A 144,179-nucleotide genomic window follows, 5' to 3' on the forward strand; every position below is an offset into this window, starting at 1 on the left:
CTCAACACATGCCCTGTTATTACGAGTTTAGTTTAAAAACTCTGATTGAAACTTTGCTCTTCAGGTCTCAATTTCCCAAATTTGTCTAGTCAATTCTTGAAACGTGCTTATGGCATCTTGGTCGTGTTTTCAATGTTTGCTGAGATTCATCAGTCAATAAAATATATTACTTATGATTGAATGTTTACTTTATTTTCAGAAAAAATCTAATATATTGGTGAGCAAATCGTCATCATGGAAATCCGAAAAATTGTGGATAGAGGCGGGGAAGAGATAGTTAGCAAATATTACGATGGAATTAATTTTCCGCCAGTGGTTAGTGGGAATGTCAAAGACCATTTAGAGGCAATTAGGAATTTAAAACACAAGAACGGCGACATACTTCTCGACACTTTCCCTAAAACTGGTATGTAAAGATACTTGATGTCTCATCGTCAATGAAAGATTAAGTCATATATTTTCATGAGGCTTGATATCGTGGATTTAAATACCTTAAACTAATTATGACATTTTAACTGGGGCCCACATCCGATTCCGTGAATACTAAAATTTGTCATGTATTTCATTGTCTCATTATCTCTTAGAAAACAGCAAATGGCTATTAGCGATGAACGGTGCTTTTCATGTACATCAGTTCGTCCATATCATGGTGCATTAGTTTTGAGGTGGTCAGGTTGCCAGTGATAACGCACTCGCCTTTCACCTTGCCGTCTGGGATCTGATTCCCGAAACGGATGTGAAAAGGAAAGGAGTAAACTGACCATGCACGTGGGTTTCCCCTGGGTACTCCGGTTTCCTCCAACAATAAAACCCCTTGCGTGCGTTCACCAAAGCTACGAAGAGTGATGTATATCAGTTGAAAATAACTTGTTTCGCTATTGTTGTAAACGAAGGAAAGTTTTTTGTAGATTTGCCATCTGTGCAGCATATATAAGCATAACAGTAGTATATGTAGAATATATATGAATTACTAACATTACTTATTTATTCAAGGAACGCACTGGGGATTTGACATTTTGTATATGCTGCAAAATGGAAAAGCTGAATACAGCACAGACAACACCGCACCTTTAGATTTTGCACCTGCAGAGAAAATTGAAGCCTTAGATAGCCCAAGGGTTCTGGTATCACATTTATATCCGCAACATATTCCGAAATTCTGCACAGAGGAGAAATGTAAAATCATCTATATTTATCGTAATCCTAAGGATACGGCTGTGTCCATGCATTCCTTCATGAAGAGACTCGACATGGAGTTTATACGAGGTTATAATGGTAAATGGGAAGACTTCTTTGAACTATATGCCACACAGCCTGGTAAGTGTAATCTGAATATTTTACTACTCTATCTACTATCTACTCGGGTATATCTCTGTAATAAAACGGTCTCTTTTCTTCACATACATTTATGATTGATGAATCTTTGAACTAGCTAAAAATTGAAAATACCGTAAAATTTACAGTCAACACTGTTGATTATTCCTGGATGTGTAATGTCAGTAAATGGTGCATTACTACAGTTCCGTCTAAGATGAGAGGAGTATCATCCAAGATGTTTTATATATTTATGTTTTTTAAAGTTTTTCTCCTTTTGTTTTTTTGTTTTGTTTTTATCTTGAAAAGAACGACAAAGGATTTTGTGTGAACTGTCGTTATTACTCCGCTGTGATATAGCTATATATTTTATCATTTTAGGCCATTACAACACCTGGTTTGAGCACGTTAAGTCATGGTTAGATTTCAAAAAGAAGAATCCAGATTTACCTATCCTGTTTGTATCATTTGAGGACATGAAAAAGGTGTGTATTATTGTTTTATGGTACAGAATATCTTCATATACCTATTTTGAAATCGCCAGGTAATTATTTGATAAAGATAATAAATGATTAAATATATGGTAAGTGCATCTCCCCATTTGTACTTGATTTCCTCTTAGATTTTTTCTGGATTCCAATATTCTAGTTTCCTAGTATCACTTCCGAATCTTATAAGAACAAAACATACGTTGACCAGTGAACTTTACTAACAGGATATATTGTAACTATTTATGTTTGTATCAAAAGGCGATGTGTACTTGTGAGTCTTTTCTACAAGCATCTTCGCTGGTGCGTTCATACTATCTATCAATGAAAAAAACTGATTAGAATGCTATGTTAGAATGTCTTCTTTAAAGCATCTATAACCTTTGTTTATGCAATTAACCTTTTTGTTATGTTCAGTTCTTTTATAAATAAATAACTTTCAAACAGAATGGCATTTTGTAGAGATCGTCGTTGTCTTCAAGAATAGTACGTCTTCAAGTTTCTGAGTATTGTTTCAATTTCAAGTTAGTGTTTATATAAATAGATATTACAAAGGTATCGACTGGACATTATCATTAAGGGATATAGATAAAGTTCTTCCATTAGTATTTCAACAACCAATAACATGATACTGTCATATTGAAGGACTTACGAAGCTGTGTTCAAAAGATGGCAGAATATTTGGGAACGAAACAAGATCCAGAATTCCTTGACGAAGTGGCAAGAAAATGTCAGTTCAACGTCATGTCAGCGGCAAAGTCCTCAAATGCAAAAGAAACAGCAATGTCCAAAGATGGCACCAACCCGTTCTATAGAAAAGGTACACCTGTTGTAAATCACTTTGAACATGCACACTGATTTTAATGTCATGGCTGTATTAACAATATGTATAGCTGTATGTGGGACCGGAAATTCCCCCCAAGGCTGTTTATATCCTCCAGGCTAGGTTCATGAGATATGCGTTCATTTTCTTTCACGTCTTTACATATATTAGAAATAAATGTAGATATGTTTGTTTATCCAAGCTTCTGATTACTTAATAGTCAGAATATTTATGATCAGTGTCGTTCACGTGTTAATGTCATGTTGATATCACTTGAGCACAAAAATAATCGATTAAATTATAACGGTAAAGATTATGATACTTATGTGTTGTCGTAACTTGAGGAAAGTCTTCTTCTTTACTGTTTAAGGTGAAGTTGGAGATTGGAAGAACTGGCTAACAGTGGCACAAAACGAGATGTATGATGCAGTGATTAAAGAAAAAATGGTTGACATTGATCTAGACATTACATATACATTGTAAAATCATTTTGTGAGCTTTTCTGAAATGTCACTCTCCTACTAAAACCGTTGTTTTGTTTTGTTTTAAAAATATCACAAACTGAGAATGAGTAATATATTATATGTATATATGCGAAACTTCAAAGTGAAAATTGCATTATTTTATGTACTATGTTTGACACATAGTAAACAAGGACAATTTTACGTGACAGCGAAATAACATTGCTTATTCGTCAACAATGTTTCAAACACAACCATTTGAATGCAGATGTCGAGTTGGCATCGGAATTTTGTCAACTTGCACAGGAGGAGATGAATGAGAGTATGTCTTAACACTCACCGCAGTATACATCGGACAATCTATAAAAATGGACATATTTTCAATTTGTTATAGCCTGATCATATACTAAGCTTGTCGTTCGAGGCACATTACAGACTTGATCTGTGTATCACATGTACTCTGTGAATATTCACATCACAACAACACAAAAAGGGACATGCATACTTGTACAAACAGCAATTATTATCAACGTTATTCATATTTTGGGTTCTCTATTCATAAATACATCAATCAAATGTTTTCAATCTACTGTCATCCTCACAGGACCGTACTGTTCAACAAAAAGCGAACATGACCTTTCTACATATTATCTAAAAAAAAGCGAAAAGAGCAGGTGAAAATGCACCTAAGAGTAAATACAATTACCGAAAGAAAGCATGAAATAACAAAATCCGTTTTTTTACATGAGATGTGTAATAAAGATAAGACCTATATTAGGATATACATTTAAACAGTTAGTAACGATATCTATATTTAGTTATTAATGAATGATTAGTATAAATGTATATAGCTATGGGGTGAGTGTCTGCCAGGTCAACACTGTTTTTAGCGATGTATTTTGAACTACTTCTTTGACTAGAATTTTAGATATATTTGTAAATTGTGTGAGTAAAAACATAGGTTTGTAAGAAATTATTTTTATATATATGATAAAGAACATGTTAACAACCGGTTAGATGCGACAAGTAAATTGACGCATTCTTTTGTTAGATTTTTTAATTATGCTGATAAAAATCATTGTCTATAAGCTTTTGATAGGGAGGTTACAGCTGTTCTATAAGTTTATTTAAGTTTTCTTGGAAAGACACATACATTGTATATAGTGGATATAACGAGAGGTGGATCCGCAAGACATGCTATGATACATTTTATTATTTCATAACACCATCGTCTAAAATGGTAAGTTCTTTATCAATAATCGCTAACGATGTTACCACTTTCCGCACTACTTTAATGGATTATACATTTCATTTTCTATTACATTTCATAATAAATTTGCATTGAAATGCTAAATTTCCGTATTCTGTATATAAATATAAATGTAATCAAATCAGAATGATGTATCGAGATATCAGTTTGATATATTTGCGTTTTTGAACTTACATTTAAAATGGTTGTCCATAAAACAGTGCATAGATAAATTTAATGACCGTAGTGACCACAACTGTGTAAATCTTGACTATATTAGATTGTATGAACACATGGGAACATTCTAATAATTTACTGGTCAATATATACACTAAAAGATCTCAATATAAGCTGACTGCTCGTACATTAGTCGCCGTTTCATTGACGCTAAGGTTTGTGTTGGAACTAGTCGGTATTGCAAACCTTGAGGACAACTCAGAAGTAACACTAGAAACTAGCTTCATAAGGTAATTTATAGGTAACGCTTCATGGTGCCTTAGTCGATAAAATCCTGATGTCGTAGCTGTAAACAAGGACATATACCACAGCTTGTGATTTTTTGATCAATGTAAACGGTTTGTTGTATAATGAAAGTTATCGAATATAAAATCAAAAGCAAAACTAGGGTGGTAGGGTTGCGCAGTGGTACCGCACTCGCCTTTCGCCAAGCCGTCCGGGGTTCGATTCCCGGAATGGATATGAAAAGGCTTGGGGTCACCTATCTTAAACGGATAAAGCGGTATTGAAAACAAATTCTTGAATATCGATTCTACTGCGACCTTTGAAACCATAGATTGGGGAAGTGAATATATTACTACTCAAACGCACAACATGGAAATAAGAAACGTCACTTTTACCATAAAACTTGATCGAAAACTATCTCTGCTGCTTTCGTTGTAGTAGTTAGGGCTTTTCACCCAAAATAGGGTACCAGTGTTCAGCAATCTTCTTGTCAAGTTCCACAAAGTCTAGATAACTAATAGTAGGATATATTGATCAACAAATGTTGCATTATAAGGCTTGCAAATATGAATAACCTTGATCGACATTCAAGGTCACAGGGGTTAAATATGTTTGAACCTTTAAAAAGTGTATTTCTTCGTTATTATGTAGTTATATCTCCTTAACGTTTCAAGATACAAAGTTCATCTTTGGATATGTTGTAGAGATTAACAAACAAGAAAAATATATTGTTATCAGGATAAAGGTCAACGTTCGGTTTCCGTAGGAGGTCAAAGTTGAAATCATTGTTGAAATGTACAATATAAGGTACCAGTGTTAAACAATCTTCTTCTCAAGTTCCACAAGGTGTAGATCACTAGTATTTAGTATATTCTGATCTACATGTGTTGTTTTATAAGGCTTGCAAATATGAATAACCTTGACTAACATTCAAGGTCACAAAGCAAGGGGGTACTGATATTAGGCTTGTAGCATGCTGGGATGAAGGACTACCATTTTTGTCCTGACTAAGAGTTGTTATTTTCTAAGTTGGTCCGAAATCCAAGATGACTACAATGACCGCTATACTGAAAATGGATGTTTTTGAACTGCTCACGTCAGCTTGTGAAATTTTGTTTAAGTTTGCCGTAAATGAAGCTGAGGGGAGTCTGTCCGATATCCAGGATTGTCGCCAAAGAAGTGAAAAGCCCGTAAAATTATTAGCAACTGTTTCTAGTTTATATTTGTTTTATTATTTTTTGTTGACCAGGGTAAATGATAAATAAACGAAATCAACGGAAAAGGTCAAAATAACAAAGGTCAAAATATGTAACAAGAATTTCTGTCATATCAAACTGCACTATGTGCCTTCTTTACTTAAATACTGTCGGCATTATCAACGGGAATGACATCAGAGTCGGTCATTCATAGTGACGGAAGTATTCTGTAAGGAGCGCTGGTATGTTGACAGGCTATGCGTAATTCTGTGTGAATTTATTTATAGAACGTTCACCAGCGTCGGCCATTTACAGTGAAGCAATCATCATGTCAGGAGCGCTGATATGTGAATTGTTTGACAAAGTAACAGAGTATTTACAAGGCAGGGTCAAATTCGGTGACGCAAAGCTGTTCCGGTTAGGATCTAGAACATCTGATAACACCCTCAGCTGGTGATCAATATATCTGCCGGAAACACCATCACAGGACAAAACAGCAGAACTGTACACGAGGTAGGTACATTGAATCTTTTTGTACATCAATATATGAGATTCTGAAAAGAAAAAAATGTAAATTGTTTATGGTGAAGCATTAATGATATGTTTAACTGGTACCAACATAATAAGGTAAATCTGCTTATGTACACCATGTTCTGTTAATATTTTATTATCATCATGATATCACCAATCATTGTAATTTTAACATAAAATATGCATATTTGATATACATTTTGTTTCATACCATTATTTACTATTGTGCAAAATACTTAAGCACTCAACATTAATAATAACAAATGAGGAATTAAATATTTAATGTACAAGTAATATGATAATGTCTGAAAAACAAAGGTTATATCAATATCGACTTACAGAACAATCTAAAGAAAATGAAAGTATTGCAAATATGTCAGTATAATGTAGGCGTTTTAGCAATTATAGTTGCACCAGGTTGTCTGTAAAGTTTATATCTTAGTTTGCGCTTAATGTCATACATTGTGACCCCGTAATTTAAAAGAAGTAAGATTACACTGCTGTAAATAACGTTTACTGTGTACACATGAAGAACAACTTAGAACAAGATATCTCAATAGATAGCAGAATATTAGGGATCCGACTTGTTTACGTCGGTGGTAGATCTATCGTACACCAACGGAAGCAGCATTTTATAACAAAACGGCTGATATAAAGCTAACTACGGATAAAAAACACATGCTAGCTACAATAATGCTATTTGTTCAATCAGCAAACCTGTTAACATATCGATTTATATAGATTAAAAGAGAACGAGTTATTACGACCATATGACATCAGTAAGCTGTAGCGAGGACATCTGATCACTGAATAAAGCCAAATTTTTGTATAGGTACTCTGTTTTATAAATATGACATTTCATCACTCATTGACTATAATTCTAAAGCATGAAATAAGAACTTCATCGTTAGCAAAACTTAAACAGGAAAAACAAGTTGGAAGATGAAAGCATTGTGTTGACATTGAGACCAACGGATATAATCTAGCTTACCTGGTTGATTCCTCAGGTTTATCAAATTTTACGATATTCAAATTCGTCGTTAGTTAATATTCGGTACATGATTTGGACATTGCTCTTCATTGGACTAAAAATATAAGACATGGTAATAAGATAATATATGCAAAGAATACAGTGTATTGTTTGGCGTATTCAATCTTGGTAATCTTCACGAAGGTGTGTTTTCATGAACGGTAGTTAGACTGTATCTATGAATTATAACCCCTAGATGAGCTCATTATATTAATATTGTACGGAGATCTTGTTTACGTATATGTCTATTCAATTCAACATTTCAAATGAAAATCTGTCTTATGTTATTGAACATTTTACTTTTATTTTTCATCCATTTCTCTGCAAATATGATAGTTTTATAAAAGACAATTCGAACATGGCAACATACTCATAATCAAAACGCAAATTCCATAAAAGTAGGGCAAACTTATGAAGAAAAGAAATATTTACACGGAAACTCCGGAAAAAAGTCAAATGAGAATAAGTCCAGGAATTCCCGAAGACTAAGCGTCTTCTGTTTCATCGCCGACACCCTCCATGTAAACCAAAGTCAATCCAAGTGAGTAATGTCACGTTATCAAATGAGAACAAGGAAAAAACATGTTTTCCCCGATAGGTTTGTAATTGTACAATTGCGGGTAAGTTATTGTTTATTTCGTGTACAACACCTTCTCCTCGGTATTTTAACGATCTTCAAAAGCATATGATTTAAAAAATATTTCACGATTCCGAAGTGTTTAATCTGATACAATTCCTATTAAACTAAGAACGCTTTAGTTCCGTCTCAACACATGCCCTGTTATTACGAGTTTAGTTTAAAAACTCTGATTGAAGCTTCGCTCTGTAATTATGAACAAGTCTCAATTTTCCAAATTTGTCTAGTCAATTCTTGAAACGTGCTTATGGCAGTTATCACACATTTTGGTCGTGTTTTCAATGTTTGCTGAGATTCATCAGTCAATAAAATATATTACTTATGATTGAATGTTGACTTTATTTTCAGAAAAAATCTAATATATTGGTGAGCAAATCGTTATCATGGAAATCCGAAAAATTGTGGATAGAGGCGGGGAAGAGATAGTTAGCAAATATTACGATGGAATTAATTTTCCGCCAGTGGTTAGTGGGAATGTCAAAGATCATTTAGAGGCAATTAGGAATTTAAAACACAAGAACGGCGACATACTTCTCGACACTTTCCCTAAAACTGGTAAGTAAAAATCATCGTCAGTGTAAGATTAAATCATATATTTGCATGAGGCTCAATATCGTGGATTTAAAATGTATTTCATTTTATATCTCTTCGAACAGGACAGGAATGTGTTTTTCATCTATATCATGGTGCATTAGTTTTAAAGTGGTCAGGTTGTCAGTGCTAACGCACTCGCCTTTCACCTAGCCGTCTGGGATCTGATTCCCGGAACGGACGTGAAAAGGAAAGGAGTAAACTGCCTGTTCACGTGGATTTTTCCCTGGGTACTCCGGTTTCCTCCAACAGTAAAACCCCTTGAGTGCGTTCACCCAAGAAAAGAAGAGTGATGTGTATGAGTTGAAAATAACTATAAATCGCTATTGTTGGAAAATAAGTAAAGTTTTTTGTAGATTTGCCACCTGTATAGCATAGTAAAGCATAACAGTAGTATATATAGATTATATATAAATTACTAACATTACTTTTATTTATTCTAGGAACGCACTGGGGATTTGACATTTTGTATATGCTGCAAAATGGAAAAGCTGAATACAGCACAGACAACATCGCACCTTTAGATTTTGCACCTGCAGAGAAAATTGAAGCCTTAGATAGCCCAAGGGTTCTGGTATCACATTTATATCCGCAACATATTCCGAAATTCTGCACAGAGGAGAAATGTAAAATCATCTATATTTATCGTAATCCTAAGGATACGGCTGTGTCCATGCATTCTTTCATGAAGAGACTCGACATGGAGTCGATGCGAGGTTATAATGGTAAATGGGAAGACTTCTTTGAACTATATGCCACACAGCCTGGTAAGTGTAATCTGAATATTTTACTACTCTATCTACTATCTACTCGGGTATATCTCTGTAATAAAACGGTCTCTTTTCTTCACATACATTTATGATTGATGAATCTTTGAACTCGCTAAAAATTGAAAATACCGTAAAATTTACAGTCAACACTGTTGATTATTCCTGGATGTGTAATGTCAGTAAATGGTGTATTACTACAGCTCCTGATAGGCTGAAAGGAGTAATATCCAAGATTTATTTTTTATTTATTTGTTATGTTTTTTAAAGTTTTTCTCTATTTGTTTTTTGTTTGTTTGTTTTTTTATGTTGAAAAGAACGACAAAGGATTTTGTGTGAACTGTCGTTATTACTCCGCTGTGATATAGCTATATATTTTATCATTTTAGTGCATTACAACACCTGGTTTGAGCACGTTAAGTCATGGTTAGATTTCAAAAAGAAGAATCCAGATTTACCTATCCTGTTTGTATCATTTGAGGACATGAAAAAGGTGTGTATTATTGTTTTATGGTACAGAATATCTTCATATACCTATTTTGAAATCGCCAGGTAATTATTTGATAAAGATAATAAATGATTAAATATATGGTAAGTGCATCTCCCCATTTGTACTTGATTTCTACTAAGTAAGTAGATTTTTTCTAGATTTCAATATTCTAGTGTCCAAGTATCAATTCCGAGTCTAAGAAGAACCAAACATAGGTAGATCAGTGAACTTTACTAACAGGATATATTGTACCTATTTCTGTTTGTGTGTACTTATGTGTCTTTTCTACAACCCTCTCCGCTGGTGCGTCCAAACTATCTATCAATGGATAAACTGATAAGAATGCTGTGTTGGGGTCTTTTCTTTAATGCATCAATAACCTTTGTTTATGCAATCAACCTTTTGTTATGTTCAGTTCTTTTATAAATAAATAACTTTCAAGCAGAATGGCATTTTGTAGAGATCGTCGTTGTCTTCAAGAATAGTACGTCTTCAAGTTTCTGAGTATTGTTTCAATTTTAAGTTAGTGTTTATATAAATAGATATTACAAAGGTATCGACTGGACATTATCATTAAGGGATATAGATAAAGTTATCCATTAGTATTTCAACAACCAATAACATGATACTGTCATATTGAAGGACTTACGAAGCTGTGTTCAAAAGATGGCAGAATATTTGGGAACGAAACAAGATCCAGAATTCCTTGACGAAGTGGCAAGAAAATGTCAGTTCAACGTCATGTCAGCGGCAAAGTCCTCACATGCAAAAGAAACAGCAATGTCGAAAGATGGCACCAACCCGTTCTATAGAAAAGGTACACCTGTTGTAAATCACTTTGAACATGCACACTGATTTTAATGTCATGGCTGTATTAACAATATGTATAGCTGTATGTGGGACCGGAAATTCCCCCCAAGGCTGTTTATATCCTCCAGGCTAGGTTCATGAGATATGCGTTCATTTTCTTTCACGTCTTTACATATATTAGAAATAAATGTAGATATGTTTATTTTGATGTTTGTTTATCCTAGCTTCTGATTACTTAATAGTCAGAATATTTATGATCAGTGTCGTTCACGTGTTAATGTCATGTTGATATCACTTGAGCACAAAAATAATCGATTAAATTATAACGGTAAAGATTATGATACTTATGTGTTGTCGTAACTTGAGGAAAGTCTTCTTCTTTACTGTTTAAGGTGAAGTTGGAGATTGGAAGAACTGGCTAACAGTGGCAAAAAACGAGATGTATGATGCAGTGATTAAAGAAAAAATGGTTGACATTGATCTAGACATTACATATACATTGTAAAATCATCATTTTGTGAGCTTTTCTGAAATGTCACTCTCCTACTAAAACCGTTGTTTTGTTTTGTTTTAAAAATATCACAAACTGAGAATGAGTAATATGTTATATGTATATATGCGAAACTTCAAAGTGAAAATTGCATTATTTTATGTACTATGTTCGACACATAGTAAACAAGGACAATTTTACGTGACAGCGAAATAACATTGCTTATTCGTCAACAATGTTTCAAACACAACCATTTGAATGCAGATGTCGAGTTGGCATCGGAATTTGTCAACTTGCACAGGAGGAGATGAATGAGAGTATGTCTTAACACTCACCGCAGTATACAACGGACAATCTATAAAAATGGACGTATTTTCAATTTGTTATAGCCTGATCATATACTAAGCTTGTCGTTCGAGGCACATTACAGACTTGATCTGTGTATCACATGTACTCTGTGAATATTCACATCACAACAACACAAAAAGGGACATGCATATTTGTACAAACAGCAATTATTATCAACGTTATTCATATTTTGGGTTCTCTATTCATAAATACATCAATCAAATGTTTTCAATCTACTGTCATCCTCACAGGACCGTACTGTTCAACAAAAAGCGAACATGACCTTTCTACATATTATCTAAAAAAAGCGAAAAGAGCAGGTGAAAATGCACCTAAGAGTAAATACAATTACCGAAAGAAAGCATGAAATAACAAAATCCGTTTTTTTACATGAGATGTGTAATAAAGATAAGACCTATATTAGGACATACATTTAAACAGTTAGTAACGATATCTATATTTAGTTATTAATGAATGATTAGTATAAATGTATATAGCTATGGGGTGAGTGTCTGACAGGTCAACACTGTTTTTAGCGATGTATTTTGAACTACTTCTTTGACTAGAATTTTAGATATATTTGTAAATTGTGTGAGTAAAAACATAGGTTTGTAAGGAATTATTTTTATATATATGATAAAGAACATGTTAACAACCGGTTAGATGCGACAAGTAAATTGACGCATTCTTTTGTTAGATTTTTTAATTATGCTGATAAAAATCATTGTCTATAAGCTTTTGATAGGGAGGTTACAGCTGTTATATAAGTTTATTTAAGTTTTCTTGGAAAGACACATACATTGTATATAGTGGATATAACGAGAGGTGGATCCGCAAGACATGCTATGATACATTTTATTATTTCATAACACCATCGTCTAAAATGGTAAGTTCTTTATCAATAATCGCTAACGATGTTACCACTTTCCGCACTACTTTAATGGATTATACATTTCATTTTCTATTACATTTCATAATAAATTTGCATTGAAATGCTAAATTTCCGTATTCTGTATATAAATATAAATGTAATCAAATCAGAATGATGTATCGAGATATCAGTTTGATATATTTGCGTTTTTGAACTTACATTTAAAATGGTTGTCTATAAAACAGTGCATAGATAAATTTAATGACCGTAGTGACCACAACTGTGTAAATCTTGACTATATTAGATTGTATGAACACATGGGAACATTATAATAATTTACTGGTCAATATATACACTAAAAGATCTCAATATAAGCTGACTGCTCGTACATTAGTCGCCGTTTCATTGACGCTAAGGTTTGTGTTGGAACTAGTCGGTATTGCAAACCTTGAGGACAACTCAGAAGTAACACTAGAAACTAGCTTCATAAGGTAATTTATAGGTAACGCTTCATGGTGCCTTAGTCGATAAAATCCTGATGTCGTAGCTGTAAACAAGGACATATACCACAGCTTGTGATTTTTTGATCAATGTAAACGGTTTGTTGTATAATGAAAGTTATCGAATATAAAATCAAAAGCAAAACTAGGGTGGTAGGGTTGCGCAGTGGTACCGCACTCGCCTTTCGCCAAGCCGTCCGGGGTTCGATTCCCGGAATGGATATGAAAAGGCTTGGGGTCACCTATCTTAAACGGATAAAGCGGTATTGAAAACAAATTCTTGAATATCGATTCTACTGCGACCTTTGAAACCATAGATTGGGGAAGTGAATATATTACTACTCAAACGCACAACATGGAAATAAGAAACGTCACTTTTACCATAAAACTTGATCGAAAACTATCTCTGCTGCTTTCGTTGTAGTAGTTAGGGCTTTTCACCCAAAATAGGGTACCAGTGTTCAGCAATCTTCTTGTCAAGTTCCACAAAGTCTAGAGAACTAATAGTAGGATATATTGATCAACAAATGTTGCATTATAAGGCTTGCAAATATGAATAACCTTGACCGACATTCAAGGTCACAGGGGTTAAATATGTTTGAACCTTTAAAAAGTGTATTTCTTCGTTATTATGTAGTTATATCTCCTTAACGTTTCAAGATACAAAGTTCATCTTTGGATATGTTGTAGAGATTAACAAACAAGAAAAATATATTGTTATCAGGATAAAGGTCAACGTTCGGTTTCCGTAGGAGGTCAAAGTTGAAATCATTGTTGAAATGTACAATATAAGGTACCAGTGTTAAACAATCTTCTTCTCAAGTTCCACAAGGTGTAGATCACTAGTATTTAGTATATTCTGATCTACATGTGTTGTTTTATAAGGCTTGCAAATATGAATAACCTTGACTAACATTCAAGGTCGCAAAGCAAGGGGGTACTGATATTAGGCTTGTAGCATGCTGGGATGAAGGACTACCATTTTTGTCCTGACTAAGAGTTGTTATTTTCTAAGTTGGTCCGAAATCCAAGATGACTACAATGACCGCTATACTGAAAATGGATGTTTTTGAACTGCTCACGTCAGCTTGTGAAATTTTGTTTAAGTTTGCCGTAAATGAAGCTGAGGGGAGTCTGTCCGATATCCAGGATTGTCGCCAAAGAAGTGAAAAGCCCGTAAAATTATTAGCAACTGTTTCTAGTTTATATTTGTTTTATTATTTTTTGTTGACCAGGGTAAATGATAAATAAACGAAATCAACGGAAAAGGTCAAAATAACAAAGGTCAAAATATGTAACAAGAATTTCTGTCATATCAAACTGCACTATGTGCCTTCTTTACTTAAATACTGTCGGCATTATCAACGGGAATGACATCAGAGTCGGTCATTCATAGTGACGGAAGTATTCTGTAAGGAGCGCTGGTATGTTGACAGGCTATGCGTAATTCTCTGTGAATTTATTTATAGAACGTTCACCAGCGTCGGCCATTTACAGTGAAGCAATCATCATGTCAGGAGCGCTGATATGTGAATTGTTTGACAAAGTAACAGAGTATTTACAAGGCAGGGTCAAATTCGGTGACGCAAAGCTGTTCCGGTTAGGATCTAGAACATCTGATAACACCCTCAGCTGGTGATCAATATATCTGCCGGAAACACCATCACAGGACAAAACAGCAGAACTGTACACGAGGTAGGTACATTGAATCTTTTTATACATCAATATATGAGATTCTGAAAAGAAAAAAATGTAAATTGTTTATGGTGAACCATTAATGATATGTTTAACTGGTACCAACATAATAAGGTAAATCTGCTTATGTACACCATGTTCTGTTAATATTTTATTATCATCATGATATCACCAATCATTGTAATTTTAACATAAAATATGCATATTTGATATACATTTTGTTTCATACCATTATTTACTATTGTGCAAAATACTTAAGCACTCAACATTAATAATAAGAAATGAGGAATTAAATATTTAATGTACAAGTAATATGATAATGTCTGAAAAACAAAGGTTATATCAATATCGACTTACAGAACAATCTAAAGAAAATGGAAGTATTGCAAATATGTCAGTATAATGTAGGCGTTTTAGCAATTATAGTTGCACCAGGTTGTCTGTAAAGTTTATATCTTAGTTTGCGCTTAATGTCATACATTGTGACCCCGTAATTTAAAAAAAAGTAAGATTACACTGCTGTAAATAACGGTCACTGTGTACACATGAAGAACAACGTAGAACAAGATATCTCAATAGATAGGAGAATATTAGGGATCCGACTTGTTTACGTCGGTGGTAGATCTATCGTACACCAACGGAAGCAGCATTTTATAACAAAACGGCTGATATAAAGCTAACTGTGGATAAAAAACACATGGTAGCTACAATAATGCTATTTGTTCAATTAGCAAACCTGTTAACATATCGATTTATATAGATTAAAAGAGAACGAGTTATTACGACCATATGATATCAGTAAGCTGTAGCGAGGACATCTGATCACTGAATAAAGCCAAATTTTTGTATAGGTACTCTGTTTTATAAATATGACATTTCATCACTCATTGACTATAATTCTAAAGCATTAAATAAGAACTTCATCGTTAGCAAAACTTAAACAGGAAAAACAAGTTGGAAGATGAAAGCATTGTGTTGACATTGAGACCAACGGATATAATCTAGCTTACCTGGTTGATTCCTCAGGTTTATCAAATTTTACGATATTCAAATTCGTCGTTAGTTAATATTCGGTACATGATTTGGACATTGCTCTTCATTGGACTAAAAATATAAGACATGGTAATAAGATAATATATGCAAAGAATACAGTGTATTGTTTGGCGTATTCAATCTTGGTAATCTTCACGAAGGTGTGTTTTCATGAACGGTAGTTAGACTGTATCTATGAATTATAACCCCTAGATGAGCTCATTATATTAATATTGTACGGAGATCTTGTTTACGTATATGTCTATTCAATTCAACATTTCAAATGAAAATCTGTCTTATGTTATTGAACATTTTACTTTTATTTTTCATCCATTTCTCTGCAAATATGATAGTTTTATAAAAGACAATTCGAACATGGCAACATACTCATAATCAAAACGCAAATTCCATAAAAGTAGGGCAAACTTATGAAGAAAAGAAATATTTACACGGAAACTCCGGAAAAAAGTCAAATGAGAATAAGACCAGGAATTCCCGAAGACTAAGCGTCTTCTGTTTCATCGCCGACACCCTCCATGTAAACCAAAGTCAATCCAAGTGAGTAATGTCACGTTATCAAATAAGAACAAGGAAAAAACATGTTTTCCCCGATAGGTTTGTAATTGTACAATTGCGGGTAAGTTATTGTTTATTTCGTGTACAACACCTTCTCCTCGGTATTTTAACGATCTTCAAAAGCATATGATTTAAAAAATATTTCATGATTCTGAAGTGTTTAATCTGATACAATTCCTATTAAACTAAGAACGCTTTAGTTCCGTCTCAACACATGCCCTGTTATTACAAGTTTAGTTTAAAAACTCTGATTGAAGCTTCGCTCTGTAATTATGAACAAGTCTCAATTTTCCAAATTTGTCTAGTCAATTCTTGAAACGTGCTTATGGCAGTTATCACACATTTTGGTCGTGTTTTCAATTTTTGCTGAGATTCATCAGTCAATAAAATATATTACTTATGATTGAATGTTGACTTTATTTTCAGAAAAAATCTAATATATTGGTGAGCAAATCGTTATCATGGAAATCCGAAAAATTGTGGATAGAGGCGGGGAAGAGATAGTTAGCAAATATTACGATGGAATTAATTTTCCGCCAGTGGTTAGTGGGAATGTCAAAGATCATTTAGAGGCAATTAGGAATTTAAAACACAAGAACGGCGACATACTTCTCGACACTTTCCCTAAAACTGGTAAGTAAAAATCATCGTCAGTGTAAGATTAAATCATATATTTGCATGAGGCTCAATATCGTGGATTTAAAATGTATTTCATTTTATATCTCTTCGAACAGGACAGGAATGTGTTTTTCATCTATATCATGGTGCATTAGTTTTAAAGTGGTCAGGTTGTCAGTGCTAACGCACTCGCCTTTCACCTAGCCGTCTGGGATCTGATTCCCGGAACGGACGTGAAAAGGAAAGGAGTAAACTGCCTGTTCACGTGGATTTTTCCCTGGGTACTCCGGTTTCCTCCAACAGTAAAACCCCTTGAGTGCGTTCACCCAAGAAAAGAAGAGTGATGTGTATGAGTTGAAAATAACTATAAATCGCTATTGTTGGAAAATAAGTAAATTTTTTTGTAGATTTGCCACCTGTATAGCATAGTAAAGCATAACAGTAGTATATATAGATTATATATAAATTACTAACATTACTTTTATTTATTCTAGGAACGCACTGGGGATTTGACATTTTGTATATGCTGCAAAATGGAAAAGCTGAATACAGCACAGACAACATCGCACCTTTAGATTTTGCACCTGCAGAGAAAATTGAAGCCTTAGATAGCCCAAGGGTTCTGGTATCACATTTATATCCGCAACATATTCCGAAATTCTGCACAGAGGAGAAATGTAAAATCATCTATATTTACCGTAATCCTAAGGATACGGCTGTGTCCATGCATTCTTTCATGAAGAGACTCGACATGGAGTCGATGCGAGGTTATAATGGTAAATGGGAAGACTTCTTTGAACTATATGCCACACAGCCTGGTAAGTGTAATCTGAATATTTTACTACTCTATCTACTATCTACTCGGGTATATCTCTGTAATAAAACGGTCTCTTTTCTTCACATACATTTATGATTGATGAATCTTTGAACTAGCTAAAAATTGAAAATACCGTAAAATTTACAGTCAACACTGTTGATTATTCCTGGATGTGTAATGTCAGTAAATGGTGTATTACTATAGCTCCTTATAGGCTGAAAGGAGTAATATCCAAGATTTATTTTTTTATATATTTGTTATGTTTTTTAAAGTTTTTCTCTATTTGTTTTTTGTTTGTTTGTTTTTTTATGTTGAAAAGAACGACAAAGGATTTTGTGTGAACTTTCGTTATTACTCCGCTGTGATATAGCTATGTATTTTATCATTTTAGTGCATTACAACACCTGGTTTGAGCACGTTAAGTCATGGTTAGATTTCAAAAAGAAGAATCCAGATTTACCTATCCTGTTTGTATCATTTGAGGACATGAAAAAGGTGTGTATTATTGTTTTATGGTACAGAATATCTTCATATACCTATTTTGAAATCGCCAGGTAATTATTTGATAAAGATGATAAATGATTAAATATATGGTAAGTGCATCTCCCCATTTGTACTTGATTTCTACTAAGTAAGTAGATTTTTTCTAGATTGCAATATTCTAGTTTCCAAGTATCAATTCCGAGTCTAAGAAGAACCAAACATAGGTAGATCAGTGAACTTTACTAACAGGATATATTGTACCTATTTCTGTTTGTGTGTACTAATGTGTCTTTTCTACAACCCTCTCCGCTGGTGCGTCCAAACTATCTATCAATGGATAAACTGATAGAATGCTGTGTTGGGGTCTTTTCTTTAATGCATCAATAACCTTTGTTTATGCAATCAACCTTTTGTTATGTTCAGTTCTTTTATATATAAATAACTTTCAAACAGAATGGCATTTTGTAGAGATCGTCGTTGTCTTCAAGAATATTACGTCTTCAAGTTTCTGAGTATTGTTTCAATTTCAAGTTAGTGTTTATATAAATAGATATTACAAAGGTATCGACTGGACATTATCATTAAGGGATATAGATAAAGTTCTTCCATTAGTATTTCAACAACCAATAACATGATACTGTCATATTGAAGGACTTACGAAGCTGTGTTCAAAAGATGGCAGAATATTTGGGAACGAAACAAGATCCAGAATTCCTTGACGAAGTGGCAAGAAAATGTCAGTTCAACGTCATGTCAGCGGCAAAGTCCTCACATGCAAAAGAAACAGCAATGTCGAAAGATGGCACCAACCCGTTCTATAGAAAAGGTACACCTGTTGTAAATCACTTTGAACATGCACACTGATTTTAATGTCATGGCTGTATTAACAATATGTATAGCTGTATGTGGGACCGGAAATTCCCCCCAAGGCTGTTTATATCCTCCAGGCTAGGTTCATGAGATATGCGTTCATTTTCTTTCACGTCTTTACATATATTAGAAATAAATGTAGATATGTTTATTTTGATGTTTGTTTATCCTAGCTTCTGATTACTTAATAGTCAGAATATTTATGATCAGTGTCGTTTACGTGTTAATGTCATGTTGATATCACTTGAGCACAAAAATAATTGATTAAATTATAACGGTAAAGATTATGATACTTATGTGTTGTCGTAACTTGAGGAAAGTCTTCTTCTTTACTGTTTAAGGTGAAGTTGGAGATTGGAAGAACTGGCTAACAGTGGCACAAAACGAGATGTATGATGCAGTGATTAAAGAAAAAATGGTTGACATTGATCTGGAGATTACATATAAATTGTAAAATCATTTTGTGAGCTTTTCTGAAATGTCAATCTCCTACTAAAACCGTTTTTTGTTTTGTTTTAAAAATCTCACAAACTGAGAATGAGTAATATGTTATTTGTATATATGCGAAACTTCAAAGTGAAAATTGCATTATTTTATGTACTATGTTCGACACATGACAATTTTACGTGACAGCGAAATAACATCGAAATGACATGGTCAACAATATTTTAAACACTGCAGATGTCGAGTTGGTATCTCTTGGTAAATTGGAATTTGTCAACTTGCCCAGGAGGAGATGAGTGAGAGTATGTCACAACACTCACCGCAGTATAAATTGGACAATCTATAAAAACGGACGTATTTTCAATATGGTATAGTGTGATCATATACTAAACACAGAAAGGGACATGCATACATGTACACACAACAATTACTATCAACGTCTTTTATATTTTGGGTTCTCTATCCATAAATACATCAATCAAATGTTTTCAATCTACTGTCATCCTCACATGATCGTACTGTTCAACAAAAAGCGAACATGACCTTTCTACATATTATCTAAAAAGCGAAAAGAGCAGGTGAAAATGCACCTAAGAGTAAATACAATTACCGAAAGAAAGCATGAAATAACAAAATCCGTTTTTTTTTTACATGAGATGTGTAATAAAGATAAGACCTATATTAGGATATACATTTAAACAGTTAGTAACGATATCTATATTTAGTTATTAATGAATGATTAGTATAAATGTATATAGCTATGGGGTGAGTGTCTGACAGGTGAAGAATGTTTTTAGCGATGTATTTTTAACTACTTCTTTAACTAGAATTTTAGATATATTTGTAAATTGTGTGAGTAAAAACATAGGTTGGTAAGACATGATATTTATATATTTTCATAAAGAACACAGTAACAACCGGTTAGATTCGATAAATAAATTGACGCAATCATTTGTTAGATTTTTTAATTATGCTGTTTGATAGGGTAGAATATATCTGTTATATCATAACAGTTGTCAACAGAGTAATTGCCATTTTATTATGCCATATATGCACGCATGTGAGTGTTTGTGTGTAAGACTAATGTCTTGTACTTTTTTACGGTTTCTTTTTTTTGTTTTGAAATAAAGATATAAGCACGAAAAGCATCTAATTAACGTGTCAGTTTTGTAACAAGCTGAACCCCGGTAACAAGTGCATGCTGTTTTCTCAAATTACAGGATGCATTTCTATTTGCTTTGTCTTTAACGACTGCTTCTCCTGTCGAATCTTGCCCCATTGAAATTTTCTTGGAAAGACACACCCATTGTATATAGTGGATATAACGAGAGGTGGATCCGCATGACATGCTATGCTACATTTTATTATTTCTCTTTCATAACATCATCGTCTAAAATGGTAAATTCTTTATCAATAAGCGCTAACGATGTTACCACTTTCCCCACTACTTTAATAGATTATACATTTCATTTTCGACTACATTTCACAATAAATTTGCATTGAAATGCTAAATTTCAGTATTCCACACACACACACACACACACACACACACACACACACACACACACATATATATATATAATCAAATCGGAATGATGTATCGAGATATCAGTTTGGTATTTCTGCGTTTTTTATTCAAAATTGTTGTCCATGAAACAGTGCATAGATAAATCAAGTAAGAAACACAATCTTAGATAGTACCTATCGTCTTGTCGAATAGTACTGTTTCTCGTATCTTACCCTGGTACGCGGTTGTTACCAGCCTGTATACTGCATAACACAGTCACCGTTCCTACCGATAGGTGAACCCTTATCACTACTCTGAAGTCTCAATCTTTACCAGTATATTAAACAAACTGATTTCCTTAAGCCTTATTAGATTATCGACAATAATACACAGCCATATGTGCGAGCAGTTGAAACTCGTGGTAGATAAGTTTTTGTTCACGTCATAGCACATGTCTGTGAGTAAGTCTCACAATAATTTTTTCTCTTTGTCATCGATTAAAAATGACACGACATAACAACCCTGGAATTGCACATATCACTGATCATTAATTCTGCTGGTCACTTTATGAGCCCAGTTTAATGACAGATACTCGCGAAATGATAACGCCAACACAATTTTTCGAGTATCATTAATTCTCCAATCTTAGATTGAATTCCATAGCGACAGTAACAAATAAACATGTCAAAAACAGGCATCATCCTATAATATCACTTCGACATTACAGAGCTTTTTTTGGCAATAATACTCACATCGCTGAAAATACATTCATCTCACAGAATTTGAAAGACCACGAACAATAAAAGTTGAAGTGTAGTGGCAAATTTACTGTGAATTCCATTGTTAACGGTAGAATTGAATCATAATTTGATATCAAACATAAACACTAATATCATAAAGACAAAAGTATCATAATATGCTTAAATGCATCGAAAACATCCGACTAAACTGCTGCCACTGATTCTGTAGACAATGTGACGTCGGTGAAATATTGATATTGTATCTGTGTACATTTCTTAATCAATACACTAATGAGCCGTGCACTTGTGAGCAACATAAACTTCAATTAAACTTTTGCTTTAAACATTTTGTAGTTGGTGTTCCTTCATTATGCTCTTGGGTGTGCATTTTCGGATATCAGTTACGATTTACATTCGTTTATCATGATTTAAGTTGTTCTCAAAGACTCCCTGCTCCTTCCATTTTCATCCATAGTTTCACAAGATAAACTTGTCAATATATGAGTTCGAGGTGGAAAGTACACAAAACGTTAGGTTTTTTTCTGATAATTGACGATTGCTTCTAACCCTCGGTGGAGTCGCTCAGATGATGTGTATTTTTCCCGACAAGAGGTTGTTTTATGTAACACAGATACCTGGTCTGTAATATAACACGAGTACGCATCGTCAGGTTTTATTCAGTTAACTAGGACACATTTAACATATAGACAACGCTCTATCAGGGTGGAAGGTATCATAATGATAACACGTGACTGTAGATAATATGTGACTGATTCAGCATTGTTATGTTCTAAATGTTAACCTTTAACATAAAATTAATTCTTTTTAGGAATTCCCTGCATGAATTAGGTGAAACTCTGCTCGCATGTTTCCCTGTATATCTACGTAGTTAAAGGTGAGTTTCATGACTCACTGCTCGTACATACTTCTGGAGTAAGACATTTAAAGCATTGTGGATAGAGAGGATGCAAAACTTGAGCTGAAGTATTTGTTTGCATCATGTAAACTTCTGCCAGAGAAAGAAAAAAAAAGATAATATGTTAATAATTTTGATTTATAAGGAAGAGGAATTCGAGTTTAAGGAACTGAATATTTCGAAAATATTGGCAAAACGTGTGTTATCAACATACAAATATAGTGGATTGGAACATCTTAATAAAACATGATCTGGAATGTTTCTCACTGTATAACATTGTTGATGAAATATTGAAATGTATTGGTTGTATTTGATTTTCAGAATTCTATCAACATCTAAACAAGAAAACCAAATTACAATGGAGATCCTACAGACCGAAGATAGAGGTGGCGAAGTGATAATAGATAAATATTATGACGGAATTCGGTTTCCTGCAAACATCCCTGGGAATGTGAAAGACCAGTTGGTGTCAGTAAAGAACCTGAAACACACGAAAGGTGATGTCTTTCTCGACACCTTCCCTAAAACAGGTATGATATAGAAAATAAATGCTTTGGCACGTTTAGAATGTAATATTGGTATCTTATGTAGCGGTCCGTTCACGTTATTTCAACGCTATTATTATATATTATATCATTACTAACAATAATTGGAATATCTAAAGCTTTTATTTTTTAAATTTGTTTTTTGTTCGTTATTATACACGTGTGTATAAGATGCATTCCCTAAGTATTGTGGCATTTTCTCGTCAAAGTTATGTTCTTGTTATCATGATTGGTCGAAATATTGTGATAATGAAATAAATTTATAATGATAATATACTACTTAGTGCAGATATCTGCTGTAGAGAAGGATAATACACATCTTATTCGTACTGCACTAACACGATCATTTCACGAACGCAGTGTTTGTACATCATTTCAGAAATCTGACTTTTTTCGTAAAGGATGCAGTCACGGAAAAGCGGATTAAAGATGTGATATAGCCAGCAACAAATGAACGATATGATGGTTCAGAAATGTTGCGGTAGTTCTAAAACAAACTATGTGATCGTTCAGAAATGATGCTATGGTTTCGAGATAACGTAATGGTTCAGAAATGATGTGATCGTTAAGAGGAAATGTGATGATTACGTGAGGAATTATCATGTGTACAGTGTTTTTAAACATGAATATAACTGACTGAATTATACAGATGTTATATATCGTATACATATATTTACATTTTGTTTTTTATTTTAAAGTAAATGCATCGTCGCCATTTTGTTTCATATTCCACATTTAGTACTATAACATATATTATATCATTACTTAGAAGTGAAAAGTTCCCAATATTGTAAACGATCCAAAAAGCGACATATACGAGATTTAAAATAAAAGCAACTAATATATATATATATATGGTGTATTTTTCAGGAACACATTGGGCATATGAAATTTTGTATATGTTACAAACTGGGAAAGCAGAATATAGTTCTGACCCCTTTATGTGCTTAGAATTCCAAGCAACTGACAGACTGGATGCCTTCGAAGGTCCTAGGGTTTTAAAGAGCCATTTATATCCGCAACACATTCCGAAGTTCGTGGAAGACGGGAAATGTAAAGTTGTTTACATCTATCGTAACCCAAAGGATACAGCGGTATCATTGTACTCTTTTATCAAGCGTGTTAACGTAAATGGCCTCAAAGGGTACAACGGCACATGGGAACATTTCTTCGAAATATTCGCCACAAAACCAAGTAAGTAAAGAATTATTACTCATAAATATAATGCGTCTGATATCAGTAAACAAGATCAAGTATTTTCATCGTTCGCATGCCTGTATCAATATTCTTGTTTGTTCAATACCTATTCATGTCCGTAGGTCTGTTTTTTAATTATCATATATCTTAAATCCAACAGAATAGAGGAAAGTTGATTGAGGGTTTTCTACTTACGTTTATAAACAATGATGACTGTACTTTTACAACTTTTCTTGAATCTAAAGTGCACTACAACAGCTGGTTTGAACACGTGAAAGCGTGGCTGGATTTTAAAAAGGAAAATGCAGAAATACCAATCCTGATGGTGTCATACGAGGACATGAAAAAGGTATTTTATTCCATAGTGTATTATAATATCATAGTTTCATGGAATGCATCTCTTATCACAGTAACGATCTCAACAAGTAATGTCTTCCCGTATGGGGAGTTCCGTTTAGTTATAACACTTAACATTGCTAACGTGTCGCAGATGTCACGGATTGAGATAGTCCATAGGGATTAAATCTAACACAAATCTAAACATTGCTACCAGATATGGGCATAAGTAAAACACAACAAGTATATATGTATATGATTTATAAGAAAAATAGTAACATATTTATGTTTAACGTTTTTACAGGACTTAAGGAGCTGTGTTAAAAAGATGGCAGAACATTTGGATGTGAAACGAAATCCAGAATTCCTTGATGAGGTAGCGAATAAATGTCAGTTTAATGTCATGTCAAAGGCACAGAGGTCAAATGTCAAAGAAACGACGCTCAGCAAAGATGGTAGCAACCCATTCTATAGGAAAGGTAACGAATTAAGGAAATATTAGGGTATTTAACTATATCGATGTTCAGTGTTTTTATCGTTACATTTTGTTAATGGCAACTTTGACTGTAGATCAGACATATGTGGATTTCTATAGATACAAAGTAACTATACAAATAGTACAATCTAGTACAAATTGACGATAAGAAACAGTACTGTGATGTAATACGGAATGGTCTTTATAATAATAATAATAATATTTTACAAATAAGACATGACAAGTAAGAATTACTGAGTTATATTTCATCCCAGGACAATTCTATGTGTTATGTTTATACCATCTAATGAAGTAAACTAGATCATACAGGCCTTCATTTCGAGAACTTGTCAGTAAAGCTGTGGACATAAGTGTAAAAATTTATAATATGAGTAGTGAAAAGTGATTAAATTTTATCAAAAAATATCCTAGTGCTTCCCCTGCTGGATTTCTATGAAAATCCTTTAAAACCATTTGATCAACTCCATATCTTTTATCTTGTTAGAGACGAATGAAGGTCATATATTATAGGCTGTTATGGAAGTGTGACGATTGGATAATGTAGACTCTGATGCCGACACTTGTACTGGACAAAGTCAAAATTTCCATTTCTACTTAACATGTATTTCTGATTCAAATATCCTATCATGAAACACAATACATTTTACCTGGCGTCCTTGTATTGGTTTAGATGATGAATTTATTTCGTAAGGTATATTTATAATAATTATGTATCCAATGAACGATGTGATGATTTAGAAATGATGCAAATATATCCAACAACGGGTTGGCTAGAATATCATTTCGGTGAAAAGTGTCGTAAGAAATTCACACGTTTATCATTTCCATTATTAAAGGTGGCGTTGGTGATTGGAAGAACTGGCTAACTGTGGCACAGAACGAGATGTATGATGCAATGCTACAGGAAAAAATGGCTGACATTGATCTAGAAATCAAGTACACATTATGACTGATCATTAGTGCCATGTTTACTGAAATATCCACACACTAGTGTGATCGGTGTTTATATTTCATCGTCAAGTCATTAACTAGTAATACTTCAAAATTTGTAAAACGAATGTAAAAAGCACAATTCAGATTTAGATAAGATACATAGTAGTCAAACGACTCGGGTGCATAAAAGATCAATCCTTATGAAAAAAAAAGAAAAAGATTGTTCTTTCTCGCGATCGGGGAAACTCTATAAGAAAACGTTAAGAAACGAAATGATGAAATCTTAGAAAGACACATTCAACACTTCTTTACAAATATCATACCCACTAAACATTCCATGCTATTTTAGGACTGCTTGGAAGGATCTACGGTCCTTAGAGCTGAAATGAAGTAATTCCCTTTCTTCATAGTAGAATGATACTGATATGACTTGTGTGGTTTTACATGAATGAAAAATTCGACTCTATCACTAAGAAAACAATGTGACGGTCTTATTTGAGGACGTACTTTGCCGACTAGACAATCATTTCAGGATATATAAATCACAAACTGATTCAAGTTTTCGATAGGGAAATTTAACTAAATCTGACGATCGTTCAAAATTTCAAACTGAAAATCAAGGAAAAAAGTACAAATATTACAACAAAGATTATTTACACTAAAAACCTAAAGTAACTCACAGTTCTGGAAGAATAAGGTCTGATTCAATAACGACAACCAGTGTACTTAATTCTTGGACAATGGATCAATGTCTGCTAACGAGAATCGAACACATCTTACTTTATATCGCGCATAGTATTTCCCTACCAGATTAGGTAAGAGACAACGATAATAAGTCTTTGCCATCTAACATCTCAACAACAGTTTTCTGTCCGAACTCGTGCCCGAGTTCTCAAAGTCAAGGGGCAGGTTATTATTTTGGGATATATCGCGATACTTGTCGCTTTCAGAGGATTTAGTACTGGTTAAGAATAACGATTTCAATACGTCATAACAGATAGTTATGTCCCCCAAACGAAGTAAGGACAATATTGTTTGTCTTCTTATCATAATAATTATTATCACAGGTAATTTATCGAGGGGAAATGTGTTGGAAATAATCATGATATCTTTTCTACCAAAAACGTCCCAAAGACAGAACTTAGGGATACAGTAAATGTGCATACTTACACTCACTGCTCAACTATCAAGGATCGTGTTGAAACATACATAAACATATGTCGATATTCAGTTCAAATTATTGTCGGTATACTCTGTTGCAATTGATTTTTATCAAATTCAACTCATCATCAGTAATTTAAAAGTATTTGATATAGATTCAACTTAATTCTACATAAGGTTTGTACAGTAGTGGTGACGCACAATGCACCTAACACTTCGTGCGCATACCCTGCAGGTATCGTGCGCACGCACGCACGATTTAAATAATGATCACATGAACATTAAAATTGATCCGTGATTATAAAAGTATTTTTTTATAAATATCACTGAATCTGCATTATTTAGTCTTATCGTATACAGTTTCACAACTGGATGAACGTGGCTAGTAGTTACTTTGGTATTTTAGGAATAAAAAGGGAACACTAAATATTCCTAAAAAAAAAGTGCCTCCGACAACGAACGTTTACCTTATACAGGTATACACGTGACAAGTTCAAGTCCGTACGGCCGGGTCGCCCGTGAAACAAACACAACACGTTTACCTGAGCATATACTTTTTTGTTTACAAAATGTATGGGAGTAATACAGAATAATGAAAATAAATTTTCCTTTCTGAAGGTATGAGATTTTAAATGAGTCATTGCTGTGACACATGTACATTTAATGTTTACATTTATAATGTGTGTCTAGAATCGAACATCGTGCGCATAAATGTGCGATAGCTTATTTCGTCCAATTTTCCTGTGGAACTTCTCATGCAGACACCGTGAGCACACCACACACCTGTAACAAGGGAAATAACTCCAGACAGCTTGGTGTGAGTTTAAATAGTATATAGCAAGTTAGCCTTCCTCAACATCCCCGCGTTATTTTGTAGTGACTACGATCAATAAAAAAGCCAAAACAAAAAACAAAACATAAGTATCATTATTTAAATACCTATTTATTGATCATTATTATGAACTAACAGGTATTAAGTATCTATATAAGGCGTACGTATTTAAAAAGCAGCTGTGTCTATCATTAGAGTTCACTGAAAATTTACAACAGAATTTACATGTAGGCTGCTTTTAGCCTATTTACTAATTATCAAAACATTAGTACATTTTTATTTGTGGTTAACATAGTGAAAGCCTCCTTACAATCATGCGATGATTTTTTTCTCCTACAACGGTCTATTAAATCAGACTCGACATCGATATTGGTTTAGTTTTATTTGTAACCATTTTTAGAACTGAGTGTTTCAGTGAATTTGCACAATATAGTTACCTATCCAAATCTATTTTACAACACATATAATGATGAGGTTAATATCTATTCACAGTGATTAATAGCGCATTCTTAATGAAACTCGTCGTCAGTAAATTAATATTATTCAATATACATGGAACGTTTAATAGATGTTTATAAAAGGAGGATAGCGCCAAACCAGCTTGAATTGGAATTTAAACCATGTAAACTTTGTACAATCTCCCCCGAGTGGTCAGATCGTTGAATTTAGTCAACATATACTCGGATCAGTTGTTTTTATTTTCACTAGTGTAACTAACATGCAAATCAGATCAGGGGAATAATGATGTATATATTGTCACGAACTTATGATGATGTGGTGTGGATGGTGTACGAGCATGCATGCGTGAGTGAATGCCGATATTTATTGTAGTATTTGTTCTCATGCCGTTGTCTAGGTAGGTGATCTATTTTTTGCCACGTCACCTGTACAACCGGTCCGTGTATCTGTGTGTGACGAGTCGTCCTTTGTGGGTCGAAAGTGTGTGACGAGTGGACTTATATTGTGTTTTGTAATGGGTTTCAGAGTGTGTAAGTCAAGTGGCCACTGGTATGAAAGTTGACTTCGGGAGTAGTGTTCCTTTGTGTTAGTAGACAGAGCTTGGACTCCCAAGAGTGCAGACGTGTTTACGACACTCTGATTTTATTGGCTTTGTCTCTTTCCCATGAGTTTATTTATCTGTTTGTACTCTATCGTCATGTACTTATGATAATTTTAAACATGCAGAATACAAATTTTTAATTATATCTGTATCCACGTGCCCTAGTCGTATTTGAAGTTGAAGTGAACCAAGTTCCACTACGCGTGCCCTAAATCTAAAAGTGACAATGCTATTTGTCACAATATAAATACTTACAAACATATATTCCGCTGGTGTTCGTTGATAACTATATTCCGATTTAGAACGGTTACATGTCTCTTTGTTTAAAACTATACAGCTACGGCACCGGTATTTGATCGACTGGTCGCTCCGTAATACATATATAGTTCACCTATAAATACTCTTGCATGTAAATTTCTACGCAAAGAAAAGTAGCCGATAAGTTTCTGGTGTTTCTAAGTAATGAACCGAAGTTCCTTGTTTAAAATCATACACACACGGCCCTTTATTTCATCGACTGGTCGCTTCGCAGTTCACAAATAGTTATCATTTAAATAATGCTGTGTGTAGCTTGATATGCAAAGAAAAAGTAGCCGATAAGGTGGTGGTGTTTTCAAGTAATGAACCACAATTCCTTGTTAAAAACTATTCAGTTAGGACTACCTGAATTTATCGACTGTTTACAGGCCAGTGCTTAAGCAACTAGGCATACATAACCAAGTGCCTAGCATGCTACTGAAAGTCAAGAACAAGTCACCATGAGGTCGAATGATCTAATTTGTCGATATAATCTTTGATTAGTTGTCTTAAAGAGACTACGGTCATTCTAAATAGATAAAAAATCAGATTATCTAACTACCTTGCGCCGTCGAGGAAATTTAACATGTTCGTATATAAGAGGCGTTGTGCAAGAGCTTTTTTGACCGGTCAACCCCGACTTTTGATTGGTAAAATCTGGACATGTCTTTGACGTCGTAGGTGTGGTGTTACCTGTACCTCGAAAACTCGATTTCTATGAACATAGGTATGCCGTTGTGGTTTTACACAATTTGTTTGCCATTTTCACAATAAGGCCGCTACATAGCGGCTTCTTATTTGTTGAAATTTAGATATCGTTCGATTTCCAAGAAAATTGGTGTATACATTATGTATGGCATTATCAACCACTTGAGTAAGTCCTTTTCTGATTAAACAAAATGGCCGGCGAGGAGAGTTTCGGATTGAATTTATTTTGAGGACGTATAAAACGGCCCTCGTTACAATGAATAACTCTAACCCTACTCTTACCCTAACTCGATTCAATGCAGTCGTGCACCTGTCCGTCAGATGATTTCTGTGTGGTACAAAGAAGTGTTTACGCGCAATTCTAATATCCAGAAAAGTTATATCGACACGGGTTGCCCACACAACTGATATAAAACCAAGACATATATATGAAACTAGAAACGGCGTCTGACTGACCAGTTCAAAATGAACACGACTGGAGACAAGCGTGTGGTTTGTTTTATTAGACGATAATAATGGGTCGTTAGTGCAATGTCGAGACACGGTTCAATGGCCTTCCTTTGTCATTCGTGTTACTAGATTATTGATAATTCTGTCTACTAAACTCGGACTCAATTTGAAAAAAAGCAGATAAATATATATATATATAATAGTAATGATAATAAAAACACATGGAATAGCCAGCTGGTGATATGAATATTTATGTAGATAAGAGTGTATAGTTTAGGTCAATACAAACGAGTATGGATTAGCGAAAAACGTTCGCAATGTAAACATTTTTATCATAAGATCGATTCATTGACATTTTATCTGCTTTTTTTAAAAACGTTTTAAATCGAAACACTAGTTGATAGAATCTTATATTAGTGAGTGAAATTGCTTTTGATACACATCGATATGTTCAAATATTATAAAACCGTTGAACACGTGATTCCTATTTGTAGTCGTTACTGATAAAACCTACCATGGTATCACTTCAGTTTTATATCGGACAAAAAGAGAAAAAAATCAATATGGGTTGTGTTGGTAATTTCGTTGGCTATTCCATATACCCATAATACGTTCATATTCATTGCTCCCATTTCATGCTTTCTATTTCTGTCGGTCTGGATAGAATTCATTTGGGTCTGACCTGGATAAAGTTTCCTGTGCATTTGATTACAGAAAATCGTTCCTATGTACTGATGTGGCGATTACTTGTGATACTTCTGTCTTTGACAGCAATGCCTAATGCTTCGAATAACAACGACGCCGAAACGTCTTTATCTACAACAACAGATATTGTCAATAACAGATTGCCAACTCGGCCAGACGACATTGGCAAGTCGCTGACAAACCCAAAAATCACCGTCAAAGACATGTCGATTATTACCGATCAAAATCTAGTTACTTCGCCAGAGGATTGCGATAATATTGTGACGATAAATCAAGGATTACTTGACCGCACATCAACAATTTCAACATCGGAAGGTGTAGACAGTGTAACAACAACAAACGTGGAGAATATTGATTTCACAACTAATTCAGACGGTGTTGATGATAAATTTACAACTGGCTCAGAAGGTATTGATAATGAAGTGACAACTAACTCAGACGGTGTTGATGATAAATTTACAACTGGCTCAGAAGGTATTGATAATGAAGTGACAACTAACACAGACGTTGATGATAAATTTACAACTGGCTCAGAAGGTATTGATAATGAAGTGACCACTAACTCAGACGGTATTGATGATAAATTTACAACTGGCTCAGAAGGTATTGATAATGAAGTGACAACTAACTCAGACGGTATTGATGATAAATTTACAACTGGCTCAGAAGGTATTGATAATGAAGTGACAACTAACTCAGACGGTGTTGATGATAAATTTACAACTGGCTCAGACGGTATTGATAATGAAGTGGCAACTAACACAGACGTTGATGATAAATTTACAACTGGCTCAGAAGGTGATAATGAATAACTCGGTGTTGATGAGAATTTACAACTGGCTCAGAAGGTATTGATGATGAAGTGACAACTAACTCAGACGGTATTGATGATAAATTTACAACTGGCTCAGGAGCTATTGGTAATGAAGAGACAACTAACGCAGACGATATCGATAATATACTGAAAACTAACACAGAAAGTATTGATGAATCATTCACAACTATTGCATACGGTATTGATAATGAATCGACAACTAATCTAAATAATCAAGACAATCACGTGATCACTATGCATAATAGTGTTGATGAAATAAGAACAACTACAGGAAATGTGTTAGAAAACGCCGTGGAGAGTGGATGTGGAGAGAATGTTGAAGACCATCCAAGTAAGTGATATCAATTACCAATGTAATAAAAACATTAAAATATTTAATTGTATCGGTTTTTATATCGAGTTTTCATTTTAGAACAGTTTGGCGACAGATATAAATTGTATAAATCCATAAACATTAACAGGTCTAACATTGTTTTCATTCGAACTCTTAAATCACAATAGCATTACAAACAAAAGCACGAAATATCCAATGTTTTGCAAATATCTCTTTTACAAATCGTAAAAAAATGTGTCACACAACAAGTGTAGAAATAAGGCGGTTTTACCAAACGTTTTTGTGAAATTCTAACAACTTAAAGTCAGCTTCTGTTATCAAAAAGCGATCGCTGTTCGACATATAAATATCATGACATAATGCACTTTTTTAATCACTATATATCCTTGGTAAGCTGTTCACGTGAACGTTTAGTTCTCCACGTTTACCACAACAAAACATACTTTGATTTATTTGATAAGCAGATTCGTTCAAATATTGAAAAAACAAGGTTTTCGTTTTGTGGTTTTGAGTAGCCATGCTTTACATTATAGATTCTAGCAATTCTTCGGGACAATATTGTTTTTCCTCACGTTGAGCAACTAGCATGAGTAAACGCCTGTATGATGCTGTTTGATCATTTAACTACACTGAATTCTAGAAATACTGAACATGGAAGGAATTACGATTACATATCAATCTTTTATCTTCCTAATTCTAGTTCTGGTATCAACGATGGATATTAAAACATCTCCAATGGAGATATCTCCTGGTCATGATGAAATCTGTATCCTCTGTCAAACCTTTATAGAACAACATAACGTAATCGATGTGTACAGCATTTCTTTATATCGGACAACAGAACATTCTGTAGCATTATTGACCAAAATTGTTTCCGCTGTCAAAATAAAAAATACAACTGCTGTACGTTGGTGGAACAAGAAATTGCGAAGCAGGAGAGGTGTAGAAGTGACTGCTGCTATTAGTTCGAATTATTGCTTTCTTCGTTTGGCCATTCAGCGAATCGACACCTTATGTGATGATGCGAAGGAATATAGATGTGTCATGACAGCCCAAACCAACAACGGGCAAATAACTGCTTTCTCTGACAGTAGGCACATACAACTTAACCCTGCAGGTGGGTAAATCTCGGATAATATTGAATGTTATGTTTCTGACGTTGAATTGAAATTCGTAGCAAGGAACTGGTTGCACGATTTAGGGCCTGATCATCATTGCTTCATTTCGGTTAACATTGTTCTTTGACTTTAAGATGTATCTTGAAGAAGCAAGATGTCGCCAACTTACGGACAAAATCTTAACACAAGATTTAAAAAAATGAAAAGTATGAGGAAGTTATACGGTCGTCAAAGAGATCTCATTAGATTCTATTTGATGTACGACATGAAGCCGGAAGTACATGATACTCGTTCGTTTTCCTGTTGGTTCCGTTGTTGCTTACTGCCGTCGATAAAACAGAAAATGCGCACTCCTTCGGAACTCCTGGCCTTAGTCTTCTTGTATATTTTCACGAGTCTTCATGTAAATATTTAGATATTTTGTCCTAGTGTATTAAATATGCGTACGGATAAATGTTGATATATTCTAGTTGTGTTTCTTACGTGTTTATACTTGTTGATTTTCACGGCTGAGCGGTAAAACTCGTTAGTCTGTAATCGTTAAAATATGACAGGTAGAGGGTGATCCAGGTACCGTTTCCAGGTTGTAACATTTAGTGCAGTAAAGTAATCAATCACCCGGCGTCTTTCGTATATAAAACATCTGGTCGGTCATAATTTATTCTTTATTGAAAAATGTTTATCCACCTGAAACCTAAAATAAATACCATGTACAAGTGTTTATATAAGATGATACCGAATACATGTATATGTGTGTTTTACTGTTCATTCTTAACCAATTTATAACCTGTGTGCTACAGTTCATCCGTTACCAATGTGACTATACATTTCTTGCAGTTGACACTCTCTACACAAATGATATTGAACTAAGGGACCCTGGTTATGTGAACAGTGAACTACAGCATGAATATACTGTAGGCACTAAAGTGGAACTGACCTGTAAAGGATTATCCGGCAGTGACGGTCTGGCACACAAATGGCTGGTAGCATCGGATGGGGATCCTTGTAATGTAAGTAATTCAACTATTTCAAAATCAAAATTTTGTTTTCCGCACGAAAAAAAAAAAAAAAAAAAGAAAAAAAGAGAATTTCATCACGCTATATCATCAAAGTAAATATATTCTCCAACAATTTGTAAGCAAACGACAAATACACACTTTTTGTTATAGTATTAATAACTACAGGTCAAGTTTTGTGTCTTTTGTACAACCCACCCCCCTCCCCCCACCACTCTCGTTCTGCTCATTATTTTAACAAACATTAAACATGATCATCGTGTAGTGTTAGGAACACGAAATGACCATATAAGGCATTTCAAGCCGTAATTTCGTTCTTCTGTATCTATTTCTAAATTGATTTTTAAACGGCGTTGTGTACTTGTTTATGTTTTGTACAACATCTACCACTGATGTTCTCCTGATAGTCTGTAAACACGGACCAGGATGATATCTACAATAAATCCGGATACTTTCTCAATGACAATTATCACGATTTACCACTAAAGTGAAAGCGGTAATGGTAATTTTTATCTACTTTAAGAACCTAACATGGTCACCCGGTGTCGGTTTCTAAATGATAATATTTTGTTTGGTACAAGATTGAAAGACGTCCACTTAACGATTTACTAGGATGCTGATTTTTTGTTTGTTTGGAGAGAGTTGTAATTAATGTTTGACGTTAAGATGATTGCAATTAATTCCACTTACAGACTATCAGCGTTTCTTTGGTGATTTAAGTTGCTTACCCTTACAGACAACCGGCGTGTCTTTGGTGATTTAAGTTACTTCCACTTCCAGACAATCAACTTACCTTTGGTAATTTAAGTTACTTCCCCTTACAGACTATCAGCGTAACTTTGGTGATTTAAGTTACTGACTCTTACAGACAATCAACGTTCCTTCGGTGATTTAAGTTACATTCCCTTACAGACAACCGGCGTGTCTTTGGTGATTTAAGTTACTTTCCCTTACATACTATCAACGTACCTTTGGTGATTTAAGTTACTTTCCCTTACAGACTACTAACGGACCTTTGGTGATTTAAGTCACTTCCCCTTACAGACAATCAACTTACCTTTTGTAATTTAAGTTACTTCCCCTTACAGACAATCAACGTACCTTTGGTGATTTAAGTTACTTCCCCTTACAGACTTTCAACGTACCTTTGGTGATTTAAGTTATTTCCCCTTACAGACTACCAACTTACCTGTGGTGATTTAAGTTACATTCCCTTACAGACTATCAACGTATCTTTGGTGATTTAAGTTACTTCCCCTTACAGACTATCAACGTACCTTTGGTGATTTAAGTTACTTCCCCTTACAGACTATCAACGTACCTTTGGTGATTTTTTCACCGATCATTGAACTAGATGGCTGTACTTATATAGTCAAAACTAATGCTATCCTAACCATTCCTAATGATACACGGACAATAGTTGTGTGGTGCTTGGTATCAGATGCAAGAACAGCAGAAGAGGAATGCGCCAATATCACAGAAAACAGCCTGACGAAAAGTGTTGTTATCATACCCGGTATGTATGTTTTACCTACCATAGACAGCAGTTTAAATTTATCATGCCAACATATTTCCTTTGAATTGTGAAATTATTTTTTGTTATTTCAAATATGGGTTTTTCAATTGGAATATTATAATATAACAATGGACCTGAAATAATCCGGAAGCCGACAATCCGGGAAAATCACCATCCGGACGGAAATGTTGCGGGACGGATCTACGTAACGTTAATTGTACCCACTGGTCCGGAAATTCGAATTCCAGTTCAGAGTAATATTCCTGCAATAATCCGGACATGTTTTGTTAATACATGAAGACAATTTGCTATGTTTGGTCAGCCTACCCAGAGTTATACAGTACACCGTTAGTCACTGTGGGTAGTCACAGACAGCTGACAGATCACCGTCCTAGCCATACACCTGAGGATCTCGTTTCACCATTAACAGTACTGTTGTACTGGATAAAATGAACTAAATGAAAAATATATATATAAATCAGAAGCGGGTGTACGTTTTTCCACTTGTATACCCCTTTCGAAATCATAATTTCTACAATTTAACGATAAAATAACGGTAAAATGAACAAAGGCACGATGGCTTTACCCTACGTCTGGTTACACTGAACTTTCATGGTGTCTGAACGTTTAGTGTAAACAATGTGAATACTTCCTGAGTGGGTTCCAGTCCAATCGGTCCATCTTTGATAAAATAATTTGCATTTTGAAATCAAATACCAAAAGAAAGGACAGGTCAGTACTCCTCAATCTTGATGTTAAATCCACATTTCAAGTTTTATACGACATGTATGTTATCGTATCTGCAGATAAGACGGCGTCCAATAACTTGACCCTTGTCTGCAAACATTTTTACATTTCCTATGTAAAAAACCGGGCTTACTTGATAACGTATAATAACTCCATGAAGCCGGTTTAAGTTTGTTACCATGGTAATCAGTCTGACAGTAAGGAAACATCTTCATGAAGCTGGTTTAAGTTTGTTACCATGGTAATCAGTCTGACAGTAAGGAAACATCTTCATGAAGCTGGTTTAAGTTTGTTACCATGGTAATCAGTCTGACAGTAAGGAAACATCTTCATGAAGCTGGTTTAAGTTTGTTACCATGGTAATCAGTCTGACAGTAAGGAAACATCTTCATGAAGCTGGTTTAAGTTTGTTACCATGGTAATCAGTCTGACAGTAAGGAAACATCTTCATGAAGCTGGTTTAAGTTTGTTACCATGGTAATCAGTCTGACAGTAAGGAAACATCTTCATGAAGCTGGTTTAAGTTTGTTACCATGGTAATCAGTCTGACAGTAAGGAAACATCTTCATGAAGCTGGTTTAAGTTTGTTACCATGGTAATCAGTCTGACAGTAAGGAAACATCTTCATGAAGCTTGTTTAAAGTCGGGTAATCTAGTTTGATATGCGAGTTCCCATTAACTGCCTGCGATGTTAGGGACTGATGAGACTGGGTCCAAGCTCTTAGCACTTCGACTATTTAGGAATAAAAACATTTTACTGAGAGTACAGGTTCTGTCTCGACTTCATAGATCGGCGTTTTACAGCATGGAAACAGCTTTTATTACATTTATGCAATGTTAAGTTTAAATGGTTTCATTACTGGACTCTACTGTATCTCACTGTTATTTATTGAAAGAGTATATTCACTTGTGTGTTTTTATGCAATCTTCTCAGACATAATACTTATGTTTATATACAGTTGCATCGGAGGAAAACGAAGATCCCTGTGTTGACCCATCAAATCGTAAGTAAAACAATGCATTCCTGACGACTAGTACTAACTCCAATCATCCCGACATACTGACTAGGTCGGTTCAAATGTCTTTGATACAAATCAGTTTTCAATCCTTTGGAACCCCCACATGTATACTGTAAATCACTTAAATTTCGTGAATACATTATTTCGTGAACTTATTTCTGCAAACATATTCGAGGATTGATGATTTCGCGAACGCTAATCTAGAAATGATTTTAAATTTCCGAATGCTGAGTTATTTGAGAAATGGATTCTGCAACGATCCTTTATCGGCAACTTATAGCTTCATTTTGGTCACCAGGAGATCAATAGGCCTGACATTCATATCTAAACTTATCATACAGAAGTTGAACAACGGTTTTATATCTTATTATTTACTTAATATTTGTAAATAATGAAATTTAATGATATAATAATGATACTTCGTAAGTCATCAACTCTGTTAACATTTTAACACAAAAGTAGCAGCGGTGATGGATTAACGCATGCCCGAAACATGTCCTACAGTTGTACATTTTAATGACGCAATTTTCTGCTACAGTCAACAGTATGGGGATGCCGTTTAAACGAGTTGTGAATATGTTGAATTTGAAAGTAACATTTGTCAAGTAGATCTGTTTTTTGTTAATATGATAAGTTATTTATAAAACCAATGCATGTGTAAAGGGAAATAAAAACAAGTTAACACATGGATAACAAAAATGATCATCAAGAGATTCGTACAAATTATAGCGAGAAATTTGTGATTGGCTCTCCTCGCGAATTAACGCGAACAGAAATACCACACGAAGTGATTTACGGTACAAAACTTTAAGGAAAGCGAATGAACGCGAACATCAATACCACACGAAGTGATTTACGGTACAAAACTTTAAGGAAAGCGAATGAACGCGAACATCAATACCACACGAAGTGATTTACGGTACAAAACTTTAAGGAAAGCGAATGAACGCGAACATCAATACCACACGAAGTGATTTACGGTACAAAACTTTAAGGAAAGCGAATGAACGCGAACATCAATACCACACGAAGTGATTGACGGTACAAAACTTTAAGGAAAGCGAATGAACGCGAACATCAATACCACACGAAGTGATTTACGGTAAAATACTTTAGGGAAAGCGAATGAACGCGAACATCAATACCACACGAAGTTATTTACGGTACAAAACTTTAAGGAAAGCGAATGAACGCGAACATCAATACCACACGAAGTGATTTACGGTACAAAACTTTAAGGAAAGCGAATGAACGCGAACATCAATACCACACGAAGTGATTTACGGTAAAATACTTTAGGGAAAGCGAATGAACGCGAACATCAATACCACACGAAGTTATTTACGGTACAAAACTTTAAGGAAAGCGAATGAACGCGAACATCAATACCACACGAAGTTATTTACGGTACAAAACTTTAAGGAAAGCGAATGAACGCGAACATCAATACCACACGAAGTGATTTACGGTACAATACTTTAAGGAAAGCGAATGAACGCGAACATCAATACCACACGAAGTGATTTACGGTACAAAACTTTAAGGAAAGCGAATGAACGCGAACATCAATACCACACGAAGTGATTTACGGTAAAATACTTTAGGGAAAGTTAATTAATCCGAACATAAATACCATACGATATGCAAGTGATTTACGGTACAATACTTTAAGGAAATTCTTAACAGGTCATTTTGCCCTAGAAGTTCTATTTATAACTCATCTGAAACGCTTAGTTTTATTCTCCATTTTTTAAAAAACTTTACTATGGAGTCTGTGTAATTCTTTCTTTTGTTCATGTTTTGTCTCAGCTTTCTTAAAGAACCTGTTTCACGGTAAAAGTAATTTTGACCACATTCCAATTCCATCGTTATTGCATGTTATTTGTAGTAACCCATTAAATTCCTACGAATTTATGTTTAAAAGTCCCGAAGTCCCCTATGGCCTGTACTATGGCCTTTTCTATGATCCCTGTCATGGGTGTGAGCCAGGGTCCACATCTTTGACTATGGTATTTGATTTGGTTCACATATTGGTATTTTCATGTCTTTGTCACTTCGACGATCAAAGCTTCACATAGATAGACGTAGTGTATAATAGGCTCATACTTACTCCCGTCCGATTTTTATACTGCAGTTAAAATTGCAAAACAAGGGACATAATTTGTCTCATGGATTTGCCTAGATTGGCATGAATTCTGTCCAGGTTGCATCAAAGAAATTTCGTATTGTTCAAGACAAAGTCAATCACTAATCCATGCTATTATTCACATGTCTTTCCTGGCTGCTACCAGACGTTTCTATTGACATAAATGTCGAATGTGACTGATGAATTTATTCGGATGACATAAATCTCAACCTACTAGACAATATGAAAAAGTTCGTTTAACTTACTAACGTGGAGTAAAACAAAAAAATAAGTGATTTGGCTAGGCTAATAAAACCGTGCTAAGCGCTATAACATGTGTTTATCTACTCAAATTGTGAAATTACAATGCATTTCATGTCCTAAATTGTCAATAATATAAAATCGAAAATTACTTTTGCATAACGTAGGGGGTGGTAATGGTTGGATAACGTACATACGTATTTACTGTTGATAGTACTTGTTGCATTGATTTAATGATTTGCAACTTTTTTTAAAGGTCCATTCATTTACAGACCGGAAAACACAAGCTATCATCAAGGTGAACCATTAAACCTGACGTGTACTTTCAATGGCAGTCAACAATACGGGTGGTATTTCCGACGCTTACCCTCCGAGATATGGGTCCTTACTCAGCTTGAATATAATCAGGGTTGGAAATCCCTTACACTCATTATACCGAGCTTGTCCCTGGTCCACAGGGGATGGTACAAATGCATGACAACCCATTGTTACTTAGATATGAGTAACAGGGATAACGATCAAACAATATTCATCGATGTTTTATATGGTAAGTAAAATTAACCCATAATTGCATATCATGTTTAACAGCGTTAGATCCATAGGTAGAGAATCGGTCTGTTTCACAGGAAGATCCCTCGTGTGTGCTACGATCTTTATCAGTACGATAGGGTTTCCTTGGGAGTCTGCACTCAAAGACCTTTTTTTCATGTCGTTCTATAGCTATCAGGCAAAGCGCTTTATCAAAAATCGCTGTATTTAATGTCTCCACCATAACGTGTTGTGTGAAAACCAACAGCTACTACAAAGAAATTCAAAATGCAAGAGACACTTCCTCTTCCGAAACACATGGTCTTATTCTACTTTTTTTCTGGAATCTCCGTGTAAATCTTACTTTTGTCCATAGTTTTCTCTTATCCTATTGTATTGAAGTTTGGAGTATAATTCTGTTCACGTGGTGGTATTGTTTTGTTTATTTGTTTTTTATAAACAACGTAAACAAAACATGGTGCTGTTCAATTTAGCTCTTATTACTAAGATTGTCTTAATTCTTGATCAGTTTTAATTGATTATATTCATGTCGTAATTTCATAAAAGGTGATGTCGATTATAACATTTCTTTGGGATATAAATATTAAATTTTATAATTCTTTTACAAAAACAATATTATCAATTTAATTTAATTATAGTAAATATTTCTTTCTATTATCGTCGGAAGCTGTTGCTGATAACAACATAAAATATGGATGGAAAACATACGAAATTAGCGTTAAGATTAGTTACTAATTATCAGCGATGACATAATGTCTGATTTTATTTCCGACAGAGTCGTGCAGACAAAATGGTATTCTGATAGCGGGGTGAGTAACAACATATATCTATATGGGGAACCATTCTGTTGTTATGATTTTCTCAAATATCAAGCTGATCGATGTTATATAACTAAACCATTATAAATCATTTGTTATGACTGGATTTCTAGAAACTTCACAACAGCTTAGGATCCATCGTCCATGTATGTATTATTTATATTACAATTGCAGAATGAAATCTGGTTTCAATGGTTGCTTTGTCCTCTCATTCGTTTAGCATATATTCCCCCAAAAATATGTAATATTTGTTTTTACATGATTTTTATCTAAATATTTAACGACCAATCTCATTGAAAAAATCTGTTAACTACAGCCGTTTTCTGTCGTAGATCTTAATCAGATAAGTAATAATGTTTTATGACGACCACATACAGCTGCCCCAGTGATAACGCATTCGAATTGCCTTTCACCTATACGTCCGGGGTTCGATTCCTCGAATAGACGTACAACAGAAAGGAGTTACTTATCAAACCATGTGGTTATTCCCCGGGAAATCTGCCACAATAAGACCTTTCGCGCGCTTCCATCCATGCCAACACAGGTTATTGGTATCTAATGGATACACTTTTTCGCATTTTTTGCAGCACAAACAAAATTTAGATTTATATATATGTTGCGAGAAATATATTCCTGAGCAACAATATGAATAACATAATTTGCGCCATTTCACGACTGTAAGTCGTTAGATTTAACATGAATTTATAAAACCAAACACATATATAGGCATGTCTATGAATTTGCTTTTTTGGATTCGTGTATAGAGGTAATTAGTGCGTCTTCATGTGCTGCCAACAATGGAACAATAGCATCCATCCATAATGCACACAAATCTACCATGGTATACGGATTCTCTTTTCATGTACTTCGTTTAGAAACACTAGTAAACATAGGTGAGTTTGAAGCTGAAAAGATCAAAATGATATATACATATATGGTAGCCTGTTTCTGCAAGTTTTTTATAAACAGCATGAGAAGAAATTATATTAAGTGAATCGTTTCCTTGTGCAATGAAATTAAACGACCAATGTATATGTATATATATTTTTTTTCCTTCTTTTTTTTCAAATACATGGGATACTTGCAAATAATATTACGTGGCCCTTGTACACTGTTCTGAAATAATCATGCATTGTTACATATATCTAAGCATATACCGCAAGCAGCTTTTTTATTGGTTTACAGTCACTTTGTTATGTTATTCAGCCAAATAAAAAAAGTTTAGAAAACAATTTTTTTGTTCATTAGAGAAGTTATATAACTTTTTTCACTTTGTCTTTTTACACAGGCTTGAGTTTGACTGCAAATACATTATCATGGCAGAATTTCGTATGGGCAGATGGCTCACCACTAACATTCAGAGAAGTGTAAAACATTTTATTTCTCCATTTGTCATGCAGAAAAAAATTTTCATTTCACAAGTCATTCCTTTAATTACATTTATGCATTGGTTAGTCTCAAAATCAGTTCCATGAGAATGATACAGGTTAAAAACATTAAAAATAATGATAGCGCTGTTCGTATGTGTTGAAATAGGATCATGGTCAAGTCACCTCTTGTAAGCTAGCTTCACAGAAAACTACTTACACCAATGCATGTACAAGTGTTGAGGTGAATTTTAAAATGTATGAAGGTCATTAGATTCTAGAGTTACGGTACATATCCATCTAAATATTATTTCAGCTGACTTTGGGTTTCTTACTCGCCTTTGTGGAGTTCTCGGCTTCTACCCGCGACGTTAACCTGTCACATACATGTTTTAAAAACGGTCCATTGAAAGTCAAGATCTGATCACAGATGCTGGCTGTATCATCATCCACATATTTACGTTCTGTATCCTTAAATCATATGCCTTGTGAAAGATAGCTTTCTTTTTCCAGCATAGACGATTTGTCTTGCTTCGTTTGCCTTGAAGACTATCCCGTTGTGGTAGCGATGGTATATAGAGAATCCTTGAGAAGCATTACGTGGGTTCCAGCATTAGACGACACACATGTAGCGTGTGAATGGCGAATGGAACATCTACGTACGGATAGATATGGTTAGATCAGGCATTAACACATAGAGGGTTTTATGATGCTCTTAGACGTTTTCATTTTGCTGAGCATGAAAACTTCGTGACGAGTTTAATCTATCTCGTTTCAAATAATTTAAATCTGAATTGGCGAACTGTACGTCCGTCCTAGGAGGTGATTCCAGAAATGGTAAAACAATCCATGGTATTGTTATGGCTGACAGGCGAGTTATGTAGAAATATATAGCCAGTACATGGGGGTAGGGGGTGGGGAGGTTTCACAGGAAAGCTTATATTCCATATTTACGGAAAATCTTGTAATGAGAAAGTTCTCAGCCCGTTATATACCGAGACATCTTACAGTTGACCGTTCTAAATGATTGAAGCACTCTGATGCATCCCCCGCCAAAGAAGGAAAAGCTATCCGATAAGTTGAAAATGTTATGGTCTCGGTTTTCTGGGATGCTGGTGGTATTCTGAGGGCAGATTGCTTATAAAAGATACAAACAATAAATGACACATATCATGTAACACTTCTTAGGCAGTTAAGAGATAATATTAAACTCTGGAGACGCGGTTAACTCAGCAAAGAGGGGTTGTTCTGAAAGGACAATGCCACTGTTTACAAGTCTTATCGTGATGGCGGCTTCCATCAACGACTGTGCCTTTGAACTGATTGAGCACTCACCTTATCCGCCTGATATCGCTAGATCATACTTCTATCTATTTCCAAAATTGAAAAAAATGTCGTTTTCGGTGTCCACTTTAGGTTGGGTAGTGACGTCATACATGCAGTGGAGGACATAGCTAGCAAAAGTATAATATATACTGAGGGGGATTTTGTTAAAAATAATGCAATATGTCCACCAATAATCAAACGTTTAAATATGTGACTCACAATCATCAATCAGCCCTCGTACTTATCACCGTAATTAATTAATATATAGGAAAATAGGTTCTGTATGAAAAGACAAATCGAAAAGAAAGGTAGGCATGGCATACTTTTATAAATAATAATATATATAGTCATATTAACATTTGCATAAAATATCATTCTTCCTTAATACTTAATCAGATTTTGAAATGTCAATTCCTGTAATAAACGATGTTGTATACACAGCTTCCAACCTGGCAAACACTTACAATCCTGATATATTATCATTATAAAATGTGTTGTATAATTATTATAAGATCTCTATAGATTATCTGTGTTTAATCTAAGCTGCATTCTTAGAGATATGAAATATTCCTTTATATATATATATTTACGACTTTGACATGTCGGTATTATCTTAGTGTTTTTTTGTATTGAAGGTCTCAGTCTGCCAACAGGTAACTATGACTACACCGGAAACAAGGCGATGTTCCATTGTCATTCGGGCGAGTATATATCTGCTGTTTATTTATGTGATGGAACATCTGACTGTAATGACGTTACAGATGAAATGACCTGTGGTAAGTAAAGGACATAACATGAAACGTATCATTGATGGCCGGTTCTCTAATGATTTAATGATACCTCGATCGTGTAAGGATTATAAAAAATGAATATTTCATCAAAAGTTTGAAGTTATATTTTAGCCAAAATTACACACTTTTATTCAAACTACTAGTCTCTATTTTAAATGCTGTAAAAATTGTGTTACAGCCTTATAGTGATACTGTTTGCACAAGAAGTGGAATCGATAGCATCCGAATTGGGAAGAACACCAAAGAGCTTTTGACCAATTTTTAATACCCTCTTAAAACAAAAATACCTTTTATTAGAAAATTTGATTTTTCTATCCTGAATACATCCATACCACATCCAAAAGTGTGAGACTTCTTCGTTCTTACTGTGATGCTGTTTGCTCTAGAACTGGAATTGATAGCATGCGAATATAGAAGACCTCCAAAGAGCTTTTGACCAATCTTCAACACCCTCTTCCAGAAAAAATGCCTTCTATTGGAAAATGATTTGATTTTCCACCCTGAACACCTCAATACCTCATTCAAAACTGACTGCTTCGTTGTTTTCTTATTATGAGAACTTTCATCTCCAAGAAAGATGCAAGGCGGCATACGTACATGGTTGAGAACTGTACTAAAGCGTATTTCGTTAGTAGATATATACGGAGGGCGAAATTGTAAAAATGATCGAGAGTCTGGTTACTGCGCCCCTCTGTTGGCTGACTTGTTTTTGTTCTAATACGAGGCTGACTTTATTGAACAGCTTATCAAAACAGGTTACAAAGACCTTGAAAAGCCATTTAAATTTCACTTTCATATGTATTGATAACGTGTTGTCTGTCAAAAACAAGAAGTGTATTGACTAAGTTCATCATATATACCCACCAAAATTGGATTTCAAAGACACGATATACTCTTCTACATCAGCTGAATATCTCTTTTGTTTCCGACAACGAAATCAACATGGACAACTTTCTACTATGCTGTCTGATAAAAGTGATGATTTCAATTTACTTATTGTGAACTTTCTATTTCTTGAAAGCAATATTCAACATCTCTAACCCATGGTATTTACCTTTCACAGTGGATTAAATATTTAAAGGCCCGCTTCCATCATTGCGATTTTCGTGTAAGAAATCACAGGGTTTCAGATGATGCAGGGTAATGAAATGGTCGCAATAGTGATCTGGTTGAGAAATAATATATTTCTTTGTATGATATGAAGCTTGATATGTTTTTAATGCTCGTTAGTTTGCCTGTTGGTTCCGTTGTTGTCTACCTTGTTCTTGTTTTTAAGAACTTGACGCTTCTTACTTAAATTGATCGAGGTTTACATGGCCGGTGCTGTCGAAGAAGAAAAAAGACACTGCTCTTCCGGAACACATTGTCTAATTCTACTTTTCCAGGAGTTTCCGTGTTAATCTTTCTTTTGTTCCTGTTTTTCACTAGTTTTGAGGACTTTGTGTTTTGATTATGATAATGTTTACATGTTGGTATTTTCTAAAAAATTTTCACAGACAGAGGATGCCTTGGCGCTACTTTTCAATGTGATTACGGCGCCTGTATTCCAGCATCCAAAAGTTGCGACTTTATAAAAGACTGCGCCGACGGCTCAGATGAGTTATTATGTAGTATGTGAAAACTTTCATATTAATGCTACGTTTTATTTTTCATATCTTTTTTTTCCCCCGAACGTTTTATTTACAAAGGAATTATGTTAAAAACAACATAGGAGTGCTCTCATTTAACAGACATCATCCACACTGTCATTAACGTAATCATTCGTATATAATATATTGATGTAACAACCTATATGCATATATGACATTAAATATTGCAATTTATAAATCTTTTTTCTAATATTTTCTTTCTGTAATTTTTTAATGTAGTTTTAAAATGTATCCTCTTACTCATCATCATTACACCTGCTTATCAGGCTCTCCTTATAAGGAATAGAAGGACAAATTCAGTTGTCTCTGGCCTAAATCATATCTGCTGCCTTTACATGCCAAAAAGGCTTCTATCGTAGATTCTTCCTATATAGCAGTACAGGAAGAACCGATATCAGAATATATAAAACCGCATCATTTGTTTTCTGACCGTGAATGTTTTGGTAAAAAAAACAATAATAAGAATTAAGATAAAGTATTTTTTCTTTGGTGTTTATTTTAAAGTAGCCTAATGATGACACGTAATATAACAGCGACCCTGGGATTTATGGGAGTGCTGGGTTCCAATGCACACTATCCATACATTATAATTATTATAGTAAATAAAATGGTGCCGTCATCTGTAGTTTACTCATAGAGCAAAGTATGAATACGTACACACATGATTATGAAAGGATGTAAAACTTTATTCCATAAATAAAGCATTTTATTTCTCAAAGAACATCGGAATAACAGAATAATAATCCGAATTCCAGTTCATTAAATGACAGCCGAAGTTATTCATTGAACGTTGAATGGCAAAGGATCTCTTTCAAGAGCAATGGAATTTAACCCAAGCACCAAATTAAATGAAAATGGATGGTATTTGTAGCACCTTGAGTGACAACCCGAAAAAAACAAATCAAAAGGTCCGTAGAGCCTGTGCTACCACCCATTTAGTGTCGTAACCATAGGAGTATGACAGGGTTCAGTATTTTCTTTTGAAAAAAGTATTAAAACCACAGTATTCATTACCAAGTGATATCATGTTGGATAGACAAGGACCAGTATGGCAATATGGTGGTAAATATGTATAAAAATATTGCAAAATAAAAAAGTGGAAATGTATTATTTTTATTGACATTTTTGCAAAGAACTGAATCATGTATTTCAAATTTTGATGCAATCTTTATTTGGCGCTTGAGGATGAGAACATTTGTTGATAATTTCAGGAAATTCGAAAAACCGTTAAAGGTGTCATTTAAAAGCAAAAAAAAATATATATTAGTATTTCAAATTGTTGGGGTTCTACAGGGGCCAATATCGCTAAAAATATGTAAAAACAAAGTGTACAAGGCCATAAAATGTCAGTTATCTCTATTAGTTCAGGAGTTTTATGGTGACCTGAATATAATCTGATTTACTTTGAGAGTGTTATGAAAATAAAATAAACGACTTAAGAAACTTTACTATCTTTTTGCGATGTAGGAAAATTATTTCATATTGTAGATCACCCTTCTTGCGATGACGGATATTGGCAATGTGCTAATAAGGAATGTATACCAGTTTATGATATATGTGATGGTGACCTGGAATGCGTAGATGGAAGTGACGAATCTCACGAACTCTGTACAGGTATTAATATATTATGTAGACCAAACTTTTGACAAGAGGAGGGTTACTGTTACTTTCCATCAATCTGAATTCATATAATTTTTTTACATTAAGATTTACACGAGATGATTATCATGTGTCTTGCACAGAAATCAACAAGGTGATTCCTCTATGAAATACAAAGTCTTAGACAGAAAGAAGAATAAGAGCAAAATATAAAGAAAAGAAAACTATTGTATTTATGCTTTAATTGTACAACGATCTATTATATTTTTTACTTTTGAATTTTGTACTTTGTAATCACGGATACAATAATGAAATATCGTCGTCATAGATTTATTTTTAAGAATTGACAAAATATTGTTGGGATTTTAGAAAATAGAAACGTGTTAACAAAGAAGAGAACTTGTAATTATCCCAACTATAGTCGCTTTAATTTGTCATGATTTACGCGTTCTTTGTTTCAGATAGAAACGTTCTACCATCAGAATATACTTTCCGGTGCCTTGAACCGAACCGTATTTTACCGTTGGCGAGGAAATGTGACGGTGTGCATGACTGTAAATCGGACGAATCATCATGTTCGTCATTTACGACCTACTTCTCCTGTTCTTCATGGGTCGAAAGGACAAACGATGTCGCCTCGTCTGAGGTATCGGTTGACTACGGAATGCCACAATACGGTACTTTTACGTTCAGTTACATTATGTTTAAGGATTTTATTTCATTGGCTAGGACTCTGAAAAGAACACTGAATTTTGAAGCAAGAAAACAAAATATAACTATTTCATTCAGAATGGAAAATGAGGCAAAAAGTACAATATTGTTATCTCATGACACTTTAAGTCGTTATAAATAAGAGATTTGTTTACAAATGATTACAAAAATCATAAGAAGACAGTTGAATGGTTATGTTAAGATAATTTACGTATAAAGGCGATAGCTCGATTTAAACTGAAATTGATATTCAGTACCGATGTTGTATTCCATGAAATAGAACTGTCATTTGACGGCGTAGTAAAGGTCAAGTGTTGGATGTGTTTAATAACATTTAAGAATATATATTCTTTGTTCGTATATATTTATTTCTTGCAGGAAAAGTAAGCGTACACTGCCTCATCTCCAACATGACAGTTGACACAACCTGGACATTCTTACCAGAACAAGATGTAGTGATACCATACGAGGTAGTATCAATTGTGTCTAATGCATTTTGGTTTGAGACAAAGTGGTCCAATAGGCAATTTCAAGAGATCGCTTACCAGTCTCGATTTCAACAGAAGGCAATGCTAGCTGCAGCATCATCTTGTGTGCAGTATATTCGGCCATGTAGCTACTTCGTTTACATCCCTGGAGTTGTGATTGAGTGGACGAACGGAGATGGTGATTTACACAGTATGGAAATTGCTGATTACGAAGGATGTTTTGGATTATGTACTAGAGCTGAGTGAGTAGATGTAACTTTAAGTTATATATCGTATCAAATTGATTTGTTTATGTAAAAGCTTTCATTACAAGGCACATATATCATATCCATTTTACATATGATTAACTGACCTGACTACAAAAACAACAAAAGAAAACCCTATCCCTAGTATATAGTACAAAATACAAAGAAAAATTACTTAAACACTATCAAAGAACAATAAGACCAGATGTTCCGGAAAGGTAAACGTCTTCTGCTTTATCAATACCACTCGGCACGTGACTCTCGGTCAATCTAAGTAAAGTGAAATGTGATATAACACTTTTCTTGATATGTAATTTAACAAAGTTTTCATATCTAAAGCAGGACCATTTCTGAGAATAGATATCCTGATAAAAATTGAATAGCAAAAACAAAAACCTCTTTTGACTTTACCAACCATTCCATGAACATTTCCAATCAGTCATTTAATCTTCAGGTTAAACTTATCTGGAAAAAAACACTGCAAACGTTTTTTTAATGTTGCAGACACTGTATACTATGTTTGTGTTTTTTATGCTCATATAGCAGTCATTATGAATGCATACATTTATCATTGTGCTTAAATCCAAAACATGACTATGCGCTAAAACTTTGCTTTGATTATACACGGTATAATCTTATCTACAGAATTTACCTGTTTATCTGCCACCGATTACAAAAGTTTTCTCAATGATATCTTCTGTAACAATAGAAGTCAACAGAAATTCTGTTCTTTTATCTAATCTCATTTAGAATTTATTTCATCATGTGACGAACACACCTTTTTGTTTACATTTCATATCGTAGAATGTGGAAAAAAAGTCTTACTAAATGGAAATTTAATAGAGGAAAGTTAATTTGTTCGTTTCACAAGCAATGAACCACATCCGTGAATGGTTACACCCTGTCATATCAAAAATCCGTTCAGAATATGGTACTGTAGAGGAAAATTTCAGCGGCGATACAAAGTTGAATGGTTTGTACTCTGGTGACCTTTCAACAAGTTCTTAGTGTAAGCATTATTGAATGGTTTGTACTCTGGTGACTGTCAACAAGTTCTAAGTGTAAGCATTATTGAATGGTTTGTACTCTGGTGACTGTCAACAAGTTCTTAGTGTAAGCATTATTGAATGGTTTGTACTCTGGTGACCTTTCAACAAGTTCTAAGTGTAAGCATTATTGAATGGTTTGTACTCTGGTGACTGTCAACAAGTTCTAAGTGTAAGCATTATTGAATGGTTTGTACTCTCTGGTGACCTTTCAACAAGTTCTAAGTGTAAGCATTATTGAATGGTTTGTACTCTGGTGACTGTCAACAAGTTCTTAGTGTAAGCATTATTGAATGGTTTGTACTCTGGTGACCTTTCAACAAGTTCTTAGTGTAAGCATTATTGAATGGTTTGTACTCTGGTGACTGTCAACAAGTTCTTAGTGTAAGCATTATTGAATGGTTTGTACTCTGGTGACTCAACAAGTTCTAAGTGTAAGCATTATTGAATGGTTTGTTCTCAACAAAGTGTAAGCATTATTGAATGGTTTGTACTCTGGTGACCTTTCAACAAGTTCTTAGTGTAAGCATTATTGAATGGTTTGTACTCTGGTGACCTTTCAACAAGTTCTAAGTGTAAGCATTATTGAATGGTTTGTACTCTGGTGACTGTCAACAAGTTCTAAGTGTAAGCATTATTGAATGGTTTGTACTCTGGTGACTGTCAACAAGTTCTAAGTGTAAGCATTATTGAATGGTTTGTACTCTGGTGACTGTCAACAAGTTCTTAGTGTAAGCATTATTGAATGGTTTGTACTCTGGTGACCTTTCAACAAGTTCTAAGTGTAAGCATTATTGAATGGTTTGTACTCTGGTGACTGTCAACAAGTTCTTAGTGTAAGCATTATTGAATGGTTTGTACTCTGGTGACTGTCAACAAGTTCTAAGTGTAAGCATTATTGAATGGTTTGTACTCTGGTGACCTTTCAACAAGTTCTTAGTGTAAGCATTATTGAATGGTTTGTACTCTGGTGACCTTTCAACAAGTTCTTAGTGTAAGCATTATTGAATGGTTTGTACTCTCTGGTGACTGTCAACAAGTTCTAAGTGTAAGCATTATTGAATGGTTTGTACTCTCTGGTGACCTTTCAACAAGTTCTAAGTGTAAGCATTATTGAATGGTTTGTACTCTGGTGACCTTTCAACAAGTTCTTAGTGTAAGCATTATTGAATGGTTTGTACTCTGGTGACTGTCAACAAGTTCTTAGTGTAAGCATTATTGAATGGTTTGTACTTTCAACTCTGTAAGCATTATTGAACCTACTCAACAAGTTCTTAGTGTAAGCATTATTGAATGGTTTGTACTCTGGTGAATGGTTTGTCAACTGTCAACAAGTTCTTAGTGTAAGCATTATTGTTCTTAGTGTAAGCATTATTGAATGGTTTGTACTCTCTGGTGACTGTCAACAAGTTCTTAGTGTAAGCATTATTGAATGGTTTGTACTCTGGTGACTGTCAACAAGTTCTTAGTGTAAGCATTATTGAATGGTTTGTACTCTCTGGTGACTGTCAACAAGTTCTAAGTGTAAGCATTATTGAATGGTTTGTACTCTGGTGACCTTTCAACAAGTTCTAAGTGTAAGCATTATTGAATGGTTTGTACTCTCTGGCGACCTTTCAACAAGTTCTAAGTGTAACAAGTTCTCAACAAGTTCTTAGTGTAAGCATTATTGAATGGTTTGTACCCTCTGGTGACCTTTCAACAAGTTCTTAGTGTAAGCATTATTGAATGGTTTGTACTCTGGTGACCTTTCAACAAGTTCTTAGTGTAAGCATTATTGAATGGTTTGTACTCTGGTGACCTTTCAACAAGTTCTTAGTGTAAGCATTATTGAATGGTTTGTACTCTGGTGACTGTCAACAAGTTCTAAGTGTAAGCATTATTGAATGGTTTGTACTCTGGTGACCTTTCAACAAGTTCTAAGTGTAAGCATTATTGAATGGTTTGTACTCTGGTGACTGTCAACAAGTTCTTAGTGTAAGCATTATTGAATGGTTTGTACTCTGGTGACCTTTCAACAAGTTCTTAGTGTAAGCATTATTGAATGGTTTGTACTCTCTGGTGACTGTCAACAAGTTCTAAGTGTAAGCATTATTGAATGGGTTGTACTCTGGTGACCTTTCAACAAGTTCTTAGTGTAAGCGTTATTGAATGGTTTGTACTCTCTGGTGACTGTCAACAAGTTCTAAGTGTAAGCATTATTGAATGGTTTGTACTCTGGTGACCTTTCAACAAGTTCTAAGTGTAAGCATTATTGAATGGTTTGTACTCTGGTGACCTTTCAACAAGTTCTTAGTGTAAGCATTATTGAATGGTTTGTACTCTGGTGACCTTTCAACAAGTTCTAAGTGTAAGCATTATTGAATGGTTTGTACTCTCTGGTGACCTTTCAACAAGTTCTAAGTGTAAGCATTATTGAATGGTTTGTACCCTCTGGTGACCTTTCAACAAGTTCTTAGTGTAAGCATTATTGAATGGTTTGTACTCTGGTGTCAACAAGTTCTAGTGTAAGCAATTGAAGTTCTCAACAAGTGTAAGCATTATTGAATGGTTTGTACTCTGGTGACTGTCAACAAGTTCTAAGTGTAAGCATTATTGAATGGTTTGTACTCTGGTGACCTTTCAACAAGTTCTTAGTGTAAGCATTATTGAATGGTTTGTACCCTCTGGTGACCTTTCAACAAGTTCTTAGTGTAAGCATTATTGAATGGTTTGTACTCTGGTGACTGTCAACAAGTTCTAAGTGTAAGCATTATTGAATGGTTTGTACTCTGGTGACTGTCAACAAGTTCTTAGTGTAAGCATTATTGAATGGTTTGTACTCTGGTGACCTTTCAACAAGTTCTTAGTGTAAGCATTATTGAATGGTTTGTACTCTGGTGACCTTTCAACAAGTTCTAAGTGTAAGCATTATTGAATGGTTTGTACTCTGGTGACCTTTCAACAAGTTCTTAGTGTAAGCATTATTGAATGGTTTGTAGTTCTCTGGTGACCTGTCAACAAGTTCTAAGTGTAAGCATTATTGAATGGTTTGTACTCTGGTGACCTTTCAACAAGTTCTTAGTGTAAGCATTATTGAATGGTTTGTACTCTGGTGACTGTCAACAAGTTCTAAGTGTAAGCATTATTGAATGGTTTGTACTCTGGTGACCTTTCAACAAGTTCTTAGTGTAAGCATTATTGAATGGTTTGTACTCTGGTGACTGTCAACAAGTTCTAAGTGTAAGCATTATTGAATGGTTTGTACTCTGGTGACTGTCAACAAGTTCTAAGTGTAAGCATTATTGAATGGTTTGTACTCTGGTGACCTTTCAACAAGTTCTTAGTGTAAGCATTATTGAATGGTTTGTACTCTCTGGTGACTGTCAACAAGTTCTTAGTGTAAGCATTATTGAATGGTTTGTACTCTGGTGACCTTTCAACAAGTTCTTAGTGTAAGCATTATTGAATGGTTTTGTGACTTTCAACAAGTTCTAGTGTAAGACTCTGTCTTTCAACAAGTTCTAAGTGTAAGCATTATTGAATGGTTTGTACTCTGGTGACCTTTCAACAACAAGTTCTGAATGGTTTGTAGTGTAAGCATTATTGAATGGTTTATACTCTCTGGTGACTGTCAACAAATTCTAAGTGTAAGCATTATTGAATGGTTTGTACTCTCTGGTAGTGTAAGCATTATTGAATGGTTTGTACTCTGGTGACTTTCAACAAGTTCTTAGTGTAAGCATTATTGAATGGTTTGTACTCTGGTGACCTTTCAACAAGCATTATTGAATGTGTAATCTCAACATTATTGAATGGTTTGTACTCTGGTGACCTTTCAACAAGTTCTTAGTGTAAGCATTATTTGGAATCAACAAGTTCTTAGTGTAACTGAATGGTTTGTACTCTGGTGACTTTCAACAAGTTCTAGTGTAAGCATTATTGAATGGTTTGTACTATCTGGTTCTAAGTGTAAGCATTATTGAATACATTTTGACTTGAAATTAAAAACATTATTTACAATTAAAACGACTTGTATTTTACCAATGTCACAGCCTATATAGGACTCAACACGTGTTTAATATATTTGCAGTGGATTATAACTCTGAAGTATTGAGATCAACAAGTTCTGAAAGTATTGAACAATTAGTGTAAGCATTATTGAATGGGAGTGTATACACATATATTTTAAATTTATGAGGCTTAATGTCTGTTACCTAATTTTCATTTAAACTATTGCAGATATTTTACTTAATGTGCACTATTTCGTTATTTATCAGATGTTGGCTGTATTTAATGGAGGTTTGTCAATCATTTGCTGGTAGGGATGTTTATTGGTTTAAAAGTATAAATGGTATCATAATTCACAATATTGATTTCAAATTTTAGATCTACACTATCACAACAGACAGCCTAGTTACGTTCCATGTAAAAATGGTCTTTATTATGACCCATCCCTTCAGTGCTTGATGAATTTTGACCCTACTGGAGAGCCGATGGCCTGTCGTGACCTCACGCACCTCGAAAACTGTGGTAACTGATGACATTATGTACACTTAAATCATCTTGTTATTTGGCAGGAAGGAAAGCGATATAATTTCAGTCCTTTGTTATGTTTATATTGAAAGATTGTAAAAATGCACAAATGAAGCTAAACAGTAATATCAATTCATCCGCTATAACATTAATATACGGACAATCATCAAAGTTACAAAGTTTGGAATTAATTTGATAACATATCATATCCTACGTGACTATATACTATAATACTGTAAGAATACTTATTACGTGAAGAAAGATTGAAATGTAGCAACCATCCCTCTTTATTTTTTTTCAGATCGTTTCACGTGTCCCGAATACTATGTTAAATGTCCAGATTCTTTCTGTATCCATATGAAATATATATGTGACGGTACTGGGCACTGTCCAAACCGTGAGGACGAATTAGACTGTGGTGAGCGTGATGTTATCTCTCTTCTTGAAATGGTTTTACAGAATTTGGCTAAAGAGCAACAAGAAAATACCAATATGTTAACAATCATAATCAAAACTCAAATCCAATATATAAACAAAATTAAAATATAAACAAAAGGAAAATTTTACTAGGAAACTCCTGCAAAGGTACATACCCGCAGTGAGAATAATGATACAACAACGGAACCAACAGGCAAACTAACGAGCATTAAAGCGTCAAATACACAAAGAAATATGATATTTTCAATCAGATTACTAAGACGACTGTAAGACATCCCCATAATTATCAATTACCTGAATTTTCTGAAATCCAGTATTAAAAGTCTATCTGCTCTAGCTCAACAATTATGATAATGGGAACAGGCTCTTGGACATCGAATCACCTCCGACATGTTAACACGTGGGGAAGCAGGGCAGTTGCTATCCAGAAGGGGAAAATTCACTCTAAGAAAATTGAAATAATCAGGCTTATCATACGAGCTTGATGAAAAGTGGCAGTGTTGATTTCGTTGTAAAAGAATGTCGAGATAAGTGTCAAATGTAGATGAGGTTGCCGAATCCTTGCTTTCAAATTCTGGTGGATATATAAGATGTACATTGTCAATAAATCTCTTATTATTAAAAGTCAATAATCAATATGTTTGGAAGTGAAAATAAATTACTTTCTTTGTGACCTGTTTGTGATAAGCTCTTCGATGAATTCAGATTCGTACGAACGCAAAAACAAATCGACCAACACACATTAAATTCCCATAGATAGGCCATCTTACCATCAATCTCGATGAAGATATTGTCGACCAGAGAAAACCTATCAATAGAACATAATAACATACACGCCTTTATTCTAACAACAATAACATCTGTGCCATCAATCTGTCGTACATTTCATGCACATTTGCCGCAATGACTGGAATCAATGCAAATAATACAGTCTTGTGGGATGGAGAAAGATCAACTCTCAAAATAATAATTTTTAATGAAGTTTAACAAATCGTAGGTTTACAGATCAGTGTTTTCGTATATTGCTGTAAAATACTATATCAATCTTACATTTATTAATCGATAAACTTCATGATTTTAGTTATATAACTAATGTGTTTGTAAACGATGTCAGATTTTATTGCATTTGAGATTTAAGAAATAGACCTCTTTATGCTGAGTTTAAATGATATTTCTTTTTAATTCGCTTAACTGTGATATGCTATATACCGAATTTATATTATTTTTTTCTGGAAAACATCAATTTCTCATAGGACAAACAATATGGCCATTATTCTCTATTGAAATCTGTAAAAATAATGTATCACTTATCCACCAACATTTTCAGATTCACCTAACTGTACAAATCACTACCGATGTCGAGGTGGTCGCCCATGCATTCCATTTTCATATATTTGTGACGGGGTAAGGCATTGTCCCCTTGGAGACGATGAAAGTCACTGTGAAGAAACGTGTCCAACCGGATGTTCCTGTCAAACACTAGCCTTTACCTGCGAAAGCGAAAGTAATGATCTTCACTTGAGCAACATAACAACTGAGGCGCGATGGATTAGCATAAGGACTAGCTTAAGAAATATAACAAACCATTTTCCATTATCTTTTCCATTACTTACCACTCTAATACTAAAGTCGTGTGATTTACAAGGCCTGACAGTTGATGGCACATCCATTTTTCAGAACATGGCTGCTCTCAGACATCTCGATATGTCGTCAAACAGAATACAAAGTCTACCTGATGGTATATTTGCTCATGTAAAAGAACTTAGGAACCTTATACTTAGCGGAAACCCAATATCATCACTTTCAAATGGAGCTTTAAGTGGTTTGAAAACTTTAAAAGTCCTAGTATTATCGCATTCGAATATAAAGCAACTAGCCACTGAAGTGTTTTCAGGAGTTCAACAACTTCAACACCTAGACTTGTCAGCAAACTTGATCAGTAGACTTCCTAATGGCATGTTTAGTAAATTAAATGCTTTACAAACATTAAAGCTGAATGACAATCCACTAGTATATATAGATGTTAACGCGTTCTCAAAATTGTACTCCTTGTCTTACTTACAACTTTCAAAGATCAATACAGAGATAATCTTATCTGGAGTATTCAAAAATCTTCATTCTTTGACAGATTTAAATCTTAGTTCAAGTGGCATATACAATCTAGGATTGAGAAGTTTTCAAAGTCTTAAGAAATTGGAAAGTTTGGACATTCAGAACAACTACTTCGAGGTCCAAGAATTCATGTTTGATGGTCTTCATACTCTTGAATATCTTTATGCAGATTCGTACAAGATGTGCTGTATTAAACCGAAGTCGGTCCTGGATGAAAACTGTTTCGCTCCTCAAGGTCTCATTTCTTCATGTTCGGATCTAATAGGTTCTGACTTCTTGCGAGGATGTCTCTGGATTATAGGTATACTGGCCTTGGTTGGAAATCTCTTTGTCATAATATATCGACTGGCAGTTGATAAAATAGATTTAAAGAAGAGTCATTCCATATTTATAATCAATCTGAGCATGTCTGATTTTATCATGGGCATCTACATGCTTATCGTCGCTTCCGTCGACACCCGTCTCAGGGGAAGGTATGTTGTGAATGACCAGAATTGGAGACAAGGAGCACTCTGTGTAACCGCTGGATGTCTATCCGTGATATCAAGTGAAATGTCTACCTTTGCTATTCTTATGATCACTGTTGACAGATTCATCGCCATTGTATTCCCATTATCACTACGGAAGATTACATGGAAAACTGCAGTGTTCGTTTCTATGCTGCTCTGGGTTGTTTCGCTGATGCTGGCAATTGTCCCCCATGCTATGTTCCAGAGTTATTTCAAGGGACAATTTTACTCTCGATCGAGTGTCTGTCTCGCCTTGCCTCTTACAGGAGGAGATGTGCCAGGCCGGGAGTATTCTATCGCCATATTCATAGCACTGAATGGCTTTATATTCCTGATGATTCTTATCTTACAATTAATCATCCACAGACACTGTAGAGACAGTGGAACCATCGCCACGACACAAAACCGGAAACGAGAAATAGCTCTAGCAAGATCTCTTTTCCTTGTTGTTGCCAGTGACTTTCTGTGCTGGTTTCCGATTGGTGTTATAGGTTGGTATTGCTATGGAATATGATGCGGAAAAGAATATAATATCACCTAGTAAATGACAAATATGTTATCATAATGAAGCGAATTGTTGATAGTTACTACCACGGCTCGGAGACATCTTGTTTTACCCAAACTTCATTTCTCAGCGAATATAACACGTAAATAACACATCTTTAATAACTTATTTCCTCTATTCGTCTTACAGATCATTGTTAAGTCGATTTCTTTGTTTTAGGAATATATGTATTTTAACACCAAGCATTGTCTACATTTTGCCATGCATCAAACTCATACTTTTTTTTATATAACTACCAAAGCCGCATTTAATCATGATGACCATCAGACGATTATGATATTGTAAGAACTCTTGCTTTCTTGGATTAATAAGTTGTGAGTCTAGTATTTCCAGTTGAGGGCCTTACAACAACTTAACTAATAACCTAGGTTAATAAGTTGGAGTCCTTTTACAGAAAATATATGTAACTGTATCGGTAACCATGACAGTACTGTTTAAACGTCTTGTTATAGAACAACTCGAATTACGTCTAAATTGAACATCTTTGTTTTTAACGATGATAATGTAGTATTTCTAAGGCATTGATAAAGAGAATACAAAGAAAGGTCACCTTACATTGCCTTATCTGACTATATTCCCTTTAAAACCTTAAACATGCCATCACTTGTACGAAAACATATCATAAACAAAACTTAAATAACAAATACATAAAATGTACTAATGCGTCTACCACAGGTGTGTGGACACGGTCGGGAGGAACAGTGTCGGCTGACGTGTACGCGTGGGTGATGGTGTTTGTACTTCCGATCAACTCTGCGATCAACCCTTTCCTCTATACGTACATCTACATCAAGCGTAAAGTGGAAATCAACGTATGTATTGATGTATATACTAACTTATAGGTTTATTTACCCGGAAAAGGCTCTCTATGTAATGAAATTTCCGATGTACATTAATTTATACATACCGACAGGATATAGAAACGCAAATTCTCTAATTGTAAAATATTTTATATTGAATACACAGAGCTTTGTATAATATAAGAGGAATACTACGGCACCTTACATTACCTCCCCCCACCCCCCACATCCGGTGCGCCTAATACTGATACACAAAATGTAAAGTGACTGCACAAATAACTTCCTTTCTATTGAAGCCAGGGTTGATTTCTGTCTCACCAGTATTTTATTTTTCACAAATATGCCAAGACTACCCAATCTTAATAGTGGACGGGTTCTTGCAATGCTCATGGGATGTAGCACTCGATATCAGGTCGCTTCTCACTTCGGAGTTAAGACTATAAGTCAGTTAGGTTTACGTCTCACCGCCACGGAAACGGTTGATGACAGACCAAGGTCTTGACATTTACGAGTACGACCGATTTGAGGATGGATAGGTTATAGTTTGGGCCATTTTGTCCCATGGTTAAAATGGTTTAAATACATCTTTAGCAATCATAAATGGGAAATTAACGGCTGTACGCTATCGAGTTGCGCTCATGAGGCCTCCTGTTGTGCTTTTCATTACAAGGCAACTTTGACCTCTAACATGACAATGCTAAGCCACAATTTGCAAAAGTTTATAGAGACTTCCTTGCCACCCAGAACATCGTCCCTATTGATTGGCTTCCATATAGTTCCGAGTTTTCCCTAATCGGAAAATTGTCGGGTAGTCGAGTGAACATTCTCAGCGGACATCCAATGTCCTTTTGAATTCCATGCCACGCAGCATTAGAAACGCTTTAGCTGTTCGCTGAGGGCTCACACGATATTAGGTTCGGTCTGACAACTGCCGTTAGTTCAACTCTGTGTATATCAGTGTACCAAAATTCATGGCAGAAAAAAGAAGTCACTATTTGCTTAAAAGCTCTGAAAATTTCAAGTGGAATAGTCCAATATTCGAATTTAACTATTACATTTCATATTTAGGCATATTGCTCATAAACATTGTTTTATGAAACCGTAAACCTGAAGTTGCGATCCTTTTGCCTCTAAGTGTTTTCCAGTTAATCCGCCCATGTAATATGTTTGAGTATCTGCCACAGGTTTAATATATCATGTAACATTTTTCATTATCTTATATGTGAAATCACAACATGGTTACCAGTCGCGATGATAATGCTGGACAGTTCGCCAATGGTTTTGACTTTGCAAGTGGGGGAAAATGAAAAGAGTAAAATGAATCAGGTTTATGAATTTTGTTTTTTTCTTTTTTGTTTTTGCTTTTTTTTGTATTTTTTTGTATTTTTTTTGTTTCTAACATTTTTCCATAATTGTGTAAACATATTTACTTCCAAAAACCTAACAAAGACATAAAATAGAAATGCAATGCATATACACACATGATTTTGATTTGATTTAGATATATTTTGATTAACATCAAGCAACCGGGATTCGGCACATATTATAACAACTTAGTGACGCCTTCTATCGAAAACAGTACATTAATCTATATATTTACAATAAAATAAACTTAAAGTTTGGTAATCAAAATAAATATATATCAAAATAGAGGAGAGGTGAAAAATGGAAAAGAATACAAAAGAGAAAGATTAACAGAGCCAGGGAAATGCAAAGATGAGAATGTGATTATAAATAACGTATAAGCATATATTTTTATCTGCCATTGACCTTAAAACCGATTAGTGTTTTTAATAAAAGTTTCAACTGACCGAAGGATGTTTCCGTTTTGTTCATCAGACAGGTTTGAAGAACCGTTAAGGAGAATATTAATTGTGACATAACAATAACGAGATACACATGCGCAAACTGAATTATTTATTATATTAACTCTAAACAAATCATATTTTAAACTACTGCACGTGTCATGCAGTCTTGTGTGTGAAACCTTCAGTTTTCTATTTCCAACATAATGATACATGCTTATTAGTTTTATATTGTGTGATGATAGTTCGCCACCAAGGGAGCAAACCGTTTACCAGACACATCTAAAGGGAGACAACTAATGACTGAAGGTATATATGTTTTGGTAGTTGAAAGCTTGACATTCACACTAAGTTTTGTTTACGAAGTATAATCGAAAAGTTTTAATAGCATCTCATCTTTATCGATTCACTTTCCATATGAGCAGATTTATTATTTACAAGACAATTAATTAGTCTTAATGTAAGCACTGCAGACTTTTATTTGATGTATTAATTTCCTTTGATATAATTCTGTTCAAGTTAGGAAGCAACTCAAACTATTTTCCAAAGCAATTCTCTAATAGCGTTGGTCATTGACTGAACAGATTGTGAGAAAATAGAAGTTGTAAAGTGCCTTGATTTGGCTAAATTATTTGATTAATTTTATTTTATTTATTTGAATGTCGATTATTAACGTATTTTATAGGGTTCAATGCAAGTAATAACCTGAAAGAGATTTACTTCAGTCAACTCTTCAGACCACATAAAAGCTATGTATGTATGGAGCAGTACGCAAAAGGTTACAAAGTATCGCCAACACAGGCGTATCAGATCTCCAGGATGGTCATTATGGCCGTATCATTCCTGCACCGTAGAAACGTGATACACGGAAATGTTTCAGACAGGAATGTTTACATTACTAACAACACAAAGGTAATCATTCATCACAGCCTTTGGTGTTTATACTTACTTAAGCAGTCAGATTTTTTATGGAATTTACAAAGCGTTGTACGCCTACAAATCTATAAAAAAGGTAACACCTGCTGTTTTATCTACAATTTACTTCAGGTTACGATAAAATATGATATATATTAACAGACGTTCTGAAAATGTTGAAAGATAATATGAATATAAAGTTTATAATTAAGAATGACGTTCACAATGTACAACATTCTTAGACCCTATAGAATACAGTGACGAACAGACATAAACGGTGTAACACTATTTACCGATTGTATTGAATACAGGCGGTGAAACGAGCTAGACTGATGCTGGACCAGCGTCCGATAGGCGGGGATCACGACAGCCGTTCAGACATTCTGCAGTACGGACATTTAGTCAAGAAACTACTGAGAATACTTAATAGACGTTAAAGTATGTATTCCTTGAATTTCTAAAGCTGCCAGCAGAATTATCACCCCAGTACATAGACATATCTAATAACTTGCGGTGATTTGACAAAACAGTTTTACAGTTTGTGGTATTTCACTGCGTCTAATTTTTCATCTACATTCATACAATTGCATATGCAAAGCATCATAATTTCACTTGATGCTATTTACACTATTCTTGAAAAAATAAGAAAATACCAACATGTTAACACAATATGAATTCGAACTCAAATGCAATAAAACCGAGACAAAATCTGAACAAACGAAAATCATCCATGGAGGCTCCTGATAAAGTACAAGGAGAATAAGATCAGAAAAAGAAAGCTTCTACGGTTTCATCAACAACATTTGCAATGTAATTCTTGATCAATCCAAGTAAAAAATGCCACGTTCTGATTCGTTCTCATGTCTGAATGTGTCATTACTTCCTTGGATTGATCAAGGTTTACATGGCGGGTGTCGTCGATGAAACGGAAAAGGTTTACTCTTCCAGAACACCTGGGCCTGTATTCACGAAACCAATCTCATGCTCACTTTTTTATTATTCACCTACATTATATAAAATAATACAAATGTCAAATATAAACATTTAATATAACTTTGACTTGAAGTCCTTTCAATTTTTTTTAATCTTTGGCAAAATTAGTTTTATCTATTATTTTTTAACTTAAACAAGACATAAGGTTTGAGCACATGATTCATGCTTAAGCATGAGAACGGTTTCAAGAATACGGGCCCTGGTCTTATTATCCTTGTACTTTTTCATGAGTCTCCGTATAACTCTTTCTTTTGGTCATACTTTACCCTAGTTTCATGGAATTTGAGTTTGGCTTATGATTACGTTGAAATGTTGGTATTTTCTTTACAAATATTAATATTCAATACAACATCAACATGACCCCAGAATCAAAATTCAAACTAAATAAATTTAGGAGAACAAGGGCAGATTTAGACAGACAAATGTACAAGGAGAATCAGCCCATGTGTTCCGGAAGAGCAAACGTCTTCTGCGTCAACGACGACCCCCACAATGTAAATACTTGATTAGCGTTCATTGTTTAATGTGCAGTTTGTTGTTTTCCATTACACAGGTACTCTATTTTGTATGTTGTGCGTTTATTATAATACTTGGTTTCTATGTTATTGCACTATTACTTGGATATGATTAATTAAATATTGTTAATTGTTTGAATGCTCAGACATGAGAATGGCCTTATTTGGATAATGTAAATAAATATTGTAAGAAACCTGCTTTATTGACTTAATCTTCAAATCATCTGGTTACACAACAATAGAACACAAAGCATACGAACTGAAATATTAGGATAATATTTATTTGTCAACAAAATCACAATCGACGCTCGATTTAAAAAATTAAAATCTCCTTTAGGAAGCACAAGGAGAATAAAACCAGGTGCTCCGGAAGAGGAAACGTCTTTATCTCATCCACGATAACAGCCGTGTTAATCTTGGTGAATTCAAAAACGCTATGCCACGTTCTCAAATGAGAACAATGTATACAACATTGGGCCCAACAGGCAAACTAACGAAATTAACTTGGTCGAAAGCTGTCAATGTTGGTTTTGTTGTAGGAAATTATCGAGAGAATTAACTAATCTGTAGAAGTATGTTGTGTTCTTGATTCCAAATTTTGATCGGTATTTACGACGAATGTGGTCAATAAATATCTTGATATTTAAAGACATGACGTCATCAAAACATGGAAGTGAAATTGAACTACTGTGTGAGATCTTTGTGTTCAAACATACCTGTTATGTAAATCTTGAAATCCTCATATCACACGAACAACTACAATGTATATTATTTCTTTATGCCATCTTTATGATAACAAACTTCCCCAATCTCATCACTCTGCATCTCTGGAAACATGTTATACAAAATCGTGATTTATGAGAACAGTTTCATAAGCAGATTCAACACGTGCAGTGATTGTTTAAATGATAAACCGACTTTGTTTTCGTTTGATAGCATGTATATACAGTACCATTGAATATCTATATGTCTAAATCATTTCGTTTACGTACATACACAATCTGATAAAACACTGATTACAGAGTATAGTAATATGGAACTACTACGCGTGCTGGTAGAACTGAAATGCTGTCGTTTAATCTAACAAATGGATAAAATAGCTGTGATATTCCATACCAAACTACTTTCGTTTTATTTGTTTGATTCAAAACAAAAATGTAACAATGAGGCAAACAATTTCAGAGATAACAAATAAACAATAAATAACATCCTCCATGTTGATCCCAGCTATACCCCTGTATACGTGGGTCTACATCACGTCACGAAACTGATTCAGTCAACAAGTCATGTTGTTAGAACGGTCCAGATAATTGCTTTTGATCATTACATGTAGGAATAGGGTCTAGAAGTTCTCTAAATCATTTGATATTAAATACTTTCACAATGTCACTTCTAAATTTTGTGACATAGAGTAATCTCCGTTTAATGTTATAACATATGGCGTAGGGTTTATGTAGTGTATCGGTCTGGTCAAGGAGGATGCCACCATATTCTCCACGTTCTGTCACGACATGGATCACGTGGTTTATAACATCGGTAACCAAGGCAACATTACCCACCACAGCGATGCCACCCATCTTTGTAGACAACCCTCCTTGCCAACTTCCAGCTTGTGGTATTAAACAAGTCCATGCTCGGTGTCCCCTGATATTGTAACAACCCACAGTCCCTGAATCATCTTCCATGACAACTACGTTCACGGTTGAGTCGCGACTATTTTCCAGTACTGCTGTCCTTCCCCAGATTTCCATTGGTACAGAAGAATTTCGCTCAGTCCTGTTTATTTCTTTTTCGATTCCTTTGGAATTGATAACTCCAATCCTGGATTGTTTACCATAAACTAGATACGTCACAGCTAATGTGTTTACATTTTTCACAATACCGGTTATGTCCCCTTTCAAAGGCAATCTATGCGACATCTGCGACAATTTTGTACCTTTTAATTTGAAATATAAAATTTCGTTGCTCATCGCCATAGCAATCATATTTTCATTTATGCACGTCACATTGCCAGGTAGGTATGCGAAAGAGAGGCTGGAATAAAGTTTATGATCTGGCGTAAATATCTTCATCTTTGAGTTTCTATCATCAATTATAACTATTTTACCGTCCAGCATTGTTGAAACATCGTACACATTAGCGATGTGCTTATCGGATGCAGTACTAACAGAAAACTCACCACAGTATGATGCAGCAATGGGTTGATAGTTCTTGCTAAAAGTAAGACTGCCGTCAACACTAGGATTATTTCCAAATGTACCTTCATTTCTACAATCACGAGTTAATTGTCTTTTTCTATCGGTTTTGATCGCTGGTTTGTCTTCTCTGCCCCGAAAGTCAGTAGATCCAGAAACAGGGTCACGCGCATGAGCTGCCAATGTAAGTTTTCTGTGTGTTTTAAAAGTGTCTTCATTGTCATGGATAACATCACAATCTTTACACATGAGCTGTTTGCAGACAAAACATACCGTGGATGCGTCATTTTTATGTAATTTTGAAGTTTTATTACATCTGTCACAAGGAAAATTCTGTGTATTTAGTCGACGGCGTCTTCCTGCTGTTACAAATATAGCGTGTTGATGTGTCTGTGTTCCTGTGGATGGAGAAAAAACTGTGAACAAATGTCGGTAAGAAAAGTAACCAATCAAAACCAACAGAGTAAACATTTGTGTTCAGTTAAAGTGAAGAGCTTTTATTGTCATACTTAGCGATAAGATCTAAACATATTAAATATGATACCTTGTAGAAACAACACTCCATGGTATTAGTAGTATTCGTACAATTTATATCAAATCAACCACCATTAAAAACATACCTTTAAATTTCCGATGATTTTCTGCGCAAACTTGGCAACAAAACTGACTACACTGAACGCAGTAGGAAACTGACACACGAGCACTTCCTCGTCCTTGTTTTAGACAGGGCTCGCATGAAACTGAGGAATCAATTGGATGTTTGATATTAGATGTTCCAGATGTCTTCGAGGGACTCCCAGTTCCCATGTTAACCTTAGATTATACAAAGGCATTTGTACGTAAGTGCAATGGTTTTGTAAACTTATTCTTTGATTTTAAAAATCGAGATAAGTTTTAAATACGTACATCATCAAACTGGTGGGATATTGTCATCTTAACAAACGAACCAAATCAGGCTCGGCGAAATATCAATCATCAAGTGTATGTTTTGTAACTTTCACTTCTTAAGTTAGGTTTTAAAGTGATTTGGATCCTAACATTGAAATAAACGTTCATAAAACAGAAAACCAGCAGAATTCTTAAAAAAGAAGTAAAAACTAACAATTGTTATAAATGCGTGTAATAAATGTCTCCGAATAAATCAGGCGAAGTCTTATAATTTATGTGTTTATGTACGTGATTATGATACAAGCCTTAGTATCGGTTGACACCCTAATAATACAAATGTTCAAACTGAATTTTTAATTATAAATAACATTTAATTTATGCTCATGATATCTGCATAGACCACAAGACGCCACTATAATGTTTTTCTCGAGCATTTCGGATAATGCAGTTAGCAACCCAACATTTTGTTAATATCCAACCACACTGCCAAAACATCTGTACTCACCTGTAAGTAAACTCCCTATCCAAATACTCACATATACCTGTACTCACCTGTAAGTAAACTCCCTATCCAAGTACACACATATACCTGTACTCACCTGTAAGTAAACTCCCTATCCTAGTACAAACATATACCTGTACTCACCTGTATGTACAGTATCTTTACTAGTACACACAAAAACCTGTACTCGCCTGTAAGTAAACTCTATATCCTTGTACTCACATATACCTGTACTCACATGTAAGTACAGTCCCTATCCTAGTACTCACATATACCTGTACTCACCTGTAATCACATTTCCTATCCTGATACACACATATACCTGTACTCATCTGTAAGTACATTTCCTATCATGGTACACACATATACCTGTACTCACCTGTAAGTATTTCTCTATCTTGGTACTCACATATACCTGTACTCACCTGTAAGTACACTCTCTATCCTGGTACCCACATATACCTGTACTCACCTGTAAGTACACTCTCTATCCTGGTACCCACACATACCTGTACTCACCTGTAAGTACACTCTCTATCCTGGTACCCACACATACCTGTACTCACCTGTAAGTACACTCTCTATCCTGGTACCCACACATACCTGTACTCACCTGTAAGTACACTCTCTATCCTGGTACCCACACATACCTGTACTCACCTGTAAGTACACTCTCTATCCTGGTACCCACACATACCTGTACTCACCTGTAAGTACACTCTCTATCCTGGTACCCACACATACCTGTACTCACCTGTAAGTACACTCTCTATCCTGGTACCCACACATACCTGTACTCACCTGTAAGTACACTCTCTATCCTGGTACCCACACATACCTGTACTCACCTGTAAGTACACTCTCTATCCTGGTACCCACATATACCTGTACTCACCTGTAAGTACACTCTCTATCCTAGTACAAACATATACCTGTACTCACCTGTATGTACAGTATCTTTACTAGTACACACAAAAACCTGTACTCGCCTGTAAGTAAACTCTATATCCTTGTACTCACATATACCTGTACTCACATGTAAGTACAGTCCCTATCCTAGTACTCACATATACCTGAACTCATCTGTATGCACTCTCTCTCTCTATCCTGGTACCTACATATACCTGTACTCACCTGTAAGTACACTCTCTATCCTGGTACCTACATATACCTGTACTCACCTGTAAGTACACACCTTAGTATCCACAGATAACTGATACAGCCCGTTACTACTGAGCGGTAGGTCTATCCATACACGTCTAATCAATGTAATATAAACAGGTACACCCATACACATACCGGAACGCATTAACGGTCAATATCAACAGTGCCGCTATGTTATATATATTGGGAACTTATCAACCTGATCACTGCCTTTAGAAATACAGTTCTAAGTATTGTATGCTTAACTCAACTTAAACGTTATTCACGCATAGAAAGTCACCGATCTGTGGAATGATGTTTATTATATGATGCAATATATAAGACGCGTTTGTTTACCACACAATGATAAATAAAAATGAACGCATTCTTAAGTCCTTCCCTGTAGAACTGTGAAACAAGAAATGAAAAATTGTAAGACGGAGACACAGTATTTTGAAAATGGAAACAATAAAAATATTAAAACTTAAGTCTATTTGTATTCGCACACTTAATACGTAGGACACAAAAGCGTACAATGGGCATCTTGAATCTCTATTTTTTAAAGTTATGTGTCGCGTCTTAATCGATTCACACGTTTATGAAAAAGTGTAGAATTATTGAATGTATACTGTAATTTCCCAGTCAGCCTGCCTCTATGAAAGCCGTCTTTATTTACGATATTCTTTCAGTAGTACATTGTATTTTACCCCGCTGAACCATTTAAATACCGCACGCACAAGTAATGTGTGTACATATTATACTGGCACCAATTCATTGATTTAAATGGCAGAGCGGAAATACAACTATGTAAACAAACAAGTAACGGTTGTTTATATCGTTAAAATGTTTACTTAACGTGTTTTATTATATACGATTTAGATCCTACAGATTTTTGTCATTTTAGATTTTGATTTTGTACAAAAAAAATGAATAAATGAATAACCCCTTTCTTAGTTAAAAACAGCAGAGAAAAAAATCAATGAATAAAATTCACATCATAAATCCGTTTCCTCCTTCTAAGGCTCGTCAGTGATGTTACATCATAACACCGTTTCCTCCTTCTAAGGCTCGTCAGTGATGTTACATCATAACGCCGTTTCCTCCTTCTAAGGCTCGTCAGTGATGTTACATCATAACGCCGTTTCCTCCTTCTAAGGCTCGTCAGTGATGTTACATCATAACGCCGTTTCCTCCTTCTAAGGCTCGTCAGTGATGTTACATCTTACAGCTGTTTTGTCCTTCTAGGACTTGTCAGTGATGCTACGTCATAAAGCTGTTTCGTCCATCTATGACTCATCGGCGATGCTAGGGGTCTAAATTTATTCTTCACCAACACCAGTCATAATCAGTAAAGTGTACGTAGAGATAAAATCCGGCAGTTTTTAATAAATATAAACATGAATGTCTGGTGCTTAACGTGAGTTTTTGTACTTTATACCATCAGGGGAATGTGCTTGTTATAGTACATTTATATATCAGACAAGTACCTAGCGAGTTTACCGATGCTTGTTATAGTACATTTATATATCAGTCAAGTACCTAGCGAGTTTACCGATGCTTGTTATAGTACATTTATATATCAGTCAATTACCTATCGAGTTTACCGATGCTTGTTATAGTACATTTATATATCAGTCAAGTACCTAGCGAGTTTACCGATGCTTGTTATAGTACATTTATATATCAGTCAAGTACCTAGCGAGTTTACCGATGCTTGTTATAGTACATTTATATATCAGTCAAGTACCTAGCGAGTTTACCGATGCTTGTTATAGTACATTTATATATCAGTCAAGTACCTAGCGAGTTTACCGATGCTTGTTATAGTACATTTATATATCAGTCAAGTACCTAGCGAGTTTACCGATGCTTGTTATAGTACATTTATATATCAGTCAAGTACCTAGCGAGTTTACCGATGCTTGTTATAGTACATTTATATATCAGTCAAGTACCTAGCGAGTTTACCGATGCTTGTTATAGTACATTTATATATCAGTCAAGTACCTAGCGAGTTTACCGATGCTTGTTATAGTACATTTATATATCAGTCAAGTACCTAGCGAGTTTACCGATGCTTGTTATAGTACATTTATATATCAGTCAAGTACCTAGCGAGTTTACCGATGCTTGTTATAGTACATTTATATATCAGTCAAGTACCTAGCGAGTTTACCGATGCTTGTTATAGTACATTTATATATCAGTCAAGTACCTAGCGAGTTTACCGATGCTTGTTATAGTACATTTATATATCAGTCAAGTACCTAGCGAGTTTACCGATGCTTGTTATAGTACATTTATATATCAGTCAAGTACCTAGCGAGTTTACCGATGCTTGTTATAGTACATTTATATATCAGTCAAGTACCTAGCGAGTTTACCGATGCTTGTTATAGTACATTTATATATCAGTCAAGTACCTAGCGAGTTTACCGATGCTTGTTATAGTACATTTATATATCAGACAAGTACCTAGCGAGTTTACCGATGCTTGTTATAGTACATTTATATATCAGTCAAGTACCTAGCGAGTTTCCCGATGCTTTGTGATACCGAGTATTGTTTGAAACATGGAAACCAATGTCTATGCGTGATATATCCAAGAACTATATGTTATTTATTTGAACATTACAAAATGCATTTTTGTCAAACATCACGATATATAGTGAACCTGCTATTGTCAGAAACACATTGATTACTATTGGATCAACGACTGTTTTTCATATATTTACATTAAAGATGAATTAACGCATGGAAGTACAATACACTGTAAACTAAACATTACAACTTATATTTCACCACTCTTGGTGACCTGGATGGAAGCGCGCGAGAGGCCTTACTGTGGGAGGAAACCGGAGTACCCTAGTGAAACCCACATGGTCGGTAAGTGATACCATACATTTTCTTGTCCGGGAATCGAGCCCCGGGCGGCTAGGTGAAAGGCGAGTGTCTTCCCGCGTCGCCACCTGACCTCTACATCAGAGAAAAATCAGATTACGTTTACACATGTAGCTGATTATTGATGACGACTCATTGTTTGATGGATACAAATCGACCAAGTTGTTCACTTTGTTCTTCAAATCACGCTCAGAGTGTATATTTTATATCTAGATCAATGTCTGCCATATTTTCCTTTAAGAACACATCAAACCTCTCGTTCTGCGCAACTGTGAAATAATTTTTCCAATCTCCCACGTCACCTGAAATAATTAAAAATTCAAAGGAATTAAATAATTGTTTAAAGAATACCTGTTCATGTACTGATGATACACAGTGTTCTGTTTAGATAATGAAACTAAACGTCATTTATGATTTAGTCGTACCAACAATGACGATACTTTTGTGTAACTATCTCGTCAACTCACGTGATCATCAGTACTATGTCACTATCTGGATGAGTAATGTCACTTTCCATGTAAATTTCTGGGTGAGTAATATCATTTTCCATGTCCATTTCTGGGTGAGTAATGTCACTTTCAAGGCATACTAGCAGACACAAACACTATTTTTGTCTCTGACCACGTGATTAATCGGATCATTTTACAAAGCTAAGTTACTATTCAAATTGAACCAGCTAACTAATTATGCACGCATGCGTAAACTGCACCAGTGATACTCCGTGATCGACCTGATCCAGTCAGATAAGAACTGGAGTACGTGTTCTACTTTAAAACTTCATTACCTGCTACGCTTAAGTTAAATTCCGTGTGCTGCAAATGTATTAATTAGGATATAGGTATGGTTTTTAATATGTACAAGTATGAAACTTCATTTTAATGCCACATGTGAAAACATGGCAGTAAATGTACTATGGAGTCTTTGAATCTCATCAGATTTGTCTTGGTTTTTAGTTCGGTCATTATTGGTTTACATAAGATTCTTTGTATTACTGACGTGTCAGGAAAGAGGAAATGATAGTATGACACATTTTACTACTTTGCCTGGCTGTGTATGTTTCTAATTTGTATTGAGAGGTGCCATTAACTCGTATACTTTTTGACAACAATTCAACATCAACCCTGATTGTTTTCTCCCATTTTATCTCTTCGTTTGTCAGTCGTGAATAGATGTTTGTCAACATAGCCATCACCTCACCGGGTTCCGGATAGGGTCAATTATAGTGCATATTTCGTGCTACCACTGTACCGATGTGTGATTCTCAGGTTACCTGATTTGTTGTGAGTTCTGGACAGCATAGGTTCATTATCAGTTATAATAACGGAAGCGATATAATTGAAATGATCGGTACCTTTTCTATAAAATGGATTTTTTCCACCAACACCCATTTTTGTCTCCTCCGCGCATGTCTTCCCCTTTGACATGTTGATAAATTGACACTTTTCCGCCACTTTGTCTAGGAATTCCGGACTGTGTTTTAATTCCAGATGTTCAGCAATTTTCTGAACGCTTCTCCGTAAATCCTGGAGATACAATCAACAAATAGATCACAACAGCGGACAACTTTAAGTATGTTTCAATGTGTGTATATAAATAGGAAACAAGATAATGTGAAAACTATGTCGATAACGTACATCAAATAGCGACGCGATAACGAAATTGAAAAAGTTATTCATTCGTCGCTGAAAATGAAGAAACACATGTGAACCAATTATCTAAATGAACACCTGCTGTTAAAAGCATGTCAGTGTGAAGAACAGACCTTCTTCATGTCCTCGAACGCGATAAAAAGTATGGATAATCCCGGATGTGATTTCTGGAAATCCAACCACGCTTTTACGTGTTCGCACCAGGAATTGTAAGGTACTGTAGAAATCAAACAAATTAAAAAATACAATGAAAGCAAACGAATCACATATAAATCCAACCAATCATATCAAAACATTCAAATTCCGTATTAGATGTATAGAGCTAAGCAGGATAGTAAAAACACACATATAAGTAAATTGCACCTTTGCAATATTAAGGATTAGTTCCAGTATATAATAAAGTACAGTCAAATAATTAACTGCACTAAACAGGTGCTTCGTTCTCGTGGATGTTGCTAACGGCCAAACATTGGAAACATAGGTAGCAATTGAGTTAAACCGACATTAATTGGAACAAAATGTCAGTATCTAAATGGGGAGATGCACTGGCCCCATAGTTCAATAAATTTCGTAATTTCCACATACTTGATAAATTCAAAGTAATACCAAGCTTCATTATTATAACGTAACAAAAAAAAAAGATACAATCAATGATTTTTTTTAAGTCCAAGGTAGAAATTCTATAATACTTCGTAAAGCATGCCTACTGAATCATCTCAAGGCATTTCAATCAAAACTAACCCTAACCCTACTGAATCATCTCAAGGCATTTCAATCAAAACTAACCCTAACCCTAACCCTACTGAATCATCTCAAGGCATTTCAATCAAAACTAACCCTAACCCTACTGAATCATCTCAAGGCATTTCAATCAAAACTAACCCTAACCCTACTGAATCATCTCAAGGCATTTCAATCAAAACTAACCCTAACCAAGGCTAACCCTACTGAATCATCTCAAGGCATTTCAATCAAAACTAACCCTAACCCTACTGAATCATCTCAAGGCATTTCAATCAAAACTAACCCTAACCCTAACCCTACTAACCCTAACCCTAACCCTACTAACCCTAACCCTAACCCTAACCCTAACCCTAACCCTAACCCTAACCCTACTAAATCATCTCAAGGCATTTCAATCAAAAAACTAACCCTAACCCTACTGAATCATCTCAAGGCATTTCAATCAAAACTAACCCTAACCCTACTGAATCATCTCAAGGCATTTCAATCAAAACTAACCCTAACCCTAATGAATCATCTCAAGGCATTTCAATCAAAACTAATCCTACTGAATCATCTCAAGGCATTTCAATCAAAACTAACCCTAACCCTACTGAATCATCTCAAGGCATTTCAATCAAAACTAACCCGAATCCTACTGAATCATCTCAAGGCATTTCAATCAAAACTAACCCTAACCCTAACCCTACTGAATCATCTCAAGGCATTTCAATCAAAACTAACCCTAACCCTACTGAATCATCTCAAGGCATTTCAATCAAAACTAACCCGAATCCTACTGAATCATCTCAAGGCATTTCAATCAAAACTAACCCTAACCCTAACCCTACTGAATCATCTCAAGGCATTTCAATCAAAACTAACCCTAACCCTACTGAATCATCTCAAGGCATTTCAATCAAAACTAACCCTAACCCTACTGAATCATCTCAAGGCATTTCAATCAAAACTAACCCTAACCCGAACCCTACTGAATCACCTCAAGGCATTTCAATCAAAACTAACACTAACCCTAAGCCTAACCCTAACATTATGATGCAGTTAAATTGATTGAGTCTAGTGTAGCTTATATAAATTGCTAGTAACATGTGCTTTTGTACAATCCTTCTATTTTATGTCAGAACCATTTCCAAAGCGACGGACCAGCTATAACTACAACAAAAATAAAACAAAAGTTATGACTCTCAGAAATAAGAACATTCTCTTGTGAAGAACGAAATTATTGTAAGTTAAAAGAAACTGACATCACACCTTTTAAACAATAACAACAGAGAAAATATCTGCAACTAATAGAAATTTAAGTAAAACGCTACGAGTCTACGACAAATATATCAGCAAAGAATTATGTACAGTGAGACTTCTAAAACGTACAGCACTACTGAATCACCACACTAAATATTACATCGCACAAGAAAATACCTTTGTCATTCATATATGATTCGATGTAATTGTCCCATGTTGATTCGTACCCCTGTAGAAGTTCGACGTTTAAGATTTTCATGAAAGAATGCATCGACACAGCAGTATCTTTCGGGTTTCGAAAGACGTATACCATTTTAGATTTATTATCAATCAATGACTGAGGAATGTGTTGAGGAAATAAGTGTGACGTGTGAACTCTGGGAGATTCCAAGTTGTCAAGTTTTTCAATTGGCTCAAACTCTAGAGCTAGAGTCTTTTCGGGGTAATATTCTGCCTTTCCAGTTACTAACATGTGCATAATTTCAAATGTCCAGTGTGTTCCTGAAAGACAAATCGAAAATTTGATAAAAATATTTTGCCTTCAAGATGATTTATCACATTAATAACTGAATTTTTTTAATCAATAGTTTAAGTGTCAGATGTAACCGATTTATTACAATTGTGCAAAACATAAAAAAAAGACTGTACACAATGTCAGGACATTATCACATTATAATTGATCAGGATTTTAATTCAGATCACAAGTAAAAGAACGATAATAAGTAATAGTAATTAAACAATGTGGAAGGATTTGTCTTTAACTGTTCTTATGAAGATTTATGACCAGCTACCGGGACTAAGGATCCACAGGCGTAGCTTACAATTCCGCTATATCTAGTGACGGGCGGATTTCACGACAAACAGGGATTTGTCTAACTTATATCATACTTGACGTTGTGAATGTGAAAGGATAGTAGATAAAGATCGATATCATCAATGAGTGGAGTCAATACAAAATCAGAGACAGAAATAGTACATCTGCTGAAATATGTGACGGATAGATATCACATTATTGAGCAAATAACATATTATTTTCGCTGTAGATAATAATTTATCTTAGTCTACCTGTTTTTGGAAACGTATCAAGCAAAACATCTCCATCTTTATGTTTAAGGTTTTTTATCGCGTCTAAATGGGTCTTAACGTCCCCTATGACATTTGGTGGAAAGTAAATGCCATCAAAATATTTAAAATGGAGGACAGCTCCACCTGCATCCTTCTGCTGTCGCATTTCCATAGTTAATCTGTTTCTCGTTAATGTATGATCTGGAACAAATAACATAATCGATGTTAAATACAACTTGAAGAATTGGTAATTAGATTTCAATCGTTCTACAGATCAGGAAGATCGGTTTCACTGAGACCCGGATTTTATAATTATAAAACATTTATCAAAGCTAAAAATCTCATGGGGATTTCAGACTTCTGTATACAAAGTATTCTGTGCACAAAATGTAACAACAAAGCTTCAAAAATACTGTCGGCGTAGATAGTGTCATACAAAGTAACGAAGACAATTTGTAAAACTGACATGATAATATTCATAGACGTGTTATAACTGTGTGTATTTAACAAGACACGCTGTCAAAACATACACAAAAAGTCACATGGTTTTGTTTTTTAATGATTGGTTTAAAATACAATGAAGTTACGAAACATCCCCGGTACAAAACACTGCATTGGATATTTACGTTATTCTAACAGATTACTCTTTCAAACCGATACATTGACGTATTACACACGTGTTGATGATATGTTGGCGTATTATACACGTGTAAATGATATACCGATGTATTACACACGTGTTAATGATATGTTGGCGTATTACACACGTGTAAATGACATACCGATGTATTACACACGTGTAAATGATATGCTGGCGTATTACACACGTGTAAATGATATGTTGGCGTATTATACACGTGTAAATGAAATGTTGACGCATTACACACATGTAAATGATATGTTAACGTATTACACACGTGTAAATGATATGTTGGCGTATTATACACGTGTAAATGATATACTGATGTATTACACACGTGTAAATGATATACTGATGTATTACATACGTGTAAATGATATGTTGACGTATTACACACGTGTAAATGATATGTTGGCGTATTATACACGTGTAAATGATATACCGATGTATTACACCCGTGTAAATGATATGTTGGCGTATTACACACGTGTAAATGATATGTTGGCGTATTACACACGTGTAAATGATATGTTGACGTATTACACACGTGTAAATGATATGTTGACGTATTTCACACGTGTAAATTATATACTGATATATTACACACGTGTTAATGATATGTTGGTGTATTACACACGTGTAAATGATATACTGATGTATTACACACGTGTAAAAGATATTGTGACGTATTATACACGTGTAAATGATATGTTGACGTATTACACACGTGTAAATGATATGTTGACGTATTATACACGTGATAATGATATGTTGACGTATTACACACGTGTTAATGATATGTTTGCGTATTACACACGTGTAAATGATATACTGACGTATTATACACGTGTTAATGATATGTTGACGTATTACACACGTGTTAATGATATGTTGACGCATTAAACTCGTGCAAATGATATTCTTATGTGTTACACATACTGTCTTACTGTTCAATATTAGGTTTATATATGATATCCGCCGAGGAATATGTAATTTACCGCTAAAATAGGAAATTTAAGGATAAAAAAACTCTTTCGTATCGATGACTGATGTGTTAAAGGATAAACGTCCGGAACCGGAAACATGAGGTTAAGAGGCTTAGTCCGAGATGTTGTTTGTAACGTTCTAACAACACTGTTAATCGTGACATTAAACATATCTACATTACTCAATAAATAATCGATACAATACACATTGTAATAGTGTAAATTAGTCCACAAAGTGATTCCGATATACAGGTATATACCAAGATATATATATATATAATGTACCTACCTCCTTGCAACAGCTCTCGTTATATACGTACCCTTGTTTATTGTTTTATGAAAATGACGCGATGTGACGGCCTATACAACTACGTGTGTTATCAGCTATCCTAGATTATGGAACACGGGTTCACGGCACACATTTTGACCCTGTGTGTTACTTATGTTTACTATACAAACAAGCGAAATACTAACATAGATAACGCTAGTGCATTTCCGTCGTGGTTCCCCTTCCTAAATATAGTATTGTCAATATAGAGAAGGACGTGCTTGTTACTGTAATCAAATTCCTAACTGGTATTACACGAGGTATCTTACTAATGGAAATAGTAATTACCTAAATACACGTATCGGATTGATTTTTTTGTCGTTACGATGTGTCGATTTGTATTGTACAAAAGACACATAAGCACATTTCTTTGAGATACAGCCTATGACAGAATAAAACTGTATTTTAATCTGTATAAGATCAATGCCAGAGACATCGTGTTAACACCTAGGAAAGAACTTAATTAAGGTCAACCGTAACTCACTCTTTGCCAAATAACTAACCTCTATTTGAATATAACCATCACATTATGTATTTATGGCAAATAACAGTTAATAGTTGATAAGTGGTTTCAAGAAAACTATAGAAGTGATTGAAACAGACCAAATGAATATTCATATATATCTCTGTTCAGAACTTATTACAATTACGTTTTCTGAAAAATGAAGAATAACTAAAGGGTAGAACTTTGAGTGAATATAAACTCATTTGGAAGCGGACATCACTTACTTGGAATGACATCGCGAATGTCCTCGATGGAGAAAAGAACGTTTATTCTTCTGGAAATCATGGTTTTATTCTCCTTATGCAATAATTTTCGTGTAAATCTTTCCATTTCCCTTTAATCAACTGTGGTTCTAGTTTTAAGATTCTGTCGACACGACGACATTTTATCGTGTACCATAAAGGAATGTTCTGATAGCAGATAACTATTTATACTACGTGATTATGCATGGATTGTACTCTTTATGTTCAACGTGAAACATTTAATGTATCGTTAAACTTGTTTCTTTAAATTATATATATATATGGGGTGGGGGATGGGGGTGGATGTGTGTGTGTGTGTGTGTGTGTAGGCGTATGTATTTTTGTAGGCGGGTGTGTGTAGGCGTGTGGGTGGGTGGATGGGTGTGTGTATGGAGGTGTGGGGGGTGGGGGGTGGAGGGTGGGGGGGGAGGGGGTGAGGGGGGAGTGGGTGCGTCTGTAGGTGTGTGTAGGTGTGTGTGTGTGTGTAGGTAGGTAGGTGTGTATTTTTGGAAATAAGAAAATCATATTTGAAATCTGTAATTTGTTTCCAGTATTTTCTTTCAGTTAATTATAAATCATTCCTAATGGCGTATTTCAATAGTTTACAAATTTTGGAGCGCGCGCGATATTATATGGTATACATAACAGGCAATAAAAACAATATTTTATTTTTATATACTTTTGTATACATTTAGTGAACTAAGGGAACATTGTTCTTTTGTTTCTTAACCTTAAATGTTCATCTAAATAACAATATATAATTCAGTATATATTTTGAGGAGTAACTGTACGTTACATATTACCACGTAATCAAGAGCCTAGTGTATAGGCAGTGTGTTAGAGAGAAACCTTCCAGAATAAAATATGTTCAAATGTGTTATTTTTGAGAGGATTTATAGAAAATGGGGGCTTGTTTCTCTGCTCTTGTTCTAATCAGTGAAATATCATGATGTTACAGAAAATATTCCGATTACACAGCTATCAAATAACGGACACTCTTGATATATGTAGCTTCCCTGTAGAACTTAAAGATAAGTGATATGGTAAATATATTCTGACAGGCGGATATCTCACACAAGGTCTCGTATCGAGATTTCCAAGGTAGAGACAGAAACCATACATCTGTTATTTAAAACACATTTCTCCTATTATGCCTTGGGATTGGTAAACATTGGTTTTAAAATTATCAACGCCACTGTTTGAAAATGACTACAGAATAGTTTGGTATACGTGAAAGTCGATGCAAACTTACATAATTAAATCTTGTTTCTACTTTTTGAGTTCGATTACATAATGGGGAATAATTTGTATACATTTTGGATCATATTGATGTATGGAGCTTGTGTACAAGGAACAATGCGTCAACAAAACTTCAACACTATGGAACGATGTGCTCAACAGTTTGATAATATTCGAGAAAACAGACCGCAAAATGCTGCCTTCCAACTAGGAGATATCTATGGCGTATTATCGAACCTGATGAATAATGCTGATGAAGAGATAACCCATTACAATGATTTAGAGCAGCAGTTAACGTCACTCGCACCGTGGAATGTTTTAAATATATCATCGGAAAATGCCGAAGGGATAATGAACGTGACGTCACATCTGCGTGACGTAAATACAAAGCTAACTCGGTCCCGATCTCGAGTGGAGAATGATACGTGTATTAGCGTCCATGGCATGACAAGGCAGGAACGCCGTACATTAAGAAGAAGATGGCTGTTGAGATGGAAACCAAGACGTTCCCCACGGAGACTGGATGGTAGGTATACATAAAAAATATTTGAATATTTCATATCTCTTGGCAGAATGAGATATACAATGCAGAGATTGCCGTGACAGTCAGTTGTGCTCATCGCCGTCGAATCATTATTGATTCAGAATCAAACAACATTAAAACGCAGTTAACCTGGTTTATTTTCGGATTTTACATTTTTGATACAGCCTCTTCTTAACATTCAGAATAATGCAATAACATCGTCACTGTATATTATTGTTATAACAATATATACGTACCCTGGTCACTGTTTATTATTGTTATAACAATATGTAGGTACCCTGGTCACTGTTTATTATTGTTATAACAATATGTAGGTACCCTGGTCACTGTATATTATTATTATAACAATATGTAGGTACCCTGGTCACTGTTTATTATTGTTATAACAATATGTAGGTACCCTGGTCACTGTTTATTATTGTTATAACAATATGTAGGTACCCTGGTCACTGTTTATTATTGTTATAACAATAAATATGTACACTGGCCACTGTTTCTTATTGTTATAACAAATATGTCACTGTTTATTATTGTTATACCCTGGTCACTGTTTATTATTGTTATTATTGTTATAACAATATGTAGGTACCCTGGTCACTGTTTATTATTGTTATTATTGTACCCTGGTCACTGTTTATTATTGTTATAACAATATGTAGGTACCCTGGTCACTGTTATAACAATAAATATGTACTGGCCACTGTTTATTATTGTTATAACAATATGTAGGTACCCTGGTCACTGTTTATTATTGTTATTATTGTTATAACAATATGTAGGTACCCTGGTCACTGTTTATTATTGTTATAACAATATGTAGGTACCCTGGTAACTGTTTATTATTGTTATTATTGTTATAACAATATGTAGGTACCCTGGTCACTGTTTATTATTGTTATTATTGTTATAACAATATGTAGGTACCCTGGTCACTGTTTATTATTGTTATAACAATATGTAGGTACCCTGGTCACTGTTTATTATTGTTATAACAATATGTAGGTACCCTGGTCACTGTTTATTATTGTTATAACAATATGTAGGTACCCTGGTCACTGTTTATTATTGTTATAACAATATGTAGGTACCCTGGTCACTGTTTATTATTGTTATTATAACACTGTTTATTATTGTTATAACAATATGTAGGTACCCTGGTCACTGTTTATTATTGTAACCCTGGTCACTGTTTATTATTGTTATAACAATATGTAGGTACCCTGGTCACTGTTTATTATTGTTATAACAATATGTAGGTACCCTGGTCACTGTTTATTATTGTTATTATTGTTATAACAATATGTAGGTACCCTGGTCACTGTTTATTATTGTTATAACAATATGTAGGTACCCTGGTCACTGTTTATTATTGTTATAACAATATGTAGGTACCCTGGTCACTGTTTATTATTGTTATTACCCTGGTCACTGTTATTATTGTTATAACAATATGTAGGTACCCTGGTCACTGTTTTTATTATTGTTATAACTGTTTATTATTGTTATAAATATGTAGGTACCCTGGTCACTGTTTATTATTGTTATAACAATATGTAGGTACCCTGGTCACTGTTTATTATTGTTATAACAATATGTAGGTACCCTGGTCACTGTTTATTATTGTTATTATTGTTATAACAATATGTAGGTACCCTGGTCACTGTTTATTATTGTTATAACAATATGTAGGTACCCTGGTACTGTTTATTATTGTTATAACTGTACCCTCACTGTTTATTATTGTTATAACAATATGTAGGTACCCTGGTCACTGTTTATTATTGTTATAACAATATGTAGGTACCCTGGTCACTGTTTATTATTGTTATAACAATATGTAGGTACCCTGGTCACTGTTTATTATTGTTATAACAATATGTAGGTACCCTGGTCACTGTTTATTATTGTTATAACAATAAATATGTACACTGGCCACTGTTTATTATTGTTATAACAATATGTAGGTACCCTGGTCACTGTTTATTATTGTTATAACAATATGTAGGTACCCTGGTCACTGTTTATTATTTTTATTATTGTTATAACAATATGTAGGTACCCTGGTCACTGTTTATTATTGTTATAACAATATGTAGGTACCCTGGTCACTGTTTATTATTGTTATAACAATATGTAGGTACCCTGGTCACTGTATATTATTATTATAACAATAATAACCCTGGTCACTGTTTATTATTGTTATATGTACACTGGCCACTGTTTATTATTGTTATAACAATATGTAGGTACCCTGGTCACTGTTTATTATTGTTATTATTGTTATAACAATATGTAGGTACCCTGGTCAATGTTTATTATTGTTATAACAATATGTAGGCACCCTGGTCACTGTTTATTATTGTTATAACAATATGTAGGTACCCTGGTCACTGTTTATTATTGTTATAACAATATGTAGGTACCCTGGTCACTGTTTATTATTGTTATAACAATATGTAGGTACCCTGGTCACTGTTTATTATTGTTATAACAATAAATATGTACACTGGCCACTGTTTATTATTGTTATAACAATATGTAGGTACCCTGGTCACTGTTTATTATTGTTATTATTGTTATAACAATATGTAGGTACCCTGGTCACTGTTTATTATTGTTATAACAATATGTAGGTACCCTGGTCACTGTTTATTATTGTTATAACAATATACATGTACCCTGGTCACTGTTTATTATTGTTATAACAATATATATGTACCCTGGTCACATGATTTCTAAGATAAGTGTACCTGACGAAATCCTCTAAGTATTTTAATAATTTGCTTAGAAATGAATTCTTGGATTTAAAAAACTCATGAAATCAACGAAAAAAATACAAGAGAAAAATAATTATCCATGAAGATGATTTGACAGTAACATATATTTATAGGATATCATATATACAAAATACCAGCTATGGATGTCATATGCTACATATTTCACGGAATGTCCACTTTTATTACTGTATATATACTTAAGAATTGCCGTTTTAAACTAAAATTAACATGTAGCGCTTTCATCCTCAGGTACACATGCTCGACAAATAAAATACTTCAACCTCTGCTCATACGAAATATGCCACATTGGTGGGTTTGCTGTTCTCCCAAACGGAGATCTGGTGGCGACTGACGCCGACAATTATGAGGTTTACATCTACAACCCGAACCAAGATTACCCACGTAAAATTATCAACCTCGCCCCACTAGCTCTGGGCGACGTTATATTCTCCCAGGATTGGAAAGTATTCATTCACGTGAGGCTGATTACTCAACAGATGGCGTGGTTGGTGCTGAATTTCCTCGATTCAACAAGCTACTTGAGAGAAAGCAATGATCAGAGCTCCCTCAGATGGGATATCAACGAAATGTGTGAAGCAACATATTCAGAAACGGAACCGGAAAGTCCAGTTGAGCCTTGCGCAGACCCAGGTTATCTAAGGATGAGGATTACGGATCAGTTCGGGTTTACTTACGGCTCTATGGACAATGAACATATTGACGCCGTCGCGCCGAACTGCACGCGCTTTTCTTCCATCACGAGCGGCAGGTACGATTACATGGTTCGTGATATTGTGAGATTTGATAGAAACATGTTATATGTGCGCACAGATTCTCGCGGACACCGGAAGTCATCCGTCAATAACTTGCACATATTCGAAATGTTCAATCTGATTGACAGTGTAAACTAGGCGATGAATTATCGCATGATATAGAAAATAGTGACTGTTAACTGTGTAATACATAACGAGTAGTGGTTGCTGTATCGATACATATCATCGTTATTGTATTTTCTTTAAATATCCCTACGTCATTATCAAATGTAAGAAAATATATATCATTTAGTTGTTTTCGAAATACAATGATTGCTTCATCAAGAAAACTTCCGTTTTTTGTTGCTCTGAAATGGACGTCCGGAAAGAGATGTCAAGCTTCAGCAAATCTAAAGAACGGCATTATTTTGTATCAAAACGTAACATGTAGTGTACATGAGAACAAGGTGTGTAATAACGAAACCAGTTGAAAAACTAACGAGCATCAAACACGCTCACGATAGAAACAATACTATTCAACACTGTCCGTAAATGTTATTACTTATGAATAAACGTGTCGTCTTCAATTTAACCGATACATTGTATATATAGTAAGTAACTTCATTCCTGACAACAGTTATGTCAACCTTTTATTGGTGGTTTCTTCTAAATTATTAATATATTTTTATTTATTTTTTCAATGATTCCATATGACGATTTCGTTAACGCACGATTTGGTTTTTCAGTGGCGCAGTCTACTTAGACTGTTATGCTCTGTTCTCTTGATCTTTCTTGATGTCAAGCAGATAGCAGTTATCTGGACAGTCATATGGACTTGATTTATCGAAGGCACTGGATGCCCAGCCTTCTTTGGTTTGTTGGACGCTCATCATTTGGCCGGGATTTCGCTATGTAAAAATCTTGTTCAGAACTAAAACAAGGGACCTTTAGCGCTATGTCATTTATGTATGTCGTTTTTGTTCAATATATTATTCGGAAACTTTGTTAAGGGTATCTGTAATTCTGTATGTATCATCCAAGTACGCGTGTTGATTCTCTGTGCATTTAACAGTATGTATAGGACGTGTTTGTTAGCAGGTGTTAAATGCACGAAGTACAGTGAATGCAAACGGATATGTATTGTAGTAGGATTGCCCGCAGCTGTTGACATATTTGATAGGCAGTAATTATAAGATATTCAATAACATTTGGATACCTTAAACTGCCCAAAAAGTATGGAAGCAAGCAATAGCCAACAATTTACTATAAAAGCCTAGTAAGAAATTGGCGTTCGACATTAGTGTGGCTATATTAACGTGTGCTTAGCATGTAACCGGAGACCAGAAAACCTCAGCAGGTGAGCTAAAGTTTAGCCATAATATCACCAGTCGGGTGAATTGAACATCATCTCTTTGTGGTGTTTGGGGTGTATGTTTACCCTTATACACGAACTTGGTTCTGTTGATGACGCAAAGGCTTTATTATATATGTATACTTACATAATCAGATGCAAGTGCGTAATAAACTCGTATTAAGTCTGACTTAGAAGTATACAGGGGTATATTTCGATAAGAGAACATAACTCATAGATAATCTCGTATTGGTGTCGCTCAACTTACGTGGAGTGTCAAGATTTCTTTTTACTTTGAGCGTATGTTATCTATGAAAGAAGGGCAATTCCCTTGTGCCGACTTGGAGTCGACTCCCTTTTTGGTTTGGTTTGGCAGTATAGTTGTTTTAAAGTCAACCAATCATTTTAAGGTTACAAGCTTACCAACTGAAGCTCTGAAAATAAGTACATAGGAATTGTTACCAGCAAACAATAAATTAAACTGCGTCATACAACTGTTTCGGCCTTCTCAGACTCGCAAGTGATAATATATCATACGGTTGTTTTGTCCTAGGACAAATCAGCGATTCGAGGGGCCTAAAATTTGAAGCCTTGGAGGCGACTACGGATGTATTCAAAGTAAAGTAATTATCTACACAGGGAAGTGCAGCAGCAGCATAATGAAATATTTCTTATGGGTTATCTTAAATAATTTTCATTACAGGAGATCGATCCCCAAATGAATCGGGTAAAGTGCAAAGACAAGAAGGGTGTTCCTAAAAGTGTAACTTTATCGCCACTACGTTTTTCATTTATCGATTACAGACCTACACTAGCCATCTGTCTGCGGTGAACCGTAAAGGAACTTCAACTTAACCTATCCCTGATAATTATACAAGAGCGATGAGTTTCCATATTCTGAAAACAAAACCTGCACTGAGCACATCATAGGCAGCACGTAAGACACAATATTTGAAAACTTAGCACTTCAGCTCAATATGATTGCTATGACCGCATAGAGAACGCTGCGTTGGCTTGAATTTCATAGTAGATATATTCTTAAAAGCACTGGAAGGTTACATCAGCAATGAGAACAAAACAAGTCTGACTTTCTTGATCCTGATGTTAAAGGTTTAGACGAAACGTGTAAGTTATTGCGCCTGCAGATAAAACGTCTAATATTACTTGACCTTTGTATAAAGACATAATGGCATTCTCTGCACATAGCATAGAAAAAAACTAGCATTGCTCGATAAAAAGGAAGACTCTTACTTACATATTATCAAATCTATGGAAACTAACTGTGCCCCTCTGTTGGCTAATTTGATTTTGTTTTCATACGACTATGAATTTACCAAATACCATTTCGTTTCCCTAAATTTAAAAAAGGACTACATTCAACATATATACCAACCAAACATCCTATCCATACATACCCAAACTATGGTGTTTACGTGACACATTTAATTCGACATTCCAGGGCCAGTTCCCTTGATGGGAATGTTTTACAGTCGTCGGTGATCTCATTGAAAATTTGAATATTTCTTTGTCGGAAAACTACGCGTTCGATGTTTATTAGCTTGTCTGTGTGATCTTTTTTGTTATTTTGGTCTCATTTGAGAACTTGATATTTTTTTTTTTTTATTTTACTTCAGCTGTTATAACGTGGGTCTAACAAGGAAATAATCCCAAGTGAAGTAAAATACGACAGAATTGAAAGTTTAGTTATAACAGTATACTTATTGAAGACATAGACCACCACTTACAATACAAAGCAAACCCGTACATAACCCCATGCATTAGTGATGACATCAGCTTAAATTTGAAAAAAAAACTCACTTTGATGGCAAGACCAGACCCGAGTACGAAAATTAATATGGTAAAAAACACTGGACCGTATTACATCGATTTCATCAAACTTATTATCAAACTGGTACAAATATATGAAACAACACGGAAAATGACAGGAATAATTAGGATAGTACAGAAAGTAGTGAAATTGATATGCAGAAGTGAAGCATCAATAAGTGCGTTCCGATTCATAACCGAATCTACATTATCGCAACACTTCATGTATATGAATATAATTACACAGTATATCTTTTTGACCTGAGAAATCGGGAAACCGAATATAAAATAGTATTAAAATCGACGAGCACAAACACACATAGGAAACGAAAACTGGCACAAAACGATAAACTAATCACAAGAACACAGCTTGCAATGACAAACTGAGCCAGCCCACATGTAGGTGAGGATGAATTACTTTTGATTTGGAAATAAATTAAAATCACCAGTTATGCTTAAACGGTAACAAGAAACTAGAGAATATCGGACAAGGATAGAAGAAAGAACTCTTTATTCGGAACCCCTTTTGATATTATATAGAAAAAAGATCAGAAACTCCTGAAGGCAAAACTATCTTCTGCTTTCTCGTATAAATTGTGTGTATGGAATAAACAGCGACATGTGCGACACTATAATGCTTTAAATACTTTGGTGGGGTGTTACGGCACGAACTTCCTGTATTAGTGTTTAGGGGCGGAGTGGTTAAGGTGTCTGACCTTTTTTATCATTAGTCCTCCACCTCAGGGTCTAAGGTTCGAGACCTACCTGGGGCAGCCGATAGGTACTGGCCGCAGGTGACAGGTTTTTCTCAAGGAATTCCGGCTTTCCTCAACAATCCAAACCTGACACATCCTTATATGACACTGGTTTCTGATGGTACGTAAAGCAATAATAACAAACGTATTGGTATTGACTGCCATCGAGGAATGTTGTTGTGAATGTTTTGTTTCCTGAAACAGACGAACTCGTTTAAATAATACCTGACAAGACACCTACATAAGCTTCGCACTGATGACGATCAGTAAGAAGTCATGCTTGATTATTTTTTGGAAACAAGATATGACCGTTATCTATCACAAGATATGACCGTTATCTATCACAAGATATGACCATCATTTATCACAAGATATGATCGTTATCTATCACAAGATATGACCATCATTTATCACAAGATATGACCGTTATTTATCACAAGATATGACCATTATCTATCACAAGATATGACCGTTATTTATCACAAGATATGACAATTATTTATCACAAGATATGACCGTTATCTATCACAAGATTTGACCGTTATCTATCACAAGATATGACCGTTATCTATCACAAGATATGACCGTTATCTATCACAAGATATGACCGTTATTTATCACAAGATATGACCGTTATTTATCACAAGATATGACAATTATTTATCACATGATATGACCGTTATCTATCACAAGATATGACCGTTATCTATCACAAGATGTGACAATTATTTATCACAAGATGTGACAGTTATGCATCACAAGATATGACCGTTATTTATCACAAGATGTGACAGTTATTTATCACAAGATATGACCGTTATTTATCTCAAGATATCACCGTTATTTATCACAAGATGTGACAATTATTTATCACAAGATGTGACAGTTATGCATCACAAGATATGACCGTTATTTATCACAAGATGTGACAGTTATGCATCACAAGATATGACCGTTATTTATCACAAGATGTGACAGTTATGTATCACAAGATATGACCGTTATTTATCACAAGATGTGACAGTTATGCATCACAAGATATGACCGTTATTTATCACAAGATGTGACAGTTATGCATCACAAGATATGACCGTTATCTATCACAAGATATGACCATCATTTATCACAAGATATGACCGTTATCTATCACAAGATATGACCATCATTTATCACAAGATATGACCGTTATTTATCACAAGATATGACCATCATTTATCACAAGATATGACCGTTATCTATCACAAGATATGACCGTTATTTATCACAAGATCTGACCGTTATTTATCACAAGATATGACCGTTATCTATCACAAGATATGACCGTTATTTATCACAAGATATGACCATCATTTATCACAAGATATGACCGTTATTTATCACAATATATGACCGTTATCTATCACAAGATATGACCGTTATTTATCACAAGATGTGACAGTTATGCATCACAAGATCAGACCGTTATTTATCACAAGATATGACAATTATTTATCACAAGATATGACCGTTATTTATCTCAAGATATGACCGTTATTTATCACAAGATGTGACAATTATTTATCACAAGATGTGACAGTTATGCATCACAAGATATGACCGTTATTTATCACAAGATGTGACAGTTATGTATCACAAGATATGACCGTTATTTATCACAAGATGTGACAGTTATGCATCACAAGATATGACCGTTATTTATCACAAGATGTGACAGTTATGCATCACAAGATATGACCGTTATTTATCACAAGATGTGACAGTTATGCATCACAAGATATGACCGTTATCTATCACAAGATATGACCATCATTTATCACAAGATATGACCGTTATCTATCACAAGATATGACCATCATTTATCACAAGATATGACCGTTATTTATCACAAGATATGACCATCATTTATCACAAGATATGACCGTTATCTATCACAAGATATGACCGTTATTTATCACAAGATCTGACCGTTATTTATCACAAGATATGACCGTTATCTATCACAAGATATGACCGTTATTTATCACAAGATATGACCATCATTTATCACAAGATATGACCGTTATGACCGTTATCTATCACAAGATATGACCGTTATTTATCACAAGATATGACCGTTATCTATCACAAGATATGACCGTTATCTATCACAAGATATGACCGTTATCTATCACAAGATATGACCGTTATCTATCACAAGATTTGACCGTTATCTATCACAAGATATGACCGTTATTTATCACAAGATATGACCGTTATCTATCACAAGATATGACCGTTATTTATCACAAGATATGACCGTTATTTATCACAAGATGTGACAATTATTTATCACAAGATATGACCGTTATTTATCACAAGATGTGACAGTTATGCATCACAAGATCAGACCGTTATTTATCACAAGATATGACCATTATTTATCACAAGATATGACCGTTATTTATCTCAAGATATGACCGTTATTTATCACAAGATCTGACCGTTATTTATCACAAGATATGACCGTTATTGATCACAAGATATGACCGTTATCTATCACAAGATGTGACAATTATTTATCACAAGATGTGACAGTTATGCATCACAAGATCAGACCGTTATTTATCACAAGATATGACCGTTATTTATCACAAGATATGACAATTATTTATCACAAGATATGACCGTTATTTATCACAAGATATGACCGTTATTTATCACAAGATGTGACAATTATTTATCACAAGATGTGACAGTTATGCATCACAAGATATGACCGTTATTTATCACAAGATGTGACAGTTATGCATCACAAGATCAGACCGTTATTTATCACAAGATATGACCATCATTTATCACAAGATATGACCGTTATTTATCTCAAGATATGACCGTTATTTATCACAAGATGTGACAATTATTTATCAGAAGATGTGACAGTTATGCATCACAAGATATGACCGTTATTTATCACAAGATGTGACAGTTATGCATCACAAGATATGACCGTTATTTATCACAAGATGTGACAGTTATGTATCACAAGATATGACCGTTATTTATCACAAGATGTGACAGTTATGCATCACAAGATATGACCGTTATTTATCACAAGATGTGACAGTTATGCATCACAAGATATGACCGTTATTTATCACAAAATGTGACAGTTATGCATCACAAGATATGACCGTTATTTATCACAAGATGTGACAGTTATGTATCACAAGATATGACCGTTATTTATCACAAGATGTGACAGTTATGCATCACAAGATCAGACCGTTATTTATCACAAGATATGACCATTATCTATCACAAGATATGACCGTTATTTATCACAAGATATGACCGTTATCTATCACAAGATATGACCGTTATCTATCTCAAGATATGACCGTTATTTATCACAAGATATGACCATAATCTATCACAAGATATGACCGTTATCTATCACAAGATATGACCGTTATTTATCAAAGGATATGACCGTTATTTATCACAAGATGTGACAGTTATGCATCACAAGATATGGCGCTTATTTATCTCAAGATATGACCGTTATTTATCACAAGATGTGACCATCATTTATCACAAGATATGTCTATTATTTATCACAAGATATGACCGTTATTTATCTCAAGATATGACCGTTATTTATCACAAGATATGACCATTATCTATCACAAGATCTGACCGTTATTTATTACAAGATATGACCGTTATCTATCACAAGATGTGACCGTTATTTATCACAAGATGTGACGTTATTTATCACAAGATATGACCGTTATTTATCCGTTATCTATCACAATATTCGACCGTAATTTATCACAAGATTTGACAATTTTTTATCACAAGATCTGACCGTTATTTATCTGAAGATATGACCATCATTTACCACAAGATATGTCTATTATTTATCACAAGATATGACCATCATTTATCACAAGATATGTCTATTATTTATCACAAGATCTGACCGTTGTTTATCTTAAGATATGACCATCGTTTATCACAAGATATGACCATCATTTATCACAAGATATGTCTATTATTTATCACAAGATCTGACCGTTATTTATCTTAAGATATGACCATCGTTTATCACAAGATATGTCTATTATTTATCACAAGATCTGACCGTTGTTTATCTTAAGATATGACCATCGTTTATCACAAGATATGACCATCATTTATCACAAGATATGTCTATTATTTATCACAAGATCTGACCGTTATTTATCTTAAGATATGACCATCGTTTATCACAAGATATGTCTATTATTTATCACAAGATCTGACCGTTGTTTATCTTAAGATATGACCATCGTTTATCACAAGATATGACCATCATTTATCACAAGATATGTCTATTATTTATCACAAGATCTGACCGTTATTTATCTTAAGATATGACCATCGTTTATCACAAGATAAGTCTATTATTTATCACAAGATCTGACCGTTGTTTATCTTAAGATATGACCATCGTTTATCACAAGATATGACCATCATTTATCACAAGATATGTCTATTATTTATCACAAGATCTGATCGTTATTTTTCACAAGATCTGATCGTTATTTTTCACAAGATCTGATCGTTATTTATAACAATACTGAGAGCCGAATAGACAAGGAAAATCATTAATGTCTATTTAATTATCCGATACAGAAAACATCAAGTTAGTAAGAGGAACATGAAATTTTCTATAGTTATTTAATTATTATTAACATCTTAAATGTTTCTTTGTCATTTAAAGAAACATGACATGATTAGGAATCGAACATCACAATACGCTTATTTGTTAATATAACCATCCGTCTACTTAGTATCAGTCGGTCAGCTCTGCGATTTATGTTAGAAATCTAGTTGTATAATTCAGGCTTTCTTTATATGGTGGTTTCTCAGCTGTCATGGAAAGACATACCACTGCAAGTAGGAAGCATCGAAGCACGGTTACATAGGTTAACGTAACACTTAATATGTTATCGCGGCTTCGTTATACTGATTAGAAATACACATATTTGACTGTTATTGAAAAGGTTTACATAATGATTTATTCAGCTAAAAAACAAAATAACACTGACCGTACAGCATAATGGCAGATTAGTGCAGTTTAACACCAGTTTAAAGTTAGGTTTGATAAAAACTTGACACTCTCTTGCCAATCAGACCAAACAATAAAACTTACAATCAAATGTTTCATCCAGTGTATCGTGTCCGTGTATCGTGTCAGTGTATCACTTCATTGCATCACTTCAGTGTATCCCTTCAGTGAATCGTTTGAGTGTATCACTTCAGTGTATCCCTTCAGTGTATCACTTCGGTGTATCGCTTCAGTGCATCCCTTCAGTGTATCACGTCAGTGTATCACTTCAGTGTATCACGTCAGTGTATCGCTTCAGTGTATCGCCTCAGTGCATCCCTTCAGTGTATCGACTCAGTGTATCACATTAGTGTATCACTTCAATGTATCGATTCAGTAAATCGCCTCGGTGTATCACTTCAGTGTATCACTTCAGTGAATCGTTTGAATGTATCACTTCAGTGTATCACGTCAGTGTATCACGTCATTGTATCACTTCAGTGTACCACTTCAGTGTATCACGTCAGTGTATCACGTCAGTGTATCACTTCAGTGTATCACGTCAGTGTATCACGTCAGTGTATCACTTCTGTGTATCGCCTCAGTGTATCACTTTAATGTATCACTTCAGTGTATCCCTTCAGTGAATCGTTTGAGTGTATCACTTCAGTGTATCCCTTCAGTGTATCACTTCAGTGTATCACGTCAGTGTATCGACTCAGTGTATCGCTTCAGTGTATCCCTTCAGTGAATCGTTGGAGTGTATCACTTTAGTGTATCATGTCAGGTTATCACTTCAGTGTATCATTTAAGTGTATCCCTTCAGTGTATCCCTTCAGTGTATCTCTTCAGTGCATCACATCAGTGTATCACGTCAGTGTATCACGTCAGTGTATCGCTTCAGTGTATCCCTTCAGTGTATCTCTTCAGTGTATCCCTTCAGTGTATCTCTTCAGTGTATCACTTCAGTGTATCAGGTCAGTGTATCACGTCATTGTATCACTTCTGTGTATCGCCTCAGTGTATCACTTTAGTGTATCGTCTCAGTGTATCGCATTAGTGTATCACTTCAATGTATCGATTCAGTAAATCGCCTCGGTGTATCACTTCAGTGTATCACTTCAGTGTATCTCTTTAGTGAATCGTTTGAATGTATCACTTCAGTGTATCACGTCAGTGTATCACGTCATTGTATCACTTCTGTGTATCGCCTCAGTGTATCACTTTAATGTATCACTTCGGTGTATCGTCTCAGTGTATCACTTTAATGTATCACTTCAGTGTATCGCTTTAATGTATCACTTCAGTGTATTATCCATGTAGATTATACTGTCAGAATGATTTCTTTTATGTAGAGATTTATTTCAGAATGAGGTGTTCTGTACGTAGAAGTTAATGTCAGAATGAGATGTTCTACGTGTAGATGTGTTTAGATATACTGTTAAGAATACCGTAAAAATAATAATAACGAAAACCCCGTCAAAATCCGTCGCCCCAGTGTCGAGTTATTAAAGCTCAAAGATGTCGATTTTCACCTGTCCGCCCAGACCTAATCAGCCGAATCGTCATTTCCGCGGAATCGAGGCGCTTCTACTCGTGACGTCATAAGTTCAACAGAAATGGCAGTCAACATGACTGACAGTGACAACGACACCGCAACTGAGAGCGATTTGAGCATGAGTTTTGAGGAGTCTGATTATGGTGTGGATGATATTTCTGAAGACGGAATCCAGCCCTACCGATTTGAACCGGAATGACAAGACGATGTATCAACTGAGGAGGAAAATAACCCTTCGGAAAGTGACGATCGTTTGGGCAACATAGATTGGCACGTACTTCACTGGGTCTCACCAGTAGTTGTGAAAGTAGTCGAACAGTGAATCGTCGTTTCAAAGACACAAAATAAAATTAGGTTTGGTTTTGGACTAATTTTACTATCTTCAAGTCTCGGTCAACAATTTCTGACGTCGGGAAATCGCGTTTGTGCAAGACTATGCATACATTCACGAGGTGTCGGGAATTTTCGTACCGAAGAATTTTCGTCCGAGGGGAATTTTCGTTCCAGGGAATTTTCGTAGCACTATGGATATATATATAGATAGGGTGTCAACAATCAATTGTAACACCCTCCTCTGTGTTGATAATACAAATTTGATGTTTTAGAAGTTTATACAATTATTTGACTGGTTTTTACCCAAGTACTGGTACGCGGCTGTTGTTCGCCGACAGGTGTCACCATTGTTTTTGCAAGCCACAAAGGTGCTTATTACCTAGCCTGGCACAGGTGTGATTATGAGTTTAGACGACATCTCTACACTGTGAACTGTGTTTACAAATCAAGACTGGTGATCTCATTGTTATTTTTACGATCGCAAAATTAATAACTAAACAACATCGTCTGCTGGAAGATCTAAAAACCAAATACACCTTATACACACAACATACACACATAACCTATTCTATGAATTCTAATAATTCTATTCTATATTATATAATAGTAGTACGAAAATTCTCGGGACGAAAATTCCCGGGACCCATTCACGACTAGGCCTTCTCCGTGTATTAGGCGTTCACGATTACGAAGGATTAATATTCCAATGACCGTCCAAGCCATAGCTATTGGCTACCTTATCAATTTTGTGTTTAGTTGTAGAATTAATAAAAAAAAATATCAAATATACATTTATTTAATCAACAATCAGTTTTATTGATCGACGTCATGCATCGACACCCCATCCGTGTTAGTGTTAGGACAGCCGTACACCGCACACCTCCTCCCTCCTCGATAGGAAGCCATTTTAGCGGATTTAAGCGCTAATTCACCGACCCCTCGTTCACTACCTTAAATATTGCGAAGATGTCAGAATAAGGTGGTCAGAATGAGATGTTCTGTATGTAAAGGTTGTGACAGAATGAGATGTTCTGTATGTAGAGGTTGTGACAGAATGAGGTGTTCTGTATGTAGAGGTTGTGACAGAATGAGGTGTTCTGTATGTAGAGGTTAATGTCAGAATGAGGTGTTCTGTATGTAGAGGTTAATGTCAGAATGAGGTGTTCTGTATGTAAAGGTTGTGACAGAATGAGGTGTTCTGTATGTAGAGGTTAATGTCAGAATGAGGTGTTCTGTATGTAGAGGTTAATGTCAGAATGAGGTGTTCTGTATGTAACGGTTAATGTCAGAATGAGGTGTTCTGTATGTAGAGGTTAATATCAGAATGAGGTGTTCTGTATGTAGAGGTTAATATCAGAATGAGGTGTTCTGTATGTAGAGGTTAATGACAGAATGAGGTGTTCTGTATGTAGAGGTTAATGTCAGAATGAGGTGTTCTGTATGTAGAGGTTAATGTCAGAATGAGGTGTTCTGTATGTAGAGGTTAATGTCAGAATGAGATGTTCTGTATGTAGAGGCTGTGACAGAATGAGGTGTTCTGTATGTAGAGGTCGTGACAGAATGAGGTGTTCTGTATGTAGAGGTTAATGTCAAATTGGCGTATTTTGTATGTAGAGTTTAATATCAGAATGACGTGTTCTGTGTGTAGAGGTTAATGTCTGAATGAGTTGATCTGTATGTAGAGGTTAATGACAGAATGAGGTGTTCTGTATGTAGAGGTTAATGTCAGAATGAGGTGTTCTCTATGTAGAGGTTAATATCAGAATGAGGTATTCTGTGTGTAGCGGTTAATGTCGGAATGAGTTGATCTGTATGTAGAGATGTATGTCAGAATGAGGTGTTCTGTATGTAGAGGTTTATGTCAGAATGAGGTGTTCTGTATGTAGAAGATTATGTCAGAATGAGGTGTTCTGTATGTAGAAGATAATGTCAGAATGAGTTGTTTTTTGATGTAGAGGTTTATTTCAAAATGAGGTGTTATGTATGTAGAGAATAGTGACAAAAATGAGATAATCTGCGTGTAAAGTTTAACGTTTGAATAAGGTGTCCTGTATGTAGAGGTTAATATCAGAATTATGTGTTCTGTAGGTTGACGTAAGTGCAGAATGTGGTGTTCTGTACGTACATTTGTATGACAGAATAAGGTGTTTTGTATGTAGATGTTATTGTCAGAATGCGATGTTCTGTTTGTAGAAGTTTATATCAGAATGAGGTGTTGATGTCAGAATAAGGTGCCCAGAAAAGTTATAGCACTCCATCCCACGTAAGAACCAGTAAAACAATAGGACTCTGGGTCTACTAAACTTGCAATAATATTTGACCACTGTGATCTAGAAAAATTGGGAAATCGTTTGTAGGAAGACAATTTACCGCACTCCACCACTGGCATTTACTTCCAAACATCTTCACCCTGGGTCAAGCTCAATTATCATGGGGAAAGTTAGAGTAATCTACTACAGATGTCTACTTGTCAAATACAAAACTCTTGCTTTTCTGCGGCTTAAAAGGATGAGGCTTACAAATATATCACATTTGACCTCGGTGACCTTCAAAATATGTCAAATTCATTTGTATTAGGAAACTTGATAGCGCTTCATTCTAGATACTATCTGCTGGAATACTTTATCACGATTCTGTTGGCTTGAAGTTGAGAAGATTCATAATATTCTGTTTGACCTCAGTGACCTTGAGAATTGGTCGAGATAATTTGTGAGAAAACTTTTTAGTAACTAGTCTTTGGAACCTCCTGACCAAATATCAGTATCCTGTGTCTTAGATTCTCAAACTTTTTGAAAATATATTTAACCCTTTGTTATTTTGAAAGTAGGTCAGAATCATTCATATATGGCACTTTATCCCAGGTACCTCCTAGCCAAATATCAGTATCCAGTTGTTTAGTTTTCTTGAAGACGGTAACAGTTGAGTGACCAGTGGATCCTTCACCATAAACTGACAGCACCCCCTTCAATACGAGTTACAAATTGTCTCAGGACACACAACCTACTTAAATATAAAAAGCTAATGAATAATACAAGTCATGTGTCTGTATAATTATGATGATTTTATTTCGCAAATTTCTATTACGTATTTGTTATCTGTTGAGTTCATTTATGTAGATATCATTTTCCTACCACACTTTATATCTCAGTCCAAAATATGAAATTGTTTTCTGTATAATATTGTCATACATTATATAATATTTACATCAAACATAATATGTAAGTTTATATACACATTCCTTGAAAAACATTACAGTATTGAAGTACATTGCATTCTGTCACAGAAAACATCTTAGTATTTGTACCTTCTGTATAAAAGTCAATAATTTTCCAGTAATCGAGAAGTTACCTCCCATGTTTCATTATGTATTCATATAAATTACATATCATATACATCAACAAATAAACAAACAATTCTCACCATATAATATTATGTTACTTGACAATAATGGAGAAGAAAAATGTGTCAAGAGACAAATATTTGTTTGAAAAGTGTCAGTTAAGGGACTTTTGTATGACAGAAATGATAAAGAAAGACCCCCAGCATAACCTCTTTCATAGAGATTTAGCAAAATTTTTGAAAATGTATTTTTGACACCATTATCCACTATTTGTCTCCATAAAACAAGGGTGTAGCAATCTGGTGCATACTTGTTTTGTATAATTACAGCATAAGGATGCATTACAGCAAGATTATGTATAAAATAGGTAGAAGTCTATATATAATAACAGAGACCTGGGACAAAGGATATCACCTACAGGTGTATTATAACAATTGTACTGTAGAGATGTACCAGAGGGAAGTTCCATCCCTGAAAAGTACCGGAGCCTTGAGACAATAGATATCACTTACAGGTGTATTATAACAATTGTACTGTAGAGATGTACCAGAGGGAAGTTCCATCCCTGAAAAGTACTGGAGCCTTGAGACAATAGATATCACTTACAGGTGTATTATAACAATTGTACTGTAGATATGTACCAGAGGGAAGTTCCATCCCTGAAAAGTACTGGAGCCTTGAGACAATAGATATCACCTACACAGATGATTTTGATATAATTTTCATACTAATTGGCAAGTTCTGTCTATAGAACAGAAAATTATCAAATGTCCCAGTAAAAACACCTACACATGTAATATAATCTCAGTTTACAACAATAGATGTTTTATACAAACATCAACAACTGTAATAAATAACCAAATCATCAACATATAGATAAAATGTATTATCTGATGTCCCAGTAAAAACACCTACACATGTAATATAATCTCAGTTTACAACAATAGATGTTTTATACAAACATCAACATATAGATAAAATGTATTATCTGATGTCCCAGTAAAAACACCTACACATGTAATATAATCTCAGTTTACAACAATAGATGTTTTATACAAACATCAACATATAGATAAAATGTATTATCTGATGTCCCAGTAAAAACACCTACACATGTAATATAATCTCAGTTTACAACAATAGATGTTTTATACAAACATCAACATATAGATAAAATGTATTATCTGATGTCCCAGTAAAAACACCTACACATGTAATATAATCTCAGTTTACAACAATAGATGTTTTATACAAACATCAACATATAGATAAAATGTATTATCTGATGTCCCAGTAAAAACACCTACACATGTAATATAATCTCAGTTTACAACAATAGATGTTTTATACAAACATCAACATATAGATAAAATGTATTATCTGATGTCCCAGTAAAAACACCTACACATGTAATATAATCTCAGTTTACAACAATAGATGTTTTATACAAACATCAACATATAGATAAAATGTATTATCTGATGTCCCAGTAAAAACACCTACACATGTAATATAATCTCAGTTTACAACAATAGATGTTTTATACAAACATCAACATATAGATAAAATGTATTATCTGATGTCCCAGTAAAAACACCTACACATGTAATATAATCTCAGTTTACAACAATAGATGTTTTATACAAACATCAACATATAGATAAAATGTATTATCTGATGTCCCAGTAAAAACACCTACACATGTAATATAATCTCAGTTTACAACAATAGATGTTTTATACAAACATCAACATATAGATAAAATGTATTATCTGATGTCCCAGTAAAAACACCTACACATGTAATATAATCTCAGTTTACAACAATAGATGTTTTATACAAACATTAACATATGTTAACGTACTCTATAATATATACAACCTATTTAGTCTTGCATCAATAAGACAGATTTTATCAAATAAAATGGCCTTAAATTGTTTGCTGAAAATATGAATTATTATTATTTACAAAATAAACAATTCCTAAACACATACAGGAGTCAGGAGGAAATAAGCAATCTCAAGGTCTTAAAACTAAATAAAACAAACATGCAATATCTGATGAACAGTTCACTGACTTTCTGATTATAACCTTTAATATATTCACTTGAGGAAAAAGACATTTCTATAACAAAAAATTATGAGAAATTGAATTGAAAAACAAGAGAATTTAATGTTTGCTCAGAAAAGTAATTTAGGTTTGTGTACCTGAAAATATTTGTATTCAATTAATGAAGTTCTACAAAAAGTATTTCCAAGAGAAGAATTTATCAGAATGAAGCCAAGTCCTAAAAAGCTTCCTGGTTAATAATTCAGTGTTTATTGGTAACACATTAAAATAATCACTGACTGTTTGTTTTGGTTTTATTTATTTTAATTTCTCAAAAAAAAAAAATCAAAATATTATATCTTTCTCTTAGAATACTCATGGTTAAATCAATTTTCAAGATAACGCGATTTTTTTCATAGGCCACAGTAAAATCCAGACTCCAGACATGATTTATCACAGAATTATCACGTTGCTCATTGTTGGAGAATCATCATAGCGAAATATTCCAAATAGCTCTTTATTCTAGAACACAACATAGTTCACTTTTTCTAATTAAAAACAACAAATAACACCACAAATTTAGTAATTCCTGAACACCCCTGATGGTTAAACCTGACCGTAGCCATACCATTCACGTACGAATATTTCCACTGAAATTGACATCAATCACTCGAACCTAGTCAAAGACGCCGCCTGCCTATTTTACCGCAGCGCGAAGTCGATCTTCAAACTCGTACAGGAAAATCATCATTATCGACAGATTTCCCTCATAAAAACAACGGAACATCACCTGGACTGGGAACAGGAAGGATATTAATGGTTTGTACTTATTATCAGAAGACGTTTTATAGATATAATACCTGCATGTTTATTTACCGAACACTTTGATAAGATGATCATACAAACTGTTGTCTAACCAACTGTATCTCTCTTTCCTTTGCTTTGCCAAGTCTAAAACAGAGTTCCCCTCCCCGTCAAGTATGGTTGTGATGTCATACTTACCTCCTGTTGATTCTATGTGTTGTTTGACGCGAGTCTCGCACTTCGTGAACAAGTCTACATCTAGTCTGTCCGACTCGGCGATGTAATGTAGACAATGACGGCCACGTTTGTCTACAGCTGTGAGCAGTGATGGACACTTCTCACATAAATAGACACACATCTCCTTGTTTCCCCTCTCACAACTCGCATGTAATACAGTCCGTCCTTCATTGTCTACAGCTGTGAGCAGTGATGGACACTTCTCACATAAATAGACACACATCTCCTTGTTTCTCATCTCACAACTCACATGTAATACAGTCCGTCCTCTACTGTCCACTAAGTTAGACATGTACTGACCCCACACACAATCCCTGTGTACAACATGTCCGTCTGTCCCACACTGTTTATACAAGGTTTGAAGTGTAGTTCTCTCCACTGTCTGGAATATAGATAAGTTTCCTGCCGCGACATAGAGCGGGGTTAGTCCATCATTATTAGTGTCACGTACCAAGTCTGGATACTTATCACACAACTCAGTCACCATCTCTTCACTCCCCGACTTACACGCCTGATGTAGTACATTGTTGTTGTTGTACTCATCCCTCGCTGTTATAGTGACGTCATACTGCAGTAGTTTACGTAACAATTCCACACTCCCTCCCGCCGCCACACACAACAGTGTTTTATTGTCAGGTTTGACTCCCACACTCAGAAGATATAAACCACATTCTGTTGAACCAGTACGACATGCTTTATTTAACAAGTCATCTTATCATTCAGGTATTTAACAACTTCCAAGTACATCCACATCTGTTTCTGTAATCTCATCATTCAGGTATTTAACAACTTCCTTAAGTACATTCACATCTCCCTTACCATCCTCATCACATCCTGTAATCAATGGCCACCAGTTTGTGTCATTGTCAGGTTTGACTCCCACACTCAGAAGATATAAACCACATTCTGTTGAACCAGACCAACATGCTTTATTTAACAAGTCATGTTTCTTCTCATCATTCAGGTATTTAACAACTTCCTTAAGTACATCCACATCTCCCATCTGTAATCAATCAGTTTGTGTCATTGTAAGAAGATATAAACCACATTCTGTTGAACCAACCAACATGCTTTAACTTCCTTAAGTACATCCACATCTCCCTTACCAAACACATCACCTCCTGTAATCAATGGCCACCAGTTTGTGTCATTGTCAGGTTTGACTCCCACACTCAGAAGATATAAACCACATTCTGTTGAACCAGTACAACATGCTTTATTTAACAAGTCATGTTTCTTCTCATCATTCAGGTATTTAACAACTTCCTTAAGTACATCCACATCTCCCTTACCATCCCAATCACCTCCTGTAATCAATGGCCACCAGTTTGTGTCATTGTCAGGTTTGACTCCCACACTCAGAAGATATAAACCACATTCTGTTGAACCAGTACGACATGCTTTATTTAACAAGTCATGTTTCTTCTCATCATTCAGGTATTTAACAACTTCCTTAAGTACATCCACATCTCCCTTACCACGATAACCTCCTGTAATCAATGACCACCAGTTTGTGTCATTGTCAGGTTTGACTCCCACACTCAGAAGATATAAACCACATTCTGTTGAACCAGTACGACATGCTTTATTTAACAAGTCATGTTTCTTCTCATCATTCAGGTATTTAACAACTTCCTTAAGTACATCCACATCTCCCTTACCATCCTCATAACCTCCTGTAATCAATGACCACAAGTCTGTGTCATTGTCAGGTTTGACTCCCACACTCAGAAGATATAAACCACATTCTTTTACACCATATTCACATGCCTTATTTAACACAGCACGTTTATCAACTTTTTTCTCATTCAACAACTCATCGAATCTTTTAACAAATACTGGATCTTTCCATACATCTAGAGACTTAATACCATCAACATACTCCTCACACTCAAACTCTCGGAGCAGACGTTCACACAGACATGTATAATGATCTGATGATATAACAATCATGTCTGTGGATGTTTTTGAGGTTGTGAGATAACCGAGGGATTTCACTGGACAATTCTGTATATAACCAACTGGTGTTTTGTTCCAATACAAACGAGCTACTGTGACACGTACAGAATCATGATTAAATCTGTATACTTCATCACCAGACCAACGTTTCTCCTTCACCATTAAAAATCCTAGCAATCTGTCTAAACTTTCTTTTACAAATCCTACTTTTTTCTTGTAAGTCAATGAGGTTCTGTCCTCCTCACCATCAATCAGATTAATATCAAATGATTCCTCTAACAATGTTTTGTTGATTTTATCACTGTTTGGGTCTAGATCTTTAACTTTTATCTCCCCTCCATTGAGGAAAAGAAACAAAATGGCACAACATTCTGATAACCTACACAATGCTTCATTCAAAAATTCAAAAGGTTTCTCAAAAAATTTCCCACGTTTTGCCTGCAATACCCCAGAGTTATAGAAAAGGTGGCAGCATTGGGGAAAGCCAATGCTTGAAGCAGATTTTACAATACTTTCTATTTCTTTCTCTTCCCATTTATAATTGTTTGGTAGATATTTTTGTAGAAGTTCTTTTCTTTCCTCTAAAATCCTGTATGTGTCAGAACTCATGTCAATGAGGTTATCTTTGGTAAAAACTGGTTTCAAAGATCGCTCTTTCAAATCATTATATATTTCATTACGAATAGTAACAAGCAAAAAATTGGCCTTCATTTGTTGATCTACAAACAGTGTTTTTACATTATTAATTCTTTTGTTCCACTCATCTACATCCGTATTTCTAACATTTCTCTCTCCAAAAATATCATCAATAAAAGTAACCAGACTCGAGTCTGGAGACAATTTTTCTAATGTCTTGATGTCATGAAGCTGAAGAGGTTGTCTGCATTGCTGCTCCTTGATCAGCCAGTCCATGAGTTGAAAGGCAGTCGAAGTCTTGCCGTCTCCTGTGTTACCCTTGATCATTATGACTCTGTTCTTTCCGAGTTTCTCTTGTGCGTCATGAAAAGCTTTGGTCTCCATGAACTTTTTCTCCTCTTTTTCTGTTTTAATCCTGTTTATAGTTTGAACTGTAAGAAAATAAAGAAAGGATATATATTAAAAATAAACTAAAAACCTTTATTAGTATACAGCACTTTAAATACGTTAAGATGTAACTTTTAAAGGGCAGTTTGAATGAACATACATTCTATACAACATTTTTATTCCTGTATTACCAAAGTCCAAGATATTATATTGGAATTTATTTTATATTGAATTATGTCTTTCACCAGAATACGACCCATTTAATGTGTGTATTGTGAGGACCTATAGGAACGGAGAAGAGAATTTGATGTTAGTTATAATAGGGATAAATCTGAGTAACTGTACTGAGATATTTGCGTTTGTGAACAGAAATATAACTTATAGTTTGGTGTCCAAATAATTCCATTGATGATGCATTCTGTTGTGATTCTGGTTTTGAGGAATCTGCTGTAACTTTTCTCACACCGTGTCCAGTCAAGTTGATGCGACTCACCTATCAAGGGTCTTAAGTCAGCATGGATTTCTGTAAAATAAATATTCATATATCTAGTAGGAGTAGTCAGAATTTAAAACACCTGAATTATTAATAAGTATGATTTTTTTATGATATTTAGTCTTTAAAAGTTGCATTTTCTCTCTTTCCTTCTTATTTGTTCTTATTTTTCCTTTATTAAATCTGAGGATATGGTAGTGATAATAACGTTATGGATCTGTTTAAGCCAAGATGGTTACAAGATGACAGCTTACTAATAAAATTTGAAACTGATCCATCCAGTTCTTAAGTGCTTCTCAGGAAATAGCAATATGAAAGATGAAAAGAGTCAACATGCAACATAGCCATTATTTAGCCATTTTTTATCGTCCCGAAATTCCACAATGTAATAGAAGGGACCAAGTGTAACTACATAAGGAATTTGAGAAACTGCTCAAAAATTTTAATAACCAATTATTGATAGACAGACATAATAAGAATTCCTTAATACAGGTACTACTTTAGACAAGCAAGATATATAGTAGAAAAGGATTTCGAGGAGTATACTATCATCAGATGGTCAGTTAACAATAAATATGACTACAGGCTTAGATTCCTAGAACCTACTCTGACTATTGGAATCTTTGATATCACTCCACTACATTATAGTTGTTTATCCCATTCAGAAAAGAACCGTTCAGTATCATTATAACAGATGTGTGCATGTAGCTGTTAAACTTACCACTGGTGTGACTTGCGCTGACTGTTGAAGCTGCGGCTGCAGACACATTATCTGTAAAAATATTGAAAAATACAAGTATTTAACTAGTCAAACCAATTCTAATATCATTCATTTTGTAAAAATAATCCAAATAGTCTACATAGTTATATAAACTTTTAAATAGTCATCCATGTTCATGTATATACTTCCCTGACCAAGTACCTGTTTAGCTGCACAACTCCACCTTACATAAAGTAGCTTCATGTTACTTATATACAGTCAACCTGTACTCAAATGTATAACATACTCACACAACTAACCTGTACTTGTGTTTACATTTCACATGTACTACATACTCACACAACTAACCTGTACCTGTGTGTACATTTCACATGTAGTATATACTCACATATCTAACCTGTACTTGTGTGTACATTTCACATGTACTACATACTCACACAACTAACCTGTACCTGTGTGTACATTTCACATGTAGTATATACTCACATAACTAACCTGTACTTGTGTGTACATTTCACATGTACTACATACTCACACAACTAACCTGTACCTGTGTATACATTCCACATGTACTACAAACTCACACAACTAACCTGTACCTGTGTGTATATTCTACATGTAGTACAAACTCACACAACTAACCTGTATTTGTATGTACATTTCACATGTAGTACATACTCACATAACTAACCTGTACATGTGTGTATATTTCACATGTACTAAATACATACACATCTAATCTGTACTTGTATGTACATTTCACAGGTACTTTACATGTTACATGTAGTACATATTCAAACAAGAAACCTGTACTGAGGTCTAAATTTCACTTGTAGTAAACACTCACACAACTAACCTGTACTTGTATGTTCATTTGACATATAGTACAATCACCACTAATCTAAACTTGTTTGTACATTTCACATGTATTACATACTTTCAAACAAGAGATCCCATTGGGATCTTGGCACCCACCATTTGAGGATCTGCTTCAGTTCTTGAAGATTTGTTTATTTTATTACATTAATGTTTTTGTAATACCAACACTTAAATATTAGGAATTGTTGACATTTTTAATTAATCAATTCTTCTGTTACTTCTCTTGTGTCAACCAATATGCCATTAACTCAATTCATTGCATGGTTTAGTATACATACCCTAAACAGTGTATTTATCAATGTTTACTTAATTTAGAAAATCTGAAACTTGAGAATGACTGATCAAGTAGGTAAGAAATGGCCATAAAATAATTGTTCTAATCCAAGATGGAGAACTATAGGCCATTTTGTTTTTCAGATCATTTTAAATATGGGACAGTGCTTAACTAGGTACCAAGGGGAAGCTAAATATGAAATTTGAGATGGATCCTGTCACAGCGATAACAAACTACTGTATTACTGTCGACAAAGATGGCTGCCTGTGGGCCACCTTGATTTCAAATCAGTCCAGAAAAGGTCCAATGCACAACTAGGGACCAAGGGAAACCAATGCCTATAAAATATCAGAAAGATCTATTCAGTACATTGTGAACATTTCATTTGTACTAAATACTCTCAAATAACTTGTACCTGTGTGTACATTTCAAATGTACTACATACTCTCAAATAACCTGTACTTGCGTGAACATTTCACTTGTACTAAATACTATCAAATAACTTGTACTTGTGTGTACATTTCAAATGTACTACATACTCTCAAATAACCTGTACTTGTGTGAACATTTCACTTGTACTAAATACTATCAAATAACTTGTACTTGTGTGTACATTTCACTTGTACTAAATACTATCAAATAACTTGTACTTGTGTGTATATTTCAAATGTACTACATACTCTCAAATAACCTTTACTTGTGTGTACATGTCACATATAGTACATACTAACAAAACTAACTTTTAGATATGAGTACATTTCACATGTACTACACAACTAACCTGTGTATACATTTCATATGTAGTACATACTCACACAACCAACTAACCTGTACTCATGTGTACATTTCACATGTAGTACATACACAATTAACATATATTTGCGTACATTCCACATGTACTAAATATTCACACAACTAATCTGTACTTGAGTGTACATTTCAAATGTAGTACATAAACAACTGACCTGTACTTGTGTGTACATTTCAAATGTAGTACAAAAACAACTGACCTGTACTTGTGTGTACATTTCACATGTACTATATACTCGTACAACAAAGACATCCGTCAGCCAATATTCTTAATACACAGGCCAGTCAATATCCTCATAATGCACCTGCTATCATAATTGTTTAGAATGAGTGTGTGTAAGACGGTGGTTGTCTATATCATATTTCAATTTAAATATCTGTTCAGATGAAAATATAAGTGTTAATTTTTTATATGTTTTTTTCCTTCTGTTTTGTTTGCTTAGCTCTTTTGGTTGATTATTACGATGCTGATTTTCTATATGTTTAAGTACTGATTTTGAATCTGAACAAAAAGTATGATTTGATTATTTTTATTTTTTATTTTATCCATGAGATTGCATTGTATCACCTGACGTCTTGAGAAAAACGTAAGACCCCTCAACCAATGTCAATTTTAAGTAAAACTTAAGTAGAGAGGAAATCATCGCACTCCTTATAAAGAACCAGAAAGGGACGTGGCTATGAAGGGGCCCATAGGACGTGTATTACTCACCAGGTTTGCTTTATCCAAACGGTCTGTGAAGATTAATATTGAATTTCCGCCTAGCCCCGCCCCTCTAACCCAAACCCTATCCCAACTCTTTTTACAAATGTCTTATTCACGAAAGGATGCTTCAAACCAAATCTTGAATGAAATCCTAATATTTTGACAGACAAATAAAGAATTTGCTATATAGTTCTTATTAGGTCCTGCCTAATAGAAACAATTTGCTGTATTTCTTGTATCAAGTATTACCCCTCCCAGCACAGGGTCTGTGACCCACCATTTAAAATAGACAGAAATGCTTCGCCTGAGGATACTACAAACCAAATTAGGACTAGATTTCTGCGTTCCTTCAGATAAAGAAATACTTCAAAGCGATAAGTTAGGCCTTCTGTGCTGTATGTTGTGTTTGAATAGCAAACTGGTACAGTTGTATGATTTTAAACAAAATCTATATGATAAGCTGTACATTGCCATTCATTTTTTCAGTCAATCGCCAGTCACCGGGTGTTCAATACCTGACCACAAATGCACCATGAAATATTTGTCTGGAAATTTAGACTTCACCTGAAATGTTTTTTATGATGCAAGCATTTGTTCGAGAACAATATTAGATGATAAAAGGTCTTTATGAATGTAATAATGCAACACAGCCCCATTTATGGGACTAGGTATATCCCCCAATTTATTCAGTGCCACAATATAAGGCTATATTGCATATAATCCTTTCTATTATTTCTTTAAAAATATCTTTGTAATTTAAGTCCGCTTTGTTCAATTTGTTTGCAAAAAGGTGACACTTTATATATTTCAAATGAAGAGAGGTTGAAGTCACATGTTAGTATTTTACAAAACAGAACGAACAAAATGTATATCTTATCAACTGATGCAATACTCACCAATCATTGGCAGATAGGCAGCAAGCACTGTGTCACTTAATTTCACTTCTTCTTTTATCCACTGTTGAATAATAGAATTATATTTTCTTTACATTGGCATCGCATAGTTCATAACATACATATGTACTGGATGAAATCATGAAATATCGAAATTTATGAAATCTATAGGATCTTGGGCTCAGTGTTCGACCCCTTCAGATTTATAATATTTTTTGAACCAATGTCAGTTTTCCTCAGTCGACTCCTAGTTTACAATTATGAAGTTCCAGAGGGAAGTCTTATTCATTATTTGATTAACCTGCATCTAACTTGTACTCACGTCTGGAACTTTGTTCAATTCAACACTGGCATCGTCCCTCAAACTATCAGTCTTGCCTGTTTCAATAAAACAATAAAAGTTTTAGTTTCAAATATTAGTTTGAAAAAAAATTAAATCTTACATGAATAACACAAATGATTAAACTACCCAGCAGAATACCAATGTTATCGTTAGGTAACCATCTCTCCACACTTCTTATATATTGAAATGCAGTGTTACCAAATATATTTCCCTGTTAATAGAATGATGCAGACAAGATTTTGTTTTTGAAAATCGAAGAGCTCCCCACTTTTACAATCTTACAGTGTATTGTAGATCATATTAACTTCTGCTCATGCTAATTTGTCATACTGAGTCATCCTTTTTTGACATCAACATTTTTCTGTATCATGTCAATTTCGAATTATATGATTTACGACATTGTCATTTTTATTTACGTGAAGTTCTGAATAATACAACACTATCGTTCATTAGTAACAACAATTGAAATATTGAAATTGCCGTCCATACCTTTGTCTATTAATGTTGGTTCTACACTCAACCGACGAATCTTCTTAGGAATAATGCTATCTTCCCTGTCAGTGATATTACCAAAGGCCTTCACGGCACCAGCACGACATCTCACATCATCGTACGTATCAATACCAGCATCATCACTCACAGGATTGACATCGCCTGTAACAATACCAAATTCACCATTCATGGCTCCTACATTCTCCATCATATTACTGACAGTATGTCTTGCAGTAGCAATTCAATTTCTATTGTTTTCTTAAAAGTGAATAACGCAAAGAGAAATATGGACATTCACAACAAACTCCATAAAAAGAAGTGTGGTAAGAACAGCCCGACAACACAATGTCGTCATATTATTATCATAATTGTGTTACTTGGTATGTTAATCCTATGTCTACTTTAGACCTTACAAAAATGCGTTCATTAATAGCTTAAATACACATATATGATTTGGCACCACTGTATGTCCTATTTTATCTTGCAAGTTAAGTAATTGTTAGCAATTGAAAATTGAAAGTATCCTTTTCGACAATAATTAATAAGTTGTTTCCTTTAGCTTCATTTACATCTAACTCAAATCATACAGACCAGATCCTATCGAAAGGGAAGTGTTGCTGCGGCCAGATCCATTATCATTTGTAACAACGCAGAAGTAACATCCTTCATCATCAACGTTTACATCGTGGATTACCAATGTGGGTGAACGATCCCAGCCTCCAAAATATTTTTTGTTATCAGTTTTTATTTCAGACTTTTTGTCAGACGTTTCCTTAAACCACTGAATCGATGTAGCCGGTGGAGATGAAATGACGTATGTTTGTAAAAATACTGTATTTTTCTGTATCATGTCAATTTCGAATTATATGATTTACGACATTGTCATTTTTATTTACGTGAAGTTCTGAATAATACAACACTATCGTTCATTAGTAACAACAATTGAAATATTGAAATTGCCGTCCATACCTTTGTCTATTAATGTTGGTTCTACACTCAACCGACGAATCTTCTTAGGAATAATGCTATCTTCCCTGTCAGTGATATTACCAATGGCCTTCACGGCACCAGCACGACATCTCACATCATCGTACGTATCAATACCAGCATCATCACTCACAGGTTTGACATCGCCTGTAACAATACCAAATTCACCATTCATGGCTCCTACATTCTCCATCATATTACTGACAGTATGTCTTGCAGTAGCAATTCAATTTCTATTGTTTTCTTAAAAGTGAATAACGCAAAGAGAAATATGGACATTCACAACAAACTCCATAAAAAGAAGTGTGGTAAGAACAGCCCGGCAACACAATGTCGTCATATTATTATCATAATTGTGTTACTTGGTATGTTAATCCTATGTCTACTTTAGACCTTACAAAAATGCGTTCATTAATAGCTTAAATACACATATATGATTTGGCACCACTGTATGTCCTATTTTATCTTGCAATTTAAGTAATTGTTAGCAATTGAAAATTGAAAGTATCCTTTTCGACAATAATTAATACAGTTGTTTCCTTTAGCTTCATTTACATCTAACTCAAATCATACAGACCAGATCCTATCGAAAGGGAAGTGTTGCTGCGGCCAGATCCATTATCATTTGTAACAACGCAGAAGTAACATCCTTCATCATCAACGTTTACATCGTGGATTACCAATGTGGGTGAACGATCCCAGCCTCCAAAATATTTTTTGTTATCAGTTTTTATTTCAGACTTCTTGTCAGACGTTTCCTTAAACCACTGAATCGATGTAGCCGGTGGAGATGAAATGACGTATGTTTGTAAAAATACTGTCTCCCCGATATGAGTGTGGAATTCACTCTGACTGATATTCACATAGGGACGGCGGTCTGATAACAAAAGATATCTACATTCATACAATCATGGCATCACCCTCTCACAGAACAAAATCAGTGTGTATAAAGAGATTTGTGTCACTAGGATGTAAATATAACTTAACATTAAATAAAATATAATCTAAACAAATGCTATAAACGATATATGATGATGATGCTGTGGTGGTATAATTGTTAGACAGTTGTAGAATTTCTTGGTTAGGCCATATTTGTTGCTGAAAATCTGTTCCGAGCCAGGATAAGACACGAGTTAGAAATTGTTTACTTTGCCAGTTGTGTTACAATGTCCAATTATGCATAAAGTTAAAATCCATGATTTATACGATGTTAGCGGTCAGAGTTGACTCCTCAGAGGACTAAGAAGTCCTTCTTGCCAATTCAGTTAAAGTTAAACATCAAACAGAAAACAACAGGACAACGGATTACAATCCCCTACAGTGACACACTGCATTACCAACATGGACCCATACGACAAGTTTCGATGTTATAGATAGACCCAGGCCGAAGGTTTTCTTTAATATAAAAAGTCAAAATTATGTCAGAGTGGCCTACATGTGATACATTACAATGTCTCAACAAGGTGAAATCTTACCCAAAATACGAAGTTCTGGTGACAAGTAGTTTATGAGGTAGAGCCCGGATCAACTTTTTTTCTACCAAGTTCCAACGACTATTAGTGCAGAATATAGGGCCGGGACAATAATTTTTATATATCTAAGTGAAAGGTTAAAATGTAAGTCAGAGTAACCTGGTGTTGATACGAGGTGAACCCTCTCCCAAAGGTGAACCTATATCCTAAATATGATATTCACGTGATAAGAAATTAAGGAGATATGGTCTTGACCATTTATTTAATATAATGTAGGACAAAGGTCAAAATGTAGGTCAGTGTGATCAAAGTAAGCCCATACAATAAGTATATGAAATGTCCGTTAACAACAAGATATCGGAAAGACGGACATAACGTGATGCTAATTAGTATACTTTTTGTAACCACTTGAACATTGACAAACCAAAATTTTTGACTGTTGACTTTTCTGGTATTTCGGAAACTCAGGAAAAATCAAATCTCTCTGTTTGATATCTTACGGTTTTTAGAGATGAACATTGCACTATTTTTTCAACATATTAACCAAATGGGTCAAAAACATACAAACACATTTTAACAAGGACAGGGAAAACAATACAAGTGCATTTTCTGTGGTTGCATTACTAAGCGTTTTATGCTGATTTTGACTTTTGTTTTTAAATGTTGTTGGTTTCCTTTTTTATCGCATTTCGAATTCAGAATATTGTGTTAACTGAGACACACATAAATATGTAAAAAAAAAAAAAAACTAAGTGACAAACTGTTGCTTGTCATATGCATGCTCATACTTACCATCTCTTTGGAAATCTTGAGGTGTTATCTTGAAACTAGCCTTGTCTATATGTAAAACCATGCGGGATTTGTCTGATAATTGTACAATTCCATCTTTCAATATGAAGTTCTTGAACGTTTCAGCCATATGCACTGCAGATGGTTCTGAAGGTCTTTCAGCAGCTGTGATATCGATATGCACAAGGATGCACTCTGAAAAAAAATCATGTTTGGTTAAATGTATCTTTTAAATGTTTTTAAAATAATGTATTAACCAGCATATTCATTTGATGGAAGTGCCTAATCAAAATAAAATGAAGATCATTTAATAGACCTTCAGTGGAATGAAATTCTTTTTTCTGTCCTGCTATTCTAGTTATCGTTGATCATAATGCAAAACCAATCCGATACTTTTGAAATGCACACTACTTACTCACGTATTAGATCGATGCCCTGCAGGTTGGGTGCAAGAATTGTTCAAATTACAACTGTGTTTGTGTTCTTTCTATATTAAATATCTCTTTTCTTCCTGATATCTTTTAAACTGCCTGACTTTGTTTAGCATCCAACTATATACATAGGTTATATTTTTCCTTTGTGGAATTATTTGCTTTGAGATGTACATAATGACAGCTTTCAGTTTTGTGATGTTTACATCATGTAACGCCACCTGGTGGCAGGGTCTGTAATCCATAACGAATACCTGCTCGCGGTTCACTTCCCACCAGGTAAACTTTAATGGCTGTATCCCGATTTGCACACTATTTAGAATAACATGGGCAGAATAATGGTGTGATCAGGATTATAGTCTATTTCTTATTAATTTACCTGTGTTTACCTTTGTTTTACCTGAATTTTACCTATGGTCACCTCTGCCATCTAGCCTATTAAATGATAGCTATTTCATTGAGTTTTTAAAAATATATAAAATAAAAAAGCATTGCATTTTATTTCTTTATATATATATGTCACTGAAAATTTTAACAAGTTAAAGACTTTTTTTCTTAAATATATCATTTGCAATTTAATAGAGGAGGTTAATATTCACTAAAATATTACATTATATCAGAATTAAAGTTTTACATTTTTGATAAATTTGTCTGACTTAAATAAATATTAAGTATATATTAAGGGCCCCATATTAAGTAAATTGATAATGATGAAGAAACGATGTCCGCTTTTGATTTTGGAACCAGTTAGAGGAGAAACATGGTGAATATCTATCTGATCAAGTACTAATAAAGATCATACAAAGGTGAGCGCCAATATCCCTCTGAGATATTAGTGATAACCCAATAGCCTTTCACCTAGCCGTCCGCGGTTTTATTCCCGGTACGGACGTGGAAAGGTATAGGGTCACCTGCCCGACCACGTGGGTTCCCCCCGGGCACTCCGGTTCCTCCCCGTCCGCTTCCATCCGGGAAAACAAGAGTGATTAATTTAACAACTGATAACTTGCTTTGCAATTGTTGTAATATAGATCAAGTTTATATTTTAAAGTCAATTATACCATAATGAATTACAATAACACTTCAGTTTAAAATAAAATAAATTGGTCTGCTGGTCGTTATAGATCAGAATAAGAAGTAAATAAACACCAGAAAGTACCATAAATTTGTCATTTACTTATTTGAAAACCTCAATTCACCACTAAATATTTTTGGTTTACAAATAATCTGTATTTAGCAAGAGTTGCTTCAACGCATGAACAGAAGAGCTTTTAAGCCTGGTTTGAGCTCTAACAGCTATATCTCGACATGAGCATCAGTTGGAAAATATGAGGGTCATTTTAGGTCATTTATAGTCGTATGACTGATAGATGGATGGATGGAAAGATGAACGGAGGGATACCATCACACCGTAATACATTCCATCAAATATTTTGATGAGCATAATCAGATTTCGAAACATCTATGGATAAACAATACATCTCTGAATCTAGTGCTAACAGGTTTTAACTGCATATAAAACGAAAAATATTTTCTATGAATTAGTGGACTAAGAGTGATTGCTATTATATAATTCTTAGTCCTCTTAAATCAGCCATGCTTTAAAAGATTCACATGACAGATTTGCCAACAAGTGCTTACTTTTTTCAAACCAGATATCCCTTATTCGTTTTAAACCGCCAGTTACTTTTGAAAACAGGTTTTGAAGGTAGCTTTTTAATATGTTTTCGTCTTGATCGTCTAAATCCTCCACTATTTCAAACGAAACTGCACAAGGATGGTCATCTAAAAAAAATATTTTAATCAAGTAAACATCATGTGTTGATGTACTCTTTTGAGACAACAATTGCTGTCTTCAACATGTTTCTATTCAACTACCATCGTTTGATCTTCGATTGTTTTTTATAAGTTTTTATTTTATATGAGATTCAAAAATTTCTCGTCAGAGATAGCGATAAAAATCTTTAACAGCCGAATCCAAAATGTTGATAAAAATGATATTGAAATCGTTTGGCACTGCCAACATGTGAATATTCGCTGAACTCAACTATAAATTATTAGCAATGAAAATTAAGCAAATTACGCTCGAAAAATTTCTTATATTATCTATTGTAAAATGGTTTCCCTTTCCATTGGACAAATACAGAATCTGGGATCATCAACATTCCAATTATTCTCTACACAGTGGATGTTTTCCTCAAGATGTTTCCATTCATGAAGATAATTTGATTCTACCATATCTTGTCTTGAGAAGAAGGTTATTGCAATTTATGTCAATTTGACCCCTTTTTGCCTTGGCCATGGAAGGTTATGCAAAATTTCCTTTAAATTAGTATAGGGGTTCTCTTAAAGAAGCCGAAAATGCCTAACGCTAAATGACGGCTGATATGTGATTAGACTTTGACTTGTGTGAACGAAAATCTTGAAAAGGCAAAACAAAAGAAAATGTTACATCAGTTGATATTTTTCTTTCAATACGATACCACAATCAATCCGAAAATTGTAGGTTAATTTGTTAATCAAATTAATACAAACCTCGCTTATCATTTTGTCTGGAATTACCTGGGCTTTGTTTCCTGAAACAAATTCAATATCAGTGTTAAACAGCCTGAAATGTTTATTAGACATGAGGCCCAATGGGCCTGCAGTGCAGTATATATATCCCAGGCATATATCATGCTTCTAGGCCTTTTTGTTCATGAGAAGTTGTTTAAAGGTTTTAACAAATTTAACCCCTGTGACCTACAACATAGGTCAAGGTTGTTTTTTTTTTAAATAAAACTTTCTCGAGCTTTATCCTATTAACATACCAGCCAAATATCATGCCTTTGCTCCATTTAGTTTATGTGAAAAGTTGTCTAAAGCTTTAAAAAAAAATCCTTGTGAACTTGAATATAAGTCTTGGTCATATCTTTTCCCACTAAGTTTTCGGGCTTCATTTTAGAAACGTACCAGCGAATATTATGTCTCCATGCCTTTCAGCTCATGCGAAGAATTCGTTTTTAAGTTTTTACAAATTTGACCCCTTTGGTCTTTAATACTGGTGAAGGTCATTCCGTTTCGCATACTTTGTTGAGCGTCATCATAAAAATAAACCAGCTAGATATCGCTTCTGAAATCATTTATATACCATATACGGTTAAGAAAAGTTTTTGGTGCAACTTTCGTCCTGGAAAATAAACACTTTGGATCACATTGGATTTTCCTCTGTCGCCACATGGACTTCACAATATATGCCCAAAGTATTACTGACTAGTCCTAGAAGTACGAAACAGCTGTATAATGCAGTGTAATTCATCGTTTGGCTCTACTGTACTTTGCGCGAAATTTGTATTAAAGGTGTCATTCACTTGTGTGTCTTTTGTACAATCGTCGATCAAAGTTAGATGTCATAATTCTAAAAACAGCATTTCACGTTTCCCGAATCCATGGCTGTTACTGTTTTGGGGAGAATAATGACTTTTGAAAGTGACTTTTGAAAGTAGGCTATAGGAACGATCAGTTTGAACAAATTATGGAGATATTGAAAATACTGTAAATGGTTATAGTTGCAATTTACTTTCTGAGAAATTCAATATCGAACATTGACAGCTGAAATAACGACATTTCTGGCATTTATAGAAACGTCCTTAACAAGAAACGATGATGGGTATATACACGACACAGCTATCGGTCAAAGGATAATGGATAAAACTAAGAACCCATATAACAAACCTGTCGGACCTTTGTTCTTCCCGATGATTGTTGTTTGTATAAGTACTTGATTCTTTTCCATTGACTGACATTCTATCAATTAATTCCGGTTGTCGTGTGGTGTTTTCGTCAGATTCTAGAATAAAAATTGACATTGATTGTTTGTTAATGCTTCATTTTCAATTGAAACATGAGAAACATATTGTAATATGAAATAATACTGCAACATCAAAACAAACAAAAAAAAAACAAAAACAAAAAAAAAAAACAAAAACAAAAACAAAAACAAAAAAAAAAAAAAAAAAAGGTTAAAGGTTAAAGGATTGCTTCCAAGTGTCGTCAATACATGCATTCCATTAAAACTGTCATCTTATACTAATAATTCTTAAGTCTTTAAAACTATTTCCTCCCCAGGGAGATAAATTTTGGTAATTAGAGCCCCTTAAGATGCTTCCATTCATGAAGATTTTTTATTCTATCATATCTGGATGTTGAGAATCAGATTTTTGAAATATGAGTTAATTTGACACCTTTTGGCCCCATCCCTCTGGTCTCTGGTGGGTAGGGACTGTATAATTCACAATTGTGGTTCATCTTAGTCCAGGAATGATGTCTGCAAAATTTCTTAGAAATTGGATAAGGAGTGTATGAGAAAAACTCGAAAGTGTTAATTGTACAAGGACCCACGACGAGGGACGCCGGATGAAGGGTATAAGAGTAGGTCACCATGATATTTTGTCTTTGCACAACTACTCTACAGATTATAAGGAAGACATTGTTGGTTCTTAAAAAAACACTTCCTGCAAATTTGAGATTACATTCTTAATACATGCTACTATTTAAATACATACGGAACCTGTTGCTTGGTTTCAACTCACTAAACCACAGAGATCTTGATTATAGGTCAAGATAAAGTATTTGAACAAACCAGTAGACCTTCATCCACTTATCTATCAAAGAACCAATATCAACACCCTGGTCCTTTTGTTATTGAGAAAAAGTTGTTTGAATACACGTTTGAATACAGAGTTTACACATGGCTGACGATAATGGACAAAACAAGATGACTACAGGAAAAGTGGATGCAACAGACGTAAGTACATATATCTGATATGAAAAAAAGTTGATCAAATTGTTTCCAAAAAGATGTTTTACACATTTGACCCCTGTGACCTTTGAAAAGAGAAAATGTCAGTCATATGAACAAAATTAGAATACCTTCATTCCAGCATGCTGCAGGACAATTATCAGCACATTTGGCCTTTTGGTTATTAAGAAGGATAATTCAAGTATTTTTATACATTTGTCCTCTGTGAACTTGAAAATGGGCAAAGGTTATTCTTTCTATCAAACATGCTATAGGCACAATACCAGCACCTTACCACTTTTAGTCAAAGAGAAGTCGTTTAAACATTTTGAAAAATTTGACACCTGTGACCTTGAAAATAAGACGTCAAATTTTTTTCAACTTTGACCCTTGAATACGGTCAAAGTCATTTCTTTCATGAACTTGGATTTACATAAAGAAACTATCAGTAGATATAAAGCTTCTGGGCCATTTATATAGTCAAAATAAGTTGTTTTAAGGTTTTGACAGATTTGATCCTTGAGGTTTTGAACATGAACAAACTTTAATTCATACCAAAAATCTATCAGTCAATACCATGACTCTGTGGTTAGTAAGAAGATGTAATAGAGGTTTTTAAAAAAACAAATTGACCAATGTGACAATGAGTACGGGTCAAGGTCGTTTCTTATATTGTCTTCATTCCAGAGATCTACTAAACAAATTTCCTGCTTTTAGACTTTTTTTTTGTGAAAAGATGCTGCTTAGATTTTTAAGAGGCGTAGTGGCCTTGACGGTCACCTGAGATAAACAATATTGGATATAAAGGTTAAAGGATAAGCAGCTTTCAAGTGTCATGAAAAGAAACTGTGACATTGATAATAGTAAGCCAGTGTCAATACATGCATACCATCGAAACTGTCATCAGTTACTAATGTTTTTTTCTCTGTGGGAAATAAACAATTTCTGTAAAGAAATATCATATAGTTAACCAAGAAATGTGAGAGCCATTTTGATTATTAAAGCATCTTAAGACGCTTCCATCCATGCAGAACATTCCATTCTACCATTCCTGGGTGTTGAAAGGAAGATTTGTAACATCTGAGTCAATTTACCGCTTTTAACCCCGCCATCAGCCCCAGGGGTCAGTCAAGATAAATAAATGCATATCATCTAGTCGGCACCCCATCGTTCATAATTCTTACCAAGTTCGAAGTACTTTTAATGGAAAATGAACAAATTATGCTCATCAATCTATTTTTTTTCCAAACAAATTATAGTAAACTTTACCCCCTCCCAACTGGGAAGTGTATGACCCTTGGGCAAGGAAATTTGGTAAAGCACCTTAAGGTGCCTTCATCTATGAAAAACACTCGATTCTACCATATCTTGGTGACGAGAAGAATATGTTTAAGATGTTTGAAATTTGCGTCAATTGTGACCTCAGGCCCATGTTGGATGGTTATATAGTTTAATGTTTTGGTTTATCTTCAGTCAGTGAAGGTTTATGCAAACTTTTAGTGAAATCGGTTCAGGGTTTTTGGAGAATTCGAAAATGTTAAGGACGCACGAAGGGGAACATAATGGGTCAACATACTTTCACTAACCCTGGCGCCGCATGAGAGTAGGGAGGGTGAATAACTCGTTAAACAGACTTTGAGTTCGCTACCATACTGGAACATGTACATGAATCAGTTTAACGGTTACATGCAGTTGTTGAAAGGTCTGCAAGGACCAGAGAAGACAAGTTCATGGAACGAAAATGGGCTCTATTTGGTACAAATAACAAAGCAATCTGACGGGACGCAGGAGTTTCTGGAAAACAACTACATTAGCCACAACCCACCCCTAAACAGCAGAGGGAAAGATGTGCAAAGATTTGAGGTAAACTCGTAGAAGGAAATCGGGGATCCGACAGGACAGGGAGAGGATCAAAGAAAGTGAGTATAGAAGACAAGACTGGAAGTTCCAACAAACAATTTGATGAATATAAAGACAACATTCTGGAGGCAGTGGTTGACAGTAGCATAGATAAGAAAGTGAAGTGTGCAACGTTGAATTGAGAGGAAGCGATGAAGGGAATGGGTAAAAGAAACGTTAAATGATTACGGTGGGAAAGAGAAATTACAAATTTAAAGAAAGAGCTGAGGCAACAAAGAAAACCAGAAGTAGCCAATCAGTGAAAGGAGAGAGTTGTAAACTTAATACAGTAAGGAAAGAAACCAGTTGACAAAATCTGGAAGAGGTTGCAGGAAGAGGGCGAATTTTGTCATAAACCGATTTGATTTTAGCACAGATTTAGGATGATCGGACTACTCAAATGAGGTAACAGATTACATCTCGGGAAGACACACAGTGATCCAAGGATATATGGAGACCTGGAAGAGAATATGAGAATTATGGATCTGAGAGAGCCTATTGTAGCTTCCAATGAGTGAACCAACGCTTCATGAGGTTGATCCAGGATCAGCACTAAGATTCAACAATGTGCTTTTGAGAGTTTTAACGAATTGTCCCCGATTACTGCGGAATTATTCATATTATTTGTGTTGAACGTGGAAGGATAGGTCATACTTGCCATCCAATCTAGGCGAATGGCGAAGTATGTGTTGGACAACACATACATCGATATCTCAGAAGGGGGCATTACCGAAAAGCTGGTTGGTTGGAACATACCAGCCTAATAATGCAATTCATGATAGAACCAAAAGAGGAGGCAGGGGTTGCTTTAGCTCTGATGGACCTCAACAATGCATATGGATCCATACCAAATAAACTGTAGGAGCTGATCATGATGAAGTATTTTACCCAGAGAAGTACAGAAGGCAATTAAAGCACATTTTTAAAATTGTTTTCAGATGCTCTTCTCCCTTGGTGTTTAAACGACAGATTGGCAGTGATTGAAAGTTACCATGTGCACCATGGAGAGGCAATTGAGTGGATGATCAGTGAATATCTGCGATTTTGATGGAGCGTAGATCGGGGCATCAGGAGACAAATTCCTACTCCCATTCAAACCAGCAATTGATGAGTTCAAGGCAACACATGCATGACAGGTCATTATACTGAGGAACAATGTAGACGGCAAGGTCAGGAAAGCAGGGAAGAGACGAGGACAAGAAGGCAATTGAACGCCTAGTAGGCTCTAGATTCATTAGAAGCATGGGTTTGGGAAATATTTCAAGGACTAAATGCAATACTGATAACCAATGGGAACGCAGGGACATAATTAAGGCAGAAGGAAGAATAATGGACGGGCGGGTTAGACAAGGGAGGGATGTTGGCATGAGAATGTAAGGAAGCGTGATCCACTGGAAAGGAGTAAACAGCGGAAAGAATTCTGAGGCTACACCCAGCATGGACACAAGTGGAAAGCTAGCAATAGCAGCAATTGAGTACAGATATATAGCAAAGGATGAGTTTCTCTGTAAAGGTTGTTTAAACACTACTACGTCCACATGTCGTGCTTTAGTACCATAGCTTAAAGCAGTTAGTTATGATGAAGTTAACCGTGTCATGGGAAGACAGGATGGAGGAGATAAATGAAAATCCAAGAATTGTTTCCTCGTTGGGTATATATAAGTACAAGTCCACAAGGCACTATCACTGAATCACCGTAAAAGTCCACATTTCACAGACTGAAGTCTCAAAGTAATCTCACTCAAGGCGTTATTACTTCAAAAAAGACTCCTCAGACTCAGTTCCATCATGTTTATATACACTAAAGGTTTCTAGAAAGTTCTTTTCTAGATGATTCTAGACTAGCAGGTACCTAGCTTGTTTTCATGTGTCTCTAGAAACTTCCGGAAACTCCCAGGTTATTCTAATAACCGAGCTTTCTAGATTTAGAAACTTCCGGAAACACACAGGTCATTCTAGTAACGGAGCTTTCTAGAAAAATCTGCCTTGCACTTTCTACACATATTGTGCCAAATGATCATAAACATGTTTTTATGTAAACAATCAATATGATACAATGCATGTAAATTTCGAAAGTCTTAGCACTACTTGGGGGGGGGGGTGGTAAAAGCAGGCTGGAATGGAAGGAGAAGAACTGCGAAACGGTCACTAGACACAGTGCAAGGACAAGGTTACAGGAAAAAGGTAGCATCACTGCCCGTGGTTATGCAGCAGGTTTTGTGAAGTTGGAGTGAAAACATTTTAGATGCCGGGCTATAACAAAACCATGCAGCGGTGAGAACCGGACAAGCTCTTCGATGGGCCTCATTAACTCGATCAAAGCACCTCTGGAGGACGTTGTGGAATGTGCTGAAAAGTCTGAGGAAGGATGGATCTACCTAATGATTGGACTAGCAACGGCTTTGGAGTTTATTCAGGTTGGTTGTATGTTACAAAAGATAATTTGCTCTTATCTGACGAGAACGACTACTTTATGTATATAACTTATGCAACTTTTATATCAGTTATATTATCTCAATTGTACATTTAGATCTTTACCTTTATCCATCACATCGAAATATCTACAAATTATCAAATACTTACATGCAAGTTAAGAGATATGGACCACCAAAATATTTTTTTTTTTTTTTTCGAGCGGGGGAGGGGGGCAGAATACGAACACTCACATCACAACAAGCTAGAATATGACTGGACTTGATGAAATGTTGAGCATGCAACGAAACTGTGGAAACAATATATAAGCTTTTTTGAGTTACAAAGTAGATGGCAAGCTTCTACTTCAAAATTATACAAACTTTTGTCACACAGAGGACATTTGTTAGAATCACTCGAACAGGATGAGCAGATCTGGTGTCCACAGTCTTCCGTCACCTTCCGTCTCTCCCCTTCACCGTAAGGCTTTCCGCAATTTGGACAAATGCCTCTGATACCTGAAAGTAGTCATGTGCATTGATCAACATCAAATATCGTTTACAAATAATGTCAAAAGTCACTGAAACGTTCTAAATGCACTATAAGTACATATCTGCAATTCCGTTTTATGATAAAACTACAAAAAATATCTAAAAAGTGAACATTGATTTCATCTGGAATGAATTATCACAAACGTTGAACGCTCTGACTAACCAGGTTGTGGAGGAGGAAGCATCAGTGTTTTGTCATGACTTGATATCTCCTGATTCAGGCATGAGGAGATATGGGAGCATGTAATAACTGTTGTATACCATTACTACTGATACATACTATTATGTACCTGAGGTTATCGATTATCATATATAGAAATCCATATGCAAATAGCCATGATAGTTTTTGTTTGTGTTTTGTTTAGTTTTTTGTCCTGGTTTCGAATAATGTAGCTTTTATTGAAAGTAAGCCTGGACCACTGAGTAATATTAAAATGGTTCATCCAAACGTATTTTCAATCAAAACAACACTGATTATTACGCGATTTTTAATTTCCCTATTGTGAATTTTCCATTTCTAGAAGGAAACATCATACATATCCAAACATATGGTGTTGACATGTCGCAGCTGCTAAGAGTTTCAAGAGTCTGTTCCCAATAAGACATAATAACACATATAAGGAAATTTAATTCATCATTTGATTTCTTTGTAGAAAAAGATCGGGGTAAGCGGCTTACAGCAACATACATACAGCTTTCATGTACAATTTAGGATTTTTTTATGTTAGAGTATATTTTATTAGAGGGAGAGAGCTGTTATAATTCCTGACAGTTATTAGGGTAATTAGTTTTGCAGTTTTTTGTTCTGGACTTTGGAATTTTGGAACATTATGTCAACCGGGCCACGTACAAGGGGCAATTTCATAACTACACCATTTGGTGAAAATTTGATATTACAATAATTCATATACTTACTGACTTGTAATTCTACAATTGTGCCATCCGCAATCTGACTTCTGGCTTTTGCTCTACATTGGTAGTGAGCTTCGTCATTGTTTTTGCTTGTTTCTTTTATCACAAGTGAAGGAGCTTCTGGTGAACCAGAATAATATTTATGATTGTCAATAATGATCTTATCATTTGGTGGTGGAGTTTTGTTTCCTCTTTTCCATGTAATGTCTTCGGGAGTTGGTTCTATGTTACACTGCAATAGTGTTACTTCCCCTTCCATTGTGCAATATGTACATTTAGGTATAGTCACAACCAGAGTATCTGTAAAAGAATATTATTACACCATTATCAATGCCGAATGTTTCTAGAGTCACCGTTTTTCAAATATTATGCATGTTCTATCACTTTCACATAATTCGCTGCAAACAAAATGTAACTGATAAAAGTAAAGCGGACGTGTCATCCTCGGACCATCAATTGTTGTCTCTAGAATAATTTACTGTTAATATTTACATATATTATGCTGTTACTGATATTCACATTTTTATTAGATACGCTTTTTTCAATCCGGAAAATACTCAAACAACTTACTGTGGTGTTTGTTAGAAACAATCGCTTTCAATACTAGTACAAACACCACAGTAAGTTGACATCGTGTTTCTTAGCAAGCACCTGTGCATTCGTAATAGTGCAACTTTCTGTCGTTTTTAAAACAACGGTGTGTAAACAACCCTTTTCCAAGAAATATTCACATGGAATATATAATGTTAATAATCGAGATCTTGAAACATTGACAAATGGAAAAAATGATAAGAAATTCCAATTTTATCAAATTTATTTGCTTGCGACAGCTAAATTACTTCAAGCCGAATGTTGGTTCATGTGGCTACTTGTATACGTGTACGTGTATGTACATATCTGTTCTATTTAAATCCAAAGACTTGTATCATAGATCCCTAACATAACATGTTGGACATGTATTTTATGGATGGGAGTCAGTGTGTGGCACATCATTGACAAAATTCATGTACTTAATTCATGGCTTTTATTATCATTATTATTATTATTATTATTATTATTATTATTTATTATTTATTATTTTTTTTTTATTTTTTTTTTTTTTATTTTTTCAAAACTTTACCTGGTACTGATAAAGAAAGTCATTCACACACTCTTACTATCATTGTATCATTACCATTCATTCATTCATCCATCATCATCATCATCATCATCATCATCATCATCATCATCATCTATTCATCATTATCAAAGTAACACCATTCATCATTTCTATCATCATAACAGCAATCATCGTTATCATCACAGCAATCATAATCATTCATTCATTCATCACCATCATCATCATCATGACAACTATCTTTGTTCTGAAATGTACATAAACTTATACACTCTTAATCACTTGCATTCATACTGCAGAGAGAGAGGCACATAATTCAGTTTTGTACAATGATAATTAGCATTAGGTAGACAGAAAGTGCAGGCAAAAGCCAAGGTCTTGGCGAACAATGATGTAGGTATAGAAGTGTACAAATGTCCAATCTTATTAACATATCCTAACAGAACTAGTATAATATAGCGGTATAAATAAGAATACAATTTATATGACATTCTAAAATTCAAGAATAGATTTCGATGTTCCGAAGTCAATCTCAAACTATTGTTTGGTGTTCTCAGTTTTGTTGATATAAAATATTTTTGTGTTAGGTGATGATCCTTAATGGTATTGATTAGTGTATTGAGTAGTCTTTGGAGTAGTGTCTGAACCTCTTGACCTTCCAATGAACACTGCACACATGGCACAGAAAAGAACTAACAACTAAGCTTATCTTATGTAAAAAAAAGTGTCAGTCGCCAAAATATGGTGTATAATTCTAACCTGAAACCATTGCAATTTTCAGTGAATTCTTAGTTTATCATTCCCTTTACCATTTTGTTATTTGTACACAAATAAAATATAAACCATGTGTTGTTGGTTTAACGGAGTTGTGTATCACAAAACCAACAACACGAGATTTCAATGTTTTCATTTTGATAAGATACTTACTAGGATGAGCACATTCTGAGTATTGCTGTGTCCAATTTTGAGTAACTTGCTTTTATATATACCTTTTTATACTGCAAAAAATGTAGTTCCTAGTGTCTTTCTGTATATGTACTTGTAACCGTATCAAAATACTAGCCACAATATACCGCTTGGATAGAGATAACTTTTAAGTTCAATTGATTGAATGCCAGGGTAGTAAGCAAGATGTCCCGAGTTCGAATCCTAGGGGAGGCATTGCAGAAAATAATGACCTCTGCTACATTGTCGCCCACGTAGGGACTAGGCAATAATATAGCCGTAACTCGTAGAAACTCAAGGACAAGTTATTTCCTGGAGAAGGAGTAAGCAACCCTGATAAAATACAGGGTGCGATATACAACTCAGCTAGAGAGAACTTCTCTTTAGCCCGATTGGTTGAGCATCCGACTAGTAAGGCAGTGGTCCTGGGTTCTTATCTTAGCGGAGGCACTGAAATACATAATGACCTCCTGTATATACGCAAAAGGATATATGAATTAGAAAAAAATCACTACTGACTCAAACAAATGTGAAATACATTTTGGTCAGTAGGATGATGTATTTGTTAAAACTTATGTTTCTGAAAAATATTTGCCGTTGTTACGATCTGCAGTGATTTTCAACACAGTCATATATACTGTATGTATAAATGAGTGTAAGTGTATAAACATAGTTAACAACCTTCAGAACAAATTATTAAAACACCTGACTGACTGTAGAAAAAGCCACCATACAATGACAATGTAAGAGTCATATAAAATACTCATATCAAAACAATGTTAGTAAAATGACAGATATATGAAAATTAAACGGAAAATTCGTGAAGTTATTACGAATTAACGATCAAAAGAACATTACAAATGATCGGTACCTCGGGCAACAAAACGTTTACCTGTATACGGGTATATACGTGACAGGTCCGGATCTGTACCGGTTTGGTCGCTCGAATAACAAATACAACACTTATGTCTTACATATGCATATATTTTTTGTTTACAAAATTAATGAAAAATGAGAGTAAAACAAAAGTAATGAAAATAACTTTTCCTTTCTGACGGTATGAGATTTTACATGATTCATTGCTGTGATAGGAATAGACGTCGATTTAATGTTTACATATATACTGTATATATAATGTGTGTCCGTACACTAAGGCTAGTCATGTGTGGCTTTTTGTAAACAAAATACTTAAGATTACGAGTGTATCTAACTATTAAGTGTGTATCTGATATATTTACACGTGCTCATCCTATATATTAATCACTCAATTAGGAAATATACTTAGTTGTATTCCTGTATATTTAGAGAATAGATTAACCTTCTCCAACACTGTACTCTAACAGACTGATCAGAAAAGCAAAATGGCTGACATGCCGTCATCTTAGATATGACAATTAAAGAGTAATATGAGACAGAAATGATGAATTGCCATAATTAAAAGGCAACTAAGGCATTAGCTTAATTTATGTATCGGAAACACTATACAAGATACTTTTATTGTCGAATTCTTTGTTAACTAGATATACGAGTTATTTTTCTGTTAAAGAATTATAAGAGTTATTTCCCATGATTTTCTTTCCAAAAATAACTTCTGTCCCTTGAATTAGAGGGCAATCGGTCTGATTGGCCAGTTACTTTCGCGGGGATGCTGAGACTCCTCTCATAAGGCAGCCATCTTTAATTGTAGCAATATATATTTCATTTAGTGGAGTGGATTTGCATTTGTTACGCAAAATTTACCCACCCACTTCCACCCTATTATCTGTTCTATAGTAACGTTATTCATTATAAGCAATTGTGGCGGGTTTTGTTTGTTGACCCCACATTGGCTTTTTATTATATCTACTGAAAAAATGTTTTTTGTTGATTTTATGGTTTATGTAAATGTAAAATATGTTTTTAATTTCAAAAATAAATACAAAGTCACCCTCTCTGTAAGGGTGGCCTTTTTTCATTCATATTTGTTGTTGTGTCGTTTCTTGTCGTAGTGTGCAGATACATGAATATAAATGAAATTAATTTCTAACGTCATTCCAACTATAACAAAATTTAAAAAATCTGACTAGAAACGATATCACGTTTAGATAACATTTCAAAAGTTAACTTTGAAATGATGTCGAAATTTAATATTGAATAACGTTAAACGTATCGAACATCAAAATAGTGTTATTCTTTGACATCTTTTCGACATGAGACTTTTTATCTATTTTATATTTTATCTAACGTTATAATTCAGTATTAATTGATTTTGAATTGACATTGATTTTAACGTATAAATAACGCGAAGAAATACTATCTGAGTACGGAGTATCCAAATAACTATAGATTAGTTTTAAACAAATCTTTTTAATTCAATTCATTATTGAATTAAACAAAAAAGTCTTAATCATCAAAACACCAGAAAATCTTAGTGTGATAGGTAATGTTACAGACAGATCTTAACATGTAATATTTAAACTTATCATGTCTAAAATGCGATGCCATGCCCGGGAAACACCATAACCTTACGATCATTTCCAACGCATTCAAAATTCCGAAATCGACAGTGTGTTTTGAAATTGTAATAGAACATGCACTACTAAGACAAATATCGAAACTCTTCAATATGTAAATATTCAAATATACTTGAAACACGTCAGTATGTAACTCAGTACAGACTTTGGATTATGTCATTTCTTTTTGATGAGATATAAAACCCAAAACGAATCTTTTTGTAATCAATCTTTGCCACAGTGGATGATAATAGGCTAAATAACATTTTGTTTCGATTTATAAATAAATTGTATAAGTGCACCATAACTTCACCTCTATGATCAATTAGTAACATTCTTACCTTTCTTCGTGATTTCATCAATCCTGTTTTGTTCTGTTTTGACATGTGAAGCCAGCTGTTGATGTACAATCTCCAGTTTTTCTACCAATTTATCATAATCTCCCACTTGTATTGTCTCATGCTTTTCAAGCTTTTCGAACAGGTCAGAAACACAGCGTATATTACTGAACTCAACTTCAGTAAGCGGATTCTTTCTGAAAAGTCCCTTTAGTTCTTTAAACTCGTCTTTGTCGTTTAGTGTCTGACCAATATAAAATATTAATTTGTTGTGGATATCAATAGGGTTTTGACCATTGCCTGAGGATTTCTGTACATTAGTCATTTGCTTGGTTGTTTATTCCAACCTGAAAATCAAACATAACATGCTAATTTAACAGACAAACATTTGACGAATGAAGGGCAAGATAGAAACAAAAAAATATTTACACGGAGTGTCAAAGGGTCTGTGTCGGTTACCTGAATCTGTTTAGCTGACATTAATTCACCCATACTAAAGAAAGGAAATCTACAACTCTAAATGTATGTCCTCTTTGAGCACATTCCTTCTGCGCCCCAGGGGCTAGAAAAAAACATTAATACAAAGTTGCATGCTTCAGTCAAGATTGGACAGAATCTTGACATTCCTTCAGGAAATGGATGCTTTTATATAATTTGTTCTATTTCCCGATTCGAATCCCGCCACACTGCCCCAGTGGTCCAAGACTCACTGTTTGAACAAATTTGATTTTGGGGGTGGAAAGAAGCAAATTATATTTAGAGAATATATACCGGGGGAGGGATGGGGGAATACATTAGATTAGGAAAATAAATACTTGGGAGGGGTGGAGGAATAAAATAGATTATGGAAATAAATGCTGGGGAGTGGTGGAGGAATAAAAAAGATTATGAAAATAAATGCTGAGAGAGGTTTGGAGGAATAAAATAGATTAACACAAAACTTGCTGGGTAGGGGTTGGGAAATAAAATAGATTTTTAAAAAATGCTGGGGATAAAATAGATTAAAAGAATAAATGTTAAGGAGAAATGAAATAGATTACGAGAATAAATGCTGGGGAGATACAATTTAGATTAAGGTAATGAATGTTAAGGAGAAATGAAATAGATTATGAGAATAAATGCTGGAGAGGGATGGGGGATCAAATAGATTCAGAGATGAAATACTGGGTGACGGTTGCGGGAATAAATAAGATTAGGAAAATAAAGGGGAGAGGGATAAGATAGATTAAAAGAATAAATGCTAGGGAAGGGATGTGGTGGGGAGAAACAAATTAGATTAAGACAATAAATACTGGGTAGAGTTTGGAGAAATAAAATAGATTAAGACAACAAATACTGGGTAGGGGTGGGGTAATAAAATAGATTAAGAGAATAAATGCTAAGGAGGGATTGGGGAGAAAACAGATCAAGAGAATAAATGCCAGGGGTGAGGATGGGGAGAAACAAAATAGATTTAGATATATACTGGAGGAGGGTGGGAGAATAAATTAGATTAAGTATATAGTAAAATGTTTATACACGAGAATACAGGAATAAAACCAGGACAGTTATCTATGTAACAGATTAATGTGTGCCTCCTACATGAACTCCTGCAATGTTCCTACCAGCTCGGCGACAGTAAATGGTACACTTGTATATCTACATTTCAAAGGTTTCCTAAAAAAATATCTGTTTTATCGATAAAATCTTGAAGTTTCTGTTCAATCGGTATCATGACATACACTAAAATAAATGTCGGTGATATGTATGTGTACCTGGGGTAGAAAGTCTAGATCCTTAATCTGATGGTAGTGATTACTTCAGGGTATATATTCAAAACGTAACAATGTCTGTCACGATACTCCAACCAGTCTAACAGAGAGATGGCACAGGTGATGTGTCAAGGTTGTTTTTAAAGCTCTGCGGTTTAACCGTCACGGAGTGTCAGGTAATTGTGTGTTATGCTAGTAATTTATACCTCTATGTCACAAGACATGGAGCTAAATCCTGCCTTACAGAAATCTGAAAATTCGCCGTCTGGTCCAGTACTGAACAGTATATATATAAGTAAGACTACCAGACAACGGTGCAGATAGATCAGAACAAACAATATTAGCCTTGTTGTGTGCTGTTGCTAACAGTGACGATAAGGCGGGTAGACTGCACAGGTGATGTCTCAAGGTTGTTTTTAAAGCTCTGCGGTTTAACCGTCACGGAGTGTCAGGTAATTGTGTGTTATGCTAGTAATTTATACCTCTATGTCACAAGACATGGAGCTAAATCCTGCCTTACAGAAATCTGAAAATTCGCCGTCTGGTCCAGTACTGAACAGTATATATATAAGTAAGACTACCAGACAACGGTGCAGATAGATCAGACCCTACAGGAGAAAGAGACAGAAAAGAAAGAAGAAAAAAAGCATCTGCATGCGCACTGATAACTTTTTATTAACATACAGTCCGTCGGATGGGACTTAAAGCTGTGGTGTCCCGTGTGAAGGTTGGTCCGCCCTAGCACCGATAGTCACGTAACCATACGGTGTAGGTCGACCGGTGGGCGGAAAAAACAGGTAATTTAAGTGGGAAAGTGGTATATCCTCAATCCGACTTGGCAATGCTGGATTCTTAGGGGCAATGCTAGATTCTCAGGGGTAATGCTAGATTCCTAGGGGGTAATGCTCATTTGCAAGGGGTAATGTTCATTTACGAGATGATAATATAAAAAATACGGGTGGTATAATAGATGTATGGGTGATAAAAAATCTTAAGTCTTTTTGGGGTATTTATTACCCGCTTTTATAGTAACATACCCGACATCTTATCCCTAGTGCTGTTTGCAATCTCTCCACACTATTTTCGACCTTAGGGTAAACAGGATTAAAGTACAGCCCAAAACATTGGTAGAGTCTTTACCATCTCGTACACTACGTACATCATGCTAGTTAACTCCACACTGGTCATATGATCGTGTAGTCACTGAAACATCACTCTCTAACCTTCTACTGGTTGTGTTTTAAGAACATGTATTCATCTATCTTTTTCAACTTTTAATTGCTTCATATTTTGATAGACAAACATTTCAGTACTGAAAATATTCCTTTGAAATGTTACTTTCTGCTGTTTCAGAGATACAACAACTTTGATTATCAAGTTAAGAAAATCGACAGTCATAAATCCCAGGACTTATCTGATCATGACGGAACTCTTAAAATGTCATCTTCCTCAAGGAGAAACTACACCGCCAAACAGCCATGATGGACAGTAGAAGTAAAAACAATATCGCCTTCAAGTATTTGGTTTTTTAACTGATCAAAAAGTGATCAACTAAACTATTGGATTCCGATATAAAAATAAATGTTTAGTTTTGAACCCGTAAACATATACTGAGGTACAATGTACACACGAGAAAAAGAAATATAATGTCACACAAAGTTGGCCCACTTGTATTGGCGTGACACACAAGAACCTAACGATTTGCAGATTAATTTACAATCTTTCAATATTTTTCAATGCTTACATATAAACATCTGAAACAAAAATATTGTCTTTACTTTCATCTTGATTCATAATTTTTCATATAGAGTTTGACGGAAAGTAATGTATCAACTGAGCTGAACTGAAATAAAAAAATTCACCCCCACGTCATGGTGTATCAAACATTCTCAAACTGGAGATATTATGAATGAAAAGTTAGTTATAAAAGTTCATTTCATATGAAGATTTATCATCACTGACTTCATATGATACCATATTACCCTAACCTTATCAAGTTTTTCAAGTGAGTTGACAGACAGACCTCTCAAATATCGTTATACACAGGTAGTACACGTCTATGCGGAGACTCTACAGACAGAACTCTCAAATGTCGTTATACACAGGTAGGTCAAGTCTATACGTATACTCTACAGACAGAACTCTCAAATGTCGTTATACACAGGTAGTACAAGTTTATGCGGAGACTCTATAGGCAGAACCCTCAAATGTCGTTATACACAGGTAGTACAAGTCTATACGGAGACTCAACAGACAGAACTCTCAAATGTCGTTATACACAGGTAGTACAAGTCTATATGGAGACTCAACAGACATGACTCTCAAATGTCGTTATACACAGGTAGTACAAGTCTATACGGAGACACTACAGACAGAACTCTCAAATGTCGCTATACACAGGTAGTACTAGTCTATACGGAGACTCAACAGACAGAACTCTCAAATGTCGTTATACACAGGTAGTACAAGTCTATACGGAAACTCAACAGACAGAACTCTCAAATGTTGTTATGTAGTACAAGTCTATACACGGAGTAAAGTCTCTACAGACAGAACTCTCAAATGTCGTTATACACAGGTAGTACAAGTCTATACGGAGACTCTACAGACAGAACTCTCAAATGTCGTTATACACAGGTAGTACAAGTCTATACGGAGACTCAACAGACAGAACTCTCAAATGTTGTTATACACAGGTAGTACAAGTCTATACGGAGACTCAACAGACTGAACTCTCAAATGTTGTTATACAGATAGTACAAGTCAAGGGACACAAAAATAAAAAACAAAACACGATGGTACACGAAACCTAATCTCAAGTGATAGGAACAACTGCTCAAACCTATAACGAATGATGTAGAAATAGAATATACTTAGATGTGTTTACCTACTTTGATGTATCCGGGATCTTGCGGAAAGAACGTTGTAATACACAAAACTCAATGTCAGTACACACCAGTGAAGTCTAAACGTGACCGTGCAGACAGAACTCCACAATATGTTGTACATTCCGGCAGTCGTGTGTACCCAATTTATAAACATGTAGGTTGTGTAACCACTTATGTTATGGAAATTTAGGGAAATTCCCTTGTGACGGGGTGAGAGAGAGACAGAGAGAGAGAGAGAGAGAGAGAGAGAGAGAGAGAGAGAGAGAGAGAGAGACTTACACCAAAGAAGATTACGCAATGACACTTACACAAAACACTTGGATCTTGAGTTTGTAAACTGTATTAACAAAATGCGGCTTGATAATAAATTTTAGATGTGAGTACCTACCTGGTTATTATGTATCAACATAGCGCTTACAAGTATTTTCTATAGTTTTTTGGTGTACGAGCACAGGTTTGTGAAATATAATGCAACCAGAACATCGAAATAACTATCGTGAAACAAATGTCACTTATTTATACGAAAAAAACTCAATTGTTATTATATACCGAACACCAGAATGTCGTTATACAAGGTAAAGTGTATCTAGGGTCTTTAGTCTTTGCAATGAACACATAGAGAACTCCAAAAAATTAGAATGTCGTTATACACAGGTAAAGTGTACCCGTGGTCTCCACAAACAGAATGTCGTTATACACTGTTGAAGTGTATACGTCGTCTTTGCGAACTAATTTAGTTTCTACTGACAGACCTCTGTCGGTACCCAATATATAAACGTTTTCTGTGTATAAGCTGTTGCTACGGAGATAGGGGAAATTCCCCTGTGACGTACAATCATATAACAGCCAATCGAATGACTTCTATATTGTTTAAGTCTCCTGACACAGGCTTTATCATTTCACACAAAATGCATGTTATTTTGTTAAAATCCAGGCCTTCCTGTAACACAATACTACAGTTAGCGTCAGTTCTATCAGATTAGATTTCTTTATGTCTATAATTGTCATTCAAGGCTGCCAGAATTTTAACTATGAGTCATTACTGTATCGAGTACTTACATTGTAGTCCCCACGGAGACACTTCCAAGCAGTTGTAACTTGTACAGGTTTGTTTCATTTTTTACGGTCGAATTATCGTTGATCAAGACAAGACGATTCTGTGACGTCATTCACCAAGGAGTCATCAAACAAACATTGTATAACCCTCGACCTTGTCGTGTACATACTGCTCTATGTTTTGTGAAATACATTTGCCATTCGTGTACACAACGTTTAATAATAAAAGTCTTCTACATGATCCGGAGTGTCAGAATCAGATCTGTATAGACAGTCCGTTATACTTGTACATTCTATATACTATTATATTGGTTTACGTTTTGCTCCTTGTATATTTTACAAAGTAATAACCGTAAATTACTTTAACATTGAAGACAATGTTTATCTTTGTTATTTAAATGAGAACCAGTAAAAACCGAAATCGGTGATACGGACGATTTCACAACGTTTACTAGAATACAAGGTGGTACCTAGTGTACAAGATGATACCTAGAGGACGAGGTGGTACCCTGAGTAGAAGGTGGTAGCTAGAGTACAAGATGGTACCTAGTGTACAAGTTGGTAGCTAGAGTACAAGGTGGTACCCTGAGTAGAAGGTGGTACCTAGAGTACAAGATGGTACCTAAATTACAAGGTGGTACCAGGAGTACAATGTGTCACCTAGAGTACAAGGTGGTACCTAGAGTACAAGGTGGTACCTATGACGTTGAAATAGAAATTCTTGACTTATATAAGGAATCTAGAGCACAACAAATATTACCTAGAGTAAAAAATGGTACCTTGAGTACAAGATGGTACCAGGTACCTAGTGAATACAAGATGGTACCTAGAGTACAAGGTGATACCTAGAGTTCAAGTTTGTACCTAGAGTGCAAGTTGGTACCTAGAGTACAAGGTGGTACTTAGAGTACAAGGCGGTACCTAGAGTACAAGGTGGTACCTAGAGTACAAGGTGGTACCTAGAGTACAAGGTGGTATCTAGAGTACAAGGTATTACCTAGAGTACAAGGTGGTACCTAGAGTACAAGGTTGTACCAGGTGATACCTTGAGTACAAGATGTACCTAGAGTACAAGGTTGTACCAGGAGTACAAGATGATACCTAGAGTACAAGGTTGTACCAGGAGTACAAGATGGTACCTAGAGTACAAGGTGGTACCAGGAGTACCAGGTGGTACCTAGAGTACAAGATGGTACCTAGAGTACAAGGTGGTACCTAGAGTTCAAGTTTGTACCAGGTGATACCTTGAGTACAAGATGGTACCTAGAGTACAAGATGGTACTCTGAGTACAAGGTGGTACCTAGAATACAAGATGGTACCTAAAGTACAAGATGTTAGCGAGAGTATAAGGTGGTACCAGGATTACAAGGTGGTACTTAAGTACAAGATGGTACCTAGAATACAATATGGTTACTAGAATGCAAGATGGCACCTAGAGTACAAGATGGTACTCTGAGTAGAAGGTGGTACCTAGAGTACAAGATGGTACCCAGAGTACAAGGTTGTACCAGGAGTACAAGATGGTACCTAGAGTACAAGGTTGTACCAGGAGTACAAGATGGTACCTAGAGTACAAGGTTGTACCAGGAGTACAAGATGGTACCTAGAGTACAAGGTGGTACCTAGAGTTCAAGGTTGTACCAGGTGATACCTTGAGTACAAGATGGTACCTAGAGTACAAGGTTGTACCAGGAGTACAAGATGGTACCTAGAGTACAAGATGGTACTCGATAGGTTAGTACCAGGTGACTATCAACCTTGAGTACAAGATGGTACCAGAGTACAAGGTTGTGAGTACCTAAGTTACAAGGTTGGTACTCAGGTGTACAAGTGGTACCTAGAGTACAAGATGGTACCTAGACGTACAATAGTACCAATTGGGTGTTATAAGGTTATCAAGAGTACAAGATTTTACCTGGAGTAAAAGTTGGAACTAGAGTACAAGGTTGTACCTTTATCCAAATGGTACCTAGAGTACAAATTGTATAAAGAGACAGGTGTTACCTAGAGTACAATCGATATTTGTACCTAAAGTACATATTTGGTATTTAACACAAGATGAATATACCAGGATGTACAAGATGGTACCTAGTTTATATGGTTTGTACATCAGTTGGTAACACTATTGGGAGTACAAGATGGTACCTAGAGTCAAAGTGGTACCCACTACAAAAGTAATTCTTGAGTTGTGTAAGATCAGACACATATTACTGGTGTACAAGTTGGTACCTAGAGTACAAGATGGTACCAGGAGTACCAGGTGGTACCTAGAGTACAAATGGTACCTAGAGTTGGGAGTCCAGGTGCTTGAGTACAAGATAGTACTTGGAGAAAAGATCTGTAAAGTTATGAAATTTATTGAACTTTTTGTGTTTAGACTAGAGATAAAGATGTCAATATGTTCTAGACGTGAACAAGGTGGTATACAGATCTTTGTGCATAGTGTATATGTCTGGCTGTAAGTTCAAAAGTTATTGACCTGGTGTAAAAGTGCTCAACGAGTACCTTGACGAAGTTGAGTAGCAATTATGATGTATAAAGTTTTGTGTAAAATTGATAGTGTAGTACCCAAAATCTTACCAAGTCAATACTAGTACTTTCGGATACACAACCTGAATACCTACAAGATGTCTGTAGAGCACAATGGTTTTCATAAAATATTTTGAAATACTGGTAGACTGAGGGTCACCAACTATACCGACCTAAAGTGTACTCAAGACATTCCTTGACGATTGACATAAATTCTGTCTCCGGAATTGAGTTTCTGCCAACAAGTGGTACCTGGTCACAATTGTTGACTTGGAAAAGATGACACCATGGAGTCAGATGGTATCTGAGTAGAGACTGGTATATTGTAGAACATTAATTTGCAGTACAGAAGGTTTCTGAGTATCAATATATAAATAATTGTACCTAGGAGTACATTTGGTTGAAAAGCTGTAACATAATTATATTTTTACCTAGAGTATCAAACTTTTACACATGGTGTATCCTTTTGACCATGAACAAGATGGTCCTGAGTCCATGGTAAGATGCTAAAGTACAAGAGGTAGCGAGAGTTTGGTGTTTTGGTATCTTAGAGTACAATTAATGGTACCAGGAGCAAGATGGTATCTGAGTAGAAGGTGGTACCTAAATATATATAGGTTTGTTTAATTACTTTGTCGACTGTGAACTGTACATAAGTTCCTGTATAATGGTATCTTTTATAAATATATATTTTAAACCATTTGACATCTGTATGTGTGTTGCAATTTTTCTGAGGTTTGGCTAAATCGGGGCTAAACAGACTAGTTCCTGCCAACATTTATAACTTTGTTGTGTTAGAGGAATTCGTTGCAGGATAACGCTAACTTTCAGATTGTAGACTAAACAACCTGTGCATTTTAGGTATTGGTGGTGGATATGGGACTTCAGCATCATTTGTTTATTTATATATATTTTCCGATAGCTGAGCACCGCCCAGTTCATTCGATTGTACATGTACGGGGTGACAGCGACGAAGTTGTTGTATTTGTCACATCGCTCGCTTTCCTATCCATTGCTGTAATAACTATCAAATAGAACGTGTCACTATTCTGTAACTCCTACCTCGAGATGTCACTCGGACAATTACAACTGAGGTGTATGATGAGAAAGTGATATTGACCAATCAAAGTTTATAGATTGACTTTTCTAACAACATTAAAGCTTGATCTACCTAGATTTTGCTACTGGAACCTGCGAGGAATGAAGAATGGTGACAACATACGGAATCCAGACGGTGTCATTCTCCGAATGTGGACAAGGGAAGTATTTCCAGAAATTGAGACAACTATCCCGTTAATGGTTTTATACTGGCCATGCATAGCTAATTACCCTAGATAAGGGTCAGTTGATACTAATACATGAGTCATTAATAAGGCTAAGAAGCTTCATGTACATGTACACTATCATACTCAACCAATATCTTACATTATTTACACAACTAGATTTTAAAAAAGTACTTATATATTATATTTGATCATATATATAGCCACTCATAGAACGTACACACCCTCAGTCAGTGTGCAGTTTTGAGTTGCCCAGTACTCCCCTGGGGTTTCAATGACATCATTCATATTATTTAACAAATTAGTACTGTTTCAATACTTTGATCTTGACACAATACCGTTAAGATCCATATATAAGATATTAGCATAGGTCGATTTGAATCTTAAACACACTGAGTACCATTAGTTTAAATGGGTGTTCGGGCTTTATGCCATCAGTGAGGCACAGAGCGTACTTGAATAATGCAAATACAACCCCATGTGCCATGCACTTATGTTGCTATACTTACAAGGTATGGTGTTACATGCTGTGTTGTTTCATAATCACCCCAAACCCATGCTGTTATTGGTACAGGCTTTGTCAGTAGTGTTGATATGTATATTTTGTTTGTTCTGGCGGTGAGCATATCCTCAGTGAATTCATTTTTTAAAAATATTTTGTTGTATATATGCTAGTATTCATATATAATGTGTTAAAAAATGAGGCACACACAAACGTCGACCAACAAAAAAGGGGGCTAGCAGTGGTGGCCAGAGCCCCTGTGAAACAGCCACGAGGGCAGGTAAATGAACCTAACCATGAATCAGGCTGGACTTCTGATCCCACTTCTCGGGCCACGGTGGAGGTTATGCAGTCCTATATAATAATACCAGACATCAACAAGGCTGTGTTGCTATCCTTAGGGAAAGACAACTCTAGGACTCAGAAGCTTTAGGGACACTGCAGCGATGCTCCGGCTCAGTGTCCAGTTCCATCATTCTAGTCACTATGATTGTACCAGTCTGTATAATTATTTTTACCATGAACAACATCAAGTAGGTTATGATCAAAATTCCTATTTATTCCAACATTAATTGAATTACTTGGCTGTATGATGGCGTAATTTGATCCCCATCTTTGTAGTCCTGGGTATATTTTTTGGATATCTCTGATTGGCTAATATTAAGTAAAGTTGATTACTGTACTGTTAATGAACAGGAGTTTGTAATTGTCATATTTTCTTCGTCATTTGTTATTTTTAATAAATGGCATATTTCAATTTCAATCAGAGTCTGGTTTTGTGTATTTAGAATAAGTATAACCCAGGTTACAAACAGAGCACATCCTTAGGTCAGTGCATCACTAAACAAGAGGCCCAGAGGGCCTGTATCGCTCACCTTGATCTTTATGACTCACTGTACAATATCTGTGCATATGTTCCACAGTAGATTCTTAAAGCAATATGACAAATTACTCCATATGGGTTCTATCCCTTAGTAGTCCAAAATAAGTAATTTGTACATAAGCCTTTAATGGTCAGATATGATGGGTTTTTGGTTATTCAGAGGAAGTTGATTAACTATTTTACAAAATTAACCCCAATAACCTTAAATATCATTATGGGTCAAGCTATTTTTCACACACTATGTGGGCACCATTAAGGGAACCTTTATTTTGAATATCACATTTTTGTCAGAAAATGTAATTGAATAGAGGTCTTACTTTTGCTATTTCCAAGCTTGAGGATACCTACAAAATACTCTACCATAGCCCATTATCTGTGGAAAATTTACCATAAATTCCAAAGTGTACAACATATAGAGAACATACCTTTGTCAAGTATGGTTTGAAGATAAACACTTCCATCAAAATTAACTTTGAACGATTTTAAATTTGTAAGCAGAACGTTGAATTGGTTGATAATGTACTTAAGATATTTTCAGTTAATTCGTTGCTTGGTTAGATGGTTCGCTCTGTAAATCTTATTGAAATGTGTTTTAAAATTGTTTTACATAATGAAGTAATGTATTGATTTTAAAAAATCATCAATCATACACTGATATGATTACCAACAACAATAATAACTGTTTTAATCATATTTATACAATGAGTGCTGGGATTCGACTCAAACAATTGTACTGTCTTTACCTGGGTTTACATTACACTGGGCATAATATTTTTAATTATCACAACAGGGCTGGGATATGATAAATATGTGTCGCTTCAAAAACACGTTTGATTAATTTTATTAAATTCATATACATCGATATAAACATAATAATGACAACAATTACTCCATATTGGTTTGGGTGACAGAACCTATTATGAAAAGAGTACACAGATTTTACAGTTTTATAAAGTCCAATTTATTTTTTTAAAGCTTTTATTCTTATTCTCAGATGTTTCATGAGTCTGTTTCGAAATATTTTAAAAGCTAGTGTGGGAGATCTGTGATGATGCAAGCTGACTAACGTTGACATTTCTCTGATATTTATTAAAACCCCCAAGTATATGAATAGATGCTTAATGGCCTCCCCATTCACCTTCTGCATTGATAACTACTCCAAAATGTCTATGACTATCACTAAAATTAATAAGTTCTTCATTGAAATATCATCAAGTGTTTGTCTAAATGATTTGTGTTGTTATTTTTAATAAATGGCATACCAGCAATTTCAATCAGAAAGCCTGTTTTGGCAGTTTAGATATACCATTATATACCCTAGGGTTACAAAATAAACACAATCCTGAGGCACTATCACTACAACAAGAGGCCCAGAATGAAATATCACCTTGATCCCCAATAACCTTAAATACTGTACATTTATATTGTCATATGTCCACTTTAGATATAAAGCAATATGACAAATTTTTCACAATCCAAATTAAGTAATTTGTACATAAGCCTTTAATGGTCAGATATGATGGGTTTTAGGGTTATTAGGTAATTGATTAAGTTGGAAAAATTTTGCCCAAAACCTTGACTGGTGTTATGAAAAAGAGAGTGTTAATATAGACAGGACCACTATAAACTTTACACATATGAGGATAAGGAACCTTTATTGGAATAATATCACTATCCTAGATCAGAAAATGTAATTGGAATAGAGGTCTTACTTTTGCTAGTTTCCAAGCTTGAGGATACCTACAAAATACTCTACCATAACTCATTATCTGTAGAAAATTTACCGTATAATTTTAACAGCTAACCGAAAGTCTCCACAACATTGGAGAGTAGAAGTCTGTTGTACGGAACGTTTGATAAACTGAAAAGAGGATTTGAAGATAAACACTTCCATCAAAATTAACCATGAACGATTTCATAAATACTTGAAGATGGATGAATTGGTTGAATGTACTTACACATTATTTTCATATAATACCTCTGGTTATGATCGCTTTCGCTCTCTGCAACCGTGAAATGTGTCATGACAAAATTCAACACACAATCGAAGTAATGTGATTGATTCAAGGAGAAAAAACTTACAATCACAAACTGATATGACGTTACAATCAGACACAATAGAAGCAGTTTTAAAGGTTTATTACAATGAGTACTGGGATGTCGACTGCAAACAAGCTACATCGGTCTTTACCTTTTACATTACACTACTTCACCTGTTTTTTTTATCACAACCTGTGGGATTTTGTTGGGCGTCAATGTGAAAGAACAGGAAAAACACATCCCTATTGATTGAGTGGAATCAAACTTGAGTCTCTGGCTACTAATTCATTACCAACCGAGTTGAAGAGGTACACTCCGTCAGTTGGGTGACAGAGACCATATTAAACACCCTGAACAAGCTACACAGATCTGCTGCTGCAAGTATTTGGAGTGAAAATCCACACCCCTACCAATAGGGTCAAAGAGGTATACTCTGTCATCCGGGGTGTCTTCTTTATCGTTATTTTAGAATGCTACCAGTCATGAACGACTTTGTCATTTTGACCAAATTTGTTTATAAGCAACCTTAGGGGAAATGGGAACATATCTTGTATAAAAGTTGTGACCTGTCCCCATCAGGGGCGGGCCAAAAATGTTTTTTTCCCCCTAATTCTTTAAATCCTACACCTCTTATATATTAGGGGCGGGCCAAAAATGTTTTTTTCCCCCTAATTCTTTAAAATCCTACACCTCTTATATTCACAACTGGAATATGTAAATCTGTTCTGAAGCATCTGAAGCAGAATGGGAATCAATTTTGTAATAAATTGTGGACCAACCACCAGCTTTAGGATAAGGGGAAATGTGTTTGAAAACAATTTTGCCCCTTTAGATAATATATAGCTTTGACATTCTCCTTAGAAATAAACCCATAACCCCCGTTTATATAGCATTTAGATAATGCAATATTGCGTTTAGGCTAATATTAGCCCGTTTAATAAACATATTATCCAATCCTGTTTGATAAGGCAATATTAGGCCCGTTTAGATAAGGCAATATTAGGCCCGTTAGAATAAGGCAATATCAGGCCTGTTGAGATGAGGCAATCTTAGGTCTGTTTAGATAAGGTAATATTAGGTCTGTTTTGATAAGACAACATTAGGCCCGTTTAGATAAGACAATATTAGGCCCGTTTAAGACAATATTAGGCCCTAAGGATAAGGCAATATTAGGCCTGTTTTGATAAGACAATATTAGGCCCTAAGGATAAGGCAATATTAGGCCTGTTTTGATAAGACAATATTAGGATCGTTTAGATAAGGCAATATTAGGCCCGTTTAGATAAGACAATATTAGGCCCCGTTTAGGATAAGACAATATTAGGCCCGTTTAGACAAGACAATATTAGGCCTTTTTAGGTAATATTATGTCTGTTTAGATAAGGTAATATTAGGACCGTTAGGATAAGACAATATTAGGCCTGTTTAGATAAGACAATATTAGGCCTGTTTAGATAAGGTAATATTAGGACCGTTAGGATAAGACAATAATCAATAAATAAGTTTTGTGAACGATTCAGGCCATTGGGGCCTCTTGTCTTAAAACATGATTCACTTATTTATTCTGACCTGGCAACAACCTGCAGTATAATGTGACAGATTTAGGAACTAATAAAAGATTGGTTCCATTGTCCCACAACAAACTTGTACCATAAAAA

The 144,179-nt window shown here is 34.9% G+C and overlaps 7 protein-coding genes and 1 pseudogene across 7 annotated transcripts; 6 read left to right on the forward strand and 2 right to left on the reverse strand.

Annotated features, from left to right (window-relative positions):
• Positions 1 to 234: 234 nt before the first annotated feature.
• On the forward strand, positions 235 to 3,108 carry LOC132543707 (sulfotransferase 1C4-like). Its single transcript, XM_060207228.1, has 5 exons — positions 235 to 406; positions 994 to 1,317; positions 1,696 to 1,799; positions 2,448 to 2,622; positions 2,996 to 3,108. Exons 1-5 carry the CDS (start codon positions 235 to 237, stop codon positions 3,106 to 3,108), a joined length of 888 nt encoding a protein of 295 aa, XP_060063211.1.
• Positions 3,109 to 6,424: 3,316 nt separating this feature from the next.
• Positions 6,425 to 11,354, forward strand: LOC132543687 (sulfotransferase 1C4-like). Its single transcript, XM_060207207.1, has 6 exons — positions 6,425 to 6,506; positions 8,540 to 8,746; positions 9,226 to 9,549; positions 9,939 to 10,042; positions 10,682 to 10,856; positions 11,242 to 11,354. Exons 2-6 carry the CDS (start codon positions 8,575 to 8,577, stop codon positions 11,352 to 11,354), a joined length of 888 nt encoding a protein of 295 aa, XP_060063190.1. The 5' UTR covers positions 6,425 to 6,506; positions 8,540 to 8,574.
• A 3,317-nt stretch (positions 11,355 to 14,671) lies between these two features.
• Positions 14,672 to 19,603, forward strand: LOC132543676 (sulfotransferase 1C4-like). Its single transcript, XM_060207195.1, has 6 exons — positions 14,672 to 14,753; positions 16,788 to 16,994; positions 17,474 to 17,797; positions 18,188 to 18,291; positions 18,931 to 19,105; positions 19,491 to 19,603. The coding sequence occupies exons 2-6, from the start codon at positions 16,823 to 16,825 to the stop codon at positions 19,601 to 19,603; spliced, it is 888 nt and encodes a 295-aa protein (XP_060063178.1). The 5' UTR covers positions 14,672 to 14,753; positions 16,788 to 16,822.
• Positions 19,604 to 23,114: 3,511 nt separating this feature from the next.
• LOC132543717 (sulfotransferase 1B1-like) lies at positions 23,115 to 26,279 on the forward strand. The gene is made up of 5 exons (XM_060207239.1): positions 23,115 to 23,286; positions 24,172 to 24,495; positions 24,744 to 24,847; positions 25,139 to 25,313; positions 26,167 to 26,279. The coding sequence occupies exons 1-5, from the start codon at positions 23,115 to 23,117 to the stop codon at positions 26,277 to 26,279; spliced, it is 888 nt and encodes a 295-aa protein (XP_060063222.1).
• A 5,265-nt stretch (positions 26,280 to 31,544) lies between these two features.
• On the forward strand, positions 31,545 to 63,132 carry LOC132543479 (uncharacterized). The gene is made up of 18 exons (XM_060206989.1): positions 31,545 to 32,274; positions 32,325 to 32,642; positions 34,601 to 34,773; positions 36,088 to 36,295; positions 43,103 to 43,181; positions 43,695 to 43,855; positions 45,143 to 45,283; positions 46,795 to 46,908; positions 48,436 to 48,561; positions 49,008 to 49,223; positions 49,636 to 49,974; positions 55,405 to 55,548; positions 55,853 to 55,969; positions 57,317 to 59,101; positions 59,851 to 59,987; positions 62,026 to 62,089; positions 62,466 to 62,692; positions 63,007 to 63,132. Exons 1-18 carry the CDS (start codon positions 31,545 to 31,547, stop codon positions 63,130 to 63,132), a joined length of 5,205 nt encoding a protein of 1,734 aa, XP_060062972.1.
• Positions 63,133 to 72,021: 8,889 nt separating this feature from the next.
• LOC132543697 (sulfotransferase 1B1-like) lies at positions 72,022 to 76,704 on the reverse strand. Its single transcript, XM_060207219.1, has 5 exons — positions 76,533 to 76,704; positions 75,645 to 75,968; positions 73,595 to 73,698; positions 73,184 to 73,355; positions 72,022 to 72,134 (listed from the first exon to the last, which is right to left on the reverse strand). Exons 1-5 carry the CDS (start codon positions 76,702 to 76,704, stop codon positions 72,022 to 72,024), a joined length of 885 nt encoding a protein of 294 aa, XP_060063202.1.
• A 3,857-nt stretch (positions 76,705 to 80,561) lies between these two features.
• LOC132543439 (uncharacterized) lies at positions 80,562 to 84,812 on the forward strand. Its single transcript, XM_060206943.1, has 2 exons — positions 80,562 to 80,998; positions 84,043 to 84,812. Exons 1-2 carry the CDS (start codon positions 80,563 to 80,565, stop codon positions 84,702 to 84,704), a joined length of 1,098 nt encoding a protein of 365 aa, XP_060062926.1. The 5' UTR covers position 80,562; the 3' UTR covers positions 84,705 to 84,812.
• A 14,816-nt stretch (positions 84,813 to 99,628) lies between these two features.
• LOC132543490 (uncharacterized) lies at positions 99,629 to 111,643 on the reverse strand (annotated as a pseudogene).
• Positions 111,644 to 144,179: the final 32,536 nt, after the last annotated feature.

Source organism: Ylistrum balloti, unplaced genomic scaffold (genome assembly GCF_031769215.1).
Source record: "Ylistrum balloti isolate Yb309-2 unplaced genomic scaffold, AGI_CSIRO_Ybal_v1 Utg369582, whole genome shotgun sequence".
NCBI lineage: Eukaryota > Metazoa > Mollusca > Bivalvia > Pectinida > Pectinidae > Ylistrum > Ylistrum balloti.

What these genes read in the sequence shown, in the direction of transcription:
- LOC132543707 (XM_060207228.1), top strand. Translation starts at nt 235, where the DNA reads ATGGAAATCCGAAAAATTGTGGATAGAGGCGGGGAAGAGATAGTTAGC. An exon ending in CGACACTTTCCCTAAAACTG is followed by an intron (nt 407 to 993) that starts GTATGTAAAGAT and finishes TATTTATTCAAG; the next exon opens with GAACGCACTGGGGATTTGAC. An exon ending in CAACCCGTTCTATAGAAAAG is followed by an intron (nt 2,623 to 2,995) that starts GTACACCTGTTG and finishes TTACTGTTTAAG; the next exon opens with GTGAAGTTGGAGATTGGAAG.
- LOC132543687 (XM_060207207.1), top strand. Translation starts at nt 8,575, where the DNA reads ATGGAAATCCGAAAAATTGTGGATAGAGGCGGGGAAGAGATAGTTAGC. An exon ending in ACTATATGCCACACAGCCTG is followed by an intron (nt 9,550 to 9,938) that starts GTAAGTGTAATC and finishes TTATCATTTTAG; the next exon opens with TGCATTACAACACCTGGTTT. An exon ending in CATTTGAGGACATGAAAAAG is followed by an intron (nt 10,043 to 10,681) that starts GTGTGTATTATT and finishes GTCATATTGAAG; the next exon opens with GACTTACGAAGCTGTGTTCA.
- LOC132543676 (XM_060207195.1), top strand. Translation starts at nt 16,823, where the DNA reads ATGGAAATCCGAAAAATTGTGGATAGAGGCGGGGAAGAGATAGTTAGC. An exon ending in CGACACTTTCCCTAAAACTG is followed by an intron (nt 16,995 to 17,473) that starts GTAAGTAAAAAT and finishes TATTTATTCTAG; the next exon opens with GAACGCACTGGGGATTTGAC. An exon ending in CATTTGAGGACATGAAAAAG is followed by an intron (nt 18,292 to 18,930) that starts GTGTGTATTATT and finishes GTCATATTGAAG; the next exon opens with GACTTACGAAGCTGTGTTCA.
- LOC132543717 (XM_060207239.1), top strand. Translation starts at nt 23,115, where the DNA reads ATGGAGATCCTACAGACCGAAGATAGAGGTGGCGAAGTGATAATAGAT. An exon ending in CATACGAGGACATGAAAAAG is followed by an intron (nt 24,848 to 25,138) that starts GTATTTTATTCC and finishes ACGTTTTTACAG; the next exon opens with GACTTAAGGAGCTGTGTTAA. An exon ending in CAACCCATTCTATAGGAAAG is followed by an intron (nt 25,314 to 26,166) that starts GTAACGAATTAA and finishes CCATTATTAAAG; the next exon opens with GTGGCGTTGGTGATTGGAAG.
- LOC132543479 (XM_060206989.1), top strand. Translation starts at nt 31,545, where the DNA reads ATGCCTAATGCTTCGAATAACAACGACGCCGAAACGTCTTTATCTACA. An exon ending in CCACTAACATTCAGAGAAGT is followed by an intron (nt 43,182 to 43,694) that starts GTAAAACATTTT and finishes TTCTTTTTCCAG; the next exon opens with CATAGACGATTTGTCTTGCT. An exon ending in TACAGATGAAATGACCTGTG is followed by an intron (nt 45,284 to 46,794) that starts GTAAGTAAAGGA and finishes AAATTTTCACAG; the next exon opens with ACAGAGGATGCCTTGGCGCT.
- LOC132543697 (XM_060207219.1), bottom strand. Translation starts at nt 76,704, where the DNA reads ATGGAAATGCGACAGCAGAAGGATGCAGGTGGAGCTGTCCTCCATTTT. An exon ending in CGTTCGAGGACATGAAGAAG is followed by an intron (nt 73,356 to 73,594) that starts GTCTGTTCTTCA and finishes TTGTATCTCCAG; the next exon opens with GATTTACGGAGAAGCGTTCA. An exon ending in AAATCCATTTTATAGAAAAG is followed by an intron (nt 72,135 to 73,183) that starts GTACCGATCATT and finishes TAATTATTTCAG; the next exon opens with GTGACGTGGGAGATTGGAAA.
- LOC132543439 (XM_060206943.1), top strand. Translation starts at nt 80,563, where the DNA reads ATGTATGGAGCTTGTGTACAAGGAACAATGCGTCAACAAAACTTCAAC. An exon ending in TTCCCCACGGAGACTGGATG is followed by an intron (nt 80,999 to 84,042) that starts GTAGGTATACAT and finishes TTTCATCCTCAG; the next exon opens with GTACACATGCTCGACAAATA.